Source organism: Melitaea cinxia, chromosome 5, assembly GCF_905220565.1.
Source record: "Melitaea cinxia chromosome 5, ilMelCinx1.1, whole genome shotgun sequence".
Lineage (NCBI taxonomy): Eukaryota > Metazoa > Arthropoda > Insecta > Lepidoptera > Nymphalidae > Melitaea > Melitaea cinxia.
In genome coordinates, this window is record NC_059398.1 from 10,317,188 (window position 1) to 10,420,837 (window position 103,650).

A 103,650-nucleotide genomic window follows, 5' to 3' on the forward strand; every position below is an offset into this window, starting at 1 on the left:
TTTTTCGCCTAGCAGGCGAGGAAGAAGCGCGGCTCGCAGCTTGCTTGGCATAGGCATGGGAAAGAGCAGAGTCCTAATTTTTTAAACTTTCTTATTCTATTTTTTATTAGTATTACGGTAATAATAATCATAATATACTTTTTTGAAATCCTTGTATTGAGCCCTCTAATTTGATACCAAAAACAAACAACACAGTTATTTACCATAATTATCATTGTTATTTGTTAGCGAAACCCTTCGTTAGCCCAGGTTTACACAGTGTTACAATAAAAACCGCATATACAAATACGGTTTATTGTAGTTATGAAAAGAGAAATTATTTAATTTTGTTAATACGAATTTTAGAAAATATCGACTAAAAATTACATCACTAGTGTATCGATATAATTATCGACTATGAGGCATCACTTCGCTGGCGTATATACGTATTGCTTTGACCCTTCCCTCCCCCAGACCTATCCCCCAAAAAGCAAGAAAGGGACAACTGCAGCTCAGACCGTTTTAGGTAGATAATTTTTGACCAAAACAGTGTTTCGTAGTCGACTGTTTTCTCCTCAAAACATGACAATTTTTTTTAAATTTTTTTTTTAGAAAATAAAAGAAGACTTCGGCTATGCCCCTATGTTCTCATTTTTTTGAAAATATGCATATATTTTTTTTAATGAGTGTCTGAAAATGTACAAAAAATTATGCAAGATTTCGAGTTTTTGAAGTCTCCTAATTCCTATGATAATAAGAATATGAAAAAAATCAAAACATAGGGGCATGGTCATGGCAGCAAAGAGTTCTATGACACAAAAATATTTGATCTAGTGTCATTATCCAGGGAGAAAACAGTCGACTACGTTTGTATGGAGAAAGAGCCGGTACCCTTTCCTCTTAAAGACAAACTACGAGCAGTGAAACGATTCCTCGCCAGCCAGCAGTGTGAATGTCCAACGATAAACTAGTTGAAACATCTCTTTTATTTACATGGAGTGTATAACTATTGGAATTTCCATGAGCAAGAAAATAGTAAGTAATTTCCTCACCGTCTGCGGGCCAACTGCCTATTTTAACGACGAATTAAACGATTCTTCTATCGCACATTAAGTCGATAATTTGTAGACAATTGACGTGCCCCACGGTTTTATTTTAGTCTAGTCTATGCATATGTTTATAATTCCCACGACTGTATCTATTTTATTACTTTTTGGTTTTTAGTACATTTACCTTAAACATTGCAATGTATGTTTAACATAAAACCGTTTAACTTAAAAAGTTTTTTTACCTATTTTTATTTTCTAGTTTTTAGTTTCTATTTCGCATTCTGTTTAATTCATTTAGTGCTTCATTATTGCAAGGCCCATCTTAAATATTGAGGTTGTATAGTGCACTGTATTCTTCTTGTCAAGCCCTTTTATTTGATACCCATATTGGTGGGATTGATAAAAAATTGTTATCAGACATTTGGTAGCGGCGGCCAGCTTAGATTTCAATTTTGCATAGTAAATTGTATTCTACTTGTTGAGACCTTTCATTTGATACCCATGTTGATGGGATTGATAAAACCTAAGGTATCCGCCATTTTGTAGAGGCCGCCATCTTGGATTTTAATTTTATATAGTACATTGATTATACTGGTTGAGCACTTTCATTTGATACCCATATTGATGGGATCGATAAAACCTACGTTATCCGCCATTTTGTAGCGGCCGCCATCTTCGATTTCAATTTTTTATAGTATATTGTATTCTGCTTGTTGAGCCCTTTCATTTGATACCCATATTGATGGGATTGATAAAACCTACGTTATCCGCCATTTTGTAGCGGCCGCCATCTTGGATTTCAATTTTTTATAGTATATTGTATTCTGCTTGTTGAGCCCTTTCATTTGATACCCATATTGATGGGATTAATAAAACATAAATTATCCGCCATTTTGTAGCGGCGGCCATCTTGAATTTATAATGATAATGAATAAACATAATTGTATTGTCACCAAAATCCAAAGTGTATACAAAATTTCAGATTAATCGGTTGACAGGAAGAGGGTGAAATTTGAATTACTAAATTTGACCCAAGAATAAAAAATAAAACAAACGGGGTGAGCTAAATAAAACCGTTTAATTAACATAATTATTATAATATTTATTACCGTTTATTTTTTCCAATGTATTATTTATTTATGTTTTTACTTTAAATATTAATTATTTTTATTTATTTTTATGTTATTAATTAATTATTATTATTAATTAAATTTTATTTATTAACTTTTTTTTTTTTTTTTTTTATTATCTTTATTAGGGACTTTTATACATTTGTACATGACAGTCCTATAGTAAACTTATCTATTATAAAACTAACAATTTTAACATTCTTAAATAAACTAAATTATAAAACTAAATTATTACTAGATCTTAACTTAATACTACTAATTACAAACTCTAGTATTAATTTGGCACATTGGGAAGTTGGGTCAGACAAAATCTGATTGAATAAGCCGACATCCAATAAATTCAGGCCTAACTTGGACACCAAGTCTCGTCTGCTCCGTTTGTAACGGACGCATTCCTTCAAAATATGTTGTACGTCTTCTACATAATTACATACTTCGCAATTTGGCGTGTCTACTTTTTTCATTAAATATGCGAATTTATTGAGAGGAATGTGTCCGCACCTTAGTCTTAGTGCCGTTACAACAAGAGTCCGTCTCATATTCGTCTTAGCAAACCATGGAATACGAGGAGGCTGACACTGGATCGTTTTATACCAAATACCTTTTTCAAGAGAGCGTTCGTCAAAATATTCTTTAAAGTTTTTAATAATTTTATGTTTATATTTTGGTAAAATTTCCGAAAAGGTTGGTTTTATGCAAACAAGTGTTCCATCAATGACTGCTGCTCTTGCTAATCGGTCAGCCTCCTCATTGCCAGACAGACCAATATGTGAAGGTACCCATTGGATCTTTAAAACAATATTACTTTTTTGACATTCTTCTATTTTGTTTAAAATGGAATATGCTAAAGATATACCTCGACCACCCGAAGCGCATTTAACAATATGATAAATAGCGCTTCTGCTATCAGTAAATATAACAACACTAGAACCTCCTAGATTACAAATAATATATTTCAAGGCTTCCAGTATAGCTAACAGTTCAACTGACATTATGCATATCGGGCCATCAACTTTAAAACGTCTGTTAAAATTCCTGTTTGAGTCATAGTAGGCAGCACCTAGACCCACTTCACTCTTAGAACCATCTGTGAAGATTTTATTCCACTGAAATTTATTAACTTCTAATGATTAACTACTAAATACTATTTCCTATTACTTACGACTGCTCCACTGTGTAGAAATGGACTCCCTGCTAGATTGTCCTGATAACTGTATATATACTAAGTGCGCTTAAAAACATTAATAGCGCGATTCAGGCTCAGTTCGCGTCATTTCTTTCAGGCCATCCTGATCTGGACCGGACCAGGTCCTGATCCAGTATGCCTTACCATACTTGGTAAGATTTTACATCAGGCTAGCCTTGTCTGGACCGGACCTGGTCCTGATCCAGTATGCCTTACCATACTTGATTATATTTTACATCAGGCTATCCTTGTCTGGACCGGACCTGGTCCTGATAGAGGTTGCCGGATCAGGCATGCCTTATTCTATCCTGATCCGGTCCAGATACATGATCTGGTTGAGCCTGACCTTTTTTCTACTCGGGGCGGTTGAAACCGCGGGTCCCAGGTAGTTAGTTACACTTTATTCCGATATTCCTAAGATACTGGCCATAGTTAAATCGCAGACTCTTTTAGCTACAGCGAGTAATTTTTATTTAATTTGTTTTATAAGTACCTATAGTGTTTTATTTTTATTTTATGATAGTACGATAATAAAACAACGTATGTACGGTTTTGTAAAAAGTAAAGTTGTAAAATTGTTTAAAAATAAGGGAAATTGTAGGCGTTATACTCCTACGCAAATTAAAGGAGCGTTATCCAACAAATATATTTTAATAACTTTATAAATGGAATGACGATGACGGTTCAATACGGTAACAAAATATATGCGAGAATGTTGTACCATATTATATCACGACAATGTGTAAAGTTATGGTATCTCATTCCAAGTAGCTATTGAGTGCGACGAATAATATGTAGTGGTAGAACAATATCAATAGTTAATTATAATTAATTAATATTTACATAGCCAAAATCATGATTTTATTTTATCATTAATAGTATACAACAAAGTCGCTTCCCGCTGTCTGTATGTTTTAGATCTTTAAAACTACGCAACGGATGATGCGGTTTTTAACCGACTTAAAAAAAGGAGGAGGGAACTCAATTCGACCGTATAATATATATAAAATTTTCGTGTCGCGGTGATTGTAGTTAAACTCCTCCGAAACGGCTTGACCAATTCTCATAAAATTATGTGTGCATATCGGGTAGGTCTGAGAATCGAACAACATCTATTTTTTCATATCCCTAAGTTATAGGGAGGGGGGGATCAAGGGGGTTAATAACATATATGGCAAAACAGCGTTTGCGGGATCAGCTAGTATATATTTTTTGGGGATAACTTAGTCGTTTATGAACCGATTTTGAGCATTCTTTTTTTGTTCGAAAGGAGATATTCTAAGTGTGGTACCATGATAAGGAAACCAGGATCTGATGATAGGATCCCAGAGATATCGAGGGAAACCCTCGAAAATCCGCATGACTTTTTACTGGATGTACCGATTTTGATAATTTTTAATTTAATCGAAAGCCGATGTTTAATATGATGTAAAATTTTATCGATATCTAATTATAACTTTTGGAGTATTCTTTGTTATTTTTTTTTTCTTCGTATTTACTTTGCTATTTTTTCGTCTACCTACGTTGTATTACTTGTCGATGTAATTAAAGTAACTTTTTTTCGTTTGCCAGCAAACACAATTAATTATCTTAAGTAAATAGAGGGATTCCAGAGGAAAGTTTATATGTATAATACATGCATAATATATAGTAGAGGAACTGATAGTTTTTAGTGTTTTTACAACCGTGCGAAGCCGGGGCGGCTCGCTAGTTATGTATAAATCGTACCGAGCTTATGTGTGATGGCGGTGTTTTAGCGCTGTTTGTTTCTGCTTGACCTCGATATAGCGGACGGAGCGTAGGTGTCTTGCTGCCCACAGCCGTGTGGGTTTGTTATATGCACCGAATTTCTTAACACATTTTCTGACCATATGATCAGTTTTTCATTCATAACCTGCAGTTCTTATAAACATAGGATTTATAATTTTTGTCATCGATATTTTATTACTTGTAAAGCGTATATTAGTGTCGGTATTTGGAATTGTTGAATATAATTTTGTTTTACTTTTTAGTAACTAAACAAAGGTAATTATTAACAAGCCTTTCCAAAGCAACAAGTTTTTTACCATTACATAGTATAGGTATAATGATTGATGCGGTTTTCTTTAGTAGATAGAGTGATTCCAGAGGAATGTTTATATGTATTATACATGCATAATGTAGCAGAGGAACACTGATAGTTTTAGAGTTTTCTAATGTGATGTCGTTAATAAACACATTTTTTGCGCTTACATTGCAAATATTTATTTTATATTTAGTATCGGCATTGCATCTCTGCAAACCCGGGGCGAGTCGCTAGTTTTAATATATAAATGATGTAAACTACAGGTGACGCAAGTTTGAAAACAGCGATGAATCAGCTATTAGTAATATATAAAAGATTGTAAACGGGATGTCAGAAAAACTTATCGAACATTGCCATGATTCTAATTGCTCCTTTAATTTAATGTAAAATTAAACTTGTTTTAGGAACTGATCTGAAATCAAATCACGTATAATGGAAACTCGAACGAGTCTACTGTTTTGTTTGTGGGCGAGCCTGTTTGTTGCGTGTTTGGGACAACGCGCGGAACAGTTGCTGGCACAAAATCCTTGCTCGAGTAAGACGACATGTAGCGACTGCGCTCGCACGCCGACCTGCGCGTGGTGCTTCGCCTCCGAGTTCAATGGGCCCCGCTGCTTCAACCCCGCCATGGAGGGCGGCACCGCCGGCTGCGATGAAGCCTTTATATTTAATCCCGACAATCAGCAATCCATAGATCCATTTTACAATCGGGAACTTACAAGAGGTACTTTTTAACTTTAGCACAAAAATGTGAACTCTAACTTAATTTTTTATTATAACTAGGTCGGTTAACAAGCATATTCACTCTGCTTACCTGGTGATAAGAGATTACCCGTAGCCCATAGACGCCTGCAACACCAGAATCATCGCAAACGCGGTACTGTAGCTACTTACGACCCTCCTTGGAGCTTTGGCTACCTTACTCACGACAGGATCACAACTCTGCTTGGGAGCAGTATCATTATTTTCTGTAAGGTCGAGGTACTTCCCAACTCGGACTGCTCTAGATTTCGAGCTTTACCTCAGTAAAAATTGATATCGTGCTACATACTATTATTTTTATAATTGCAGCGAAAGGTCGAATGGGTATAGGCATGGAGTCCTCTTACTATGAGCAATCTATGAGCAGCAGCAGCAGCAGTAGCAGTAGCAGTAGCATTAAAGGAGGAGGCTATATGGGAGGAGCGGCAGGGGGTGAAAACCTAGTTCAAATTAAGCCGCAAAGGGTGAAACTACAGCTGCGGATGAGTGAGTGTCATCATGGTTTTATGATTAATGTGAAATATTATGTATTTATGTATATACATATAAAATTGTAGTGATCCTAAATTCCTTATAAATCTATTTTCCTGCTGTATGAATAGTACCATGAAAAGGTTACCATAGCAAATATATGGTAATAATTATTTTATAGATTATTGAATCTTCGATAAAATCGTATTTTCATTTCAGATCAAATGCAAAGAATGACATTTTCGTACGCGCAAGCACAAGACTACCCAGTGGATCTCTACTACCTCATGGACTTGAGTAGATCTATGAAGAACGACAAAGAGAAGCTCAGTACGCTCGGGAGCTTACTATCAAGCACCATGAGGAATATCACATCGAATTTCCGAATCGGATTTGGTTCGTTCGTCGACAAATTAGTCATGCCATATGTTTCGACCGTGCCTAAAAAGTAAGCGACATTTTTGCATAATAAATTAATAATACATCGGTAGTATCTGATGATGTAATTGTGATTTACTTGTAACTTTTACAGCCTGATATCGCCTTGTGACGGCTGCGCGGCGCCATACGGTTACAAGAATCAAATGTCTCTCAGTAACGATACTGACTTCTTCGACGTTAGTATAATCTAATTATTTTTTTAAATTACTTATAAGAAGGGTCACTATGCTATAGTAAATAATTTGTAAAATCAACCGCAAAACAGAGAAATTTAAATTACTTACGTATATAATAATTATCTATTAATGTCACTGTTAGTACTTTGAGTAAGAAGCTCTACTCTCAACCAACAATACTTTTAAATTCATCTATTATACAATTGTAAACGATGAAAGTGTGTCTTATGATTATCTAATCCGAACCATGCTTGCTCATATTTACGCACAAAATTAAAAATAAAACTACACTATCATTTAATAAATACTATATGAATATCTCCATATAATAACAGAAAGCCGTGGCCAGCGCCGACGTGTCCGGCAATTTGGACGCGCCCGAGGGAGGCTTCGACGCGATCATGCAGGCCGTAGTCTGCAAGGACGTGATCGGATGGCGAGAGCACGCCAGGAAGCTCCTTGTTTTCTCCACCGATGCCGGCTTCCACTATGCTGGGGACGGAAAGGTATATTACGTCTGATTAGTAACTACTCTAAAATATCTTAAGTAAAATTAGAGAGTTTCATCTGAATGTACCATCAACTTTGACCAGCTCTACTAACTGGCTTTACTCGAAACGGATGACCCCGCTGTAAACTATCCAAGGTACACGAAACTTGGCTAATAGACCGTTTGTAATTTAATTTAAGACTGAACGATTTCTAAATAAACAAAAAAGGGTCAAGACGTTACAAACAAAATGTACAAAATATAATAATAATGAGAGTTTTCCATTATATTGTTGTTAGTAAATATAACATTTTAGAAAATGCTTCTAAAACGGAAATTAATATAAACTAGGTACCATATAATTGGCAGTGTACATGATTAACCTCAAAATAAACCCATTTAGATTAATAGACCGTAATATTAGTTCTACTGCAATTACTATCAAGCGGGAAAATTATATTACAAATTAAAATGACGTGTGCTATTATTTTGTTAATGTTTAACTTTACATTACGTTCAAATAAATTTCTTACGCGGTTTTACCAGTATTATTCCATATAGTATTACAATGTAATGAGTCACATTGTCATGTTTTATAGCCTGTGTTCTGTATATTAAATGACTTAAAAATTTGTAGCTAAACTGATTACAACAAATAAAACTAACAACCGTTGTTAAATGTATTTCCTTCTTGTTTAGATTATTATCGCTTTTATTTGTAACATAAAACAATAATATTTTCAGTTGGGAGGTATTGTTCAACCAAACGATGGTGAATGCCACATGGAAAACAACGCGTATACTCATTCTACAAAACAGGACTACCCTAGCATTTCACAAATTAACCTTAAGGTAAATTTTTTGGTAAAACTTTGTATTGCGATTTTTTCTAGTCGTTTTTCGCTGTTACATATTAAATAGCTTAAACTGCTTAATGGACGAAACCCGCAAGTTAAAACCCCTAAAAACCTTTAATATGAACAATGGGACTGAATCTGTCTTCTTTTTAAGGAAGCTTGTGCTCAGCATCGCAAATGCGATTAACATTTGATTTACATAACTTATTTTAAGATTTTTGAACTACCATTAATGGGATTTTTTTTAGGTTTATCATTTGCAATAATCATAAATGTACTATTGTCATTCACAGGTAAAACAACACGCGATAAACGTGATCTTCGCGGTGACGGCGGAGCAGATCAGCGTGTACGAGCAGCTCAGTCGCCACATCGAGGGCTCGAGCTCCGGCATCCTCAGTGACGACTCTGACAACGTTGTAGACCTCGTTCGTGAACAGTACAATGTAAGTTGTGTTACATCTCACTTGTCTATTTAACATTGACGTAAGATTTTAAAACGGCATAGCAGATACGGAATCGGTTAGATTTAGGTTTAAACCTAAAGTAACATTGTTTTAACTATGTTTTGATATTTTAGAAAATAACATCGACTGTTGAAATGAAAGATACATCAAGTGATGCTGTGCAAATAGTCTACTACTCTTCGTGCCTGGGCAGTAAGGGTAACATGGTGCAGACTAGTAAATGCGATGGACTTAAAGTAAGTTTTTCAAGTATAAGTTAAATGAATTTAGTAACTTAATTCTAGTGCTTAATGTATACTTTACATAATGTAATGTTCTATAAATTTTTTTTAGGTTGGTGATGTTGTCGAGTTTACAGCTGAGATCACTCTAAAAGAATGTCCAAAAGATCCTAGCAAGTGGAAACAAACTTTCAGCATATATCCAGTCGGCGTGTCTGAGAGTCTTAATGTTGAATTGGAAATGCTCTGCGATTGTCCATGTGAACATCCTGGTCACCATGTAAGTATAATATTACCACCTATATTTTAGTCGGTAGGACAATATCAGAGTTTACTACAAAGATTCCCATTTTCGATAGTTCTATTATAGCATACCTAAACTGTATGATTTTAACTGGTGTGTACAATAAAGAGTAAATAAATAAATATGACAGGACAGGAAAATTGTGATCTGTTATATATCCAAATACTCTTCCAACTTTATTAAGCAGACATTCGATATAAACGATTGGTGTACGTGGCAGGCGTACAACGACAGCCCCCTGGTGTGCAGCGGCGAGGGCACGTCGGAGTGCGGCGTGTGCGTGTGCAAGCCGGGCCGCTTCGGCAAGAAGTGCGAGTGCTCGGCGCACGGGGGCGTGTCGCTGGAGCAGGAGCGCGGCTGCCGCCCCACCAACGCGACCAGCGGCCCGCTGTGCTCCAACCGCGGCACGTGCATGTGCGGCGTCTGCGAGTGCAACAAGATGGAGGACCCGCTCAAGGTGAGCGACACCACACTACTATAACGTCCTCACACATGCAGAGCGAGTGTCGCTGGAGCAGGAACTAAGGAAAACATAAAAACCTATTCCGCCATCTTTACACGTCCGCCATATTGGACTTAGAGTAATGTCACTTTGTCTTTCGTGTTACTCTCAGCAAGCCCTTTCATTTGATACTCATATTGTAGGAAAGCATAAAAAGGATTTAGAGTTACACCATTTTTAGTTACTCGAGCGTCACTCGTTACTTGAGCTATACTCAGCAAGTCCTTTCATTTAAGCCCCATATTGTAGGAGTCCATTAAAAATAACTATGGATTTAAAATAACAACACACATGTATTGTCATCCAAACTAAAAGTGTATACAAAATTTCAACACAATCAGTTAAAGGCTACAAAATTGAGTTGCAAGATGTCACCCTAACAAACATACACACATTGCAATCTAAATAAAACTTTTAATAAAGAGGCACAATCACAGCACTCTATGTTGCGCTAGCGGTCGCGGGTTGGATCCCCGCACATGTCGTGGTGTTCGCATTTGTGCTTGTGTATTGTGTGTTTCCAGACAAGCGTTTGCGAAGTGATTTTTAATTATTATTATTAAGATTTTTTTTTTTAATATGTAACAACAGATTTCTCGATAGAAGATTGATATTAGATAATAAATCAATATGTAATAAATATATGAATGTTAAAGACAAAATTTTGTGAATCAAAATAAATGTTGCTATTGTTGTTTCTAAAAAAATATTAAATATAAAAAGTAATTGAGAAAAGGTCTTATGTATTAAAACATGAAGTATTTGCATCATATTAATTATTAAGATATTAAAAAGGGAATTAGGTCATATTAGTAATATATATGTTATATGTCTGTCCAGGTGATCTCTGGACCCTTCTGTGAGTGCGACAACTTCACATGTGATATGAACAAGGGTCTTCTCTGCTCTGGCCCAGACCACGGAGAGTGCATTTGTGGCAAGTGCAAATGCCACCCTGAATACAGCGGACCGGCCTGCCAATGCCTTAAAGACCAGGCTCCATGCATGTCGCCTGGTATGAGGATTTTCAATATGCCTAGCAAAATATATCTTTATTGAAGTTGGTGAGATTTTATTGGCCTCCCTCCATTTTGAGCTCACATAATTAATGGATGTCCCCTTAACGCCATGTAGTTAGTAGTGTTTTGTTATTTTTCTTTATTAATATTTATAAAGTAATAATACTGTTTGATTTTCAAATAGAAAACGGAAAAATATGCAGTGGAAATGGAAAGTGCGTGTGCGGCCAGTGCGTATGCAATGTTGATAATGACCGACACTATTCTGGAAAATACTGCGACAAATGTCCGGTAAGGCCCCAGTTAGAGCAGATGAACAAGTTATTCTAATTTTATATAATTCAAAAACTAAGTTTTTTTAATATGTAACAATAAATTAATATGTGTATATTCTGTAAGTGTATGTATGTGTTTTTTTTATATGTATTTATAATTCTATTTATATTTATCTACTTTTGCACAATCCCGCACTTTGTTACTAATAATCTCCTTTTACCTGGGGTTGTCTGGAAGAGATTGCTTAAAGCAATAAGACCGCCTTTGCATGCTGTCATTGTAACTACTTTTTGTTTAATTTTATTTCTGTTCTGTTGTTTTTTTTTTCTTCTTTTTTTTTACTACGTAAAAGTGTTTGATTATATGTATGCAAGAAGTAATGAATAAATAAATAAATACTTTTATTTCAATAAATAAAAATAAAAAATAAATAATATATACTTTTATTTTCTATTATATGAATCATAATAATGTAATTTTATTTTTAAATATTGTTGTACTGAATTACTTTCAAAAAATCTGGTTTCAGCTGTTGGTTGGTACTCGAACTTCAATGACAGCACTGACTTAATGTTACTTCTTACACAATTTAATTTGTAAAAAAATTATATCAAAATAGACGTAATGTCTAACTCGTACGATTCTCGTAATTTAGTTTGCTTTTAAAGAGATGAATCACAAATAACTGGCAGCCTGCAAAATAAATAAAACATCTTTACAAAATGTCTTGTAGGGTCCACTTTGTTAATAAAAGCCACTCATTGCTATGAATAGTAGTAACACTCACAAGGCTCAAAATAAATAGAATACCCTGACAATGACATATAGGCTTTACTAATAAAAGCCAGTTATTGCAAGAACGAATAGTATAAAATTACAGCTAAGTAATACTGCTCTCAAGTAGTGTTGTGGTCTTGTGGTGAGTGAGGTGGCCAGAGCTCCTCGACCCCCCGGGGGTGGGGTCGGCAACGCGCTTGCGACGCTTTCGGTGTAGGCGTCTATAGGTTACGGTAACCGCCTAGCATCAGGTGGGCCGTAACCCGTAAGCCCCGCGCTCACGTGTGGCGTGCCCGCAGACGTGCCCCGGCAAGTGCGAGGACTTCAAGCAGTGCGTGCTGTGCGAGGTGCACCGGCGCGGGCCCGCGCTGCGGCCCGGCGCGCCGCTGGAGTGCGGCGACTGCGCCCTGCGCCCCGAGATCGTGGACGGCAAGCTCGAAGGTACTCCACCGCGGCCTCCCTCCCGTGCCTCTGAGACTGGCGCTCTCGCTTGCTGTCATGGACACCTGGTAGCAATCGTATCGATAGGAAGGAATACGTATATCCGCTGACCCGCAGTGGAGCAGCGTGGCGGATTAAGCTCCGATCCCTCTCCTACATGAATAAGGATGCTTATGGCTAGCATTGGGATGTTACAGGCTAAATGTCTGTCTACTCGAACAGTATTGATAAAAGCTAGTTTTCTGCTCTTTGTAACTTACGTTACAGAAGACTCGTGTCTAAATGTTAGTGCTACAAATAATATTTTGTTCCCTTGAAAACGGAAAAAAAACCGACTTCAATTACATCAACGCAGGTAGACGAAAATGGTCACGTAAATACACATTATTAGAGATTGTAAAAATACTCAGCTTTCAGTTAAATTGAATTAGTTGATATATTTAACTGCATAACTATTCTAGTATTTTCTTAAATAATAATAATAATAATAATGCTTTATTCATAAAAATATTTACATATAAAATAATGAGTTCCCTGGTTCTTGTGATAGGCAAGGCCTGTGCCACAATGAACCAGTGTGCTCTTCCATTATTGATTTCTAAAGCAAACTTTAAATTAACTAATATACCTTTAAACAAACTAGACATAATCAAAAAGTAAAAAGTAAAATATAGTACAGGATAAGGTGCATTTCTATGTGTGCATATGTGTATATGTGTATGTGTATGTGTGTATGTGTATGTGTGTATGTGTATGTGTGTATGTGTATGTGTGTATGTGTGTATGTGTATGTGTATGTGTATGTGTGTATGTGTATGTGTGTATGTGTATGTGTGTATGTGTGTATGTGTATGTGTGTATGTGTATGTGTATGTGTGTGTGTATGTGTGTGTGTATGTGTGTGTGTGTATGTGTGTGTATGTGTATGTGTGTGTGTGTGTGTGTGTGTGTGTGTATGTGTGTGTGTGTGTGTATGTGTGTGTGTGTGTGTATGTGTGTGTGTGTGTATGTGTGTGTGTGTGTGTGTGTGTGTGTGTGTGTGTGTGTGTGTGTGGGTGTGTGTATGAGCGGTGTGAGTATGAATGTTTTCATGTCTGCGCAATAAAATTGTTTAAGAAGTGCATACTAACTCCAGCATGCCTTGAGGAGATCTTCAGTTTTTTGGTAGTCCAGCGAGGACAGCCACTTGAACACAATCGCTTTAAGTTCTAGTTAAATCCTAAAAAATAAAAAGGAGTTTTTCACCCTATAAGTTTTTCTACTATTACTTGCAGCAAACGAAACGTTGAACGAACATTTATGCAGTTTTTACGACGACGAAGATTGTCTCTATGTGTATGTCTACTCCTTCAATGAAACCCAGCACCTTCACATCAGAGCACAAAAGGAACATGAATGTCCACGAAAGGTAAACAAAATAATTAAAACTATTGAAATGTTTGTAAAAATAACTGTTAATGTATACAAAAAAAAAAGCTAAAATTGAAGTTTGGAAGAGTTTGATTGGTAAGGAAATTTCTTATGAGGGTTATTATTAATACCAAGAAGAATTCCAAATCGAACTCGATTATCATTTGTAAAAAGTCATTAACTTTTCTATATTAGTGTAGGTATAATAATCTTGAATTTTTCTCCCAACAGGTATTCATTCTCGGTATCGTGCTAGGTGTGATCGCTGCGATAGTACTGATAGGGCTGGCGCTACTTATGCTCTGGAAAATGGTCACCACCATCCACGACCGTCGCGAGTTTGCGCGCTTCGAAAAGGAACGAATGATGGCCAAATGGGATACGGTAAGAAATATTAATTTTTTTTAAATTTATTTATATCAATAGTAACTAATATTCTGCATAGTTTTAGATATAATTAAAAAAAAATTTGTGAGATCGGTGAAGTCAATTTTAATTTACAGTGTTACCGAATGTAATAGGTATTTATCTAATGTATTTTAAATATATTTCATACAATGCCTACACATTTATATTTTATTAATTTTGATTACATATTGTTACTCTTGATTCACAAGCAATATCTGTGAATATAATAATATTTGAGGGTAATTGTGAAGTCATTAGTGAATAAAAAGGTGAAGGTTAGTTCCTTTGTATACAGCCTTTTGTACACTGGTAATGAATTATTTGAATTCTTGAAATTACGTTACAAATAACGTCATTAACGTGTAATTAATATGTTTGTAAATTTGTATAAAACGTAAAATAAAATGCAAATTTTGTTTTTAGGGTGAAAATCCAATTTACAAGCAAGCAACATCTACATTCAAGAACCCAACATATGCTGGAAAATAGAAATCTACGAACATTTTCAAAGCAGGCAAAAGAATATACAGTGATGCTATGCTATCAAAGTAATTAAGCGAGCATCTTCATACCACAAAAGTTATGCATTTGACTTTAGAATACAGCATTTGATATAAATAATATATTATATAGACATTTTTAGACATGTTTCTTGACTTATACACGTAGAAGCTACTGCACATGAAGAAGCCTTAATATGTGCCTTTGAAAAAAAATATTAGGAAAGCAATATAAACTAGCCGCTTAATATATAGACAACGTAATATGTGTTAGATTTTGTAAATTGTATTTAAAATCAAAAGGATCTGTTTAAATCTCAGATTTTTACACCATTTTTGAGTACGCTTTTTGTACTTACGTATCATTTCCGTTGGAGAGTCTTATTATGTGAACACAATCTTATTTATTTAATTTTCTTAATAATTCTTTTGATATTCGATTTTGACTTATCTAAAACCAAATATTGTTTGGCAAATATTAAGTTTAAATTGTGAAAAATATCACTGTTTAGAAATTTTTACTATTATTGTGTTAATTTAAAAAAAAATTATTAAAAGATTGTGTGCAAAATACGACAATCCAAATTGAAATGAGATTTATATGTGTGAGTGTTTGATGTACGTACTTACCTATGTGTAGGTTTTATATATTGAATGCTATATGGTTTCATTTGTAAACTATGTTCCATTTGATGAATAGTTCGTTAATAAGCGCCGGAAAATTGGAAATCAGTATCCTATTTTATGATAAGTGTAAGTATAAATTTTCATATAAAATCGATGGTTTATATTTCACATAAATGGATATTCTGTGCTTGTGAGTAATTGTGTTTTACGAATTAATAATAATAATTAATATTTAAAAAAAATGTACTGCCGCTTCTACTTCTGGTCTAGTGCCTTAAAATAGAATTTAGTGCCATTACTAATCGTATGATATTAAGAAAGCGTTATTTATTTTGACAATAATATCGAGTAATATAAAAAACAGATTTATTTATAATGCTAGCAATTTAAGTTTAATTTTAATGAATTAATCAAAGATCGCGCAATTGTTTTTACTTTACTTAAATTAGTACGATGGTGAATTATGTATTTGGATTTTGTTTTATAGTAATTTTGTGATACATAAAATGCTATGATTATTTTTTGTACATATTATTAGTTTCTCCATTATAGCAGTTTTGGACTCGTACAAATAAATACCTAATAAAATTAACACAAAAAACTTACTGCATTTTTATTTAACCTATCTTACCCTTATATACCTTTTAGAAACAAATTTGTGAAGAAGTTTTCCTCTCTAGGGCGGAACTTGTTTATTCCAAATAATTTTAAATGCGAAATATATGAAATGTCTAGACAAAAAATAAACAAGTAATTTAATGCTCTTCATTTAGAATATTTTTAAAAATGTTATTAGTCTTCAATATAGTTAATTATTTATAATTAGTTTGTTACAAAAATTAACTGAGGTAGGGCACAGCAGGAATTTCCTGCTCAAAATATGGAGCAGCCCGTCTGGGGTAGTACCTCGACCTTACAGAAGATCACAGCAAAATAATACTGTTTTCAAGCAGTATTGTGTTCCTGTTGGCGAGTAAGGTGACCAGAGCTCCTGGGGGGATTGGGGATTGGGTCGGCAACGCGCTTGCGATGCTTCTGGTGTTGCAGGTGTCTATAAGCTACGGTAATCGCTTACCATCAGGTGAGCCGTACGCTTGTTTGCCGACCTACTGACATAAAAAAAAAGAAAAAAAATTGTACAAAATATAAATTAATAATTAACGACACGTTGCTGCAGCACCGGCTATTACACTTCTGGGGTTCGATCTCCGCTCCTGATAAATCTATATATGATAATAGTCTAGCCGTGCTAACGCGCTCGTTGGATGGTTTACGCTAAACTACCTTGCCAGAGTAGCTCGTGCTGCTCGTATAATAAGACAAAGTAAAATTTAAAAAAAGGCTCCGATTTATTTTTCACGTGGGACGCCATATATAAAAATAAAAATATTTAATATCTATAAAAATATTTAACGAAGTGTTAGCGCAGCGGTAATAGCACTGGTTGTTGCGCTGGCGGTCGCGGGTTCGATTCCCGCTCACGACAGACATTTGTATCGACCTTATAGATGTTAGTCGTGGTCTGGGCGTTGTGTTTTTGTATTGTATGTGTTTCCGAACCCCAAACACAGGAGAAAATCCTACTGGGAGATCCGTTGAGTGTGAAGCGTTTATTAATGCTTATTATTAATAAAACTTACAGGACCCCACATTTAAATAACCGCAGTTAGCCAGTTAGCAGTCGAACACTTATAGAGAGGATCATCACTTCAGCCTAATACAGTCCACTGCTGGACATAGGCCTCCACAAGTTCGCGCCAGAAATGCAGTGAACTCATGTGTTTAGCTGCACCGAAGACGCTGCTGCCCGTCTTCGGTCTGTGTATTTCAAAGCCAGCAGTTAGATGGTTATCCCGCCATCGGTCGGGTTTTTAAGCTCCAAGGTGGTGGTGGAACTGTTATGCCTAAGTCGCCTCTTACGACACTCACGGGGTGAGAGGGGGTGGCTATATTTTTAGTGCCGTAACCACACAGCAAATAGAGAGGGTAAGTTTACGTAATTAAAATATCTCCTAATAGCCTCTTTCTCCATGTAGACGAAGGATTTGAAATGTGATGCCACAAAACTTTAGACCTCTCCCCACCCCTTGTCTCACAATGTCATACTTCGTGGACTCCCTTGCTCTCCCTAAAGTGTGACGTAGGGTTGGCGATTCTTTCTAAAAAAGATCGAAAAAAAAAATTCCAAAGAAGAATCGATTCACTAAAAAATTAGCTCCACTTCTAGTGGTCTCAATATATTTATAAGATCTCTTATAAATTCTAACTACTGTGCAGTTAGCATTGTCGGTGCTTTAGGATATTTGAGTAATATTAGTGCAATAATTTCCGATAACGAATTGTGCGAACTGATAAAATACAATTCCATCTGGTACATACAGACTGAATCAGCCCCAAAGGCTTTATTTTGTGATCCTGAAATTTCCTTAAAGAGCAGCATTTGTATTATGCTTAAAATATGTAGTAATATTTTTGACAGCTGTTAGTAAATTCCTGGCTTCTTCCAGTCCATCCTTATTGTCAAATGGTTTTGATGCCACTAAGTTTAATGTGTGGGCAAAACATGGCATGTGTTTATTTTGCTAAAAACATTTAAACACTTTGTTACTTGTAATGCCCCATTTTTAACCGACTTCAAAAAAGGAGGAGGTTACTCAATTTGACCGTATATGTAATGTATGTCGATGTAATTGAAGTCGTTTTTTTCGTTTGCGAGCAAACACAATTATTATATTCTCCGTATTTTTCTAAAATTTCAATACTATTTAACTTATTTTATTAGACGGCTTACGACTGTGCTCTTTAATTACAAACAAATAAAATTGAAACGTCTCTGTTGTTGTAACGATATTTAATTTTCTTTTTACTAAAATGCATATGAATTGATACAAATATATATAAGTTTTATTTCATTGAATTAATATTCAATATATTTTGCTACATGTTACAGAATTATAAAATATTATTTACGTTAATAATTGCATTAAAGGGTGTACATTTGTGATGTACAAAATATATTCCGTTCTTTTTTTATAACAGGGATTACTCAAAGTTCTATGATGATTAAACAACTTTGGTTTAAGTAACAAGCTTCGAAATCACGCTATTTCTCATCATTTATATTTTTAACCGACTTCCAAAAAAGGAGGAGGTTCTCAATTCCATTTTTATTTATTTTTTTATTTTTATGTATGTTACATCAGAACTTTTGACCGTGTGGACCGATTTCGACAAATTTTGTTTTAATCGAAAGGTGGTGTGTGCCAATTGGTCCCATTTAAATTTATTTGAGATCTAACAACTACTTTTCGAGTTATATCTAATAATGCGTTTTTACTTGACGCTTTTTTCGTCGACCTACGTTGTATTATACCGCATAACTTTCTACTGGATGTACCGATTTTGATAATTCTTTTTTTGTTGGAAAAGAGATATCCCTAGTTTAGTACCATGATACGGAAACCAGGATCTGATGATGGGATCCCAGAGAAATCGAGGGAAACTCTTGAAAATCCGCAATAACTTTTTACTGGATGTACCGATTTTGATAATTTTTTTTTGTTGAAAAGAAGATATCCCTAGTTTAGTACCATGATAAGGAAACCAGGATCTGATGATGAAATCCCAGAGAAATCGAGGGAAACTCTTGAAAATCCGCAATAACTTTTTACTGGGTGTACCGATTTTAATAATTTTTAATTAATAATTGTGTTTGCGAGCAAACACAATTATTTTCATACATTAACTGAGGTAGGGCATAGCAGGAAATATTCTGGTTCAAAACTGAAGCAGCACGACTTGGGAAGTAGCTCAATCCTACAGAAATGATACTGCTCTCAAGCAGCGTTGTGTTTCCGTGGTGAGTAAGGTGACCAGAGCTTCTGGGGACGTTCCGGGGTAGGGTCGACAACGTGCTTGCGATGCTTCTGGTATTGGGGGCGTCAGCTACGGCAATCGCTTACCATCAGGTCAGGCTTGTTTGACGACCTAGTTGTATAAAAAACATCATTATATTGTAAAAGAAAACCGTTGATAGAGTTTAAAACAACGAAAGGTTTATTTCATTTTGTTGTTACGTGTTTTACTTATATAGTATTTTACATAACCATTCCAGTAGGGTAGACTGGGTACGGTTGAAACATTTTAGCTTTTGTCGTGCATAGCATCAGCATTAATTAAGCGAGCGATGAAGGAACTATATTAAATAAAAGACCGTATATCTGTCTACTAATGGGCAATGTTATTTGAAATTACCGTATTGTATTGTATGTATAAAATCAAATAAAAAAAAAAATGTAATTTGTTTCAGCCGTCCCCATGCCAGGGTCGGTTGAAACAGTGTCTGGGGTCAATTGAAACACATGCAAATAATACAAAATATAATAAATAAACATGTTTTAATAATCATCTAATAAAATTTAACGACTCGTAATGGCACAGTGGAATATCACAAATATTTTTCATCAATATTCAAATCTTTGTACAACACTTACGCCCGGTTTCCGAAAGGCTGATCAACGCAGAAATTAACAAATCATCTGTCAAATCTCTTGTTAAGCATTAAATGAGTTGCTAAAAGCATGATTAACTACTTAATTTAATCATACTGCCAGTTGACATAGGTGTCAAATTTGACTCTAGAATCGAATGTTAACCGCCATTTTGGGTTTCTGAAACGCGAATTAAGCTATAATCATTGATCAAACGTCTGTCAAACACTCGGTCAACTAATCGGTGTATATCGGTGAATTAACTTAAGGAAAACAATTATTTTCTACGTGAAACTACATTTTGGTTCTTTAAAGGTATGTAAAACAGTAAAACATATTTATAACCAAGTGTTATAAATGTAATATATGTTTTATCTTATAATAGTCTACATTTGGTCTTGATAAACTAAAAATTTTTGTTCTTTGTTGTAGCTTACACAGATGTCTATTATTATTACCAAGAAGATACTGGTCAAAGTTCAATAAATAAATGAAAACACTTCTGTGCGGTCATCTCTATTATTGACACATTTTAATTGTTAAGTTTTAAATTTGATTACTATCAATATATAAATAATAGGGAATTTAATAAAAAAAAGGTCATAAAAATATATATCTAAATATACATTTGTAGGAACTATAAAAAAAATACTTATAATTACTTAATAACTAAAATTTAAAACAAACTATTATAATTATAATTACTTTATCATATTTTCATACTACTATTTTCTACTTAATTAATGTTTTTTTTTTTAAATCAGTATTTTCTGATACTTTAATATTTTTTTCTAAAGATTTCCTCTTCGTCTTATTTTCATCATATTGTTTTTTTTAATAATAAAAATATTAAATAAATAAATAAATATCATATAACATACATGTTTTTATAAATATACATAGAAATAATAGATATATAAATACAAATATTACACCCAGACTCAGACGGGAATCGAACCCGCAACCCGCGGAACAAAAAGCAGGGCCACTACAAACTGCGCCAACGGGCTAGTCAATTATTGTTTTTAGGAACTATTTTCTTTTTTTGTATCTTCCTTAAATGTTAATATGATGCTTTATTAGATGTATCAGTATTATCAGATGTATTAAATAGCATCACAACTAACAGTTTCTGTAGGTTTTGATACATCACAAATATATAAAATAATATTTAATTATGTTACATGACCACATGTTACAAACCGAATGTCAAATCAAACTAATCAAAGACTAGCTAATTTTGCTGTGAATAACTTTTCAGCAACTCAAATTCACTTGACAGCCGTTTTAAATCTAACAGCCGATTAGTATACCTATACTTTGACAAACGTTTCAGAAACCGGGCGTTAGGATTTAACATTATTATTAATCAGTCTTTAAAGGTTTATAGGAGACCATAATTTATTTGTTTTATTTGTGTATGTACTACTTGCTATTATATTTCCCAAAAATCAACAGCATTCATTATATTAAACTAGATGTCAGCACTCCAGCTAACAAAACACTTTGAGAAAAACATTAAAAATTATTTCTATAAACATCTACATTTGGATGCATAGATAAACAAATAACAAAACAAAACAATAATACTTTTTGATTAATAAAATAAAATAGAACAGCTTAAAAAATTTTTTAGCTCTTCAGCTATAGAAACTAAATTTTATTCTATTTCTATAAAAATTAACCTTTAAACAAAAATACTTAAGTGGTTATGAGATCATTCGGAATCACAATTGTGACAAACATAACTAAGATAACCTTTTGTGCACTCTTCATGCGCCCATATTTTACATTTTGTGCATTGGATCCATTTTTCCCTCGGTCTGCTTTTCGAATATGCTGACATGCAAACAAGGCAGTAGCAATCCTCTTCTTCTGATGATGATAATTCATGTGTTTTGTTTCTGTTTGTAGCATTTCTTTTAATCCTTCCTCCATCTAATCTTTTCTTAACTTGCTTGGCTTTGGTTCGTTTCAGTCTGTTTTCATGTTCTTTTCTTATCTCTTCCTTTTCGGGCGTATCTGTGTAGATTGTAGATTTCCTAGTTTTTCGCCCCCTGTTTGTTAATTTCCTTGCAGGAGCTTTTGGTAGTGGTCGTACTATTTCAGGGGAAAACAAAAGTAGTGTACTAGAAGTCGCGATATTTTCTGTTTGATTTAACAACACAGGAATGGATTGAGAACTTGTAGAGGGTTTGAGTGAAATTTGCTGCACACTACTTTAATGTCTGGGTAGCGAGATCAAAGGTTCTGGATGCGTAATAATGTTTTTCTGTTCTCTGTCTGGGAGTTGTGTATACTGTGGAATGTTTGTAGTCTGTTGTTCTACAAAAAGATCTGCATTAGAAAAATCTTCTGGTAGTTCGCAGGTTAAAATAGAAGGTGATTGTGGTGGCGTTTTATCTTCAGGTGTATTAGTATACTGAATAGGGCCATCAGCTGCCTCGATTGCGTTTACAGGATTTGGCCTATCTGTTACAAATGCAGGAGCAAAATCGAGTTCAGTAAACAAATGCCGATTAAATGGCACAATCCCAGTTACGCGAAAGCCAGCTTCAATGTTTGATTGTGTAAGAACAAGGGGCATAGCAGTAGCTAAAATCCCTGGGATGTCATATATTGACATAGTCTTGCCAGGGTGACTTCTCATCCATCCATCACAGGTCGAATTTATAGCTTTCTTCAGCGGACCGAATACAGATTGATCAAGCGGTTGAAGTTTATGTGAGCAGTGGGGTGGGAAAGATAGCATCACAATGCTATTCGTCTTGCAAAAATCAAGTGCATTAATGTGAATATGTGAATAGTGGTTATCAAGCACAAGTAAAACTTTATGTGAAGAAGAAGGATTTGTATGTTTTTTGAAGTGTTCCAGAAAATGAATAAATGTTTCATCCTGCATCCAGCCGGAAGGATTTGCACTTCCTGCAGATCCTATTGGCCCATCCCTGACAAAGTGATCTTGGTATCGCACTCGCGGAAAGACAAAGAATGGCGGAATAGCATTTCCGATGGCATTCACCGCAAAGGCTACTGTGACTAAAGTACCCCTCTCGGCTGATGTCACTGAACCTACTTGACGAGCACCCCGTCTAGCTACTATTCTGTCGGGCTTTTGCACAGTAGTTATGCCGGTCTCATCAACATTATATATATTTTGTGGTTCAAATTTATAACGCTCCATAACAGTAGCCAAATTGTCATAGAAAGAATCTACGTTACTTCTATTAAAGCTAGTCGCCCTAGAAAGACTTGTAGCCTGAGCTACACGTACTGACAGTTCAGGATTTCTTTTCATAAACATGCGAAACCATTCTTCACCAGCCATTTCTTTGTTATCCCAAGTCCGAGGTCGTGATAAGTTGTACTTGACGGTTAGTTCGTATGCCAATTTCATAACATCCTTTTTAGTTAGGCCAAAATATATATCTGCACATCTAATTAAATATTTAGATAGCTCACGCTCTTGTTCCTGGTTAAACACTCGATTGTGAGCCTTATATCCCATTTCTTGATTTTCATCGCCACCAGTCGCATCTCGTTTACGTACGTACCTCAACAGGGAACAGTGGTTTAGTCCATTCTTTTCTGCCGCTGTTCTTAACGAAGATCCCGCTTTTACATCTTCATAGGCTTGTTTGTACGTTGATAAGTCAGCCCGACCTCTCGTAGTCTTCCTTTGGCGTACCCTTGGCATCTGAGAAACAAGAAAATTCAATAAATAAAATGTTTCAACCGTACCCACAAAAAGTGTTTCAACTGTCCCCAACCCCCCTTCTAGGTATAAAACTGTTTACAGGAAGATTGATAATAAATTTGGATTAAAACTAATCATACTGCCATATTCTACAAACGTCAACTAAAACAATACAAAACTCTTAATACTCTAACTTTAATCAAAACCATAATAATAGCAAAAGTGCACGAACAAAAATACTTACTTTTCAGTCAAAAAACACAATGGGGTCTCCTATACACAAGTACAGCGCGCGAAGAATGACGCAACACTAAAATTCATGTTTCGACCTGTCGACCGCTTCGTTCTCCCTTTGTACCCCTCACCTCTTCACGCACAGTTCACGAGATATTCGCTTTGTTTCAACCGTCCACCGTTTCAACCGTACCCAGTCTACCCTACTTATTCGGGTGATACTAGTTCTACATGTGAATACCAAGGCAAATGTTGGTCTAAAATGTTACCTAAATATACAGTGAATGTCTCATTTCATGTAAGAAAACTTGTAATGCTTTGTTGTATTTATTTATTTGTAAATTTAAATTTATAACTGATTATACAAAAAATATAATGTACTACTCAGTAAATCAGTACTAAATTTGAAAACAAATAAAATGAATTGCTGAAATACAAATTACTTTCGGATGTTTGCACCTAATTGGATTTTTTTTTTGTAATTATTAGAACAAGGTGTAAAAAAAATCGAGACATCCACGCAACAAAAATATAGCTGTACGAAGTCCTCTGGGTCAGCTAGTTTTTAATCAATGAGGTAGTTAAAACGTCAGTGGTACTAGTTCGGATTTGAGCCCACAATCGTAGCACGTTTTGAAAGAAGCTCTGAGAGATCTGACGTATATTTATATGTAGGTATTATTAAAAGTGTGTGTCGGGCCAAGTTCCAAAACTTGCTCTTCATGTTCAAAGTGACTTTTGTAAAACAGAGAAAGTTTAATGAAAGGTTAAACAGTACAATATGTACATTTAACGTCATTCAACTATTTTTAAACTTAGTCTACTTAGTCAGTCGATGTCCCTTATTTCTAGATTTTTACCTGATGATTAATATAATTAATATAGATACAAATGTAGATCCCAGATCAATATCGTATAAAAATACTTGCAAACTTTATACGGTCATTCTCCAATTCGGCGTTCTTTGCCTAATTACCGTGACGTTTTTTATTTTTCACTGATTTGACTTAAACACATTAAAATATGAAACAAATAAAAAATACGAATTCAATAATTAATTTGGCATGTAACAGTTAATTGTGGTTTTCTAGATAATGAGACTTAAAAAAATTATGGTTATGGTAATTAGAAAATTTTTATATTTAATGTAACGGTAATTAGAAAATATGCTGTGTGGTTACGGCAGTAAGAATATAGCCACTCCCTCTCTTCCCGTGAGTATCGTAAGAGGCGACTAAGGGATTACACAGTTCCACTACCACCCTGGAACTTGGAAGTGCCGACCGATGGCGGGATAGTCATCCAACTACTGGTTTTGAAATACACAGACCGAAGACGGGTAGCAGCGTCTTAGGTGCAACAAAGCCAGCCCTGCGGTCTCCAACCCACCTGCCCAGCGTGGTGACTATCGGCAAGACAAGACACATGAGTTCACACCACGTTTTTCTTGAAATATATTCTCTCTTGCCAGGACAAATGCGACTGTTCTCATCTTGCTCTACAAAAATTTGGACGTCTTGTTTGGTTTTCTCTACAGTAGTCCCTATATTATTATTATGTAAATACTTTGGTTCTATTTCTTTATCATGACTTTGTTTTGGTTTTGGATGTAGCGTGTTTTATATTTCAGTCTTAATGCTTGCTTCCTGTACTTTTCTTTTGCTCTTCTTAGCTCTGTTGTTTTGTCTCAAATATGACATTTCTTTATTTGTTTTCTATCTAATCCTTCTAAATAACAATAAGAGTGAGATTTTTTTACGTATCGGTTTCTCGACAGTTATCTTTGAAGATGGTGAAGTTGGTGAAGTTGGTGTTGAACACAAGGAAGACGCTCGTTCCGTAATATTTACACTTGTATCTTTATTTTTGGTCAAATGCTCATTATTAATTAATAATAAAATAACATACTTTCAGTAGAAGATGATGACAGAGCACTAGACGCGGCGTTGATGTAGTTAAAGAAGGTTTAAAATTTGGTGTCTTTTTCAAGGGAACTAATTCTTTTTCAAAAGAAGTCGACTGCAGAAAAATTTCGTCTTGCTGATTATCTTCTTTTTTTGATTTGGGATTTTCGGGACAATTTTGTACTCTTTTAGTGTACTTTTTAGCGCAGCGAGTATCATAAATCATTGAGATGTGGTGTGACAAAGTTTCAAGAGGATCTGTTATATTGTTATCAAGCACCTCTATATCTAAGGTCACTTCTTCCTCGATTGTTTTCAATTTTCCCTTTTCCTTTTGTCTTTTATAGTAAGCTCTGAAATTTTCTCTACTTCTTTTTTGAGTTTTCTTCCGGCTTTTGGTGACATTTCGCAGATAGGCAGTATTTTTTTATTTTTTTATTGTACCCTTCTTTCTCCTTTATTTTTTTTTTGATTGCTAATACAAAAAGGGGCATTTTTAATTCGTTCTCGGCATTGTCGCGCGGCAAGCCTTCTATTTTCTTTAACTTCCTCTTTGGTCTTTTTAGGTTTTCCTATCTTATAAATTAAATAATTTGATGAATATAGACATATTTACGGACAGTAATAATAATAATCTACGAAAACCGCGGTAAACAAGTATTACTTTTTCATACAACGGTAATTATAAACATATGGTAATTAGTATACGGTAATTAGAAAACGATAAATTTTCATAAAAATGTTTAAAACCGACACAGTATACAAATTCTAGCTTATTACAACGTACGGAGGCCAAAGTACTGTCTTCATTTACATGATCAACTTGGGTCTATCTTAAAAATCTAGTATTAAAATAAGAACAACGGTAATTAGAAAAGTTTTTAACCAAGGCTACGGTAATTATATACTCACGTGCTTCATTGGCGGTACACTAACATGAGAGTCATACAACTGCTGATGGACCTCGGTACACACTGAGGAGACGCGATGCGTACGGTAGTAATGTGCCAAATACTTTTATTTAGGGATGTGCACTCGAGAACAGCAGATGTTACGGTAATTAGAAGTTTCCATTGGACATACGATTACTTCATAATAATTATTTGTAGACTGGTTCTATTGAGTTGATATTTTGTTATGCGATACACGCTGCTTAATATCGTTTAAAACGTTGAATGGATCAAAGTAAATCTATACGCTATAAAAAATACAAGCAAGTTTTAAGATTAAATTGGTGTGCGGACACGCCACGGTAATTAGAGAACAGAGGTTTTTTGAACATAAGTTAAATTAATTTAGTCTTAATGACTTGAAACAGAAGCCAATATTTTTTTTACAGCTAGGTACGGATGCTATCTAAAATATATAAAAAAGTGCATGATTGAATATGATGATATTACGGTTTAAACAAGCCCGGACACGAAAAATTTGCTAATCGGAGAATGGCCGTATACCTTTAGGTTAGTAAGCACATTAATAAATTACTTAAACACATTCGCTAACAAACAATGGAGTAGCGCACAGTGTAATATGGTAGAACAAATGCATATTAAAACTAATTGTGTTTGTTCGCAAACGAAAAAAAATCCGACTTGAATGACATCGACAAGTAAGTAGACGAAAAAATAGTCTAGTAAATACGCGTTATCGAAGATCACTCAAAAAATAGTCATTAGATTGCAGAGATGGGACCACATAACAAGTATCAGCATTCAATTAAAACAAGAACCATCAAAATCGGTACACCCAGTGAAAATTTATGCGGCATAATACAACGTGACGAAAAAATAGTCAAGTAAAAACGCATTATTAGATATAACTCGAAAAGTAATGGTTAGATCTCAATTAAATTTAAATTGGACCATTTCACAGAGGTGAAAGGTATAGAGGTAAGTAGGTAGAAAAGGTATTCGTCTAAAACATATATAAAAATTAGCTGCTACTTTTTGCTAAATCTAATATGAGACTTAGAACAAAAATCACTATCATTTACGTTTTCATAGTTACACTGTTAAAAATTTCTTTGGTAAACTTACTAAAAATGTGTGGGAAGTTTTAACGCAAAACAATTTAGTAAATTTACTAAACAGAATGCTTCAACTCAATTTGAGAAAATTACAAAATGTTTTTGGAAATTTACCAAGCAGTTCCAGAAGATTTAAATAGTAATTTTATCATACAGTTTTGTAATTTTACTCAAGAATGTATCATGAAAATGCTTAGTAAATTTACTATGCTGTTTTGTAACTATACTACTTAATTCACTTGAATTGAGTTTGATAAAATTGCAAAATATTTTTGGAGATTTACCAAGCGGTTACAGAAAATTTGATTAGTAATTTTACTATACAGTTTTGTAATTTTATTCAATAATTGATCATAAAAATGTTTAGTAAATTTACTACGCAGTTTCGTAACTACACCAACCAATTCATTTGAATTGGGTTTGATAAAATTACAAAATATTTTTGGAAATTTGCCAAGCAGTTACAGAAAATTTGATTAGTAATTTTACTATACAATTTTGTAATTTTAATCAATAATTGATCATAAAAATGTTTAGTAAATTTACTACGCAGTTTCGTAACTATACCAACCAATTCATTTGAATTGGGTTTGATAAAATTACAAAATATTTTCGGAAATTTACCAAGCAGTTACAGAAAATTTGATTGGTAATTTTACTATACAGTTTTGTAATTTTAATCAATAATTGATCATAAAAATGTTTAGTAAATTTACTATGTAGCTTTCTTATTGTACTGTACAATTGATTTCAATTGAGATTTTTAAAACTAGAGACATCTGATGTTATTTTACCAACTTATTATTGTTGCTGTTATTTTATTTTTGATACTTCCTAATATCCTGGAAGTCGTTAATTTAAATAATTTAAACGTTAAAAATATAGGACTTAATTGATTAATTTAAAATTAAAATATAAATAAAAATTATTACATATTGTTTACGTTAATAAAACCATTTATTGAGGAAATAAAATAGTAATACTAATAGCAGCATAAAATAATATTGATACTTTACAAAGTATCATAAACAATTTACGCCAAAATGACAAAAATAAGCTGAACGATATAGTTATAAATAATAGTAATGGAACAATATAAACTAAACTAATTTTAGAATAAAGTTATCCTATATCATCTAATTAAAAAGTAACAAGTTATGGATACTAGTCATCGGATTCATCAGCAAGGTAGGAATCAATATCTTTAGTCAGTTTGAAGACTTTAGGATGGATTTTCGTTGCTTTTCTCTTACCACCTCTCTTTGTACCCTTGGGAGGACAAATTTGTAAGAACAATCTGTAACCAAAATTAAATCTTAAATAAATTTTAACAAGTAAAAAGAAATAAAAGTGCAAATTGTAATTATTATTCAAGGAATGGAAGTTAAGAAGACTTGAATCACAGAGGAAGTTGAACTGCTTCTGAAAGATCATCTGAGGACTAAGGTATAAGGCTACGGGATGCTTCTTAGGAAAATCATGGAAATACAAAATCTAGTACAGCAAATTTGTACAACTGAAAAGAATAAGAGGAATTTCCAATGAATTCATTAGAATTCGAATTTAACTATTGTTTCACAATCTTACTAGACCACAGATTAAATTAAAATACGCACAATGTTTGTAAATTTACGAAGCTTGGAAACGAAAGTCGACAGCGTGTTTAGTAAAATTAAACAAGGCTAAAGAAAAATAGTATTTTTTAGTAATTTTACAATACATTGTGTAATTTTACAATAAAAATAGTAAAAATACCAAAAAATTTTTTTGAATTTTCAATAATTCCATTGTAGTTTCAATTACAATATTGTTTTGTAAATTTACAACAAAAGTAGGAATTCAAAACACAAATAATGTTCGTAAATTTAAGGTGCTTGGTATCGAAAATTGATAACCTGTTTAGTAAAATTACACATGGCTACAGACAAGTAGTATTTTTTAGTAATTTTACAATACATTGTGTAATTTTACAATAAGAATAGTAAAAATACCAAAAAAAATTTTTGAATTTTCAATACTTTGATTGTAGTTTAAATTACAATATTGTTTTGTAAATTTACAACAAAATTAGTAATTCAAAACACAAACAATGTTAGTAAATTTAAGGAGCTTGGTATCGAAAATTGATAACCTGTTTAGTAAAATTATACATGGCAACAGACAAATAGTATTTTTTAGTAATTTTACAATGTATTGTGTAATTTTACAGTTCAAATTGTAAAAATAATAACAAAATTTGTAAATTTCTAAACACTTCACAGTAATTCGAATTATAAAATATTTGGTAATTTTACAAAAAAATATAGTATCTCAAATTACTAAAAATTTTGGTAAATCTTCAAAGTTTGTTATTAAAATTTAATAAACTGTTCCGTGAAATTACAATACAAGTAAGATTTATACTCTAAGATTGTAAAATTAAAGCGCATCTTAGCAAATTTTCTCATATGTCTTGGAAAATTACTCAAAATGTGTTATAATTTGAATTCATACACACTGATTAGTAATTTAGCCATCTCATGTTGAGTAAAAAAATGATAATTTTACAAAAAATTTTTACAGTGTACTGTTTATTTTATTCTATATCGATTATTTATAGTATGTTTATTAGTTAAAATATTTACTCCTGTTAAGTTTTTATTATTTTTCCGCCATTTTATGTACAAAATTAGATGTTAGAAATAATGTGTGACTACAATTATACTTCTGTCTCCACTCATTTGTCCTCGCATGGAACCGAATAAAACTCGAAAAATTATTAATTAAATACACATTATTAGAAATAAGTCAAAAAGTACTTATTAGATAGCAAATAAATAATGAGATCACATAGCAAGCACTACCTTTCGATTTAAAAAGAATCATCGAAATCGGTCCGGTTCATCCGGTAAAAAGTTATGAGGTAATAATTGTGTTTGCTCGCAAACGAAAAAAAAAACCGACTTCATTTACATCGACGAGTAATACAACGTAGATCGACGAAAAAATAGTCAAGTAACTACGCGTTATCAAAGATTACTCAAAAAGTAGTTATCAGATCTCAATAAAATTTATATGTGACCACATGACAAATATCAGCTTTCGATTAAATTAAAAATTATTAAAATCAGTACACCCAGTAAAAAGTTTGATTTCTCTGGGATCTCATCGTCAGATCCTGGTTTCCTTATTATGTTACTAAACTAGGGATATCTTCTTTCCAACAAAAAAAGAATTATCAAAATCGGTACACCCAGTAAAAAGTTATTGTGGATTTTCAAGAGTTTCCCTCGATTTCTCTAGGATCCTATCATCAGATCCTGGTTTCCTTATCATGGTACTAAACTAGGGATATCTCCTTTCTAACAAAAAAAAGAATTATCAAAATCGGTACATCCAGTAGAAAGTTATGCGGTATAATACAACGTAGGTCGACGAAAAAAGCGTCAAGTAAAAACGCATTATTAGATATAACTCGAAAAGTAGTTGTTAGATCTCAAATAAATTTAAATGGGACCAATTGACACACACCACCTTTCGATTAAAATAAAAATTGTGGAAATCGGTCCACAGGGGCAAAAGTTCTGATGTAACATACATTAAAAAAAAAAAAAATACATTCGAATTGAGAACCTCCTCCTTTTTTGGAAGTCGGTTAACAAACATTTTAAAAAATACCGTCGAATTGAGGAACTCTTCCTTTTTTGAAATCGGTTAAAAGAAGTAGCGGAAAGATTACAAACTTTTATTGTAAAGTAAGATGCCACACTTGATAGTTAGCGGGTCACATCAAGATTATAATCTCAATTAAGTTATGCAGATCTATATAGATCTACTTAATACTCAAGTACGAGTGAATTTTTAAAAGATTTTTGAAATTGCTTAGTGGTGACTATAACCATTTTGAGGATATCCTATGCTTTGGAAAAAAAAATCAGAGGAATGCGTATCTGGCAAATTTTTAGTGGTAGCTTGGCAAATTAAGTTTCGATTCTTCTCCAAAGCAAACATTCTCTTTCCAGCCCTTGATACGTACATCCGTTAACAGTATTAATCATTTAAAGTATCAATCTGTCAACTTCAGCGAGTTATACAGCTTTTAAATGATATTCTCAAACTTTTTAGTCAAAATACTTTTAACGAGGCGATGTCTGAAATATAATTATGAACTTGAAGTAGTTTATTCGCAATAAACATTGATGTAAACAATTTACAAAAAACAATTATGTTTCAGGTTTTTGCATTATATCTACTTTATTAAACTTATTTTTAAATTTGTATTATCTTATTGTAAATTGATTTCGTAGCAATGCAATACCCGAGGTTAGATGCTTTATAATTTAACCGACTTAAAAAAAAGATTCTTAATTTTACTGTATTTTATTTATCTGTGTTACCTCAGAACTTTGTGCTGTGTGGACCTATTTTTTATCAAAAGGTTGTGCTTGGCACATGGTACCATTTAAATTTTATTGAGATTTGAAAGTGCTTTTTGAGTTATTTCTGATAAGGCATGTTTAGTTACCAGTTTTTCGTCTATTTACATTGTATTACTCGACCGACTCACCGAGTAGGTCGATGTAATTGAAGTCGGTTTTTTTCGTTTGGAATCAAACACAGTTATTTATTACATTTTCTTTAATAAGCAATTAAGCTTTTTGCTATTCATAACACATCGTCCTGTCATAACATCGTGCGAAATAAACGCTAACATTTTATATAATTCGTTTTCCAAAGCCGAATTGAAGTCTTTCATATGTTTTTAGGTAAACAAAACCATCGAAAACATTATATTATTGTAGTAAATTCTGAAATTATTTCTCAGTTATTGTATTTTAAGATTGTTTACAGAAGGAACACATTAGCGGTATACAAAGGCTCCGCAGGTGGGTCGGCGATTAATCACAGCGAGGAATTCGCGGCGGGGGCGGAGGCGGCACGGCTGCCCTAGTGCCGCCTCGGTAGCCCGCCGCGGCGCACGCCCCGCCCGCCCTGCCGCTCTCGTGACAGCAACACATGGCCCGCGCCACTGACCCACGATAACTCTTATTTACTCTTATACTTTACCTCTGCTATTTAAAAGGTAAGAATCTTAGACAGTAGTAATTACTATATTCATAGCCGACGGAAATGTTTTTAAGTAATGAGTATCTAAATTGTAATTGCTTTCTTTTTTTTTTTTAATACAAGTCTCGCTGTCCGAGTTTAATAGTCGAAGGTTGTAGTCTGTTTACTTATTTTACAGTTGATTGAGTAAGGTTTGATAAACAACAGATACAGAGGCTTTAATGAAGTAGTTTGGCGGGAAACGAAAAACGAATTAAATTTAAATACAGTAATGCATTGTTTTTTTATACAAAATGTTAGTATTATGTTAATAGCAACTGTAGGTAATATTTTACCTTTTCAATATTACGTATAAACAAATATGACTATGTATGTATCCAGGCTACATTGTTTTCATTTAATGTTAAGTAAGTTTTCATCTAATAATTTCGATAAAAGTAACTCCTCCGTCTTCGTAACTTGTTCATAACCAAATCGCCAGTCATTATCGTCCAATTATTTCCTATTGGTATTGGGGTGATGGTCTCGATAAGCCGCTTGGACAATTCTGAATCGTATTTCAGGTATTGCTTGTGGAAGCATATTCCGTGTAAGGCGATTAATAGAATGTATTGTTGACGGTAACGGAATTGCACTCGTGATGCATATCGACGTGTGAAGGCGAAACCTACCGTGTCCATTAGTGCTGATACATCACTTTCTGCGCCTATAGGCCTTACAACATGCAACTTACTCGGCAAGGTTGTAATTATTTGCAATACTTATATACAATGTATTTATAATAAAGACTTGTAATAAAACAAATTGACTGTAAAATCTATATTGATTATAACCATAATTACATTTCCGTTACCGTAACCGTTCGGTACGGTACCGTATAATAAAATAATTGTTTAATAATAGCTATTATTCAACGGAATAAGTCACAAGTCGCGACAAAAATGTAACTTTTAAGTATACCTACTTAAAATAATTAGTCGGATTCATGTATAAGTAAATATTTGTTTAGGGGTTTTCTATTGTTTAAATAATAAAGGCTATAGGTACATTATCTACAATCTGCAATAGATATACCTACATGCTTGGCCGACTACAGACATCTTTTTGTTATCAAAGAGCTGCATATGAAACATACGTACATATGTACCTACTTAACCCGAGATATTGCTTATTCTCACTTATGAATAGGGGCCGGGGCATCTTTTCCTTTCTTTTTCCCAATCGACTCACGTATCATGTATAACATAGCAAACTGTTAGCATTTCTTGTACGAGAAATAGAAACTGAGATATAGAACGTACGTACTTAAAAGTTACGTAAAAAAAAACATTTAAAAAAGAGTGTGTCTTAGACTACACGAATGAAGTAAGACTTTCTATCTTCACTAACGTATATCTCCCGCTAAGCTACTGTTAGCCTCGCTCGATCACACTTTTCCTAACGCTCTCGTCACGCATTCACCAGCTTACTCCCCAAGTCAAGCTTGCGTAAAGAAGTTTAAATTCACAAAAATTTAAATCTGCGAGACACCTGAATATAAGAAACAATTTAGTGTTTTGTTTCGGGCTATGCGCTTTAACCTGTAACATTCCACTGCTAGGCATAGGCCTCTTTCCCCATGCAGGAGAAGAATCAGAGCCTAGTACACCACGTTGCACCAATGCAGGTTGGCAGATATATTCGTCTGTGTGCCGATGTCTGTATTCCGTCTGTGTTTAAGCGCCGACGACAGGGTACATGCACCATTACACCAGAGCGCTCGTCATGATCCTAGTGTTGATAGTGATTGTACATTTATATTTTTATTCGTTGTTAGGGTTTATTTCTACTTAGACTAATAATAATATTGTATTCAAGTAAATAAATAAAAAAATAAAAATCTAAAAGAAATGAAAATCTACTTAAATTTTATTTTAAGTGGCTGTTACTTATGTTTGTCACTAAGTAGAGGAAAAGGGGGCAGCACCTGCCGGTGGGTAACCTCGGCCAGGTCTTAGATATAACTCATATAAACATCCTTTGTATTTAGAATCAACTCGGTTGGTCTATTTTGCCCGTGTGTCCATTCTTTATTTGGGACATCATTATACAAATAGAAAACTGGCCGGGACTACCCCGCTTTTCACTATATCTCAGTGTAAAAGGAAAGGATAGAGATGTACTGATTTACTGTAGGTGTGGTCTTATACTGTATTTGGATCAAGTTTGTTTCAAACTAATAAAACACGAATTGCCAAAATAAGTTATAAGTGATTTCGTTTGGTTCAATCATAAAGGCAGTCGTAAATAAAGTCATTATAATTCGTATTTTATAAAACAGACCCACTTATTCAATATTTATATTCTCGTAAAGGTTACCAGTATTGTCACGTACACTGTGGCTTAGTATGAATTTTACATGTTACATAAATAATTTATGATTGTAGAGTATAATCCCAATCATCCCTGACAAAATATTAATATATTAATATAATAAAGTAATACAATAAGTTTACTCAAAGTTTGTTCATTTCGCAAAGATGAACGTGTTGGCGAAACTAGTTCTTTGACTTTTCTTTGTCGACTGTAATAAGTATTTTCATTAGTTTTACATTACGTTGAAAATAATTCTGTTAATAGAATATTTCCTATTTATTTATAAATAAAAGTGATTGATTTGTGGCAGTAAGGTAGAAGTATGAAACTTAGCTATAGACTATACAACCTTTTTGGAAATTCTACTGTTAAAGGGCTGTATGTTGCAACCTTCTTCAACTTTGTCGTCGACATTAGGGCAAACTTTGTAAATACAAATAGCTACCCAATCGTAGGTATATCTTAAAAATATTTATCGCGTTTTTAATCACCTTATATCTTTTAAATGAGCAATGCCGTATTCATTGTAATAAAATACACTAATAGGGTGCACTAATACATATGTATGTATAATTTTATAATCTATTGTGATGTATTCTAATTTCTATAACAATTATTTGTACACTTCCGAAGAAATCGCTCTTTTAGCGATAAGACCACCTTTGTACATCTTCCTCTAATTATACTACTTTTGTTTGTTTCTTTTAATGGTGTGCAATAAAGAATATTATTATTATTATTAATAGGGTGCATAACCTGCTACGCCATCTTAGCGGAACTTATAAATCAGTTTTTCAATAACGCCGGCGTTGTTTTCCGCTGCGCCCTGCTCCTAGGCCTGAGCCTAATGCCATCGCTACAAGGTCGACTTGATTGAAAGCATGCGCGTTATCACGGTTACGTTGGAACTGGTTGTTTGAAAGTTAACAATTACTTAAAGTCTTATGTAAATCTAGTTTAATATTAATTATTGAATAATTTTTAATGATACACATATCGTCATAGCTTTTTGTAAAAAATATCATGATTAACTACATAACACCTACATTACATACACAGATTTACATTACACATTTCAGTACATTTTTTAAATGATAAATATGAAATATGAATTCACATAAATGAAAAGAATACATAAAAAGAATCAAAAAGCTACTTAGCACACACTTAAATTTCCGAAATCTTATTAAAGGTACAAAAATCAAAATCCGTACGCTGTTCCGGTTTTACTTTACTCTTTTAGTGTGATTAACTATATAAACAGTGACCTAAAAGAAAATAGACGTCAAGACTAGAAAACTACTAGCGATTAAAAAAGCACACCAGCAGAAAGCAGAAGTAGAAAGACTGTATTTACCAATAAAGCGGGGAAGAAGAGGGTTAATAAATGTGGAGTACATGTATTTACCATAAAGCACAAATTGTTAAGTACGAGTACAAGCAATATCTACAAGCAGAAAGCGATCATCTAATCAGAGCAATAGTACAGCATGATACAAGTAGGGGTAAATACTCAATAATGATGGCAGTATAAGAAATAGAAAGAGAGCTACATCTGTCACAAGGAAATGCACTATCAGATGAGAAAATTAGGAAATCTATAGTAAAGGGGCATAATGAAATACGGAGAAATAAACAGCTAGGTCAATTTAAATGGATTAAAAAACAGCAAAAATCTCCAAGTATCGAACCTTCAATATTTGCAATACACGACCAAGCAGTTATGACACAACAACTCCAATTTGACACACTTAAGGAGTAAGTAAAGTGCTTGGAGATACTGTGTACAACACAGAGACACTCAGCAATTGTCAGGCACACAGTAGTTAGCAGACATACTGCACTCTCTCAACACAACTCACGAACACAAACAATTAAAGTCGAGGAAAAGGTAGAGGAAGGAGAAGAAGAGGCACGCAACGTGTGCCTATAGAATAAGAGGAACAAAAATGCCTATTTTCTAGTGGGTTACGAGACAGGGTATTTGTTTAGACCGACATAAGCCGTGAAGGCATTTACCAACCAACATTGGAATAGGGAAAATATTGTAAGAGAAAGCAGACCGCTATCTGTTTGTAAAAAGTAAAAACAAAATAAATGCCAAGGTCAACGTAAAACAACGATGTATTTACATAATAAGTATCTCTTGCGATTAGATAGCAAAAATGCACGTAAGCGATTTTTTAAGTCCAATTTACAGTATAAGACTTTGGTTTATGTGAAGAATTAGGTCTAAAAACACCTCTAAAGTCTGTGTAGACTATTATGATATATAATTCTTACCTCTTGTTCGCTGGATTAAAAAACTTTTATTTTAAGCTTTTTATGATTTTCATCATCATCATTACAGCCTATACAGTCCACTGCTGGACATAGGCCTCCACAAGCTTACGCCGAAAATAACGTGAACTCATGTGTTTTGCCCATAGTCACCACGCTGGGCAGGCGGGTTGGTGACCGCAGTACTGGCTTGATTTTTTTGATGATTTTAAGAACATGGTTTACATTTGGAACTACTCGTATATTTGATTTTACAGTAGTAATAAGAGATATATGTTGAATAAATATTTTACTGCCCAAATGGAATTTAAGCCAAATTAGTTTTTGTTAGCGTTACCTATACCAAACCAGGTTACTAGGCCATGACTACTACTATCGTTGAGGTATATAAGACTAGGATTGTTTGTCTCAGAAGAATCTACCGATGCGCTTTTTCTCTTTAACTGTATATGGTTTAGCAACAAGAACTTTGTTTTCTAAATAAAAATGACACAATAAATTTAGATGACAATGATTCAAAATTTTATTGTATTGAAAAGAGTTAGTAGATTGGCAATTATGAATAAAAAATGATATCTGATAAATATCCACTACGTCCACAGCTAGAAGTTTTTTATTAAAGTTTTTAATCACTTTTGGACTAAATTATACAAGTTTGTTTATTTCAAGCTTTTAATTATTTTATAAATCAACAAACGACGTACAAATTACACATGCACAAGTTTTTCATATTTTTTTTAAACAATTGGTTGTATAATTTAAAAACAATATTTATTTACGTGACTTAAAATTAAATTAACTATAAAACTAAATAAAATAATGTATAAAACTAAATCAAGAGAACTTTGTGTAAGAATTATTGTTAAAAATAACAAAAAATAGTGACAATCATCCCGTGGTCATCGGTGATGTAACTGATGAATTAATATGGAAAATCACGTGAGTCAGGGATTATGATATTATATCACATAGAATAAATATACAATGCGAGACTGTTCCCCTGAGAGATGCGAACCAGTTGGTAGTGGCGATATGCCCTGTATCCTGTATCTCGTACAATTCGTATTTATTTTCATATTTTATTTACGATCGACTCTATCGCACGCGCTTGTGTTCTATCCATTCGTGATAAATAAAGAAAAACTTTTCGTTATTGAATAGATATTTTATTATAATTGAATGAAATCTAAATAAACTTACTGGGAGTTACACATTCCTTACGTAGCGAAATTTATATGTATATTGACTAATTAATTTAATATAATTGTGTTTGAAACGAAAAAAAACCGACTTCAATTACATCGACAAGTCATACAATGTAGGTAGACGAAAAAATAGTCAAGATAAATACGCATTTTTAAAGATTACTCCAAGAGTTGTAATCAGATCTCGATGAAATTTAAATGTGACCACTTGATAAACATCGGCTTTTTATTAAATTAAAAATAATCAAAATCGGTACACCCAGTAAAAATTTATGCGGATTTTCGAGGGTTTCCCTCCATTTCTCTGGGATCCCATCATCAGATCCTGGTTTTCTTATCATGGTACCACACTTGGAATATCTCCTTTCCAACAAAAAAAGAGTCATCAAAATCGGTTCATAAACGACGAAGCTATCCCCGAGCATACATAAAAAATATATAATTATATATACGGTCGAATTGAGTAACCTCCTCCTTTTTTGAAGTCGGTTAATGAACACGATCAGTTTCTTAGTTGTAAATCATTAAAAATTAAGACATTTTATATCTGTAATTTGGGAACGGCCACTTTCCGGAGAGAAAGTCCTTTATCTGGAAACACTTTCGGATGCAGCACTTATATATGATCTGTCTTAAATCAAGATCTGAAAGTTGATGTCGTTGCTGTTCAACCGTTGAGCAGTTTGTTCATCAGAAGCTGATCTGCACTATAGTGGCCATATTACAGCGTAACTTATAACATGCTATGCGATGGTCCAACAGCTTAAGAATTTAATCTTCGGAAGCTAATCCTGGAAGGCCAGGATCTGTTAGGGTCATTTTTACTATTAAACTGCATAGCATTTGCATATATTGCATCTAAACGAACATGTAAAATTTTAACTGCGTAAAATATATTTGGACTATTTCGCGTAAAATTTTATCTCGTCCAATTAAGCTCATGATGTAAAAGAAAAGATTTCGATTAAAATGATGTTAGTTGCAAAATGTGAAATACATTAACCATAATCACAATAGATAGGTGTACATTTTTTTACTGCTAGTGTTTTAGAAACATGTTTGTAGGAATTTCAATTTCGCTTATGACGAATGTCATTGCAAAATCTCTCTATTCACTTTGACTAGGTCTGACGCATTGGGAATCCTCTGTAGTGTTCGTTGTAAATCGTACCATGAATATTGTAATTACATTTTTGCATTCAATTCAGTAACCTCTTTCATAAAACTTTTTTTTATAAATTTTGTCAAATAGTTACTATTGTTTAATTAACGGAGAAGTGGTTTTTTTGTATGAACAAATTCCATTGACGTTGTCGTACACTTAGTTTCAGTGGGTAGAACGCGTTTTTCCCAATTTAAGCTAATTGTTTAAATTTTTGGTGTTATATTTTTGAGACATGTAATAAAACTCATTTTTAGTATTTCAGAAAGTAATCATGAATCATATAGGTACTCGCATACGGTTCATATTTGGTCTTCGGAAATATGACCATGTGTCCGATTTTCGTAATCAACTCAAGTGGCTCCCTATCTGCTTTCGCAGGAATACTCACATGCTTTCTTTACTTTATTGTGTACTTTTCCATCCTGATACTCCCCTTCACATTCATGAGCGTTCTCTCAGGTCATCTTTAACCTTAACACTCAAAACTCATTCCCATACTACTTCCTTTTATTCAAACTCCTTTTCTGTTAAAGCTGTACAACTTTGGAACTCTCTTCGTCTCTCTATAATACAAGCTCAATAACTCTATATTGTTTTAAAAAATATCTAAAGGCGCATTTTTTGTCACTGAAAAACTCATAAATATCATTAGCATCTCATAATCTATCATGTAGTATTTTATATATATATATCTTTTTCTACGCCATGTCCTATGCCCAAGGGTTGTCTGGAAGAAATTGCTCTTAGTGATAAGACCGCCTTTGTACATCTTTCTATATTATTACTATTATTACTAGTAGATAAACATGAAACTTAAAACAAGGTAGTTAAATCAGATTTAAGATACATAAATCATTTTTTTTTCTAAATCGATAAACCGCTGAACCGCTGTTTAGGCTAACGATAAGTGTAGAGCTCGCTAAAACCTCATCGAAACCGTATCTGGTGACTGTACATGAATTAAAACTTAACAGCAACTACATCAAAGCCGCACTCAGACCACAGTCGAAACGATACCGGATTGAATTGAAATCGGACAAAAATTAAACGCTGACTTAATTCTATCATTACACAAATCTTAATAACGTAACCGTAACAGTTTTTTATAGCGGCCTTATTGATTTACATCTGAGTCATAGTTGTTGCTTATAACACAGAGTCCACAGTGTTAACACAGAAGCCTACGCGGTCGAAAACGGTGAAATCGCAGCTGCGGGGCACTACTTACATAATAATAGCTTTACCTACGCGGTACTATTTAGACACACTGATTAAACTTAAAATTGCATGTGATTAAATACTTGCATCAATTTTCTCCTATCGCCTTGTTTTAATAAATACGCTTTGCTATCGAACTCATGTGTTAAACTAGAAATTTACTATATCTGGGTATGTAGAGCTTAGACTGTATAAGGATGAGATTCTGGACGATCCGTTCACCAACTTTAAAGACCAGCTCCTGTGACTAACAAATATATATATATATATATATTTATATATTCATAAACAAACCTTGTTAACCTTTTTTCCAGTTTAAGGGGTGTAATGCAAGTCCTTGACTGCAATTTTCAGATTGATATAATATACGTTTTTCTTTTTTAATTTCACGCATAAAATGACTCAAAGAATCTCCTTATTAATATTATTACTATACCTGTGTGCTTACGTTTTAATATAATCCTTACAGCGTCAGCTTGTTCACTGGTGATTGCATCATCAAGTTGCAATTCACTAATTAATACCTCTTATAACGATATGAAATATTAATTGTTGTTGTCAGAATTGTTCAACCTTTCCTTCGAGTCTCGGCTACCATAATTAACCTTGTTGAAATTAATTGATGTAATATTAATATATACCTACCAATACGTTACAATACGATTATTAAAAAATTTTTTTTGTGAAATATAGCACTGTATAAATTTTTAAAGTATCCTCATAGAAGTTTAATTTTAGTTAAGATATAATCAACTCTCGACGTATACCCATCAGAACATTTGGTTGTCTTTGCAATTCTGATGAAGAATAGTATTCATAACTCTAGGTATGTATGAGTGAAAGTATAACGCGGAATATATAACAAGTTTTCCGCTGCAGACATGTGATAAATCGTTTCTAGATCAAAAAAAAAGTGTCAGCTAAATATTACTTGATGGAGCTTGCGCTTTTGGGAAAACTGCCAAATAATTTGCTTTGCTCCTGTTTCGTTTGTTTCTCTTATTTTTTCCTTGTTTTTCCTATTAATTTTCCACTACGAAAATATACCTATAATGTATTAATAAATAAAAATAACTGGGTTGTTAATTTACGTAATCATAAAACCTAATAAATTTAGTTAGTGCAGCAATATAAATTATAATGATGTTTTCAGGCTAGATTTATAATACACCTGCAATGTGAGGAAGGTATTATTGAAAGAGCTTGGTAACTTCCCTGTCTTGTTATTGTTTCTATATAAAAGAGATAGTTTAGAAAAAGGTTTATAAAGCCGGAAAGTAAAGAAGGTCAGTTGTTTAAATTTCACAAAATACATGCAAATTTTATACTTCTTAGGTAAACGCAGAGTCAAATACAGATAGAAATAAGTAAAGGGCAACCCTTGCTTCTTTGAATCACGCATTATTTTAGTCGTTGATGTTTTCTAATAAATAATAAATCAAGTTTTTATCTTGGTCTGACAGAGTGATTGCTTCCATTATCCTAATTCAAAGTATACGAGTAGAAGCGAGTATGTTTCTGAATGCATAATCTGCAAATATATTGTTTTTTTTTTTATCCAATCCCATTTTAGCAAATCAATTTTAAAAAAAAACAAGAAAAACAATTTTCCTCGTAATCATCTGGGGGCACGGTAGTGCCCCCGCCAAGACGAAACAAAAAAAAAAAAAAAAAAAACGAAAAGCACTACCTATCTTTTCTCGAAGTGCTTCGTCGTTTTTTTGAACCCTCATAACTTGGGTTTGGATTATACTAGATAAACAAAATTCTGGGGATATGATGTCAATAGTGAACTTATTAAACATATAAAGTTTCAATTGCATAGCTCTTATACTTTAGATTTTATTGATATCTAAAAAACCCCGATTTCGTCACTCACTGATGATCATCAAAATTCATAGAGTACTTCCTGAAGTCCCAGAAAGCTGAAACTTGATATGTAAGCTAGTATTAGTACACAAACAACAAAAAAATTCTAAAACTTGGAACTTTTACCCCCCAACCCTTTAAACTAGGAGATGGAAGTTTGTATGAGACTTCCGCAAATTTTGATGCTAGAGGTCTGAAAATTGATATAGGGACTCCTTGTTATTAATAATAATAATAAAATACATAAAAAAATAAAAATCGGTTATTAGTTTATGTTGAAAATTTACATTTTGTAATTTTGGTATTTAAGTTTTGGCGGAGATCACCGTTTGCATATCAGTTCAACATAAAATCAAAAACAGCGTGCTTAAACCGAATATGGTGAAGATTGGATGATATTTATGGTATAAAATGTGTCGGAGGTAAAATGCAACTATAATATTGTCATAAGCAACTTACAAAAAGAAGTGAAATCCCACCAAAAACATTTTCATGTAAAATGTTGCCAAGACGAGATCATATGGCTCGCACTGTCAAAAAGTTATCAGATCTCATGTAGAGCCAAGCTTCTAACTCTACACGCCCTAACTCTACAAGCCCTAACTTCACAAACTCTACACCTTAGTCAAAATATGTGGCTTGGCCGTTTCGTTACTACCGGCTGCCGATGTTGTAGATGACGACTTTCCTGTCTCATTTATATAAATATATTTTCTCTTTTTATTTTCATTTGTATTATATGTATATCAATTATTCTTCTTCTTTTTATTTTTTCTTTAATAGAACTATTGTATGACAGAAAAGTAAAAAACAGTGAAAAAATTTTTCACCTTACACCCACGTGACGGTAGCGAAACGGCCAAGCCACATATTTTGACTAAGGTGTAGAGTTTGTGAAGTTAGGGCTTGTAGAGTTAGGGCGTGTAGAGTTAGAAGCTTGGCTCTACATGAGATCTGATAACTTTTTGACAGTGCGAGCCATATGATCTCGTCTTGGCAACATTTTACATGAAAATGTTTTTGGTGGGATTAATTTTTTCTGACAATGGGTCAAAGAAATAAATGTCACGTTTTAAAACGATTAATGTATTGTTATAAAAGCTAGTTCTAAAGTAAATACATCTGATCTTTTTTTGTAACTTTTTTAAATGTATTGACATTGATAATAACTATTTTTTTTTATATATTTGTGATTGATATTAACTAATACGGACCATCTATAAATTACGTCACACCTAAGGGGTATGGGTCACGAAGTGTGATATTGTGTGACAACGGTGGGATGAGGTCCAAAATTTTGTGACATCACATTTCAAAATATCTTATATATAAAATTCTCGTGTCACAATGTTAGTTCCCATACTCCTCCGGAACGGCTGGACCGATTTTTATGAAATTTTGTGTGCATATCAGGTAGGTCTGAGAATTGGCCAAGATCTATTTTTATACCCCTAAGTTATAAGGGGGAGGGGATTAAGGGGGTTAACAACATGTATGGCAAAACAACGTTTGCGGGGTCAGCTAGTAATATATATAACTGTTATTATTAAAACATTTTTATTTTCATAGTTATTATGATGTAAAGGAGGGCGACGTCTATCCATACCATTTGATACTTCAGCTGCTAATGGTGATCTAAGTAAGTCCACTTTTTGTATAACATAATCAGGCAATTTTTTAGTTTAACAAATTTATATGAAGTTTACTCAATTCGACCGTATATATATATATATATATATATATATATATATATATATATATATATATACCAGACTCCCAGATAACGATTTTATTAAAACAACAAGTGGTGAAACATACACGTACGCATTTTATATAAACTTATAATTACTTAACGTTATGCTTTGCCTTAGCTTCGCTTGGCTATGGCGTGGCGTCATAAAGGCTTAGCTTATACAATGTGGTGTGGCGTTACATTATTGAAAAATAATTTAGAAGGAAATAAAAATAAAGTAATATAAATAGAGTAATTTATAAGTGTAATATTGCTAAATATTATGTATTTATTTAAATGTTTTTAATGTTTAAGATGTAGTTATAGTGTACAATAAAGTATAAATAAATAAATAAAATATGTGACGTCAAACTAGGTAGACGATAGGGGGGTTCGTAAATGTTATCATCTATGACATGGAAGGGGGGTTAAAAATTGTGAAATTCATGTGACGTAATTTATAGATGGCTCCTTAATCTGATGGGTTCCTTAGTTTATCCGCAAAATTATGTATGGTTCGATTAAAGCAAAGTTTCAACTAAAATACTGTCTAATAACTAACAATAATTGCTGTCTATTGGCTAAACTCTACTGACATTTTGAAACTCCCGGTGTTTCGGCGACGTGACAGACGACTTGGTCGCGGAAGGTAAGACAGTCAGTCGCGTTTAGTCCTGTATGAGTAAAAGTGTTGTATTGGCCGTAGCGATATTGAATTAAATTTCGACCAAAGCAGAAAATTGAGAGTGGGTGTAAATTATTCGGTCAATGTTTTTCGGAGTCAAATCTGAATTTGACTCCGATATTGTTACGAATTAAAATATTTTAACAAACACACTATAAATATATAAAGAATTACCTATCCCATATAGATTAAATATATACTTATATGGTACCAGGTCAAGGCGGCATTTTACTGAAATTGTTGAATAATTTTCTGAAGTTCAAACGAATCGTAAGGTAAGTGCTAAAAGCACGCGATATCTATTAGTTTGCTTTTAGAAGTCAGGCACCTCACCATTTTGACATAAACAAATGGATTTGAAGTAGATTTGAAAAAAAAAATCATTAAAATATTTTGTTTCAAATAATAATATACTATTAGTGTTTAGTAAACAAGCTATATTAGCACACATTTATATAAGATTTTCGTATAAATATGAAAATATTTTTATTAAATAGGTACTAAACAAATTTAAAGTCAACACTTAGTATATAACATTGCTCGTTTTATAAGGTAGATTAAGGCAGTCGATTATCGAAAAATGTTATTTAAAGTTTACAACTGTGTAAAATTATTAACAGTGATACCCAGGGTCAGTTTAACAAAAAAATGTGTCGATGGGACGTTATTTTTAACCGACTTCCAAAAAAGGAGGAGGTTCTCAATTCAACTGTGTTTTTTTTTTAATGTATGTTACATCAGAACTTTTGACCGTGTGGACCGATTTCGACAATTTTTTTTTAATCGAAAGGTGGTGTGTGTCAATTGGTCCCATTTAAATTTATTTGAGTCGATCTACGTTGTATTATACCACATAACTTTCTACTGGATGTACCGATTTTGATAATTCTTCTTTTATTGGAAAGGAGATATCCTTAGTTTAGTACCATGATAAGGAAACCAGGATCTGATGATGGGATCCCAGAGAAATCGAGGGAAACTCTTGAAAATCCGCAATAACTTTTTACTGGGTGTATCGATTTTAATAATTTTTAATTTAATCGAAAGCTGATGTTTGTCATGTAGTCACATATAAATTTTATTGAGATCTGATAACTACTTTTTGGGTAATCTTTGATAAAGCATAGTTACTTGATTATTTTTTCGTCGATCTACGTTGTATTACTCGTCGATGTAATTGAAGACAGTTTTTTTTTTCGTTTGCGAGCAAACACAATTATCATTACGTCTATTGTCTGACACAAGGATTTACATCACACTTTTATTTTTTACATTCGGAAAGTAATCACGTGATATCGTCATTGTGTTCGGAATTACTTATTTGCTTATCGACCATCTCAACAATTCACCCCAGTCGGCTTCCGACTCGCATTAGTAATCTTTGATTGCTTGAAAAAAAGTGAATAAAAGGAATTTTAAATTAGCATTTATATAACCATTTTCGTTTTAACCTTAATTGTGGTGTAATCAAGGACATCGTCAAGGGTGGAGCAGGCCTTCAATAGATAGTGAGAAAGAGCTGTTTCAATTTTTTTTGTACCCAACTATTTTTGTATATATCTTTTTATAAGTAAAGAACATAATTTAAAAATACATATTTAGTTATTTATAACTGTATACGAAAATTGTATTCAGATTAAGTAAATAATAGATAAGGATAAAAACCGCACTTTAAAATGTCGTATTAGGACCAAGTAGGTAAACATGTTTCATTTCACATATTATCTATAAAAATAATTTATAAGTATGTATGAAATGAATCACCGAAATGTACAAGCATGTATACGCATAACTTCCATTTCTGAACGAAGGCACAAAATTGGATGACTCATTTTTTGTGTTTGTTATTTTTAAGACAAGGTTTGTATACGAAAAAGAAAATTATCAAAAAATATTCATGTAAAAAAAGCTAAAAAATTCCGCCGAAAGTAGCTGACTAATACTTATTTATTAAATTCAATAATTCAAATAATAAAAACGGCGTGAGGGGTCTATGGACCCTCAGTCGGAACGAAGTTCTTTCGCTTTTTTATAGACGTTTGCTTTCAAGTTACAATTTATATTGAAAAAAATATCAAGTAAACAAAGTTAAATTGAAAAATTTCTAAATATATTTATTTCTATATAATGATTTGTGTGACTCTCGATGATAGCTCGTCGTATTGGATGGACCTCACTGCTGGCGTTCCACAAGGTGGCGTATTATCTCCTTTACTGTTTTCTGTCTTTATTAATAATGTTTCCCGTGTTATCACTTCTCCCTTCCATCTGTATGCAGATGATCTACAAATATACCGACACTTCAGCTTGACGGAGTTGGATGAGGCTGTTGGAATTTTAAATAATGATCTTGCTGCTGTTCAGGTCTGGGCTGAGTCTTTTGGTCTGCTAGTAAATCCTGCAAAATCACAAGCCATCATTATTGGTAGCAGTCGGTTAAGAGGCAGACTTGACTGGGAGTTGGTACCTAAAATATGTTACTCTGGGGTCCCAATCCCTTACTCTGATAAGGTTAAAAATTTGGGCCTTATTATGGACTGCAACCTGTCTTGGAAAGCTCATATTAACGAAATCAGCAAGAGAATACATTACTCGATTCACTCTCTCAAGCGTCTCCAGTATTTTCTTCCCTTCAAAACCAAATATATGCTCGCGCAATCCCTTCTACTACCTATCCTTGACTATGCCGATGTATGCTATCTGGATGTGACAGAGGAGCTGCTTAGAAAGTTGGAGCGACTTCAGAATCTCGCAGTACGCTTCATTTTTGGCTTGCGAAAGTTTGATCGTATTTCTCACTTCCGTGCTCAGATCAAATGGCTCCCTATTCGCCTTCGCCGTGATATGCATATCCTATCTACTCTCTTTAATATCCTACGTGATCCAAACTCTCCTTCTTATCTTCGATCCCGTTTTCACTTCCTACCCTCTCCTAATCGTTCCAGGCGCCCTGGCATTACAACAAAGCTGGATGTACCAAAGTGCAATACAAAATTCAAACTTAATTCATTTACGGTACGCGCCTCTATACTGTGGAACAAACTCCCAGAAAGTATCCAAAAAAGTCCTTCCCTTGTCTCCTTCAAACGAAAATTAAAGGAGCACTTTATTTCTCAAGTCAATTTACAATCATAAGTATATAATTACCTTTCTATTATGTTATGTATTTGTATGTATTTATGTATGTATGTATGTGTGTATATATGTATGTGTGTATGTATGTATGTATAAATGTAAGGTATGTATATATATGTATGATATGTCTGTGTGTATGTATTTATACTTATAAGTTTGTAATATATTACAGTTATTCAACTATTTTCTCAATATTGTTATTTCTTGCACTGTGTCCCCCGCTATATGACACTCTCTCTCATGACCATTGGTTGACTGGAAGAGATCTCTTCTAGGGATAAGTCCACCTTTGCCATCAACTATATATGTAATTTTCTGTACATTCTGTTCTTAAGTGCAATAAAGTATATAATGATTTAATGTAAAGAGTAAGGATATATGTAAAAAGTACAAAGATGTACAAGGGATAAATAAATTAAATAAAAAATAAAAAAGATAAATCAAACACCAATGAATGTAGGATAATTTAGATAACAACAAATAAAAATTAGGAACTGTAAAAATTTTATTTCATTAAATATATTTTTTTTTTAATTTTAGAAATTATAATGAACAATATATAACATATCTTAACTTTTGTTCATGATATATAAATATTATCATGAACAAAAGTTAAGATATGTTTAATATAATAACTGGTTTATGGTAAGTAAAATATGAGACATATGCTTAAGATCTAATGTTATACTATAGCAAGAAGTGTCAAGCAAAAGTATTGTTACGCTTTTGTCAATCTCACTCCCATCCCATTCAGTGCGTGTACCGCGCGATAAGGAACTTCGTTCCAATCATCAATTTCAAATAATGCATTATAATTATTTATAGTTTGACAAATTTAGGTTATATAGGAAAATATAAAGTTCTTTTGTTAAGTTTTGTTGACCTTCCTCGATCTACGTTATCAACTCGGGTCACGTCCGTGTACAACCAGGTGGTTATTTTCCGTCGGATAAGGCTACGCCGTAGCAATTAATTTTTGTAGCGCCATCATGTTCGCCACATGTCGATATCGACCTATAATAGGAATCTATGGGTACGCATTTTTATTCACATATGCGGTGTATTTTTCTCTTTTCCATTTGTATTTTACAGGTTGCTTACTAATTGACTTAATTAACTTACAATATGTTCGACTCTAGCATAGTAACAATTAACACCCTAACATTTGGGTTTTAATATTTGTTATTTTAGTGTTATTATAAACGGGTTTTAGTATTAGATATAAACGAGACATATTTAATCGTCTATTGCTATTATTAATTGTATCTACAGTTTTCATACGTTCGCGTGTAAACCATACTCTCTATATATATTATTGTTAAATGACCGGTTGGAGGTATGTGATGTTCATTTTTCATACTGTACAGTATATAAACGAAATAATTTACGCTATCCATACCTCGACATTTTCTGGCATCCCAAAGCAGTCGTTGAAAATGTGAATTCGACAGTAACGACCTAAAAACATCGACACTCACGTCGTCTGTGCGTTTTAATTCTACTTTTTTACTTAGACCGACAGCGTGTGTTTTTGCAGATGTCAATTATACTGTCTGTCTTCTGTCGATTCAATTTTTTTTTAACTCGTACATTATAGAGCTCGTAATTAATGCAGTATTCGGCTTGAATTTTCTCTTTGGTAAATTATTTATAGATTTTTGCACTAACAACTAACACTAACGTGTAGGCACACGTGAAAATATCGAAAAACAAAATACATTTCTATCATAGCCATTACCAAAAAAAAAAAAAAAGTGAACAATTAAAGAAATGTCTACTTACTGAACGAGATTTATGGCGTTTATACTCGTCGTGCATCCGAACTAATTTAACTCTATTGCTGACGGTTGCATTAATATGATTTTTTTTAATCATTAGCAAGCTTATGTAAGTATTATAAACTTTGATGAATAATAATCATTTTCATCACTTTCGTATAGACAAATAACGGAACCACGACCCTTAATCCAGATCATGGTAACAATTAGGTTACGTGCAATATGCTAAGAGTCTCTCATAGCGATTTGCTAATAATGATAAGTGGGTCTGGGTTCCAGATATATTCCAGATATAAAGTGCATTATATGCTGCGAAATTTGTAATATACTATATATATTGTTTATATATTGTTTGTTCTTCAATTTTTTTTTAAATTTATATAGAAACGTTTTTAAAATTATTAAACACATAAGATGTATTTGTAGGAAGGAGGTCACACTGGTTAATTACAATGTAAGGTAAAACACAAGATAGTTTTTAGTTAACGGGGTTAGACGAACTTCCTAGCATAAGATGGATTCACCGTGCGGGTGCCAGGTCCATCGTGTGACAGAGGGAGAAACTCAGAGCAGTTCCCAGGACTTGCAACCTAAGTGTAGGTGTAAGGCCCCCTTTAACGCCCACCTTCACTGCTCGAGTTTGCCGCCCTGCTTAGCCAAATTATAGATCGTAATGTAATATGTAACAATTAATTCGTTTGCACAAATTAATTATTGAAAGAGTCTAGGTTAAGCTAATAGCAGGATACAACAAGTGCACCGTGCCAAGCTAGAGCCAAGACTACCTTAGCCGCTTTTTTTTCGGATTGTCTAGTACTGTTGGCCTCTTCGGCCTTCACAGTGTCACCGGTCAGAGGGGCCGGGTACTATAGACACCGGCTGCGAAGGAAGATGGGGAGCTCTCTAGAAGGGCTCGGGATGTCCGCTCGTCCCAAGGGTGTCTCCTAGTGAGATCGCACCTCGGCTTAGGACGAAGTCGGTGTGGAGGAATTGTGCGGAGCGTTGAGACGGGCTACGGGTGGTCCGCTACGCGCCTAGACGCCTGCGAACTGTCAGAGCGTGGGGACCTTGCCCTCGCCGGCGGCGGCGGCGGCCGGCGGTGTGTGAGTGTGTGTCGTGTGTGGTGTATATGGCGTTAAACGCCGTGATCCTATCGTCAGGGCAGGTTAAGACGTGCATAGGACGTCTTTGTACTGTCTGTAAGTTTCCTCTACCTACTACAGTATTTGCAAGCCTCTGCTACAAGAGGGTTTGGGTGACTGCACGCTCTTTCAATGTGCCGTGGCGAGTATTTTGAGGTGCTTCGCGATCAAATCGATCTTAAGGTCGCGATGTAAATCGACATTATGCACATATCACGGCGAGTGCGTGGCGGTGCGTAAAACTTATTTTGAATTATTTGAATTCTGTAGATGAAAGTCGGCTTAACATGAGCGAAGACTGGGCACGCGTAGATCATAATAGGTCATACGCAGGCCTTGTCGTAATGTCGTCTTATTCCTAAGAGACATTTTACTACTCCCGCATAGCAATGTGTGCATTCGACCTAGTACGAAAGCTGCCCTGTTTCGGACCCGGTTGATGTGGGCTTTGAATGTAAGTTTACTGTCGAATATGACGCCTAGATACTTTGCTTTTTTTTGCCAAGGAATCGGAGTACCGGATAGGGTTATAGTCCCGGATCGACCTTTTGTCCAGAAGACGTGATTGGTGTGTTTTACAAAGTGCACTGGTGCACTCTTTTCGGGTTTCACTTTGATCCTCTATTTCCTGAACCACGCGCCTAGGGCGGTGACCGCGGATTGGAGTCGAGAACTTATAGCCTCGACGGAGGTATCTGAGGTGTAAGATAGCCGTGTCATCGGCCAGCTTGGTGGCTTTGTTTTTTGGAATCGGGATGTCATTCGTGTACATCGAATAGAGAAGCGGAGAGAGTACCGAGCCCTGAGGGACTCCGGCGCGGATAGGAACGGGGTGAAGACAGAGTGCCGTCGACCCGATAATCTAAAAGTGCAATTTGACAAGAAGTTTCGTATGATGCGCGCGAGATTATCTGGCAGTTCTAGCTGGTAGAGCTTGTATATCAAGCTGTTATGCCAGACTTTATCAAATGCGCCTTAGCCGCGGTTGCACCGGTCGTTTTATACACGTCAGAATGACTCGAGTAATAAAATGAGTGAGGGTAAGTGAGTATCGGACGATGTACTAGGTGGCGTGATCGGTACATCTGTTGTTTATAAATTAATTGCTAATTGAATGCGCCAGCGCACATATTTATATAATAGGTATCAGTCATAAGTCATTTATTTTAAATGAATTATTGACGTACTCGTTCATGTAAGCACTTTCGCACGTCGCGCCGCAACGACATATTCGCTTTATTTTTTTATTACCAACATAATAATAGTGGTATATAAATAATTGAAGTAAATTAATAATATATGGGATGAAAATTTTTTTTTAAATTCTTGCGTATTATTAGAACAATAAAATCCTTATAATTGGCAATACTGTCTTGAAATCCAAAAAGTATTATAAAACTAACTCCATTTCATCTTATCACTACGTAGTATAAAACAAAGTCACATCCCGCTGTCTGTCCCTATGTATATATGTATGCTTAGTTATGCTCTTTATAACTACGCAACGGATTTTGATGCGGTTTTTTTAATAGATAAATTAATTCAAGAGGATATATTATAATACATGATATATATATATATATATATTTATATATATATATATATATATATATATATATATATATATAATACATGATTGTGACTGATAAATTTAGAGGTTTCTAATTTGATGTCATAAATAAACATATTTTTTGCCCTTACATTGAAAATGCTGGCTGAGCCCTACGACTTAGATCAAAATAATGTGCTACAGTATTGTAAACCTTCAAAAGGTGTACTAAAAAGTCCAAGAAATTACAGGTAGTAAGGCCTAGACCCTCCTAGCTCCTTCCCCACTTCTGTAACACTTCAACCTGTAATATGCCACTACTGGGCATAGGCCTCTTTCCCCATGTAGGAAAAGGATCAGAGCTTAATCCACCACGCTGCTCCAATGCGGGTTGGCCCACTTCTCTATGAAATAGCTTTTAATGCGCTAAAATTTTCCACAATTCACTCAGGTACGTAAGTTATCTTAAAATAACAATAAATAAGCATCTACGTATATAATTTAAAGAAGATTTTTCGCATTTTCTGAAAATATTTACCATAGAAGTGTATTTTTTTTACACCATTAGAAAATAGAGATTTCAACGAACAAAAATCCCACAGACTTTTTAAAAAAAGCTGATATTTTGACCGATAGGAGGATTCGATTGGGTTGGGCAGCGTTTGGCAGGCTTCGTCGAGTCTTCACTTCGAAGATTCCGCAATGCTTGAACATAAAAGTCTTCGAGCAATGCGTCGTGCCTGTGTTAATATACGGAGCCGAGACGTGGACACTGACGAAAGGACTGGTCCACAAGTTTAAAGTCGCTTAACGTGCAATGGAACGGGCTATGCTTGGGGTCTCTCTCTCAAAGATAGAATGGCTAAGATCTAGACTAAGAAAAACCGAATTATGGGGTTTTTGGGTGTGGAGGGCGGAGGGTGTAGGGGAATCTATACAAGGTAACACTGTCACACCTCAAAACCCCATAGTTATGGAGATATCCATGGTTAAAGTTATGAGGTTAGAAGAAGAATTTAAAGCTATTATAATACCTTTGAGCTCGTACTGTTTGCATTGTGTGACAAATCGACACTTTTAAACAAAACAACGCATCAGACATAATATTCTAATAAAATTAGTAACATTGCGTGCTAGAATATAGGTTTAGAAATTCGAAAAATACCCAAAACCGAATCGGAGCACCCCACTGTCCACGTGGTCTTGGTCTGTCCTACCCCTAGAGTGTTTTTTTTTTATGCTGCGGAACGGAGCATGAGTGAGCGTGCTTTCGCACGCAAGGGCGGAAGGGCTGCACTTCCCGCAGCGCCGGAGCCAAGCGTTTCTCTAACTTTCGAAATTCTTCTTCTAACCTCAAAACTTTAACCATGGATATCTCCATAACCATGGGGTTCTGAGGTGTGACAGTGGTACCAGGGGTAGCGTTCCCCAGCCCCTTCCCCCCACGGTCCTGAAATTCGGTTTTTCCTAATCTAAAGCTTTACCGATAGAATTAGAAATGAGACTATCCGCGAGAGAACGAAAGTAACCGACATAGCCCACAGAATTAGCAAGTTGAAGTGACAGTGGGCTGGCCATCTGTGCCGCAGGACCGATGGTCGTTGGAGCAGACGGGTCCTGGAGTGGAGACCGCGTCTTGGCAAACGCAGTGTGGGACGTCATCCGGCCCGTTGGAACGACGATCTATGTAAGATTGCCGGTGTAGGCTGGATGAGGATTGCGGAAAAATGGGATGTTTGGCGTGAACTTGGGGAGTGTAAGGTTATGTCATCGAAGATATGAAAACGACTGGATCTATTCTAATCTGATTTATTACTGACCTCCATCTCAAACGTTACACATTATTATATAAGTACTTATTAAGGCACTATTACGCTACTACTACATATAACTTCTATATAACATTTACTTACACACTACACGCCCACCGGCAAAAAAAAATAAAAATAATGGATTACATTTATTTTTATTTGAGTAAAAAGGTATATTAATTTATATAAGTATATGAATTAATAGAAAAATTAATAATTAAAAGATATTAAACATATTAATAGCATTACATTAGTATTATAATATTGATTACATTTTTATCATTCTCAACAAAGTTAATTTGAAATAAATTTAACACATTTATATATAATATAAAAATAAAAAATCAAAAACTTGGTTTTTTGAATTTTTCACATGGATTTTTAGGATCTTTTTAGTACTTACAACTTTGCTATTGATTTCACCGGCACACAAAAAAAATGAAGTGGAATGTGCATTTGACCGGACCTACTTACGGGTACGTATTTTGGTCCGCTGAATCCGGATTTGAGGTCAGTTTGACCTGTACACCCTCAGAATTTCGAGAAAACTTAAAAAACTGGTATTGTGAATTTCAAGTTTTCCTGTTTCTTGTTTTTTTCCCACCGGGTTAACATCATGTTACATCGACTACAAATCGTATGTGGAACCCACGTTGAATCCAAATTAGTAATTTGGAGACCAAAACATTCTTCATAAATTTGTTTGATCTTATCAGATAACGATCTTCGATTCCTTTCCAAATTGAATTCGCCACAAATGTAACAAAATGAATCAGGATTTTTATTACACAGATGAGAATTACTTCTTGTAATAGTATACTCTCCAGTAGCCAAGTTGCCCACTTCTAAAGAGCTGCAGTCGCTTGATGACGACGCCTGCGAGCCTGCTTTCTCACTCTGACCAGACGCCGATACTGGGGTTCCGACTCCCTGCATCGTAAAGTACTTATCACTTGTACCTGCCATGACGGCACACACGCCGTTTACCCAGGGACTCTGCCAGATGGTTCTGTTGCCCACCGTCACCACGTGGAGGTGCCCTGGTTACAGGCACAAGCAATTAAGCCTTCAAAAGTCAAAAACAAAAGTGAAAAAGCAAAAAAAAAATACTTTTTTTGGAATTTTCGAGGGTTTTGTGCGATTTTTTTGCATTTAAAGCGGCCCATGGTCTCAATAAAGTTTCGACACATATTCAGCGGATCGAAATACACAAAAATCACTCTTAGTTTAGTTCTAAAAATTTTTTTACATCATTAAAACTGTCGATTTTCATCATTTTTACGGTTTTTTTAAGTTGCCTCGAAATTCTGAGGGTGTACAGATCAAACTGACCTCAAATTCGGATTCAGCGGACCAAAATACGTACCCGTAAGTAGGTCCGGTCAAATGCACATTCCACTTCATTTTTTTTGTGTGCCGGTGTTTTTTTCCATAGGACCGAAATCGAGATAAACCGTTTTTTACCCCTAAACACACACACCTCAGATCGCCCGTAATTTATTTTTCCTTTCATTTTTGTTGTTATTTCTCTTTTAAAATGGGTTACATCCTACTATAATTTTTTTTTTTGTCTCAAAAGCTACCTGCACTGGTCTAATATTGTCTATAAGTAGTTAACAATCAAAGGTAATAGAACTAAGTTGTCTATATACGAATTACCGGTACTATATATATATTTTTCCATTTGTGGCAAAAGGTTGGTCGGAGCGAATATTTAATGGTCGTGACTCCGCAACGATCGACCGACCCAACAACTTTTGTGCTCTATTCTAGCCTGCATGACTCAACTCTTCTTTTACTACAAACTTTGCTTTCCAAAATAGAAATTAAACTATTATTAATGCAAAGTATAGTCAATTTCTTCCCACCACATTTTGATGCATTTAAAAATATATTTATTACTTAATTAAGTCGTATGTTCATTTGATTTTTTTTATATAAGGTGATAATATGTATAACATAAATGATTCAATCTAATTAAAATCAAATTACTTATAGTATATATATATATATATATATATATATATATATATATATATATATATATATATATATATATATATATATAAGTACAGTGAATATCAATAAAAATAGAATTTCAGTAGTATGTAAATATGTACCCCACTGAGCGAAAAGTAACCTTGTCAAAAAAATAACATCCGAATCAGGCAAAATCAAATTCTGTGTATTCGTATCAGAACAAGGGAGTAAAGTTTATAATTCTTCTTTGAACTAATTTTTCTATTGTAAAATGAGTTGGTTGGTACAACGTTGACATTTAGAAATATCAAAAATGTGTATATTTTTAATCAGTCATAGTGAACCCACGCTTAACGTTTTCTTCATCTACCTACTCATAAAAGCAACATCTAGAGGGCATGAGCGAGGACATACTACTCTCTTTTTTCTTATGTGGTCTTCAACAACCTTTTGAATATCCCGTATTAAAAACTACTGTTGCGTGCATTGAGACTCAAAGGATTAATAAGTTTGAAGGATTAAATATATTTTTTAGTATTTTTTTTTTAATTCTAGCTCGAATGATTTCCTGAGTTCTGTAGTAAATCTTAAATTTTAACCAATAAAACTATTTTTATACATATATATAATGCTTTACAATATAATCTATCCGTTCTTATAATTAATTGTATGTACATTTAATTCAGGTTTTAATTTTTTCTGTACTTTCTGAAGTAACAAAACAAATACCTCTAAATATTAATTGGACAATCTTTATAAAATTAGGGTGTTCTAATAAAAATACTAGTAAAATTAGTCTACCCGTTACAACTAGGGCACATTTTGAACTTCCTCATCTTTTCCGAAAAATCTTGTGAAAAAACTACGTGCGTGAATTTCAAGACAAAAACAGTATTTAGTGTCGTAGCCAAAGCTACGACAGACATTTAATTCAAATAGCTTTGGATCATTTTTGATATTAGTGTCGATTAATGTAGCACACTCAAAATTTTTTTCCTAAATATCTTCAAAGCACATAACTTAACTTATTTTAATATGTACGATTTTATTTTTGTGTTACCCACACATTAGGAATTCTAAACATTTTTGAATATCATATCAAAAATTGACCGCTCCAGCGGGGTTCGAACGACACGGTCAGTCGGAGACGCGGGTTCGAACCCCGAATGATATTCAAAAATGTTTAACTTATTTTATTACTAACATGTAATTACGCAACTTGTGTTGTAATGATGGATATATATTTTTTTCCTGTTTGTGTATTTATAAAAAAAAGTGTGTGTGTATTTATGTACGCACGTAAGAAGTTATACTTTATTGTCTATTAACTTCACGTTGCTAACTTCTTCTTCGTTGACTAGCTAACTTCAAGGTGTCGGTTTTTTTCGTGACGGTGTGCGCGCGCATTGTAAAAATTTACTCTCATAATTTTTCTCTAATGCGCCAAAAGAAATATAACTTCAAAACTATTACATCTATACTTGTCGTACCTAAATATAGTAGTTTATATAGAAATGTATCAATCAGATTGATATTGAGAACATCAAACATTACTAGCAAATAACAAAACCGCAGAAAATTTACCCTTCATATTTATTATTTTATTATAAATTTAGTCACAAGTCTTGAACATTGTATTTGTAATATTAACTTTTCTTAGAAATATATTTAATTCTAGGGCCCGGACAGACTTTGTTTTACCAAAAGGTAATAGTATAAAAAAGTTTTTTTTCTTAGTATTAAAACCTTCCGTGGTCCTTAAGGAACATACAAAAAAATAAATTTGCCGAATTGGTCGAGCCATTCTCGAGTTATGCGCTTAGCAATATTCATTTTTATTTATATAAGATACGCAGTAAAATAGTTAAACAGTTTCTAATTCTTACATTTTGTAAAATTAAATTGTGGCTAAGAGTCCGTGCTTAATATAACCCGCTCTCTTAAAAGCACTTGGCATTAAAAGTGTGCTGTCGACATAGAAGACATTATAAACATTCAGCGTTACATACCGACACTCATTTGAACCAGGCTTCAGTGTTGTGTAGACTTGTCGTGAGTTTAAACATTTCTTCTTTAATTATTATAATATTATTTTTTTTTGTTAACATTTCTTGACTTTTGGCTCAAAGACATCTAAATATGAGACTTCTGTAATAGCTTAGTGTCACTCAGCGGTCGATGGAAAGAGCTATGATTTTATCTCTACGTACTACTTATTCTGAAAGACACTTTATACTTTATTGCACTCATAAAATACATGTAGAAACAACATAATAATAAGGTTTATGGCAAAGGTGGACTTATCTCTGAAAGAGATTTCTTACAGTCAACCCATGGTCATGAGTAAATGCTTTGTATAGCAAGGCAAACAGTGCAAGAAGTACTTACTTAAGGAAATGAAAAACAACATTAAAAAAAATAAAGATTAGGTACGAGAAAACTACAAAACTCAATATGAAACTTTGGTTTGCAAAGCGATTGAAAAATGAAATTTTAATTTTTTTTTTCGAAAAAATAGTTTTGTTACGAATTCATAGACTTCTCTATGCAAAAAGGAAATAACCATAACAAAAAGGGGCTTTATTATTGTATTTTGCCGGGACTCTGCGTAGTAGTAGTACCGACGCATAGACTTCCATTACAGCAACGCTTTAATCTCGTTTCGACCACGATTCATGTAACTTTATGTATTCGCGTCGATGACATAGGCCTCTATCCCCATGCAGGAGAATGATCAGAACTTAATCCACCACGCTTTTCCAATGCGGGTTGGCAAATATATTTCCTACTATGAATAACGATCACTATCAGGTGTATATGATAACAACCGGGACCGCCGGCTTAACGTGCTCTCCGAGGCACGGTGGGGAGACCCACAAAGACTGAACAAACACCCAGATCACCCAGTGTGTCATGTGTGGGAATAGAAACCGCAACCGCAAGCGCAACAACAGCAAACCAGTGGTGTAACCGTTGCGCCAACGCGGCGTCTAAATCAGGCCTAAAAGTTATAATTGTTAATCTGTATTAATTTTGACACATACTGAGTAAGTAGCGTAATGGTAGCGTAACTAAAAATGCTTACTAATGATACTTTTGTAAATTATGCGTTTTTAATAGCTCTTCAAAATCCCTAACGACGTTATAAAAGAAACACTGTAGATACTTAAAAAATTATCCAAGCAGTCTGATTTTGTAAAAAGATGAAAATGAAAATTTTTGAATGTATTTTTATTTATAACTAGCTGACCCGGCGAACTTCGTATCGCCTAACAGTGAATTTTAAGTATTATCACAAATCTTTTGTATGAGAGTATAGAAAAGTGTTGTTTTTAGACTTTTTCAGGAAATTTAAATTTTTTTTTTTTTTAGAATTTTTCTCTTCGTAAGAACCATCCTCGTACTTCAAGGAACATTTTAAAAAAAGAATTAGCGAAATCGGTCCAACCGTTCTCGAGTTTTGCGCTTCTAACACATTTTGCGATTCATTTTTATATATAAGATAAAGTAAGGTTTTTATCATTTGCCTTTTTGATTTGTCATGAATTCGTGATGGACGGGATAAAATGTAGATAAAAATATCGTTTTTGACAATCTTATTTTAAATAATTGCCTTTGCCAAATGTAGAGTATAACTTTATTTTCTACAAATTTCGTTTACAGAACGTTGGTAAAAACTTGGAGTAATAATATGTCAGCGAGAGTGAAAATTATTTGTAGAGTTTTGTTTTTAAATTTCTTGACTTTTATAGTTTTTACATTTATAAAACGAAAGAAATTGTTGTTAAACATACTGTCTATGATCTGAGTAGATCTATATCTAATATCATCATTATCATTAGCCACAGACACTGTGTCGCCTAGGACACTCTTCAGGAAAACGCAGTGTTGCCTAAGCTCTCAGCCATTCTTACGACCTCACTGGCTACTACAAGAACGACGAGTCGATACGTGTGGAGCCAGATCGGCTGGAGGAGTCTTTCGCATTTTAGAGCTATGCCACGAATGTTTGAGGGAGAACCCATTCCGGGTTTAAATGAAGTTTTCCTTCTCCAGGACCCTGATGATTTTGAGCCAGGTTTATCCCTCGGTCGCCTTTTACGACCCCCACGGGAAGAAAGGGGGTGGTGCTATTCTATGTTGCCGACACCACACGGCTAATTCTTTATCTAATACTAGCGGCCCGCTCCGGCTTCGCACGGATATAAAATATATGTCATTCACTGAAAAAATGATTAAAATCGATCCGGTAGTTTTGATTTATTCATTACTGCCCGTGGCCCGCACGCGTTAACTTTAGAGTAAAACGATTCTTCTTTTCCTAAACCATGAAAATTTCTTGTTATCTTTGGAATATCTAAATTCATACACTACATTTTTACTTATTTACTTTTTATACTATACTTGTAGGCACGCTCCCGCCGCCCTGGCCGGCACCGCTGCAAACTCTACGTCCCGCAATTTTTAAATCTGTAATATCTTCGAAAATACTCATTTAAATTATATGCTGTAAAGGGCATTATAGATCTATATTAAATCAACAATGTATTTAAGGTATTTAATTAGATAAGGATTAATGCTGTTTTGGTTAAAATCGCTTCGAAAATTAGCCATTATTTGTCATAAAAAGTAAATGACAAAAAAATGATATTGTGGGATATCCATAAGAGATAGACATATACCATAGCGGAGTTTTATGTAGACCTTTTCAATGTGTACAATACTTAGTACATTATTTTGATAAATCTCGTAGGATTCAGCCTGCGTTTGCAATGTAAGCAAAAAAAATGTAATTATTTACGACATCACATTAGAAACCTCAAAAATAACAATATTTCTCCACTATTTAATGGATGTTTTTATACATATAAACCTTCCTCTTCGATCACTCTATCTATTAAAAAAAACCGCATCAAAATCGTTGCGTGGTTTTAAAGATTTAAGCATACATAGGGACATTAGGGACATAGGGATATAGGGACAGAGAAAGCGACTTTGTTTTATACTATGTAGTGATACTCGTACTAAATTTATTATAAAGTATGTTTCATTCTATTATCAGCTCATTGAAGATCGACTTAGGTTCGGATCTTAGACCGATATATTTGAAATTTAAGTAAGAAAATGGATTTGATTATTATCAACGTATCTTTGTCAAGTAGACAGGAGAAAATATTATACGCCTCTTGCATCAAATGTAAATTTGCATTAACAAATTTAAGTCACCTTTATTGACAGCTGTTAAAATATAATTAAGTAGTGAGTTGGAGTTCATGTATGAAAATATTTGTATGTATTATTTTTAATTCATCTGTTGTATCCGAATCTTTTCTGTTTATATTTAAATTAAATGTTCTGTTTCGTTTCATGAAAAATAGAAAAATAAAATCGCTTCTCATAATTTCTTTTATTTAAATATTTTGAATCAATTACTGCTCTACTCACCTAAACAATGTTTTTCATTCGAAGCAATATGGATTTTCCTTAGACACAATCTCATTAATAAATGTGATAGAACCTAACTATTTAAAAAAAAATGTGAATGCCTGGGAAAACTTCAGAATGCTATCAGGCTGCTTTGTGACTGTTTTTGAACGCATTTGATTGTGTTATACGTGAAATGCTGTTGGATAAACTGAATTACTCCAAGATAACAAGCTTGACCTCATTATTTCATACCTATACTATACAACAAGACTCTATAAGCGAAACTAACTCCTAGGTGTTTTCACCTAATGAGCCAAGATTCATTTCTTAAATATTAAGGATTAACCACTATTTTTGGTTTTCTCATATAGGCCTTGTATTGGTTATTGATTTTATATAATTGATATTTAAACTCATCAGAAGTGAAATTATAATAAAGTAAACAATGCACATTCGCTACTACGGAGTTGGTTTACTATAAATAATCAAAACATTACGTTATTTTTTTTTCATGCAGCATTTTTCAAACGATATATTTTTATTAACGAGGTTCAAAATAGGTAATACGTGATATTTTAAAGAACGAAGGAATACGCAATAATGCATAATAATGCGTTATAATAAACACTGTGTAGTGTTATAATGTAATGAAATCACAAAAGCGACTTTTACATTTTTATTGCACTGATTCATAGATTTCCTTATGTTTTATGCATATTTTTAAGAAAAATTTTCAGCTATGTTACAAAGTCGCAAAAAAAGTCCAAACTGTTTTAACAACAGTTTCAAAGTATCTACTTCGAAAATTAGTATTGGAACGAAGTTCCTTACGGCAGGCTTGAAATTTGGCTGGGCGAGCGAACTGAAAAAAGTGTAATACTAAAACCGTAAGAAAAATATATAACGGAAGTGGCGTAATATCAGTCACACTTTTTTTTAATTATTTATGTAATTTTATACTGTCGACAAAAATAAATAAAGCCATATGTTTTTTTATTTCACTTAATAGTTTGATTTATTATTATTATTTGATTTGATTTATTTTATTTTACGGTATTTGTTATTTTCTAAAATACTAAATTAAAAATACTTTTATGTACTTAATTAAAAACCAATCAACAAAATTAAAAAGAAAATCAAGAACTAGAAAGTATATATAAAATTCAACATTTTTTTTTCAAATTGTGTTGCTTCTATACTATCCGAAGGAACTTCGTTTTATATCTTAATATTAGTCAGTTTATGTGGCGGTTTTACCATTCTGGCTTCAATTATTTCTTCTTTCATTTTATTGTTTACTTATTTTATTAAGTAAATTGGTAAAAAATAGATTAACATAGAAAACAAATTATAAAAAAATCGATGATGATAAGTAACGACTATCACAACTGATTAGTGCAGCCAGGTCTTGTAATTCTAAGCGCTTTGTTTACAATACACTTTACCATTTTTAATGATATTGAACTGTAATCCAATTAAAACATTGATGCAGATTTAAAGCTTCTTTTACCGGTTTAAAAAAAATGGAGGTGGTTCTCAATTCAATTTAATTTTGTTTTAGTTTGTTTACTCATAAGCATAATCTTTTAACTGGGTGTACTGATTTGATCCACACTCCATCTGTTCCAACGGCCATCGATCCTGCAACACAGATGACCATTATATTTTTATTTCTAATAATTAGTGGTTATTTGTCGATGGCACTGGAACGGAAATCTAAAGATTTAGATTTGTATAAATATAAATGAGACTTAAAAATTAGTTTTACAAAGAAGTTTCTCTTCTGACATGTGTGTGTGATGACTTTGTACGCACGCACTTTTTTTTAATTACAAATAATTATTTTTCATATTTCCATATTTTTAACCGTGATTGATATAATAGTTACTTTTTTTTATTGTTTGATATAATATATATACTTTTTCTGGTTGTTCGTTTTTTCGAGTAGATTTACTAAAAAATACGACTCGAACTGTCAACCTTGATCTGTCGTTATTCGAAAAAGACAACCAAATCTCGAGCTTCCAACTCAAATCCAACCGCAGTAAATAGTATTAGGCTTTTCTGGTACGATATCTTCAAAAGGATTACGAAGGATTGGCATTTTCGGCCGTGATGTCATTAAAAAGATATACTTCAGGGCTATCAGTGTTAGATTGTACATTTTGAAGTTATTTACAGTTACATTTTGAATTTCTGCACGCACGTGACGAGAGCGTTACGAAAAGTGTGATCGGGCGAGGCGAATGGAAGTTGAGAGGGAGATATAAGTTAGTGAAGTAGAAAGAGATAGAGTTACGTTTCGTAAGTTTTATTTCAGTCGTTTGGTCTAAAAAACACTGTTTTTTTTATGAAAATTGATGATATTTTTTACTCTCCATGGCTGTATTTGCATATATCTACGATTATAACAGCTACGTGTTCACTTTTCTCGAAAGAATCGACAAATATGATATTGTCCTTTGTTCATAAATTTCCAAATAGGTACTTTAAGGTAGGTTTATACCGCATTTATAAAAAAGGACGTAAAAGAAATGATGAATGTTCTATAAAAGTAAAGAAGTGTCTTTCTGTCTTATTGAACCTAAGTAACTAAAACGTTGATGGCTATCTCGGTCAACACATTAGCCTGCCGTTCAAAGATATGAAAGCGGTCAGTGTTTGACGTAACTTTCTGATGTGTAAACGAAAAACTTAGACATATTTTTTTTTTAATTTTAGTGTTCTCAGTATGATTATTTATTACAACTTATTTTATTTTCTTTAAAATAGTATAATGAAACTTTTATTTAGCTTAATTAATAAGAGTACTATATAAATTATTGATATTTTCCAACTACTATCGTTATAGTGTGATTTTTTTATAGCCTGAGTTACCTCGGATAACGTACATATTTAATGGTTATGTCACATAGTTTGATACACTTTGTACATAGTATAAAACAAAGTCGTTTCCTGCTGTCGGTATGCTTAGATCTTTAAAACTAGGCAACGGATTTTGATGCGGTTTTCTTAAAAATATAGTGATTCCAGAAAGGACTATGTGTATCATCATTATCATCATTAAAGCCTATACAGTCCACTGCTGGACATAGGCCTCCACAAGCTGACGCCAAAAATAACGTGAACTCATGTGTTTTGCCCATAGTCACCACGCTGGGCAGGCGGGTTGGTGACCGCAGTTCTGGCTTTGTCGCACCGAAGACGCTGCTGCCCGTCTTCGGCCTGTGTATTTCAAAGCCAGTAGTTGGATGGTTATCCCGCCATCGGACGGCTTCTTAAGGTCCAAGGTGGTTGTGGAACCTTGTTATCCCTTAGTCGCCTCTTACGACACCCACGGGAAGAGAGGGGGTGGCTAAATTCTTTATTGCCGTAGCCACACAGCACCCGTAGCCACACAGCACGTGTATAATATATGCATAATATAGTAGAGAAACACTGATAGTTTTTGCAACCGTGCGAAGCTGGGACGGGTCGCTACCCGACTAGAAAAAAGGTCAGGCTCAACCAGATTATGTGTCTGGACCGGATCAGGATAGAATGAGGCATACCAGATCCGGCAAGCTCTATCAGGACCAGGTCTGGTCCAGACAAGGATAGCCTGATGTAAAATATAATCCAGTATGGTAAGGCATACTGGATCAGGACCCGGTCCGGTCCAGGTCAGGATAGCCTGAAAGAAATTACGCGAACTGACCCTGAATCGCGCTATTAATGTTTTTAAGCGCACTTAGTATATATACAGTTATCAGGACAGTCTAGCAGGGAGTCCAATTCTACACAGTGGAGCAGTCGTAAATAATAGGAAATAGTTAATTAGTAGTTAATTATTAGAAGTTAATTAATAAAATTTAATTAATAATAATAATTAATTGATAACATAAAAATAATAATTAATATTCAAAGTAAAAACATAAATAAATAATACATTGGAAAAAATACTGGTCGGGAGTCCCCGAAACCAGCCGAGGCTGTCAGGGAGTTGGTGTGATTCTTTCCTCTCGAATGGTTGAATGTGTGATGGGATATGAATGTGTAAGCCCGAAACTCCTCTGGATCAGGCTAAAATCGGACTCACTCACTTTTTTATCCTTGTTGTCCATGCACCGACAGAGCTGCGCGGAGGTGAGTCATTAAAAGCCCAACAAGAGAAAGAGAGAGAGAGAGGACATTTGGGATAGCATGAGAGATGTCTTGAATAAGTGCGGAGAAAATGAACGGATCGTGATATTAGGGGACTTTAATGGATGGGTTTTTTTTTTTAAATCTATACCTCCGATATAGTGGTCGGAGCGCGTTTTCTGCTATTTACTCTTTCATTCCAGTTCTCGCTTTCATGCCTCTCGTACTTTCATGCCGCATACTTGTTCTTTCTTTCATTCATATCTTTCTCACTCGGGGTAGTTCCCCATTACTGTTTGGCCTACTTTTGCTTGGCTACTTACTATTTCATTACAGCCTATACAGTCCACTGCTGGACATAGGCCTCCACAAGTTTACGCCAAAAATAACGTGAACTCATGTGTTTTGCCCATAGTCACCACGCTGGGCAGGCGGGTTGGTGACCGCAGTACTGGCTATTTAATTTCATTAAACTCGGGTAAATAAGTTAGTCTCGGGTTTTAGTTTTACAGGGCTGTTAATTTTTGCTTTTTGTTTTAGTACAATATGAATTTTGTCTTGGTGATGTTCATCATCTCCACTACAAACTTTTTTCAATTTTACTACGTTTTTATTAATACAGTTTTATTCTATCTTACACACTAAGGGACTTAAATTTATATTAATCTATTTAACAATTTTTTATATGTTTATATATAATATATGTTTACATATTACCATAATATGTTTATTTTTATAGATCTTACCGGTAACAATAGTTACAATTACTTACAATACTAATTTTGATACTAGGTGCAAGACTAATTTACAGTTCGTATACCTAATTTTAAAATCTACTTTCAAGCTTTATTTAATAATTCAAATAAAATTTCAATTAACATAGTTTTTATTCAGTCTTACTCGCTATAGGTCTTAAATCCATATTTGATCTATTTTACATGTTATCAATGCTTATATATGTTTACTTATATACTAGTACTTTGTTTATTTATGTTTGTCTTAAACTTATTCAATGGATGGGTTGGAGTGAAGCGTGATGGGTATGAAAGAGTTCTGGGTACGTTTTGGGATGAGAGAGTGAATGACAATGGGAGAAGCCTGCTTGAATTATGCTTGGAATGGAATCTTTGCGTGGCCCATTCAATGTTTGACCACAAAAAGATTCATTTGTATACAAGAGATGAGGGTGAGTCTAGAAGTATAATTGATTTTGTAATAGTGGATGAAAGACTGAGGAAGAAAGTGCTAGACACTCGGGCACACCGCGGTGTAGGCCTCGACACAGATCACTTCCTGGTCGTAGCCCGAATGCGTGGCCTCTTTAAACGGTGGCGACATCGAAGGCCGAGCCTACGAGTGTTTTGGACAGAGTGAAAGTGGAAAACCTACAAAAAAAGGAAAATAAAGACGAGTAGGTAGAGAAATTGAAAGAAAGTTTTAAAGGCATAGAAGAGATAGGTGTGATTGAAGATTTGTGGGATAAATTTAAGAAAGGGGTCGTGAATGTTGCTATTGAGGTATGCGGAGTAGCTAAAAGAAGGAAAGAAGAAAGAACTATAATGTGTGGATGAATAAAGATGTACAAAAGGCTGTGCAAGAAAAGAAGAAAGCGTGGTTGGATTGGTTAGCGACAAAAGCTAACCAAAAAGTTCAAAAGGCAACGGATGACGAGATAAAGGAAGTAAGAACGAAACATAAAAGATTGAAATTAGCGGCGAAGGAAGTTGTGTCTAGAAAGAAAGAAGAACGAAAGGATGATTTTGATAGAAGGCTCACTGAAGATTTCCGGTCAAACATCAAGTTTTTCTGGAAATCCATCAAAACTGATAGAGGAAAAACCTCTACCTCGGAACTGAATACAATCAGGAGTCAAGATGAGAGAATTATAAAAGGAGAAGAATGTGTGTTAAAGAGATGGAAAGAGTATTTTGAAAGTTTCTTCGAAAGAGAGAAAGTGCAGGTACAACATACGGCACCTTCCATGAAAGAGAGTATAAATGGTGATGAAAGTGAGATAAGCATGGATGAAATAGTGAAAGCGATGAAAAGTATGAGATTAGGTAAAGCTGCAGGGTATGACAGGATTACCGTCGAAATGCTGAAGGCTGGACATGGCATAGGGGCTAGCCAGCTATACCGCCTTTTCAATTTGTGCTGGCGAAATGGGCAAGTACCGGGAGACTGGTGCAAAGCCGTAATCGTCCCATTGTACAAGGGAAATAGGTCACGGTATGACTGCAGGAATTACCGCGGTATAAGCCTCCTCAGCGTCGTCGGTAAATTGTATGCAAAAGTGTTGATTGAGAGGGTTGTGAATGAAACAGACGATAAAGTATGGGACGTACAAGCGGGATTTCTAAAGGGGTTGGGATGTGCGGATCAGGTCTTTTCTTTGCGGTGCATAGCCGAAAACTGTTTGGCCAAACAAAAAAGTCTATTGCGCGTTTGTAGATTTAGAAAAAGCCTATAATAGAGTGATGGGAAATGAATTGTGGTCAGCATTGTCCGTGAATGGTGTGAGCAGTGTCCTCATACGAGCATTGCAATCTCTTTATAGGGATTCTAGTGCTTGTGTGAGGATAAATGGGGCATACACACAATGGTTTAATATCGAATAAGGTGTTAGACAGGGATGTGTAGCGTCACCGTGGCTGTTTAATCTGTTCATGGACAATTGTTTGACAGATTTAAAAGAGAATGAAAATGGGTTGAGAATGAATGAGTTACTCGTCAAATGTCTTATCTATGCTGATGATCAAGTATTACTTGAGTCTTCGCCCGAGGAGTTGCAGGAGATGGTAACTGATATGAGTGGAGCCTTTGTAAGAAAGAGAATGAAGACGAAAGTGATAGTGTTTGAAAGAGATGAGGCAGTGAAAGACTGCAATATCGTGCTTGGAGATGAACAAATTGAACAGGTGAATGAGTTTGTGTATCTGGGGTCAAAGTTTACAAGAGATGGAAAGTGTGAGAGTGATATTGAAAGAAGAGTGAATGCAGGAAACAGGGTGAATGGAGCTTTGCACTCCTTTATGAACAGTCGGGAGGTGTCTAACAAGGCTCGTTTGGCTGTGCATGAAGGGGTGTTGGTTTCCGACACTCTTGTACGGAAGTGAAAGTTGGGTATGGCAGAAGAAACATGAAAGCAGAATAAATGCAGTTGAGATGAGAGAGTTAAGAAGTATGATAGGAGTTAAACTAAGTAACAGGATAAGAAATAGTGAGATAAGGAAACGTTGTGGTCTGAAAGTAAATGTGTGTGACAAAAATTGAGAAAGGTATGCTCAGATGGTTTGGTCATGTCGAGAGGATGACTGAAGAACGAATGACGAAAAAAAGTGTATAAGGCGAGTGTGAATGGAAGGGTTGGAAGGGGTAGATCTAGGCGGACGTTCCGAGACCAAATAAGGAACGTCTTGAAAAAAGGCCAGGTCAAGAGTAGCCTAAACTGAAGAGCATTATGAAGGGAATAATGAAAGTGGACGAAGCGAAAGAAGTATGTAAGGATCGTAGAAAGTGGAAAGAAGTGGTTTCTGCCTACCCCTACGGGAAAGAGGCGTGATTATATGTATGTATGTATTGGCAAAAACAAACGGAAATAAATATCATAATAATTATGTTAAATAACATATTTATAATATCAATTCGCTTTTTTTTTGTTCAATAATTTTTTCAAGAATTCGTGTTTTTTAAAAGGACCGGACCGAACCGGCTGATCAGGATCCTGATTAGGTCCAGACCAATCATCTGCGTTACATGCCTTATCTAGTCCTGATCAGGCATGCCTGGTTCGGTTCTTCTAAGGAAGACGAAAAAATTTCTACTCGGGTAGTTGTATAAAAAAACATCATTATATTGTAAAAGAAAACCGTTGATAGAGTTTAAAATAACGAAAGATTTATTTCATTTTGTTGTTATGTGTTTTACTTATGTAGTGCTTTACATAACCATTCCAGTACTTATTCTAGTATATATCGTTATAAGTGTATCATCATTAAACGGTTTTATTTAGCTCACCCCGTTTGTTTTATTTTTTATTCTTGGGTCAAATTTATTAAACGGTTTTATTTAGCTCACCCCGTTTGTTTTATTTTTTATTCTTGGGTCAAATTTAGTAATTCAAATTTCACCCTCTTCCTGTCAACCGATTAATCTGAAATTTTGTATACACTTTGGATTTTGGTGACAATACAATTATGTTTATTCATTAGCATTATAAATTCAAGATGGCCGCCGCTACAAAATGGCGGATAATTTATGTTTTATTAATCCCATCAATATGGGTATCAAATGAAAGGGCTCAACAAGCAAAATACAATATACTATAAAAAATTGAAATCCAAGATGGCGGCCGCTACAAAATGGCGGATAACGTAGGATTTATCAATCCCATCAATATGGGTATCAAATGAAAGGGCTCAACAAGCAGAATACAATATACTATAAAAAATTGAAATACAAGATGGCGGCCGCTACAAAATGGCGGATAACGTAGGTTTTATCGATCCCATCAATATGGGTATCAAATGAAAGTGCTCAACCAGTATAATCAATGTACTATATAAAATTAAAATCCAAGATGGCGGCCTCTACAAAATGGCGGATAACTTAGGTTTTATCAATCCCATCAACATGGGTATCAAATGAAAGGTCTCAACAAGTAGAATACAATTTACTATGCAAAATTGAAATCTAAGCTGGCCGCCGCTACCAAATGTCTGATAACAATTTTTTATCAATCCCACCAATATGGGTATCAAATAAAAGGGCTTGACAAGAAGAATACAGTGCACTATACAACCTCAATATTTAAGATGGGCCTTGCAATAATGAAGCACTAAATGAATTAAACAGAATGCGAAATAAAAACTAAAAACTAGAAAATAAAAATAGGTAAAAAAACTTTTTAAGTTAAACGGTTTTATGTTAAACATACATTGCAATGTTTAAGATAAATGTACTAAAAACCAAAAAATAATAGAATAGATACAGTCGTGGGAATTATAAACATATGCATAGACTAGACTAAAATAAAACCGTGGGGCACGTCAATTGTCTACAAATTATCGACTTAATGTGCGATAGAAGAATCGTTTAATTCGTCGTTAAAATAGGCAGTTGGCCCGCAGACGGTGAGGAAATTACTTACTATTTTCTTGCTCATGGAAATTCCAATAGTTATACACTCCATGTAAATAAAAGAGATGTTTCAACTAGTTTATCGTTGGACATTCACACTGCTGGCTGGCGAGGAATCGTTTCACTGCTCGTAGTTTGTCTTTAATCAACAAAACATATGATAAAAGTACTACTCGCTCACCACTATGAAACCCTAAAACTCGCTTATAATCGAGCTTGCTAGCTTGTTTCCACATTCTAGCCCTACTTATCACACGTCCATCGTTGTCGGTTGAACAACTGCCTAATTATAGTGTAACATTACAAAACAAACATTTTAATCAACGATTGTAGACAATTGACGTGCCCCACGGTTTTATTTTAGTGTAGTCTATGCATATGTTTATAATTCCCACGACTGTATCTATTTTATTATTTTTTGGTTTTTAGTACATTTATCTTAAACATTGCAATGTATGTTTAACATAAAACCGTTTAACTTAAAAAGTTTTTTTACCTATTTTTATTTTATATTGGATATCGTAATTTATAATTTAAAAAATATGTTTTTACTATGAGTTTATAACAATTAGTTGTGTAAATTTGAAATGATCATGCTTGCTATCCATATGTTACCAGTTACAAAATATAGACATGAAGTATTAAAATTCAAAGTACATCGTCGAAAAGATAGGTCATGCCCGACCTCGATCTCACCTTAGGGATATAATATTACACAAACGATTGTTGAGCGTGGAATCGTTGCGATATCACCGCAACACTGCTTGTTTTATCCAACTGTAGTTAATAACTATCAAAATATACACTTCTAAGGCCCGTAGAAAAGTCAAACAAAAACTGCGCAAATGTAGTTACAACACTTGCTATTTATTTTCGTCGTAATAGGTAAGTAACCAACCCGCCTGCCCAGCGTGGTGACTATGGGCAACACACATGAGTTCACGCATTTTTGGCGCGAACTTGTGGAGGCCTATGTCCAGCAGTGGACTGCAATCGGCTGGAATGATGATGATGATGATGAGGTAGTAATTTCTACTGTACTTGTTGTGACGAACGTTGTGGCTAAGTAGTTGCAACCGACCGATAATATCACATTCACAGCGATGCGTTTATTATTATTATTATTATTATTAATTCTTAATCATGTCCTTTTTCCTGTTTCTAAAGGTTGTCTGGAAGAGATCGCTCTTTAGCGATAAGACCGCTTTTTGTACATTTCTTTTTTTTGTTATTATTATTATTTCCTTGCTTGTTTCTTTTTATTTTGTGTTACATGTATTGTTTTTGGTTGTACAATAAAGTATATTTGTATTGTATTGTATTATTATATTATAAACGGAAATATTTTTCTCGTAGTCGGGTTTTAATTTTTAACTTTCTTTTTTCTAATAACTCAAACAATAAACTACGTATTTGGATTCACAGGTTTCAAATACAGATCGAACGTCAGAGTTAGGTGGAGTTAGCAGTGAAAAAAATATGTATGTATCATAAATGTTTGTCTTTTTTATACCGTTACTAGCTGACTCGGCAAACGCTGTCTTGTCGCTAAACGCTATTTAAAAATAGGGATTGGTGGTAGAAAAGTGAATATTTAGGGTTGTATTTTTCAACGCCAAATCATAATAAAATAAAAAATAAATAATTTATTTAAGAGTTAAAAAAAATTAGGGGTGGACTACCCTTAACATTTAGGAGGATGAAAAATAGATGTTGTTCGATTCTCAGACCTACTTGATATGCACACAAAATTTCATGAGAATCAGCCAAGCCGTTTCGGAGGAGTTTAACTACAAACATCGCGACACGAGAATTTTATATATTAGATAAGTCAGATAACTTTATCAGAAAGCGGTAAAACAGGCTCTTAGGGAGATAAGTCTCCTAATCGTCAATCAGCACAATAACCTTTAATTATTAAATGTTAGAGATGTCAACTTACGTTTTTGTACCTAGATTGGTATATTTTTAACACATATTTCATATTAGTAAACATTAAAATTCTTCAAGAAATTAATTACGATAACTGTGTAACAAGCTTACAAATTAACTTACTAGTATACGAGTACATAGACATTACCTATGTATCTATTTGTAAGAAGATATTTATTATTTTATTTTATTACAAAAATGCGTTTAATATTCTCATTGTACGCTTATTATAGGCCTATAAAGTTAAACTTTATCTTTTATAATATTTTCTCTTTACATGACTGGATACCACAACGTAGGCGGGTGTATTTTTAGCTTGTTTCGTCTTCTGAGAGGATAGGTGAAGTATTGTGAGTTATATGCGCCAGTTTATTCGCTTTTGTGTTTTTATAATACCTACTAGCTGACCCCGCAAACGTTGCTTTGCCATATGATTTATTAACCCCTTAACCCCCCCCCCCCCCTTATAACTTAGGGGTATGAAAAATAAACGTTGACCGATTCTCAGACCTACTCGATATGCACACAAAATTTTTATAAAAATCGGTCCAGCCGTATCGGAGGCGGGAGGAGTATTGTAACTAACATTGTGACACGAGAATTTTATATACATATAAGGCTAGCTGACCAGGCAAACGTTGTTTTGCCATAAATGATATTAAGCCCCGTAATCCCCCCTCCTTATAACTCAGGGGTATGAAAAATAAACGTTAGCCGATTCTCAGACATACCCGATATGCACACAAAATTTCATAAAAATCGGTCCAGCCGTTTCGGAGGAGTAATGGTAACTAACATCGTGACACGAGAATTTTATATATAACTAGCTGATCCCGCAAACGTTGTTTTGCCATATGTGTTATAAACCCCCTTCAAAGTATAACTTAGGGGTATGAAAAATAGATGTTGGCGGATTCTCAGACCTGCGCGATACGCACACAAAATTTCATAAAAATCGGTCCAGCCGTTTCGGAAAAGTATTTTAACTAACATTGTGATACGAGAATTTTATATAGGTACTAGCTGATTCGGCAAACGTTGTCTTGCCGGTAAACGCTATTTAAAAATAGGGGTTGATCGTAGAGGGTTGAAAATTTAGGGTTGTATGTATTTTTTTTAGTTGTATCATAAAAAAATAAAAAATTAATAATTAATCTAAAAATTTAAAAAAAAATGTGGTGGACTACCTTTAACATTTAGGGGGATAAAAAATAGATGTTGTTCGATTCTCAGACCTACCCACTATGCACACAAAATTTCATGACAATCGGTCGAGCCGTTTCGGAGGAGTTTAACTACAATCACCGCGACACGAGAATTTTATATATTAGATAAGACAAGTTAAAATTAGTTCGTACTTTGTTTTTGTGACTACCTTACCATGTATTATATACTAAAAATCACTTTTCTGCTACCTTTTTTGTGTAGATAGTATTTATTTTAGAATTTAAAACAATCATTAACTTTTTATCGTTAGAAAGTTGTATATTATTATTACGACAAATATTAAATTATTTATTATTGTGTTTTTTAAACAATAAAATATATTTTCAACATTTAATTTTTATTACTGTACTGTGTGGCTACGGTACTAAAGAATATAGCCACCCCCTCTCTTCCCGTGGTGTCGTAAGAGGCGACTAAGGGATAACACAGTTCCGCTACCACCTTGGAACATAAAAAGCCGGCCGGTGGATACTCCGGTGGATACATACCATCCAACTGCTGGCTTTGAAATACAGAGGCCGAAGACGGGCAGCAGCGTCTTCGGTGCGATAAAGCCAGTACTGCGGTCACCAACTCGCCTGCCCAGCGTGGTGACTATGGGCAAAACACATGAGTTCACGTTATTTTTGGCGTAAACTTGTGGAGGCCTATGTCCAGCAGTGGGCTGTATAGGCTGTAATGATGATGATGATGATGATGAATTTTTATTAAAAAATAATTAATTATGCGTTATTCTGAGACCACGATCTTTTAAAGACGTTTAAAAAAGGCATGTTACCTATAGTATGCTCGTTACATACCAGCTGTATTCGCGTTTTTTTTCTACGTATTTGTTCGCCATACCTTGCATTACCCTGTTATGTTAGATAAATATGTAAGCCGCTTAAGATGATATACGATTAATTAGTACGTTTACAGATTTCGGTACATTACGGGTTTAAAGTTATTTGGACCTCATATTGAGGGTTACAACGTCTATAACTTCTGAATTGTCAAATCAAGTACCTTATAAACATTTACTGGAGAGTGAAATTGAAAATCTTCTTATAATAAAAAATAAGTGTAAGCAGATTTTGTTTTTCTTTTTTTCCAAGACTGCCCAAGAGAACCGTGCCGAATTATAAGATTAAAGTACTAAACTTAGATTGAACATAAACTTGTTTCGTAACTTAGTTTGAACTCAAATTGTAATCAGTTTAATTTTAATTCATTCAGTAGTTTTGGCATATGATGCTTGGTCAAAACATACAAAAATAAAAATTAAAATCCTTTTTCTTCAATATTGATCATAGTCTCTTATAAAAAAAAGTGTCCTCATTATAAGAATTCGGAATTGTTATAAATAAATAAATAAACAAATACAACATACACACACGGTCGTCTGTTCCTAACTAAACAACTTAATGCTTGTGTCATAAGTTACAGCCGATGGGTATAGCTACATATTTTTTTTTCAATAAACATACATAAAAATAATACATAATTATAAATATATATATTACACCCAGACTCAGGGTGGGAATCGAACCCGAGCTAATTTAAATTTAAATTTTATCGAGATCTGATAACTACTTTGTGAGTAATCTTTGATAACGCGTAGTTACTTGACTATTTTTTCGTCTATCTACGTTGTATTACTCGTCGATGTAATTGAAGTCGGTTTTTTTTTCGTTTGCGAGCAAACACAATTATAAGTATTATAGATTATACTACTTTTTTATAAATCTATATTATAGCATTAACTGTTATATCGAATAGAGAATTATTAGTATAAAATCGGTTATGTTTAGATAATATCATCAAGCTCCATGGAGCCCAGCGCGACCCGGCCGCTACGCGCTTTCGTGCCATAAAGCAGGCGACCGAAAATTGCGCTCACAGGTCCACTCTGATAAAAACAAAGAAGTACCCGGAGCGCAGCTTCACCTGCCTCAAACCCCCAAACCGACCCATCAGTTCAGGGCCGGCCCAGAGGTCCGCACACCCTTGAAGCGCAACCCAATGGCCCCGGTACTCCAATGCGCTTTCTCGCCTTCCCGCGGGGCGCGAACCAAAGGCTCCGGCAATCCACGGATACTCCCCGGCGCGGGGGTGCCAGAGGGTTATGTCAGACTCCACTGACTAAAAATGCACCACGTGATGGGGTCACGCTAGCATTCGCCACCTCGCAACGGCGTTTTATGTTAGCTTGTGCTATATTAGCTACAACCGTTTTGGTACAATCGTGGGTATAGTATAGTATAGCCTTATCAACGGCGATCGCGACACATTTCCGCTCAGAGCAGATATTTGTATTGATACAAATGTTTCTATGTCGGCGGATGTGTCCTCGCGAATATTCTCAGGAGCCTCAAAGACGTCAGTCGCGGTTACCATCATAAACACCTACTTTTGTTGCTACAGCTACTTTTTGCTGGAAGTTATTCACCAAGCCGTAGTAAAACAGCGTGTAGGATTAAGCTTCTAATCTTTTTCTATATGGAAGAGAACCCGTGAGACGTTACGAGCTGATTCTATTTAGTTCAATTCGTATAAGCAAAGCATAGGCTATAAATTTCGAGTACACTTACTGAAAATACAGATGAATTGTCGTTTAATTCTTATTATTAATTAATTTATAAAATAAATTTAAAGAACATAATATAATTTATTTGTGTGCCATTCAATAATTAAACAAATTAATTAACAAAAACTTACCTGTTTTTCGATTGTGCTATGTTATTGCAGAGTTTATAACAAAAAGTTCTAATTTCACAGACGACATGGTGGACAAAGATAACACCCAAATCGCACACTAACTCTACATAAAAATGTATTTAAGTCTTTTGTGCATTAGCATTTTTAAGCTGTTCGTATGTATTCCTTCTTTTATTACCAAGATTACAAACGTTAAAAATTGACAAGTTCGAGTGGGGCACATATATTGATATATTCCGAAACTATAACACCTACAAACTTGAAATTTGGCAGATAGGCTCCATATAGGGCGTAGACATCCGTTAAGAACGTATTTTACGAAATTCGACCCCTAAGGGGATAAAACGGGGGTTGGAAGTTTGTATGAAAGTCCTATGTTTTTGTAGTAAAAGAGACTTGAAATTTAAAATGTATGCTCTATAGATGGTGAAAAGGAGTCCAAATAATGCATCGTAATCTTTATATATAAAAGAGAATCATCATCACGAAAACTCAAAAACTGGACTGACGGACGGACTACTGGATGGTTCATCCATCCAGGATGGACAAAGATGAAATTTGGCAGGGAAGTAGATTAATTCCACCGCTTATGGGGTTTAATTGGGGTTGATAGTTTGTATGAAACATATAAAGCAGGATCGGTTTAAAGGAAAATAACCGGGTTTGCAACCCTATTTTTTCAAGAAACATTTATATTGATCGCTTATAAGTAGTACAAAAAAATATTTATTACAATATCTAACCTTTACGTTACTAGAATACTTTTTTATTTACCCCTGTCGTCACAAAGGCACGGAGGCGCGTGCGTTACGCTATTCCGTAACATATATTTACGTAGAACCATATTAAAAACTAAATTGCATGCAGTATATTTTAAAGATATTTACACTACAATACTATATTATTACTACATTATTTCATACCACAATTCTGACGAATTTAACGAACCATTTTGTTTGACGCGACGCGCGCCTCACGCGGACGTAGTCGCGGGCAACAGTTAGTATATTATAAAACAAAGTCCCCAAAAGTGTATGTGATCGATTTCCTCAAAATCTACTGAACGCATTTTCATATGGTTTCACTAATGGAGACAGGGCTTCAAGAGGAAGGTTTACGGAACGGCTAAGCCGATTTTGATGAGAGTTTCACTGGAAGTTTGCCGGGAAAACTTTGTGACACACTGATTTCAACGCGGGCGAAGCCGCGGCCACAGCCAGTATATATATATTGTAATGCTACATGTGTGTTGATGTGTAAATGCTTATTTTAATTATCTAATAATAAGGTTGGTGACCCAAATAAAGCCTATGTCCTAATAAGGCCTATTTTTTAAATTTCGTGCTTCACGATTTCAAATGGCCGCCAATGTTTGTAGAAGTGCGCATGTACATTAACTAACGCACACAAGCACAGCAAGTGGCCCGTGCCGCGAACGTGTTGGAACCTGCAGTCGAAAACAAACACGACGCGGAGCGCACGCTTGTTGTTATAAAATTCTGGCAGAGTAAACAGTAAGTATTTTTATTTTTATTTGTGCACGGTTGCTGTGTTTAATCTATAAGATAATTATAATACGTGTAGCCATCTTCTCACATAAATGAAAAAGCTGTAATTACGGTATATTCTATATAATTGTTGTTTTATTTGACAATGTGCAATGACCTAATAAAGCCTACAAATAAAATATCTAGGCCTTATAATGGCATAGGTATAGGCCTTATTAGGACAATGATTTCTGTCAGTTAGAAAAGTATCACAGTAAAATAGTAAACCCTTGTTTTCAGTAATATCATGGAAAACGAATCACCAGTTTCTACCACAAGGAAAAAAAGGGCTCAATGGACTTCGCAACAGATGGAAAATGCTGTTAAAATGGTAGAAAGTGGTATATTATCTACGTATGCTGCTGCAGCTAGATACAACATCCCAAGAAGAACCCTACGCAACCATCTAGCGAGTGGTTCGACTACACGAAAGCTAGGTCGATCGGCTATATTGACTACAGAACAAGAAGCTGGACTTGTCAGAAGAATCATACGGTTGGCTGATGTTGGAGTGCCGATGACTTCAAAGATGTTACGCGTACAGGCTTTTTCATTCTGTAAAATTAAGAAAATTCCAAACACTTTCAATGATGCCAAAAATGCCGCGGGGAAGAAATTGTTGAGGCTATTTCTCAAACGACACCCTGAATTAGCACGTCGTAAAGCACAGATGATGAATCCAGCTCGTGCTCAAAAATTAAATAAAGATATCGTTGGCGATCACTTTTCCAAGTACAAAAGTGTGCTGGACAGACTTGGAATTGAACATAAACCTGAAAGCATTTACAACGTCGATGAAAAAAATTGTCGCATATCTTTGCATCATCATCAGGAAGTTCTAACAGCCAAAGGGAGAAAAAGAGTGCATCAAATAGCGAATGAGCATGCTGAAAGTGTGACTGTGGTAGGCTGCGGAAATGCTATAGGATCAGCTATTCCGCCAATGATATTGTTCAAGGGCAAGAGACTAAAGCCAGAATTCCAAGACAATTTACCTCCAGGCTCTCTGGTGAAGATGACGCCAAAAGGAAGTATGACGACAGGAACTTTCATAGAATTTATTAATCATTTGCATAAATACAGAACATCAGGGCCATGTGTACTCATATTTGATGGAGCAAAATGCCACCTGGACTTTACTATTGTCGAGGAAGCTGAAAAATGTGGCATTACTTTATATTGTCTTCCGTCAAATACCACACACGAGTTACAGCCCATGGATAAATCTGTTTATCGCTCATATGAGCACCATTGGGACCAAGAGTTGATTAAATATGTCAGTCAGCATCCCGAAAGAACTCTTAACAAGACAAGCTTCAATGTCATTTTCTCACAAGTATGGCCGAAATGTATGACTATTACCAATATTTCGAACGGGTTTCGCGCTACAGGGTTATATCCATATAACCCAGATGCTATTCCTGAAGAAGCGTTTGCACCTTCTGCGTTGTCAGAACTTCCAAATCCTACAAACAGTGAGAATATTACTGTCTTATCTGATGAATCGGGGGAACAAGACATTTCAACTACAAATGTGGAAGATTCAGATGGGTCAGGCACAGATACTGAGAATTTGCTACTGTCCTCGCTCTCAAAAAACAATCCGAATGCTGGAACTCCACATAAGGTAGACAATCAATCGACCACGTGTGAGATTCATGCATTTTTACCAACTCCTAAGTTTAAAGTTTTAGCGACTGCTCCACGCAAGAAGTCTCTGAATTACAGGGCTCAGAGGTAACAAAAGATTTGTTTGGTGACAATACTACGAATTCAACATCACAGATTACAGTACCGTCGTCAAAAGTAGAAAATGTTCCTGGTACTTCATGCATGATAAAAATTAACACAGATAATAAACCTTCTTGGTACTGTCCAGCTTGTAAAGAAGATCGAGTTGACGATATGCGACAATGTCTTACTTGTAACGTTTGGTATCATGAGGTGTGTGTTGGACTCACACCCGCCGATAAAATATTTTACTGTTCAGGAGATTGTTTAAAAAAAGGTGAAAAAGGCTGTTTAACATAATACTTTTACATGATGAGAAACTTGTTAAATCTGATTTAAAATTACCAAAAGCAATTAATTGGATCTCATTAGATTTAATATTTAATTAGATTTATATTTAATATTTAATTAATAATGATTAAGAAGTTGAATGCTTACTTGTTTTTATTAAGGCTTTATTAAGACACAGGGTTCCCAAGAAGGCCAAAGTGACATTTTAGTTATTTGTGTTCACAAAAGTGTGATTTTTGTTTCTAAAGCAATTTTGTTTCATTTATTATAAAGTTTAATTAATAAATATGAGTATTTCAAATTGCCAGTGCATTATTATAATAAACCCGCTAGTTAGGTAATAAAAAAATTAAGGTAGGCTTTATTTGGGTCACCCACCTTATAACTGTACACTGTATTTTAAACCCCTGTTGTCTAGAAAAGTCCAGGGCAGGGCAGGCAGGCAGTGATTCCACCAATGGTTATAGCACAGGTTAGTACTTATATATAATTCAATAAAGACAATTTTATTGCAATAAATTGTTTGTTATTCTAATTCACTATTTCAGAATTATTCTTTGGATTGTTTAACGGCCTATAGTTAAGGCCTATACTATCACGAATGGGCGGAGAACAAGTTTTAGAAAACCAGGTAATCGTTAGCACTTTTATTTAAATGCGACTTAGAACAATTGACAATTGAATGGATTTACTTACCGCGATAATTATCTTAATTGTGTTGATAGTCAATCTAATCAATTAGCTATCAAAGAATAAAGGCTGACATGGTATCCAAAGGTAAGGTAAAAGTAATTTCAGGGCTGTTATTTGGAATGTATGTGTGTATTTTATGGTCTTTACACTATCTTGATCAGTCGTTCTAATGGTGTGTCGCAAGAGGTTGCTTTAAAACAAGTTGTAGCGACTAAAACTTTTATAAAGGAAGACTTTATTTCTAAAAAGTATGTTTATTGAGTAAATCTAGGTGATAAAATATGTTTTAATTTATAGTAGAGTGCACTATGAACGACAATCTAACAAGCAGGCACTCTAAACTCAACACAAATAAAATCACTGAAGTTATCTCGTGTAGTATTTTTACAAGCTTAAAATATCTCCTTAATCCGATAATCACCAAAATCAAAGTGCATACCGTATATTTTGGTTTAAAAGTCAATGCCATACTAGAAGCTTCTGATAATAATTAAGTTTGCTCCTTAACATTCATAGAGTAATAATTTCACGATGGTTTAGGGCGAAAATTACACTCGATTTTATGTCAGATCTTTAGAATTACATTGTGTGAAGCGAGAATAAAAATACAGACAGATATTTACAAATTCTAAGAATAGATCTATTGACTTCTATTGCTCGCTTAAAGAGTCCTATAATTCATTTTTACTACAAATCTGTTATGTACAGACATCGCCACAATTTTATTATAGTACGTACAGAAGGGTGGAACTTACTATGGATTTAACTAGTCTATTATGTAGTTACCTATTTTATGTAGCTCTGCTAACACTTTTTTATGGTAGGAAAAGCTTGACTGTTTTATGTAAGATTACGGATAATTTATAAATGGTCGGGATGTCCTAAAATAAATAATAAAAATTAAAAAAATCGACTAGTTGAAGCGTAAACAGACAACAAAATAATTGACTTTAGTAACGAAAAAAAAAAAACGTAAAATAATACACTTTTTTTACACTTAATTTAGTTTCAGAAAAAAATACAATAATTATACACGTCACTTTTAATTGTATGAGTAAACTGTTTTTTTTTTAACAATATATATATTGCGAGTAATTGTATAATTTTTATACTTTATATGTACATACACAAACTTAGTATATTTAAAAAAAATACGCTTTCTGTTAACCCTGTAACTGCTTTTACAATTCTAAATTCAAATTTTTGATACAAATTATGTATTTTAGTTATAATATTTTTATTGTTGAAATAAATTAGTATAACATAAGTTGTACTTATGTTATAAGTATCTAATGACAGTTATTAATATATAATCTTAGTAAATTGTCAATAATAGTATGTAATTAAGGAATAATATAATGAGAGTGAAATATCTTTTACTAATAGAGTGGTATCAAGATTGGGAGGATATTAATAACTGTATTTGGGTAAGCTCTTCTATTTATAAAATATACTAATCTTTATACACTTAAACATTATTTAATTAAAAATTACTTACTATAATATCAAATAATTAATAGCAGCAAAGTTTTGATACCTAGCGGAAAAAGTTGACAACTTTGAAGATAATAATTATGTTAAATCGGTTTTAATTTCGTTCACTAGAGTGCGCTACAATGTGCTGAGTGATAAAAATGCTATAGTTCTTTCGTACCAGATGGCGCTGTATGGGATAAAATGGAAAATTATATAAAATATCGTTTTAATAAACGATAAAGATGTTAAGATTTTACTTTAACAAATTCCACAACTGCAGTCAGTGCTCATAAGAAAGACTTCGTATAGAATTTGTGCGAAATCATGCGTCTGCATGATCCTCATCATTGAGGAAACGAGGAAGGATAATGCGTTTGCAAATAGACCAAATACCTAAATAGTTTAAGTTACAATTTATTGAATGTCTAAGCTAATTTTAAATTTAGAAATATATTTGAGTAAATATTACTATAAATATAAAACTACTAAAAGTTACTGAAAACTAGTGACCTAGTTTGTGTTCCAAAACCATTAATTTATTTTTAAAAGACAGTGTTGTACTTACAATTATCTGCAATTCAAAACTTAGAAAATTTAATTTGTAATTTTTTTACATAGCATAGAAAAAAAAAAACAAATAAATTCATTCCAGAAAAAGACTACCTACCGATATACCGAGTTCGAAGAACTAAGCATCTAATTTTACAGATGTGCGCAATCCCTAAACAATTTGAGTAGACGTATGTTCGATGTTTCTTTATTTGGTTGAAATATATATTATTTTAATTCTATGTAACATTTTTTTAATGTAAAACATGATTTTTCAAAAACATTAATTAAGTCACGAGTAGGTATATTGAATACAAAAATATATAGGTACTTACACTAAAGACATGGTAATCTGTACAATTGTTAGTAAACTATTAAAAAATAAATAGTTGAATTTTTTTTCGTGCGTATGTTCTCGTTTATGTATTATTTTGCAGAATAAAATTTAATTTTATGAATGTAAATGATGAATATGATCAATTCAGTAAGAAAATATAATCAGTGACATACGTTGTTACACTGACTCACCTGATCTGAAAACATTTTTATCGGGAATGATTTTAGGAATTTATTTTAATTTTTTTATAAGCATTCCTCTGTTTGTGTGTGGGAACAAATTCGTACAAAATAAGAGGGAGCGCAGAACACACAAGTTGGGATGACGCTGGGACGGGGGGCCTGGAAGCAATTCATTGATCCGAAGCTCTCTCGGCTAAACGACAAGGACGTACAAGGGGAGTTTAGTTGCTAAGTTTCTCGCTCATTCTTTATAAAACCATTTTAAACAATTATTGCATTCTTTTTTTAATATAAAAAAGATATGGACCTAAAATTTTGAGTAAACTAATTAGGATTCCTATTTGTAGTGTCTAAACGTACACAATTATTAAATATTGCCTGAAAAAAGTGAAAATCATAAGAGAAATATTTAATTTTAAACTTTTATTAATGTAGGTAATTTAATACTATCTTTATTGACAGTAAAAATTAACCTTTTTGATTCGTCTAAGGCAACGAATAGAGTAGTTTGTTATCTATTCGTTGTTTAACACGCTAGAACGAGACGGCCTTATCGTTATTAAGCATTCGAGTCCATTCGGAAAATCGTCTCGTCTCGTTCTCACAGATGTCTGTTCGCATGGGTTCGTTAAATCGCCGCCACGCGCGCCTGTTCGTTGTTGCACATCGACGTCAACCGCTTTCAGTGCTATAGCGCGTTCCTCCGCGCTATATCTACATAACCTAAAAATTTAGAAATTGTTCATCTTTTCACTGTTAATATATTTAATACTCATGATTACCTCGAGTTTATAAAAGTTGTGGTGTGGAGTTAACGCCCATTCGAGTGGCGTTAGTTGAGTGTATTTTCGTGAAACACAAAGTAAATATAAACGGCAAGCTGTGGGGTTCAGGGGCCTTTTTTTTGCCGCCGCAGGGGATGTACTATCCTGTGAGTATTTTGATCTATTTAATTTAATGCGACCCAAATTTACGTTATTTTACCTCAGTACAATGTATTTGATATAAATATTCATAGCATTATTTCTTTATAAAGTATTATATTACTTGAGAAATATTTGACGCATGGCGTTACTCACAGACATGACTTGCTTACAAAGTAATATTAATATCTATTTGATTAATAATAATTATGTAAATTAAAGATACAAGCATTAAATGGTATAGAACATTAAGGTTCGTCGTACCAACATTTGTAAAACAATAGAAGGATACCACAGTGAAGAGTGAAGCTGTTACACACTCGCTATAGATGTTGTACCAAGCCACCGCATAAATACACAAAAGCATTGTGAATGTAATTGTCATTTTCATTCAATGACAACAATTTTTTTATTTATAGTGTTGATTTTTCGTTTTCCTTGTTGAAGTATATGAGAATACGTTGTTTTAATTAGTTTACGCTGGAATAATTAAAAATATATTATCTTTAAAAATATGCAATTATTGTGTTATTTATATATTTTTGCTTCCACTGACCACAAAGTAAATAACAAATCCAGCAAATCCATTGTTTTGACATTGAAATACGAATGAATCTGTTATTGCCGTTTCTTTCTACGCGTGAGGAATTTTGTATGGGCGAAAGAGACAATATATTTTTATAATGGATCTGGGACCAGGTATCTGTAAATTGTATAGCAAAAACAGGGCTTAAAATTTTTATAAAAAAAAAACTGGATTTTTTAAGTAAAAGACGAATATTGAGGAACTGAAATGCATTGTAATTTTGTTTATTTAGCGCATGTGGTATTTTTATCCCGTCGCCCCTCGAAAGCTGTTTGAGCCGTCCAGAGGATGAAAATATCACCCTATACATGTCCGCAATGTTTAAAAAAAACAGTGTGAATAAATGAATACTATTATAATTAATTACAAAATTTGTATGTAAAAGGTATGTGTCAAATACGTGATAGTTTCAGGTATTTCTTTTTTGCGATTGTGATTATTTATGAAGGTTACTTACAGTCATGGCGGTAATACCGTCTAAATTCAGAGCAATATTTAATAAACAAATAAAAGTTAAAAGTGTACCAAAGTCACATTTTTTTAGTTTACAACAAACTTCATGGATAATAAGAATTCAAGAAGTTTTTTGTATCGAAATAGGTAATTGACGATGTTCTTAGACAGAGCGACAAATGTTTCAATTGGCTGAACTGGTAAATTATCACTACAATAGATGGTACTATCGTTCGATCTAAAATTCATTGTTGTCCTGGGTAGGTAGGTAAGAAGTTCGTAGTTTCATTTGGTGTTAATAATAATAATTCTGCTTCTGACGTCGTGGTTGTAGAAAGTAACAACAGATAAGACATTAAAGTAACAATTTATTAATGGTTAATATTATTTTGTTTTATCTAAGTAAATAATAAATATCATGATAAAAATCTAATATAAAACTTATCGCAATCCTTCTGTACTATGTTTGTAAATAAATATTTTGTAACGTAAAAGTTACTGGAGCGTAACAAAAAAAGTATGATATAAGCTATGCAATTAACAGTTATACTCGTATACTGGGTACGTACTTGAGACCTAATGAATGCACAGTTTCATTTCGGTATTTAACGTTTGAATATTTTGGCGCTTCTAACGATATCTGTATCACTATTTAAAATATGTTTATTATCAAAATATTGATAATTCAATCGATATTAAATTTTTATAAATACATGGTAGTCGTATAGTAACCCTTATGCCAGCAATAGCCCACGTTTCAGTTCCTCTTCAAAATACGCACTGCCGTGGGAAACTGGTATTTGTAGTATAGTGTAAGCATCTGTGATTGTCAGTATCTCAAACGGTTAATATTGACGTATTAAATATTATAAGTCGCAATTGACGAAACTAACAAGTCTATTATTAACAAGACGACCCACGCGGTGACACTCACGTCGACGTTTGTCATTCGTGGTGCATTATAGTTATAACTGTTCTAAACAGCAAAAAGTATTTCTAACAAAAAAGTATTTTTTATATCGGTCCCTCAACAATGACATTGCCGTTATAATCATTCCGACGTTGAGAACAACAAAGTTTATATGTCTACATATAAAATACACTAGAAGAATTTTAATGAATATAAAAAGTTAAACGACTTCAATTGCATCGACAGTAACACGACGTAGGTACACGAAAAAATAGTCAAGTAAATACCTACGCATTATTAGAGACAACTCAAAACAGTACTCGGCAGAGAATTAAATTTAAGAGAATTTAATTTAAATGGGACCACATCACACACCATTCGATATTTTTTTTTTATCGAAATCGGTCCAGCCAGTCAAAAGTTCTGAGGTAACACATAAAAAAACACAGTCGAATTGAGAACCTCCCCCATTTTTTTGAAATCGGTTAGAAAGAAGTTAGAAGCATTCATTCATTTTATATTCAAATTATTGTATAATGTATAGTAACATGATTCATCTTAATAATATATAATATGTTAAACATATTTTATAATTAGTAATTCGATATTGTTTACACTTTTTGAGAACTTGATAAAATTTAGACAAAATTATACCGGTCTATAAAAATTATGAGTGAGTAAGAACAGCAGAGCTAACATCACAACTCAGAGAACTTTATATTTAATTGTTACTAAGGCGCTTTTATATATTTATTTCTGTTTTAAATTATTGAGAAAGATAATAATAGTAAAGAGGGTTCAGATGATAGCAACTGGTTTACGATTTCAAGGTGAACTTGAGGCAAACTGTAATACAGACAAATTCTCATAACGCCCTTTGTCCGTATTTTGGGTTCACGGACGCAATAACTTCAGTTCATCCGGCTACCTGCCCAGGAACTGTTGAATTTTGTAATTGCTACAGGTAGCATTGTTGAATAGATTTCTAAGAAAACATTTTGGACTCGCTACCCTTATACAAAATGGTGTAATTATGTTTGTTGAACACAACGTCAAATTACAGATAAATAAGCAACCTACTTAAAGTTTGGACATTATTTATATCTTAAAGAGCTTTGTTTTTAATAATAAACCACGCCAGTCATTATAAAACGTATTATTAATTTTTTTTTAAATACAATTGTCAAACGTATGCGATGTACCTAAAATATAAACAAATAATAATTATATTGTTAATAATTTAAGTTGTAATGTAAACAAGGTCGACATTACCACCGAGGTGAATGACAGTGTCAAAGAGATTACAAGAAACGCTAAGCTGGAGACACTTTCTTGCAAATGTAATAAAACGTAACATAGTAGACTCTGCGACGGACTTCATTATATAAAAGTAGCACAGTGTTCTGCAATATAGGGGCAGAACAAATCGAGTAATCATGTATCGTTGCTTGCATATCACCGGTGCGTGTTTGTGACGTCGTACGAGTCTTCAATTACACTGTTCAACGGACGTTAAGTTCTAATATTCCTCTATTACATACACTTTCTAACCGAGTCTCGCTTTTTAAGACGCTACGGTTAATAATATTAGATTTTCCGCGTTGTAACCATCAGACGGTTTGCTTCGAGAGTCAATTAATTTTGTACCGATCATAAATTAAACGCTTTTAATGCTTATTCTTATTTCTCGAGAAAAACAAAGAATATCGTGCCACTGTCCAATATTTCAGTATACCATTGTTCAATATGTATTTTAATATTGTTATACGGACGGACAGACATACAGAGGGGTCCTAATAATAAGATTACGTTTTTATCCTTTGGGTACAAATTTTTAAGGAGTCGCTAGTCGCTATCATGTCAGTATTTCTCGAGTGTTCGCATTCCTTCGACGGATAAGGGGTCAAATGACCTCTTTTTAACGTTTCAGGCAATTTTATCTAATTATGTGTAACATCGCTATTTCAATTAGCAACTTTGATTATAATGTAGAACTACGTTCGTTTAAATTTTGTCATAATTGTAATGTCATGATGCTTGCTTCTTAGATACTGTTTCATTGTAGGTATTATATGAGTATATAGTAACAAATATAAAATATAAAAAAAACAAGAACCTTCGGTTATAATATATTAGTATAATTAACAAAAAAAAAATGATACATATTAATTCAGTTTGGTTTAAAAATTTCATCCTTAGCAGATTTGGTGCTAGGTACTAACATTGAGACTTTCTATACCGATGCTCTAAATAGCAACATATTCTGAAAAACTGGCAGAGCTGGAAGAGGAAGGTATCTAAATAGTACGCACTGTAAAAAAGTTACTTTAAAAAGTATGACCCATCTTTGGTTACTTGTATATTACAAGGCTTCTTAGACGGTTTTTAACGTTATTTAACAATAAAACCTGGATTCTCGCCTAGATTGAAATAAATCGGTAACAGTGTAGAAAAATGTGTTGATTTTTTTTATTGCTGATTTAAAACTGATCGATCAATATTTACTGTTCTATTTCCAACAATTCATAAACGTAAAATATACATCGTAACCAATTCTGTATTTTGACAACTATTACACCAATCAAAAATAAATCAGCTGACAACTGTCACATGCTAATGCATGCATAAGTCAATCTTAATCTGAGTGGGCACCTGGGACAACCGAAAGCCATTAAACCCAAGAATTAATTAGTAGGTCTATTTTTAAGTATAAACGAGTACATACCACGATATAGTTTTTTGACGATTTTTGTCGATATTTCGGACCAGTTACATGGCTCGTGGTCACGACGAGACTGCTGTGGAGCGATGTGTCAACTGTCATCCATCACGGGCAGTATCTTTCTACCCTCCGTCTCGTTCTTTTTAAACCAACCCCATCACTCACTTTAGACACCGACTCCCGGCAAACTACACTAACAACGTCACTTTTTCGTTTTATTTTAAACCAGTTGTTAATTTTACAAAGTTCCAACACTGGATTCCACGCATTTGCCAAGACAAAACCATCTTCGCGATTGAAATTTTTGTATTTCCGAATTTCTATAGCTTCGCGAACTAGCCTCGGTATATATTGGCGTTCGTTAGAGAGAACCTTAGGCTTATGAAGTTCTATCCAGTGGTTCGATCCCGATTGTAATATATGTTCTGCGATTGCCGATTTCTGTTGATCGTTGTTTTTCACAGCCTTTATGTGTTCATTTATTCGTGTGGCTATAGATCGCTTGGTTTGACCGATATAAGAGCTTCCACAGCTGCAATCAACCTTGTATACCCCTGGGTGTTGAAAGGGGATATAATCCTTGGGAGAACGTAATACGTTACCTATTTTCTTCCAAGGTGTGTAAACAGTTTTGACGTTATACTGCTTTTTTAGTAACCTTCCTATCTTGTCTGTTACTCCTTTTACAAAAGGTAAGAAAGCTGGCTGTTTTGAGCTTCTTGTGGTCGAACCCGTTGTCTCGAAAAAAGTTGTGTTGATACCGTTCTATGTCCATTTTTACGCAAAACTACGTCGACATGCTTTAGCTCCTCTTCTATGTGGTGCTCATCGCTCAGTTTATACTTAAAAATAGACTATGTTTAAAAACCGCGAGTGTCTAAGTCAAAAAAAGTTAATCATTAGGTTTTGACTTGAATTACAGCTGTTTTCTAGATAATATTTTGTTAAATGACTATATTTTGTAACTCACAAAAATAATAATAGTCGTGTCCATACAATTAATAATAAGACGATTAAATAAAACGGATAACTAACTATACAAAATTATTCTCAATTGTCCTGTTACTAATTTGTCTCTCTTATTATTTCTTACATAAAGTATTACAGATTTATCACAAATTTAAGCCCTGTAATCAACCTGTATTCAAGTGATGTATCAAAATACCATATACTATTTTATTTCTAGTAGCCGTGCCTGTGACTTCGTTGGCGTGGAATTTAGCAAAAAAGTTTTTGTCCATTTTGCAGAGTTATGAAATTAAATAAATGTCTAAACATCTGTTAATATCATATCAAAAATCGACCGTTCCAGCGGGGATCGAACCCGCGTCTCCGACTGACCGTGCTCTAGCCAATTAAGCTATGGAACGATGTACTCGCTAGAACGAAATTTTTGATATGATGATTTCATATTCGGTCTAAGCGACCGTGGCGCCGTCTATAGTGAGTTCTTTACAGAAACCCGTAACTATTCAAAGTTTCATATTACAATGAAAATCTTTGACAGGAGACGACACCATGCTATTTATAATATGTACGATTTTATTTTTGTGTTATACCCCCACACATTAGGAAATTCTAAACATTTTTTTATATCATATCAAAAATCGACCGTTTTTGATATGATACTAAAAATGTTACAAATTAAATGTCTAAAATTAAAGTAGCCTATGTTTCTCCTTATTACATCAGCTATCTGCCAGTAAAAATCCCGTCAAAGTCGGTCTAGCCGTTTCAGAGATTAGCCAAATCAAATACAAACAGACAGACAAAAATTGTAAAAAATGTTATTTTGGTATATGTACCGTACATCCATAATTATGCACTTAGTAAAAAGCGGTTATTTACATATTACAAACAGACACTCCAATTTTATTTATTTGTATAGATAAATAAAATAATTAGTTTAAGCTAAATAATTTTGTTTAAGGTTCTTTTTAACTGATTTTAACATACGAAACTTAGTCATGTTAGGTCTACTCGTGCGAGCTCTGAAACTGTGTGAAAAGCTTTTACATGCTTTCCTCATAATTCGTTTGTCGGATCCTCAAAACGGAGCCCGTTTTAATGGCAGGTTTCATTGTCGTATTGGAGAAAGTTACAAATTAATTTAATGCTCCTAACACAACGGCTCTTGTTGCGATTATTAATGACTTATTTTGCTCGTTATTAACTTTAAAGGCACTTTAAACGAGAAAACGACTCACCCGCTTTTAAAAGACCTCCATAGAAACTTAATTACAATAATCCATTATTTCGAATTCTAAGAATTTCGATAAAAAGAAAAACCATTATATTTAAGAGGCAGGGAAATGTTGAAAGCACACTTACAGTCCCTTTTTCACGTGATTATTACTACAGAATAGTTATAACCCCTTTGAAGTTTCAGCGCATGAAGAGAAAAATGTTTTATATGCTATAATACTCTAAATCTTGTGGTTGTATCGTTGTGTGTAACATGTCTAAAAACATGTGTACTAGCAGTGAATATTAACGCGAGAATGAAGTATTTTTTTTTTTTCGCATTTTATTCGTATAATGAATGTGAACAAAGGTTATAATTTACTTATACCAATCTCATCAGTCAATCAAACAAATTTATTTTGTGTAAGTAGGCTTACCGATTTTTAAAAAAAAGTCATTTTACGAGAATACACTAGACTACGCGCGTTGCTTTACCCGTCTAGGTCCTTTTTCACCTTTCTATGTATCGTAGTGTGATGTACTTTAACTCATAACATTCCCCGATAAAAAAGGATTATCAGACAAAACCTGAAAAAAAGTTTAGTAATAAGCCTCGTCGGCGAGTTATATAATTGTGTTAAGTTTAAAACTAATAACAAAAGTTCATTACTATAAAATCTTGCCTTCTGTTATTGGTTACATGACGATAGTTCATTTGAGTAGTGCCAAGGCACACCTTGAGCAGAGATAATATTCGTGACATTATGTAACGCCACCCGGCGAAATGAATGTGCCACCTACTTTCTTTGTGTACATTTTAGCGCATCGGTGCAACGATGCTCATTTGTCTTCGAGGCTACATATTGACGGACGATGTGTAAAACTTCAAACAAATGAAAATGAGCCACCGTTGCAGTTCGTGGTAGTTGTGAGAAATTCGTTCGTTCGTTCGTTTATACTTTATTGCCTGGTTTTATTAACAACTATTATATTAATTCCACGCCATTGACAATGTATTTCCGAGTTTCATCTCCGCTTTCTTCATATCTAGGCGTAGTCGGTAATCGTTTGTATCTTTTTAAACGGTTTTATTTAGCTCACCTCGTTTGTTTTATTTTTTATTTATTATTTATTCTTGGGTCAAATTTAGTAATTCAAATTTCACCCTCTTCCTGTCAACCGATTAATCTGAAATTTTGTATACACTTTGGATTTTGGTGACAATACAATTATGTTTATTCATTATCATTATAAATTCAAGATGGCCGCCGCTACAAAATGGCGGATAATTTATGTTTTATTAATCCCATCAATATGGGTATCAAATGAAAGGGCTCAACAAGCAGAATACAATATACTATAAAAAATTGAAATCCAAGATGGCGGCCGCTACAAAATGGCGGATAACGTAGGTTTTATCAATCCCATCAATATGGGTATCAAATGAAAGGGCTCAACAAGCAGAATACAATATACTATAAAAAATTGAAATACAAGTTGGCGGCCGCTACAAAATGGCGGATAACGTAGGTTTTATCGATCCCATCAATATGGGTATCAAATGAAAGTGCTCAACCAGTATAATCAATGTACTATATAAAATTAAAATCCAAGATGGCGGCCTCTACAAAATGGCGGATAACTTAGGTTTTATCAATCCCATCAACATGGGTATCAAATGAAAGGTCTCAACAAGTAGAATACAATTTACTATGCAAAATTGAAATCTAAGCTGGCCGCCGCTACCAAATGTCTGATAACAATTTTTTATCAATCCCACCAATATGGGTATCAAATAAAAGGGCTTGACAAGAAGAATACAGTGCACTATACAACCTCAATATTTAAGATGGGCCTTGCAATAATGAAGCACTAAATGAATTAAACAGAATGCGAAATAAAAACTAAAAACTAGAAAATAATAATAGGTAAAAAAACTTTTTAAGTTAAACGGTTTTATGTTAAACATACATTGCAATGTTTAAGATAAATGTACTAAAAACCAAAAAATAATAAAATAGATACAGTCGTGGGAATTATAAACATATGCATAGACTAGACTAAAATAAAACCGTGGGGCACGTCAATTGTCTAAAAATTATCGACTTAATGTGCGATAGAAGAATCGTTTAATTCGTCGTTAAAATAGGCAGTTGGCCCGCAGACGGTGAGTAAATTACTTACTATTTTCTTGCTCATGGAAATTCCAATAGTTATACACTTCATGTAAATAAAAGAGATGTTTCAACTAGTTTATCGTTGGACATTCACACTGCTGGCTGGCGAGGAATCGTTTCACTGCTCGTAGTTTGTCTTTAATCGACAAAACATATGATAAAAGTACTACTCGCTCACCACTATGAAACCCTAAAACTCGCTTATAATCGAGCTTGCTAGCTTGTTTCCACATTCTAGCCCTACTTATCACACGTCCATCGTTGTCGGTTGAACAACTGCCTAATTATAGTGTAACATTACAAAACATTTTAATCAACGATTGTAGAAAATTGACGTGCCCCACGGTTTTATTTTAGTCTAGTATGCATATGTTTATAATTCCCACGACTGTATCTATTTTATTATTTTTTGGTTTTTAGTACATTTATCTTAAACATTGCAATGTATGTTTAACATAAAACCGTTTAACTTAAAAAGTTTTTTTACCTATTTTTATTTGTGGTGCGCTCGTGGTTTTATTAACCACTTGTTCTGTTGACTTCCATCTTTGTTTAAGCCGTGGTTTGCATTCGTTGCATTTTACAAACAATATCTTTATAAACGGCGTTGAAACTTTATAAGCTGCAAATTATCGTTAACTTTTTAATTACATTATAATACAGTTTGATAAAATTGCGTGAGTATTTATCTACCTAACATCATGATGCGAATGATAGATTACAGTACTAAATTATACTTTTTAAAATTACTTCAGTATTCAGACAGGTTTAAAGTTGTTTATATACAAAGAAAATTACATAAATTAATCCTTGATAATTTGCCAATACATTTGTAAGTTACAAAAACATTTTAAAATTAGTTCGAACATATTAATTTTGCATTTAATAATGTGCTAACATTTTATTGTATTATATATACAACGTGTTATTAAAAATGGCGTACCTGCATTTTGACTGCGACACCAAAATCCATATTATCACTACATAGTATAAAACAGTCGCTTTCTCTGTCCGTATGTCCCTATGTATGCTTAAATCTTTAAAACTACGCAACGGATTTTGATGCGGTTTTTTTTAATAGATAGAGTGATTGAAGAGGAATGTTTATATGTATAATAACATCCATTAAATAGTGGAGAAATACTGTTATTTTTGAGGTTTCTAATGTGATGTCGTAAATCATTACATTTTTCCGCTTACATTGCAAACGTAGCCTCAACCCTACGAGATTTATCAAAATAATGTACTAAGTATTGTACACATTGAAAATGTCTACAGAAAACTCCGCTATGGTATATGTCTATCTCTTATGGATATTCCACAATAACATTTTTTTTTTCATTTACTTTTTACGACAAATAATGGCTAATTTTCAAAGCGATTTTAACCAATACAGCATTAATCCTTATCTAATTAAATACCTTAAATAAATTTTTGATTTAATATAGATTTATATGGCCCTTTACAGCATATGATTTAAATGAATATTTTCGAAGATATTACAGATTTCAAAATTGCGGTACGTAGCGTTTCATTTTTTTAGTGAATGACATAGGCTATAATTATATTTTATACTCGTGCGAAGCCGGAGCGGGCCGCTAGTACTTAATAATATTACCTAAATATGCAACTTAATTGCTCTTAAAGCTTTAATTGCACGTTGAGCGACTTTAAACTTGTGGACCAGTCCCTTCGTCAGTGTCCACGTCTCGGCTCCGTATGTTAACACAGGCAGGACGCATTGCTCAGCCCAACCGAATCCTCCTATCGGCCTCCTTCTCGAAGTTGTTGCGGCCTAGTTGGATAGTATGGCCTAGGTAAATATAATCCTGAACAACTTCGAGAAGGGTACCATCGACCGATACCGGTATCGGTATGACTTGGTTGTTAAACATAACTTTCGTCTTATCCAAGTTCATACAGAGACCGACACGTCGGGAGGACTCGTTTAGGCCGGCCAGCATTTGGCCTAACTCATCCAGCGTCTCCGCAAAGATGACAATATCGTCGGCGAAACGAAGGTGAGAGAGGAATTCACCATTGACGTTGATGCCTCGTTCCCCCCAATCCAAGGTCTTAAAAACATCCTCTAGCGCAGTGGTAAACAGTTTTGGTGATATTACATCCCCCTGTCTTACCCCACGCCGGAGGGAAATAGGTCCTGTTCTTTGGTCATTGACATGAACGGTCATCGTCGCCGCGTCGTACATAGATTTTAGTACCTCGATATATCGCCAGTCGATATGACATCTCTGCAGAGAGTCCAGGACAGCCCAGGTCTCGACAGAGTCGAAGGCTTTCTCGTAGTCCACAAATGCTATACACAGCGGTTGATTATATTCTTCCGTCTTTTGGATAATCAGCCGAACAGTATGGATGTGGTCCACGGTGCTATAGCCATTTCGAAACCCAGCCTGCTCTGGTGGTTGGAATTCGTCGAGTCTTCTGGCGAGACGATTCGTAACAACCCTCGAAAACAGCTTATAGACGTGGCTCAGAAGTGAGATCGGTTGAAGTTTAAAGTCGCTCAACGTGCAATGGAACGGGCTATGCTTGGGGTCTCTCTCAAAGACAGGATTAGAAATGAGACTATCCGCGAGAGAACGAAAGTAACCGACATAGCCCACAGAATTAGCAAGTTGAAGTGGCAGTGGGCTGGTCATCTGTGTCGCAGGACCGATGGCCGTTGGAGTAGACGGGTCCTAGAGTGGAGACCGCGTCTTGGCAAACGCAGTGTGGGACGTCCTCCGGCCCGATGGACCGACGATCTACGTAAGGTTGCCGGTGTAGGCTGGATGGGGATTGCGGAAGACCGGGATGTGTGGCGCGAACTTGGGGAGGCCTATGTCCAGCAGTGGACTGCGATAGGCTGAAGTGATGATGATGATGAAGTGATGAAAGCCTTAATAAAAATAATAAAATTAAATATAATAATATTATTAAATAATTATTATTTATAAAATTACCGCCGCGTGTACGTTACCTAGTGCTGTGTGGCTACGACACTAAAGAATTTAGCCACCCTCTCTCTTCCCGTGGGTGTCGTAAGAGGCGACTAAGGGATAGCAAGGTTCCACAAACATCTTGGAACTTAAGAAGCCGACCGATGGCGGGATAACCATCCAACTGCTGGCTTTGAAATACACAGGTCGAAGACGGGCAGCAGCGTCTTTGGTGCGACAAAGCCAGTACTGCGGTCACCAACCCGCCTGCCCAGCGTGGTGACTATGGGCAAAACACATGAGTTCACGTTATTTTTGACGTAAACTTGTGGAGGCCTATGTCCAGCAGTGGACTGTATAGGCTGTAATGATGTACGTTACCTAAGATAAAGTCTTATTTATAGCCAATTTTTGCATATCTTCTCAACGTTTTGAAGTGAAACTTCTTTAGGCGCCTGAGGGTAAAATTTTTAACGAATGAAACGGCAACGTTTTGATGTAACGGCAGTCTTTGTCGATGGCGCTGGAACGGAAATCTAAAGCTTTAGATTTGTATAAATATAAACGAGACTTAAAAATTAGTTTTTCAAAGAAGTTTCACTTCTGACATATGTTCTTTGTACGCACGCCCTTTTTCTTCAAATTTGTCGATTTTAAAGTTACATAGTAATAAACTGTACTTACTACTGTTTCATTTTCCTCACGTATAATTTCAGCTATGCCTCGATGTATCTATATGGCCCTAAACGGAAGGACGCCAGTTTAATAACACGTTGTATATTCTTAATCGCAATGTTCGATTATTTATTTTGGTATTGATAATACTGTAAGTGGCTTCTTTATGCGAATATTATGTCCACGTTTATGTTTCAAAAAATCATTATGCATATTGGCATAGGTCCAACAGTAGTTGTGGATTCTGAACTAAACACTGTCGTATCACGAGCAACGGGAGTAAATGTACCTATTGCTACAGTTGCGAGTATGTATATACGAATCTACACTTGCATTCCCTAGCCACGATCTATAATGGCATATAAAAGCAAGGTCATTATTATAATTTATATCGAATTAGATTCATTTTCTGTTATTATAGTAATTTAGGTATTAAGTAGATATGAGATAAATAACACGTTGTAAATAAATCTTAAATTTAAATTTATCAAAATAACCGATTGCTTATTAATTTTGCTCGTTTTTATATTGTGTCACTAAAAATATTTTGACATTTCTAGTCGAAACTTTTTAGGGTGTGTGGTGTACCAAGATTAATGTGGATACGCTCGAGACATGATTCTCATTTGGCAGTTGGATAGACATGGTATTGAATTAAAATTGCTTAACCAAATGTAGATTCAGACTAGATTGATTTTAATTAATGATTGGTACAACCGATCAACAACTATATTTTACTATAATATTCAGGGAACACCAATTTTCCAGTATGTTCAGTTTTAGTTATATATCATATTCTATGTCATTTTTTATTCAGGGCTTTTTTTAATGAATTATTTTTAAGAATAACAATTTTTTTTTATACTATTTCATGATGTAATTAAAAATTTAGTTAACAAAGCTCGCCCTTTAATAAAAATAAAAAATAAACAAATTAGCGTTTCAGATAAATTTACTTACAAATAAGAAAAATGCGTAGGTGTCACAACGGCTTTGTTGGATTGAAATATTTGATGCATTGCTGTATTAAAAATTGTCATATCAGACCTCAAGCTCCAGTTAAGTCAAGAATAGAAGTTAGGATTCACAGTTTCAACATGATGTTTTATATAATACCTTATTTAAATAAATACTCGGCTTGATGGAAAAGAAATATAGTTTGGGTTTACTAAAATATGCACTAAACGTTTCCGCATTATTGTAATGATTTTTTTCCTTTTTTTTTGTCGAATAGTCGTCATTCGAGTTTTACGTGTTCTTATCGGTTTGCTGAGCGTAGAGTCAACAAAAGTGAAATATGACACTTTAGCACCAAGATTCTTGTGTTTAAAAACACATTGGACTAGACGTTTTGACGCACATTAGCATCTACTGCATCTGTAAAAGCCTGACACTCATAATTCCGCTGGACAAGATGACAAGAGGCAGACCCTTCAAATCTTAACGCATTCTCATCATGACTGTATTCATATATGTACATTTAAAAATGCTATGATACGTTAAATACCAATTGATAATTTTTAACATTCACTTTGAAAGAATAATACTGGCAAATATGTGTGTAATATTAGGTTAGGGAAAAAGTTTCTTCGTATTTTTTATAGAAGTTCAAGATAAGATTTTACAAAATTATTTACATTAGTTACTAGCTGCGCCCGCGTGGAATTTAACAAAATAGTAATTGTTCAGTTCGCAGAGTTATACAATATATAAATTTCTAAAATAAAAGCAGCTTAAGTTACTCCTTATTATATCAGCTATCTGCCAGTGAAAGTCCCGTCAAAATCGGTCCAGCCGTTTCAGAGATTAGCCGGAACTAACAGACAGACAGACAGACAGAGAAAAAAAATTTGTAAAAAATGTTATTTTTGGTATATATACCGTGTATACATAATACAATATATCCATTTGCGTTTTGTAAAAAACGGTTATTTTTAAATTACAAATAGACACTCCAATTTTATTTATTTGTATAGATAATATAAATGTACCATATTGTTCGATAACTTCCCACTATCTCGTAGGTAGTGACAGGATTCCCTTGCTGTAAAAATTTTGGGATACCTCATTAAAAACCGCTACAAGTGTTTTTGACAGTCCTCTCTTTATGTTAACTTTACACTGCCTAAAGAATTCTGAAGAGACCGAAACAGATGGAAATCTGAGGGTGCAAGATCGAGGACATATGGTGGATGCGACATACGTGGTCAAACATTGTCGTGATGAAGTCCACACCTTTTCTGTTGATCAATTCTTGCCGCTTATTCTCAGTTGCTTGCTTTTAAGTCTCATCAGCTGTTGATAGTAAAAATCCAAATCGATGGTTTTTTCGGGCGGTAAAACTTATTAACCATACGTCACCAACCCGCCTGCCCAGCGTGGTGACTATGGGCAAAACACATGAGTTCACGTTATTTTTGGCGTAAACTTGTGGAGGCCTATGTCCAGCAGTGGACTGTATAGGCTGTAATGATGATACGTCAACCCGGGTTTCGCGATAGTCTGTGCAGCTTGACCAACCTTTGAATACGATCTTTTTCGTACATTCTTATCGTAGATGATTCACTTTTCGTCACCAAGTTATCAATTTCTAAAAAAAAGGGTTCGATATCATTACGTCTAGAGAAAATCGCAAATAAGTACACGGTCCATTAGGTTTCTTTCAGTGAGTTCATGTGGCACCCATGTATCGAGCTTTCTTTGTACAGCCAGCCTTTTTCAAATTAATCGCATTTTCCTTTTTGAAGTAAAACTTTAAAATCTACCGAACTTCTTCATTGGATTCACCTATTTCGGCGGATAGAAAAACAAATGAATAGTAGCGGGAAACTATTTTAAAATATAACCTTTTTAACCGACTTCCAAAAAAGGAGGAGGTTCTCAATTCGACTGTGTGACTTTTTTTATGTATGTTACATCAGAACTTTTGACCGGGTGGACCGATTTCGACATTTTTTTTTTTTTTGAACAAAAAATTGTCGAAATCCACCCAGGTCCACTCAGTCAAGTTCTGAAGTAACATACATAAAAAAAACAGTCGAATTGAGAACCTCCTCCTTTTTTGGAAGTCGGATAAAAAATGAATGTCGAACACGCGAACCTAACTTACACACGTCAAGTATGTTACAGTTCTGTACACACATAATCTGCCTGTAAAAATCTTACTGCTGATCAAGAGGTTTTTAAGAGAGAGGCTATGGAGAAGGATAGAATTTAAAATTTCTTAAACAGCACGTTGTCACATTATTTTTCTTCAATGCTGATGACCAAGAGACGAATTTTAATGGATTGTCTGCATTTGGTGCAACCAGTGACGTTCTGAGTTCTATGTACATAATATGACATGAACGCATGTTTAGTGGGCTATCTCTGTTAAAAACGAACTAAATATTGCACATAAAATTTTTATTCCTCTACCTAACCCTAAATATAGATTTTTATTTTATTATTTGTTTCTCAAAGTGAACTTACACACCCATAAAAAACAATTTACTAACGTTACGTCGGTGTTTGGATCACAGATGCTTTGAATATAATAATGCCAAATTTAGCCTAACCGGTATAATAGATTCGTAGTAATTTGCCTGCGACAGATATGCAATGAGGAGTGGTCCCAGAAGGTATAAGCTAAAAACTCACACCTAACGTCGAATTACTTAATAGATGTGTTTTCTAAAACTATACAATGTTTTTAATTTTTTACTTCATAAAGACCTTCTACAAAGTAGGTACTTACATATTAGAAGACTTTAAAAAACAATTAGCTGAATTGAGCTAGCAATTCTGAGTTTTGCGCTTAGCCTCACAATTAACGATTCGAATTATTTATGTATGTGATACAGATTTTTTTTACAACGCTTCTTACTCTTGTCTTGTTTTGTCAGCATTACCGATGAAAGATATTGAAATCTTCATTTTCTCGCCTGAATTTGTTAACGTAATTATCTAAATATATCTCATGGAATATACAAGCTATAAACATGCGATATAGTACTCTATGGCAATCTGGAAACTGTAAGCTATCATGTTATAAAAGCTCTATGTTGATTGGATTGTTATGTTTATACGTACATGGTACGTGCAGAAAAATATATACAGCTTTTCTGGTTGTTATATTATAAAGAACGTGGTTTATACCATCCTATAATTTTTGACTAGAATTTATAATTGTATTTCACCAGATTAGAATCAAAATATACTTTCAAACGACGTATGTCCCCAATATTTATGTGTAAATTAGTTAGATTTTATACAAGCACAAATATAAAAGAAGTTCTAACAATGACAGCTTTTTATTTAATTACTCTATTTTTATTGTGTCTCTTCCTGCAATAATCTTTGTTCGTTGAACGTAAAGGCATTGTTTGTTGTTTACACGCCGATAACGAGGTCACGCTATCAATTAATTGAGTGAAACAAGATTTTTATATCTATCGGTTATGTGTTTGATTTTTTAAAGCAACGCATTTTGAGTCCCGTGTATTCTATTTTTCTATGATTAAACATGGAACCTATTTTTTATTATTAATTAGCTTTACAGTCTCTATAATAATAGAAGGGTGTCCTAATGTTAAAGCGTACTAACTAGCTCTAGCTCTATTTACGGTATCTACGCCTTCCACGCGTTTTGAGCTTATAATCTCAGATTAAGACTATAAATCATGGGATTTAAAACTTACAATATCGAGATTACCAATTTGTCAGTCAGTCATTCATACTATATTTATATTAATAATTTGATAATTGAAATTTCGCACACTTATAGTGTATATAGAGAATTCTATTTTTTTTTAAATTATGCATAAAAAATACATTGAATCAATAAAAAAAAACATTACACACACTACCATGTATTTGCCACACACGCTCATATATACTCTTTTCTTTATTATTATAGACGTATAGCCTTTGACAACAGAACCTTAATAATGTTATTACTTAATAACTTATAATTTAAATTAATTATATAATTAAACTTATAATTTAAATTAATTATGGTCGAATTTCGACCACTGGGCGATCACTAGTAATTTTAATCGTGACATCCGCCTCGCTAAGAGCGTGCGTCGTTCAAATAACAACTTTTTGATAAGATTTTTATGAAATAAAGACTAAAATTACTTTAAATTATGGTTTTATGAACTGAGTACAAGCTACAAATTAATGCTTTTAATAAAAAAACAGACAGATTGATAATTTTGAAATGTTGCAATAGGTATATAAATGATACCCTAGTGATCTATAAGTTGCTTTTAGCAGTGCCACCTGTATAATTTTTTTTTTTTTCAATTTATTGGCCAATACATAACAAATATACTTTGCAATTTAAGTACTACGAAAACCTCGCGGGTTTATCTGGGTACAGAGAGTCAGTCAGTTAATTCAGTTTGTTTTTCTCTCTTAAGGTTAAACAAGTCGCTCGTCTTTCCATACAAACGTATAACAGTAACTACTACAATGTTCGACGTTGACCATTCAAAATTAAGGACAATATCAATTGATCTCGTCATTATCTATGTATGTATGTACTCAAAACCGTAAAAAAAGTGTACATTTAAAAAATACAAGCTTCTAAACTTTCGTATTTCAACACTGATTTTAGCCCAACTTTGGGCGAAAATAAATAGTATACGGAGAAAGAAAACTCTAAAATAAAGCCCATACCGATATAGTTTAGTTATTCAAAAGCGGAAATAAATTTATTTCGAAAAGATACATTTAGTAGTTTTTCTATAATAACTGTTATGCTAAAAGTCTATTCACATTTTTTTACGCGGTCGTTTTAGTTATGAATCTATGTGCCTTTCAACCTACGCGCGGGGAGTGGGAGGGAAGGCAAGCGCCGCGCCATCCGCGCGCGCGGCTTTAC

At 34.0% G+C, this 103,650-nt stretch overlaps 3 protein-coding genes and 2 long non-coding RNA genes across 5 annotated transcripts; 3 read left to right on the forward strand and 2 right to left on the reverse strand.

The window, feature by feature from the left end:
* Positions 1–5,838: 5,838 nt before the first annotated feature.
* LOC123653575 (integrin beta-PS) lies at positions 5,839–16,159 on the forward strand. Its single transcript, XM_045589568.1, has 16 exons — positions 5,839–6,133; positions 6,481–6,657; positions 6,862–7,090; positions 7,175–7,259; positions 7,595–7,765; positions 8,494–8,601; positions 8,900–9,052; positions 9,187–9,309; positions 9,407–9,574; positions 9,819–10,055; positions 10,941–11,115; positions 11,304–11,410; positions 12,472–12,613; positions 13,888–14,021; positions 14,255–14,407; positions 14,855–16,159. Exons 1-16 carry the CDS (start codon positions 5,842–5,844, stop codon positions 14,918–14,920), a joined length of 2,520 nt encoding a protein of 839 aa, XP_045445524.1. The 5' UTR covers positions 5,839–5,841; the 3' UTR covers positions 14,921–16,159.
* A 5,606-nt stretch (positions 16,160–21,765) lies between these two features.
* Positions 21,766–23,891, reverse strand: LOC123653829. Its single transcript, XM_045589809.1, has 3 exons — positions 23,886–23,891; positions 22,349–23,745; positions 21,766–22,177 (listed from the first exon to the last, which is right to left on the reverse strand). The coding sequence occupies exons 1-3, from the start codon at positions 23,889–23,891 to the stop codon at positions 21,766–21,768; spliced, it is 1,815 nt and encodes a 604-aa protein (XP_045445765.1).
* Positions 23,892–28,556: 4,665 nt separating this feature from the next.
* On the forward strand, positions 28,557–54,229 carry LOC123654034. The gene is made up of 5 exons (XR_006743179.1): positions 28,557–28,647; positions 30,509–30,511; positions 41,903–41,915; positions 52,559–52,563; positions 54,219–54,229. It is a non-coding gene; the product is annotated as an uncharacterized LOC123654034 (long non-coding RNA).
* A 25,049-nt stretch (positions 54,230–79,278) lies between these two features.
* LOC123653830 (MFS-type transporter clz9-like) lies at positions 79,279–80,691 on the forward strand. Its single transcript, XM_045589810.1, has one exon. The coding sequence runs from the start codon at positions 79,279–79,281 to the stop codon at positions 80,689–80,691; it is 1,413 nt and encodes a 470-aa protein (XP_045445766.1).
* Positions 80,692–92,325: 11,634 nt separating this feature from the next.
* Positions 92,326–93,039, reverse strand: LOC123653576. The gene is made up of 2 exons (XR_006743122.1): positions 92,658–93,039; positions 92,326–92,575 (listed from the first exon to the last, which is right to left on the reverse strand). It is a non-coding gene; the product is annotated as an uncharacterized LOC123653576 (long non-coding RNA).
* Positions 93,040–103,650: the final 10,611 nt, after the last annotated feature.

What these genes read in the sequence shown, in the direction of transcription:
- LOC123653575 (XM_045589568.1), top strand. Translation starts at nt 5,842, where the DNA reads ATGGAAACTCGAACGAGTCTACTGTTTTGTTTGTGGGCGAGCCTGTTT. An exon ending in GTAAATGCGATGGACTTAAA is followed by an intron (nt 9,310 to 9,406) that starts GTAAGTTTTTCA and finishes AATTTTTTTTAG; the next exon opens with GTTGGTGATGTTGTCGAGTT. An exon ending in GTGAACATCCTGGTCACCAT is followed by an intron (nt 9,575 to 9,818) that starts GTAAGTATAATA and finishes TGTACGTGGCAG; the next exon opens with GCGTACAACGACAGCCCCCT.
- LOC123653829 (XM_045589809.1), bottom strand. An exon ending in CAGACTACAAACATTCCACA is followed by an intron (nt 22,178 to 22,348) that starts GTATACACAACT and finishes CGCGACTTCTAG; the next exon opens with TACACTACTTTTGTTTTCCC.
- LOC123653830 (XM_045589810.1), top strand. Translation starts at nt 79,279, where the DNA reads ATGGTAGAAAGTGGTATATTATCTACGTATGCTGCTGCAGCTAGATAC.